Source organism: Nelumbo nucifera, chromosome 8, assembly GCF_055504915.1.
Source record: "Nelumbo nucifera cultivar China Antique chromosome 8, China Antique-T2T, whole genome shotgun sequence".
NCBI lineage: Eukaryota > Viridiplantae > Streptophyta > Magnoliopsida > Proteales > Nelumbonaceae > Nelumbo > Nelumbo nucifera.
The window spans coordinates 58,240,420-58,371,310 of NC_142656.1; the positions used below are offsets into that span (position 1 = coordinate 58,240,420).

The following is a 130,891-nucleotide window of genomic DNA, read 5'->3' on the forward strand; positions in this document are numbered from 1 at the left end:
CAGAAAAGGAACAGTGGTAAATATGTAATTTTGTTTTCTCATTTAATGCTTATTAGGATATGACTCTTCTTTCTCATTTAATGCTTATTACAAAAAAGACACAAATTTCCATTCTTTTTGTTTATAATTGTAAAATAAGTCAATGGCAATAAAGTTATTTAACATTCCCATTTAATGTTTGTTGGGGAAAATGCACAAAAATCCCTCTTTTTGTTCAACAATTGGAAAACAAACCATGATAATTATTGAAACCTCCCTGGAAATTTTTTATCATTGCCCAAACAACCCTTGAAGTTTCGTAATTGCAATCACCTCCCCTAAACTTCTCAACACACTTGCAAGTAGACCCCCTTTGTAAAATCCTCTAATAGGAGGCATGAAAATGTCCAAAATACCCATATAATTATTATTAAGGCCAGTTTATACATAAAAAACAATATAAATGTTATCCACAACAAAAGAAAGAGAGTTTAAAGTTGCAATTTTACCTTTAAGCAATTGATATGAAGGGTAAATTTGGAAAATAAACATTTTGGGATAGTGATTGATATGAAGAAATTAAAAAATAAACATTTTGGTCAGAAGTAACTACATGGGTATTTTGGACATTTTTGTGTTTTTTGTTAGAAGATTCTAACAGAGGGTCTACCTGCAATTGTGTCAAAAAGTTCATGAGAGGTGATTGCATTTGCCAAATTTTGGGGGGGGTCAGCAATGATAAAAAATTTTACGAGAGGTTTCAACATTTTACCCTTTCATTTATTTAAATTGAAAAAAAAAAATGAAAGTACATCTTATGTTCTCAATAGCCAATGTTAGGTCTGCAATTGTGTCAAAAAGTTCATGAGAGGTGATTGCATTTACCAAATTTTGGGGGGGTCAGCAATGAAATTTTATGAGAGGTTTCAGCATTTTACCCTTTCATTTATTTAAATTGAAAAAAAAAATGAAAGTACATCTTATGTTCTCAACAGCCAATGTTAAGTCACATAAACCACCATGAAGAGATTTCCAACTTGCAAATGGATGAGCAATTTATTCTTTAAACTATTTTCTTGATTTTTTAAATATTTTTAACCTATTTTCATTGGTTTAGTTCTTGATCATTAAGGTAGCAGATGATTTTCCCTTCTTTACTCCCACCGTATGGTGGGTTAATTTTTCATTTCCATTACATTAAAACCCACATCATTGGATGGCAAGATATTTGCATTAGTAAGTAATATTTTTTATAGTAGTTCATTGTAAGATTTTCAGCAGTTAAAGGAGATAAAATTAGATTTATCATATAGAAATTAATTCTTGCAAAGGTAACGAGAATTTTATTAATTTTATCATATAGAAGTTATTAATTTTATTAATGAACCATAATAAATAAGAATAATAAAAATTTTATTAATGATAAATAAGAATAACAAGAATTTTATTAATTCTCGTTACCATTCCAAAAATTTTATTTGGACATATCTTTATATTAATGAACCACAATAATTAAATATGATAAATAGGAATAATTTTTATAGATGTGGAAATATAAAAAATTGCAAAAAAAATAGAAATAAATTATATATTATCATCATCACAACATTTATCATGTGCAAAGCATATACACAAATACTAGTATATAAAGTGTGATGAGGTATTGGGTGGGTTCTTGAAAATTTTTTCTCACTAAAATACCCCTCCTCTTTAATTTAGTCCATCTTCATTGAGAGGGCTGAAAATGTAATTAAAATAATACTATTAAGTACATTCAATTACCTCTCATTAAGCCTCACATTTAAGGCATTAAATAAATCTCATTCTCTCTCTCATATTGAATCTAACATTTATACTTTTGTTTCTCATTATTAAATTCCATTAATAAATTCATATACAATATTATTAATAGAATGAAATTGTATATTTTGAAATATACCTAGAAATGAAACTATATTTTTCATCTAGATGGTGGGTAAGTAGTTCAACCATTTGGGTCAAATGGATAATTCCATGATGTTATAAACAAATAATACAAATTTAGACATATAAAAAATACAAAAGATTATAAAAAAATAAATTTAAAAAAAATGGACACATTTCTATCATTATATACTTGTCATATTAAAAAAGATAAGTATGACAAAATAGACATAATTTTATTAATGATGGACTTGGAATATACAACTTAAAACTGTTGAGAAATGAAATCATTTTCCTACGTAGAGGGTGGGTTAGTGGTTCAACCTTTTAGGACAAATGGCTTAATCCATCCATGATGTACAATTAAAAATAAAAATGTTTAAATAGAATAGTACACAAAAATATGAAACATTTTTGGGCATATCTATAATATTATATATTAATCATATACACAAAATAAGTGTGATGAATAATAATTATTTTATTAATGATATAAATGAAATGCAAATTTTAAAATCAATTTGAAAATGAAACCATTTTCATATCTAGATGGTAGGTTAATGATTTAACCTTCCAAGTCAAATGGATCAATCTATGATGCCATAACTAAGTAATAAATATTAAAATTATATTTAGAAACTCAAAGAAAAGTATAACCCTTGTATAAAGCATTTCAATACATTTCTATTGTTATATATTCATCATTCTAAACAAAAATAAATGTGAAAATAAGAATTACTTTTATTAATGATGAAAATGGTATACATGATTTAAAATTAACCAAAAAAAGCAAAATGGTTTTTCCATCCAAGTGGTGGGTTAGTGGTTCAACTATCCATGTCCAATGGATCAACACATGATATTATAGTTAAATAAAAAAATACATAAAGTTCTACAAAATGTAGAAATTTGTAGATAAATTTAGGCACATTCTATAATATTATATATTCATCCTAGAAAAAGTGTAATAAATGAGAATTATTTTAATTAATGATGAAAATAGGATAAAAAATAGGAGAAAAAAAGAGCATTAATGTATGCATGACCCCACTAACCATGTTAAATGGTTTAATGATTTAATTAGTTAGGTCACCATAGGCAAGTGGTTTGGTGGTAAATAGACCTATAATCCTGAATTCGATGGTGAATTGATCAATCTAATTAGTTGATTTGAGCACAATATTAAAAATCAATATCCAAACAATATATTGGAATTGCATTTCCGTCTGGTAAATAAGTAACTTTTATTATGTCATAAATTAAATAATAAAAAATAAAAATAAAGAATGTTTTATACATTTTATAGAAATATTTGGACATGCATTAATATTACATATTCTTCGTATTAAACAAAAACATTTTTTAAAAAATGAGAATTAATTTTAATCACTCTCTAATTATTACAAAATGTAATTTGAACCACTACATCTTTCCTCCTTTACTTCCCTATCGATAAGTCCTATATTTAGGGTATTAACTTCCACTCTTTCATACTTTTAAAATTAACCCAAAATGGAACCATTCTTCCATTTTGGTGGAAAGTAGAGGTGTAAATCGGGCTGGGCCCGGCACGACATGACAATGTCGTGCCGCCCACGCCCGCGTGTTGGCATGTCCCAGCCCGCAGCACAGCCCCTCACGGGCCGAGCGTGGCCCGCCCGAAAAATAGGCTATATAGCCATTGGGCCCCCTCCCCAAAAGGGGCCCAACGGCTAGTTTCAGCTTTTGGGGGGGCGTTATAAAAATGTCCCCCCAACAGCTATAAACAGCCATATTAGGGGGTTATTTGTGTATTTTGCATTTTTGCTTATGAGGGGTTAAAAAAATGACATAAATGCCCCCCCCAACAGTTGGATATTGATTATGGCTGAAGTCATTACTTGAAGAGTTGGGTATTGATTATGAGAAGCCATTAATGTTGTATTGTGATAATCAGGCTATTATTAATATAGCTCACAATCAGGTACAACGTGACAGAACTAAGCATATCAAAGTTGATCGACATTTTGTCAGAGAAAGGGTTTCATCTCAAGAAGTGTGTCTCCCGTATATCACCTCCAGCATGCAGCTCGCAGATCTTCTCACCAAGGTTGTTCCAAGGAAGAAGTTAGAGGCAGACCTATGCAAGTTGGGAATGACAAATATCTATTCCCAACTTGAAGGGGAGTGTAGAGAATACTGATATAGACCTCACGGTTGTGGTCCCCACTATGTTCGTATGGCAGCACAACATGTATCCTTTGTTAGTTATGTCAGTGTTAGTTGGTAGTTATTTTAGTTTTGTTGTTACAACTTTGTTATTTTAGTTTTATTATTAGTTTATTTTCCATGTAAGCATTAAGGGCAATTCAACATTTTTTTACAATTAGTAAACATATAAATATTAAGAGTGGGTCGGCAGATTAATTCTATTTCGATCCTCTCTCTCCTTTTCTTAAAACCCTTCGTGTGCTTCTGCTTTCTCCCTCTTTTCTTTTTCTTTTCTCCATTTGAAATCTTTCTTTTTACTTTCGGATTCAAGACTGATTGTAGTCTTGATCGACTACTACTAGGATAGGAAATGACTAGGATTAAGAAAGTAAGAAGCAATAGGCCAATAGCCAAGGATGGAAACACTCTACATTAGTGAATTTTATGTTCAATTCGATTTGATTTGATTTCGATTTTCAAGTGTGAAAACCGAAACCGATCCGATCTATTGGTTTATATACTTGCAAGAACCAAAACCGGCTAGTGATTTAAAAAAACCGACCAAATTGGGTTGGGCCGATCCGATTTGGTCAAATTGGCTCACAATTTGAACACCCCTAGTGACCATTGAAGAAGTCACAACCTAAGGACATCATATCCTTTCTAGATGAAGACCTAAAGGGAGTCTAGTTCCTGCACGATGACGCCTTGGTCATTTCATTGACCATGGCAAACTTCATTGTCGGCATTCAAGCAGAGGGAGATCAATAGAGGGTACATCTAGAAGGATCACACTCTTCATCACCTTTAGAGAACCACTACGATGAGGAATGTGATGGATTTAATAAAATCTAGAACTAACATCTTATCTTATATATATATATATAAGGGCAAGGGGTGGTCTCCCCTTTCACCAAATGGTAGTATTTCCCTTTAATATATATTATATTCATTGAAAATTCTCAAATTACAAGAAACAAATATAAGAATCTTATATATCTTATCTGCCACCCGATTTTTGGGTTGATGGTTTGACCATTCTAGCCACCGGTTTTCAGGTCAACAGTTTGATCATCTGGTTCGAACGGATGATCCATTATGACAACAAAAATTACAAGCAAAAAATTGAGTGTATAAGGTTCATTAAGTAGTACATATGTGTTATGTCATTCGAGCATGTGACTCATACGACCCAAAAACGGAACCATTATGGCCACCAATTTTTGGGTCGACGGTTCAATCATCCGATTTGAACGGACGGTCCGTTCTGACAACAAAAATTAAAAAAAATAAAAAATGGCCAAAAACCATGGAACATGTCAACAACGGTTCGACCATCCAGTTTGAATGGACGACCCATTCTGACAACAAAAATTACATGCAAAAAATTGAGTGTGTAAGGTCCATTAAACAATATCATGCGTGTTATGTCATTCGAGCGTGTAACTCATACGACAAAAAATGAAACCGTTTTGGCCACCGGTTTTCGAGTTGACGGTTCGAACAAACAGCCCGTTCTGACAACAAAAAATAAAAAGCGGCCAAAAACCATTGAACGGGTTAATGGGTCAACGGTTTGACCACCCGGGTCAATGGATCTTTGACCAATTCAACGGCTTTTGGCCAGGGACTAGGATTGGGATAAAATGGAACCAATTGCCTGGATAGTTCCCTATTAAAAAAATAAAAAATGACCAAAAACCATTGAACGGGTCGACGGTTTGACCGCCGGGTCAATGGGTCATTGATCGATTCAACGGTTTTTGGCCAGGGACTGGGATTGGGGTAAAACGGAACTAGTTTCTTGGATGGTTCCCGGGCCGAAATGTCCATCTCCGGGTCAACAGCGGTTCGAAAACCATGGTTTTTATGCTTTTGGATTTTCACTATTCAAAGGTTTCTTCTACTGTGGGTTTTATTCGAGTGTGTGCGATATGTTCCCTTTTTTCTCATTTTCTACTTTTTTTTTTTTTTTTTTTTTGTGTTTGGTCTTATTCTTCAAAGTCCTCCAAAACGGTCTAGGATTTGCGGGTTTGCCACCACTTTATTTCTTCCTTTTTGTTTTTTCTTTGGATTTTCTTGTGCATTTTTTTTTTTTAATTTTCTTACAAGATGATCTGCTTTGGCTCTTTTTTTGATTGCATGTATGTTTAGCTCCATCTCAAAGCGGAACTTTGAACTCAATTTTCTTATTTTTTTTCCTTGGTTTTTCTAGTTTGGTGGATTTATCGCCAATTTTTTTTTCTGTATTTAAGGTAACTTTGGATTTATCTTTCAAGGTTTTGGAATCCCTTGCAATGTCCACCCTTCCCATGACTATAACTACAAAGTTATTTCGTCTAATTATTGACATCTAGAAAAAGCGACCCGAAAATGGAACCGTTCTGACCACCGGTTTCCAGGTCAATAATTCGACTGTCTGGTTCGAACGGATGGCCCGTTCTGACAACAAAAGTTAAAAAATAAAAAATAATTAAAAATAAAAATGTTCAAAAACTATTGAATGGGTCAATGATTTGACCGCCTGGGCCAATGGGTCATTGACTGATTCAACAATTTTTGGCCAAGGACCGGGTTTGGGGTAAAACGAAAACGGTTGCCTGGATGGTTCCTGGGCCGAATGGTCCTACTATACAAGTCAATTGGGAGTTCTCAATGTGAAGCAAAGGACAACTGTGAAGTAAAACTCAAAACTATCACTATATGATGAGATGCTTTGCTAAACAATATTTAAAAAATGAGCACATGATGATCTCTTTTAAGTCTTTAAGACTTGAATACTTATAATTGCAAATTTATTATTAAGAAACCATTGCTTTTTTTAATATAGCAAATAGCAATGTTACAATTGCATTCCAGCCCTTGTGCTCTGCTAGTCGTTTCTTTACACTTATATGGATGGATTTAATTTTTCTGAAATTTATATTTTTCTATAATTCTTGCTATATTTTTTTCTATAGCGTTGATTTGTGAGAGAAAGTTCGTGTTTTGACGGGTTGACGCCGAAACCCAACCCACCCAAACCCGCCTAATTGCCCACCCTACCGTCGCGTTTGGGCTTTGGGCCAAAGGGTCTGATTCGCGATCGGTTCGTCCAACTGTCTAAAACGAGAACCGTTGCTCGTTGGAGAAAGTTAGGTAGCCTCAAGGGTTTGATTACGAAGGCATTAAATATCTGATATCTCGCAAGATACCAAAGACGGGAACTCAGATATTATTCCTTCCGTCGATCTTCAATCCATGGTGTGGAATACATTCCATATTAAAAGCATGCTGCTTACGTCGTAGATCCAGGTCATTGTGTGTTAACGAATCGATGTACAAAACTCGGGAGATCTTTTGCTTTTATGCTTCAGGGAAATGCCTAGTTCGTAAATGTTCGGATGCTTCGAGGCAGTCCTGAGCTTATGCGGAAGAAGCGAGTCTGACAACTATCGTTTGCGTGAAAGAATTCGAGAGGGAGATTCATCAATTTGGGTAGGTCTCTGTTCTTTTTGATTTTTTACTTAGTTTCAGCAAATTTTGTATCTTTGTAATGCGTTTATTGAACTTTCCCCCGTGATTAATGTAATTGGGAAAGAATCGAAAAGAGCAGAGGTTCCATCTTAGTTTGCGTTGATTAGAGCTCTGTAGTTGTAGTTTTGAAGTTTGGATTTATTATAATTTTAGTTAGAAGAAATCTAAAAATTTTCTAGTAATACGTTCTGAGAACGTCAATGCTTGTGAACTTCCATACAACTGGTAATTTGCTGCTTACTTGATAAGGAATCAGTGAGACGGAATGAAGCGCATATCAGTGATGAATTGGCCGGGTTGTAATTTACTAGGTCGTGACATATCTTTCTGGTTTTGGCTGTCATGTATCAAGACTATGTTTTAACACTTTATAAGACAGGATTTTGTGAGAGATTGCTATTTCATACTTGCTTTGTTCCTTTTATATAGATTTTACTATGTAGAATTGGAGAAATTTTGGAGATATTTCGCTAATTTCTCTATGATATTTGGAAAATCTAAAAAATAGGAAAATTTTCTAGAAACATGGAATTAGTTAATAAACCTTCAAGAAATCATTAGAAGAAATATAATTGCAAATTTAAGGCTCAAGACCATAGCAAATAACTGTAAAAATCAAATAGGAAAAATTAAGAGACTGTAATGGGTATGTTACTTTATGTCTCCCTTTTGGTCTTTAGCCATCTTCTCTTCTTTATATATGTCATTTTTTCTTTTGTCTTTATTGTTACTTTATATCTTGAATAGATTGACAGTACTCTTTTGCAGTTATACACATTTTTCTTTTTCTTTTTAGTTATAGTAAATTAGTAAGTAAATCATATCAAAGTAGTAAGCCAATTATCCAATCACCAATTCCTTGTTGATTCTTTTAGGGAAATAATTTTAAAAAATTATGATGATTTTAATGAGATATTAAAAAGTTTTAATAATATTCTAAAACTTTAAAATGTTAAATATATTGTCTATCAACAGATGTTTTGTGCACCATTGTAAATCTTATTCCTGAAATGGGATTGGGATGAATCCTTATGGATGGATACAACATGCCCTTGTCATATCCAGATTATCAGTTTAATATAATCCATTTTTCTTGCTGATCAAATATTTACTATATATATAGTCTATCAATGAAATCTGAAATATCGCCAACATATTAGAAAAACATCGGGGATATTTGGAAAAAAAGAATTCTCAGAAAATTTTGTATCACCACGACACCACCTAGAAAATGGGGATATATCGCCAAAGATCATCAATATTGTGAACCGTGGTTCCACTTAAGTTGAAGTCTTATGTTTTGATGGATGAGAGGAATTGTTGTTTCTTTTGGTCATATGATGCATTATCTACTCTGTTATTCCACCATTTATGATTTATGAACTTCATATTAAGATCTTAAAGGAAAATTCTATTTTCTATGGTGAAGTCCTTAAATATATGGAACCTAAAGGAGATGACCATTCTGTTGACTGTTGCTAAGATATGGATAGTCTCATGGCTGATACACTTAAGTTTGTGTTTTAAATTGGAGTTTCTTGCTACTGTAACATAAAAATTTGGTAGGTGAGATGTTGTTAACTTGCCATGTGGACACTGAACATAATGATGGAATTTACAGACCAAAATTGACAATAAAAAGGAATCATATTATCTTGGTATACCTTTTAAGCTGTAAAATAAAATCAATTATATTTGCTGGACTACAATATTTATTCAAGGCATGTCCATGAGTTGGAATATCAATCAATCTTTAGAGCATTATTTGTGAGGAAAATAGAAGTGGTAGAAGATAAGGCATGAAGAAGAGAAGATAATTGGGGAAAATTGTAGAATAGGCTTGACTGACAATCTATTTCCCCCTGGTATGAGAAGAGATCTTCAATATTGGGAAATTGAGGAATTGTCATCCTTTTTATAAAAGGTTAATAGGATCCAACCTTAATCAAACATTGAAGAACAGGTGTGGTGGAATGTAGAGAAGTCAGCCAGTTTCTGTCAGTTCTTTAACAAACTGATAGAGACAAGAGATGCTAAAGTGTCATGGCAATGGATTTGAAAAATCAAGGTCCTTTGAAGATTTCTTTTTTTCCTATTTGTACTGAAATTCTAGATAGGATTCTCACTATCAATAATCTAAAATCCAAAAGAATGATGCTGGACAATCTTTGCAGTCAAGGGGAGGAATCTCTATCACATTTTTTGAAGCATTGCAGTTCACTTAAAGCAGATGGACACACTTATAGCTATTTGGAAAACATATGGTGATTCTAAGGGACCTCAACATTCTTATCTCATTGCTTTAAATGGTTCAGAAAAAGGGGCAGCATCTTGTTGAATTTGGTTCCATTTGGTCTAGTCGGTCTGGTATGAACGTAATAGTAGAATCTTCAAAGGGGAAAAAAGTTCTCTCAAGGAGGGGTTATTGGAAAGATGGAGAGACTGCTTATTTTTTACTAATTCATATGAAGAGTTTGCAGGCTTTAAATGCCATCACTTCTGTAATCATTGGTAGTGGATCATAGGGGGTGATGATTTTGTTTTCTAATTGAAGACTTGCAGCAAAAGGTTATGCCTAGATTTATACTATTAGGAGATTTTTGCCCTAACAAAAATGAGTTCTATCTGGGTTATTTTTTCCTTTGCAGCAGCTCATTTATCATGGCTTTTGCATTAGATAGATGTTAAAAATGCCATCCTCAATGGTGATTTACAAGAGTAAGTGTATATGGAATTTTCTTTAGGGCGTGCTTTCCTAACAGTCAAGGGAAGGTGTATAGGCTTTAGAAGTCAATTTATGGCCTCAATTAGTTGCCTTGGGATTGCTTTGACAGCTTCAGCGGAGCTATTCAAAAGGATTAGACTTACAGTCTCGTGCCAACTATACAATCTGAGATTGTAGAGAATTTTGTGACCATGTTGATTGTCTACGAGGATGATATTGTAGTTACTAGTGATAATCTGAGATTGTAGGGATAAAAGCAGTTTTGACATTAGAGTTTGAAATTGTAGACCTTGGACATCTTAGGTACTTTCTTGGCATTGGGGTAGCCAGCTTAAAGAAAGGGATTTTCATTTTTTAAAGGAAATACGTTTTAAATCTCAAGCAGAAAGGAAGGCTAGGAGCCAAACCAGTGGACAATTCTATAGACCCTAACCATAGGTTGGGATCTGGGAGCTTATGATGGTGAGATATTATCTGATAAGGGGAAGTGTTAGAGGTTGCTAGGTAGATTGCTACATCTTTGCTTGGCTTCACTAGATATTGCCTGTGTGGTCACTTTGGTTAGTTAGTACATGCATCAGCCTAGAGTTTACACAAATGCATGCAGTGGAATGAATCTTGCCTATAGGAAGGGGATTCTATATTCTAACTATGGTCACATTAAGGTGGAGGCTCATACTGATGCCAACTAGGCTAGACCTGTAGATGACAAACACTTAACCTCTGGGTTACTATGCATTTGTTGGAGGAAGCATTGTATCATAGAGTGACAAACACTCAACCTCTGGGTTTTTACCTCTGTCTATGGTAGTCCAATCCAGCATAGAAACTAAATACAAGGCACATGGTGCTTCTGAATTGCTATGGTTAAAGAATCTATTGATTGACATTGACATACAGTTTGAAAAGCCTATGAAACTATATTGTGATAACCAGGGAGCCATAAACATAATTCATAATCCAATTTAACACGTCTAGACCAAATATATAGTAGTGGACATGTGTTTTATTAGGGAGTGTATTGCAAGTGGAGGTGTGCTTGCAGTTTGTGAAATCTAAAGATCAACTAGCTGATTGCTTGACTAAAAGTGTCCTTAAAACTAAGTTGAAACAGAATCTAAGCAAGCTCAACATGTATGATATCTATGTTCAACTTAAGGGGGTGAGTTGAAAGGTTTAGGGGCATTTTAGTCATTTGAGTTTATTTTAAAAATTATTGTAATTACATGGAGATATCAGGGATATTTTTGTAATTGTAGGATATAGGTAATTGATTGAGCATGTGATCCTAGATTGATTCATAACATCATTCTCTCATTCTTTTTTCTCCTCTCTAGTTTCTTTTCTACTCACTAATTCTTTCTTTTCACTAAATGTTATTGAGTAAAATTACAAGTATCCATATGTTAAAAATCAGCTACATGAGAAATATTGTTTATTTTTCTTCTTAACCCTAAAAATTCCAGGTGCAGTGGATGTAAAAACTAGCTTATAAGCCATTAGAAATGATAGATTAACCTTGTGAATATTTTTAATTCCTTTACTAAACACTAATCGATTTTGTATCATGTTTTATGCTTCAAACCTCTTATGGTAGATTTGGATTTGACTCTTAGAAGTTACTTCTATGTTTTTGTTTGGCTTTTACTGTTTGAATTCCATTTTACTTGTTTATCAATAAAAATTAAAAACATTTTGATTTGCTTTTCTTTTAAGCTGCAGGAATCAGAAGATTTTATAATGGGTCTCTCGTCTACTGCCACTACCAATGAAGGTATCCAACTTTGTATATTCGACTTGAGGAGAGGGCAGCATGAAGGACAGGAACTTGATAAGATTCTGTTTTTCTTTCCTGCTGATTTGTCTTTTTCAACACAACTTTCTGTAATAGGGCTTAGTGAAGGACTTATCACATTTACAAGGTCAGTAAGAATCATTTTGGTGCTTGGTGTATAATACTAGATAAGAGGATACATGGGGGTGTCAGTTCTGCTGTGGCGTAGAGCCCTTTAAAGCTTTGTTCTAGATTTAGCCAAGTCTATCAGCATGAAGAAGTTCTGTTATTAGGTATATGATATATATCTTATGGATTTGTTTCTTAAGAGGTTGGTGTTATGCTGCTTATATAGCTTGTGGTGGGTTGGGGATTTCTCACATTTTCTGTTTATCTCCACTTTCTTACTCTTTTTCTCTTTTCAGTTCTTCTTTTACTGTAAAAAATATATATAAAAACTATCTTTTCCATGTTTCAATCTAATTAAAATTGGTTTTCTTCATATTAATGATATAATTGAAAGGTATTAGATGATTTAAACCACTTTGAGAGCCATATAGCATCTCCCTTGTCGACCTTTGCATTTGATTTAGTGGATGTTACTAAAAATGTTAATTGGTAACGGCTTAAAACAATTGGGAATCAACATAAAAATCGTGTTTTTTTATAGTAAAACTAAAAATAAAAATCATACTTTTATTAGGGTCAGTTTGGTTCTCTAACAGGACCAGAATTGGATTTGGAATTGGAATCCCAGGAATCGGAATCGAAATCACCTATTCCTAACGTCTGTTTGGTTCAGTCAGGAATTGGAGTTGGATTCTGATTGTTGCTGTTTGGTTCATTTGGAGTTGGAATTGGAATCAACTGAAAATTTTCAATTTTGTTTGTCTATTTATTATTTTATTGTTACTCTATTAATATTCTATGAATATATAATTATTATTTTATTAGTATTTAATAATTATTGTCTTAGTATTTATCATTAATTTTATGAATATTTTATTAATATATTATTTTCTTATTAATTTGTTTATTTAATAATTACTATGTTAGTATTTTATTATTACTTTAATTATATTATATTAATATTTTATTATAGTACTATTATTTTATTAATGTTTATTATTATTTTAATTATTAATATATTCTTGTTTTATTAGTATTAGGGTTTGGAGTTTTTTTGTCATGAGTTCTTTATTTATTGACAGACTCTGGAATGGGAATCCCATTCCGATTCTGATTCCAGGCACCTATTTCCAGGGAACCAAAAGGACCCTTAATTGTTTTTCTGGGTATCTAAACTAATGCAGACAGAATGTAGGAGCTGCTAATAATTGGGCATGGAAGCAAATCAAACCTGAAATAGGTATTCTTAACTAGTAGGCACTGTTTGCTGATACTGTTCATGTCAATGTAATAGCAATGGGAACAGCAGATACGGGAGAACTAGGAGCAGAAAATTCAAAAAAATCAAAACTCTCATAAAACACTATTTCATTAATTTCAGAACAGCAGGTATGGAGTGCCCATGTCAGACACATTGTCAAACTCCGACGGTCCATGGGTTCTTCAAGGAACTGCTAATAATTGGACATGGAAGTAAGTAAATAAAATAAATCACGCTTTGTTTGACGAAGTAGGTAAATAAAATAAAAATACATCACTTATGGAGTTGCTTAAACTAAGGTGACTATTGTGTAACCAAAGGCAATTGGAGTGAATGTGGCTGTGAAGGTTAATTTTCTTTTCTTTTTTTTGTTGTAATATTATAGTGCATGCAGATGCTTCTGTTATTCACAATTTTTTTTTTTTTTTTTTGGAAAGTCATAACATTAGTATTATGCAGGATTTTCTCTCCAGATGCTGCTTGTGAGGTCATAGAAGCAGAGAGGCACTCACATGTCTTTTATCAGGCAGAGCCAGATATATGGATGGTTATGGTATGATGTTGGATTTCTTTGAATTGTCTTGTTGCTGACTTTTCAATACTGAATGATGTCATTTACTGCTGATGAAGTTCAAATATTGAATGATGCTTGTATATTGTCTTCTCTTGAAATACCCTAGAATTCATGATGTGCAAGACATGATTGTAAACCATAACCATTCACATCATGAATACAAGGGCGTTTCAAGAGAGGACTTTGAGGGCAACTTGTATTCACCAGGTCCACTATTTTCTCCCTCTCTTATAAGCAAATTTAATTTCATTACTCAGAAGGCAGGAGAGATTCAGTGGATCTAGCTTAAAAGGCCTGGAGATTGCTTCTTTCATGATGTTGTTCCTTTCTAGTTGTATTTGGTTTGGATGCTATGTTTTTTGGTGGTTCAAGTGAAACATTTTTTTGATAGATAACAGAAAAGAATGTATTAAATCGAAAACCATTCTTCCCAAGAAATTGAATAGTAGTGCAGAAATATAAGGCTATCCTTGACCGATTCAATATAACAATAAAATAATTACAATTTCAATCCTAGGCAAGGTATCCCCAACCTCTCCCTTGATGCCCCTTTGCTAGAGCATCAGCCAATACATTTGCGGTCCTAGGGACTGACCTGAATGAGCCATTTCAGGTTGCATCCTAAAGCATGTTCCTGTTTAAGGGTGCATACAACCAAGGTATTTTTATTTCTGTTCTCATCCAAGAAATAACAATTTGGCATTCTCTTACAATAAATCTTTCCATCATTGCATTGCTGCCAGTTTTAAGTGTTGAATAATGGCTAAAAGTTCAGCCATCAATGAATTGTTTTTCATAATTTGGTCATGAAAAGCTGAGAAATATATTGCCATTATTGTCTCTCATCATCCCACCACCCCTGAAGTTCCTGTTTGCCAAGGCTGCATCTGACAAAATTGAGTTTCAGCCTTTCCATCTCAGGTGCCCTCCATTCAACCTACCTCTGCTGGCTTCTTATGTGACAACCATTCACAATCTGCTATCCTCTTAACAATTATCAATTTTGACTCCTGAATTCATCACACACCAAAAGGCCCAATGTACAATTCTTACCACAACAAATTCAATTAAAGAATCCACAGTTAATTCTTTATTTTAAAAAAACTTTAGTATTTCTCTCTCCAATAAACTCCTGGAGTTACTACTCGAGTGCAATATCACAATTTTTTTGGCCTTTTTATGTGACATGCAACTATATTAGAGGAGAAAAGAGCTATAATATTTGGTAGTACTATCCAAATACCTCCAAAGAGGAGTCATTCCAAACTTGAGTGGCATACTGACAAGTCAAAAAGGTATTGGTGTTTTCTCATTCTTCAGACATAGGTTGCACAGATCAGGGGACAAACATCATGTCTTCCATTTCCTTTGTAGTCTCTTCTAGGTATTAATGATCTGACTGTCTGAGAGGCTGCCTCCCAACAAAAAACCTGTCATCTTTGGAGGAGTAGGCCCTATCAATAAGGCTTTAGTTGGAAATGGGTGCGTCACAGATGTTTGATTGTCTTAAAGAAAGAGGGAAGCAAAAGGTTATGATTGGTATTGAGAATCCAAACCTTATTATCCAGCCTTGAAACCTTGATTCCAAGACCCCCTTCTTTACATTATATCAAGTCAACAATCTTAAAAATTTTGGGTTCTCTCAGACCCCCTTTGAAGCCTTGATTCCAAGATCTTGGCCCTCAATTGAAACAAATCAACAATGGTTTTGTGTTTTAAGGTTGAGAGATTATAAACTCTAGTCTAGGGTAGGACAAAGTGGGGTATCTCCATTCTAGTGATTTCCTAGAACTTCCCCCTTGTAACTGGTACAAAATTGATAAGAAGTCTTGATAGCTTTCTAAGGACTTCATAAGGTGGTGTTAATAGAAAAGATTGATGGATTTCTCACATAACATAATTCATCCAGTTAGACCAGCAACTAGGTTTTTAATATTTAGGTAAGCCCCCATTCTAGATATCATGCAAATATTCCCTTACAACTCCACTAGGGCTATAATTTGGTTGGATTTGGATTGGATCCAGTCACATCTGTACCAGATCTAATTTGATTATTGAAAAATCAAAATCTGAATCTGATCCAAAATTCAATGGATCTAGGGATCTCAAATTGGATTCAAATCCTATTAGGCTCAGTTTGGATTTGGATTTAATCTGAGTAAAGAATTTATAAAAGTTAATTACTTTTTAAACTTTATATAAATATGACATGTTGAATTTATTAGTATAAATTTATATGATTATATATATTATATCATAAAAAAATTAAACAAACTTGGACCTTAATTAGATGGGACGGGGACCATGGGGTTAAATCCATATATATTCTGATCATTAATTGAATGCTGGTTATAACATCCAAATCTGATCCGATTGTGTAAACAAATCTTACGAATCCAAGATAGTAGGATTGGGTTTCAGATTTTCAGAGTCCATTGAAAACCCTAATCTTTGCTAAAGGCATAGAAAACCTTTTGATTTTGACTTAGAAGTATAAATGAACAAATTAAACCAGACAACATTTAATTGCAGAATTTTCCTATTGAAATTTATGGTTTACATTTCCCTCTTTTGTTTGAGAGAGGATTCCAAGTAAACAAATAAATAAATTATGCTATGGGACCTGATGGTTTTTCCATGAGTTTATTTCAACATTGCTGATAAATTGTAAAGGATGATTTGATGAAAGCTTCAGAGAATCTTATGATAGGAACGGTGTTTTAAAAATGTGTGGGAGGTGTGCCTCCAGGCGAGGAGCCCCCAAAATGCCCTAATGTGTATGCCAGAGGCATTGACACCTTTGAGGTGTACGCCTCAGGTGCAAGAGGCATATGCCTCATACACCTTATGCGCCTCATGCACACCTCATATAAAAAGACAAAAAAAAAAGAAAAAAGAAAAAAGAAAAAAAGGAAAGGGAAAGAAAAAGAAAGAAAGAGAAGAAAGAAGGAAAGAGGAAAGAAAGAAAAGAAAAGAAAAGGAAAGGGAAGGGAAGAAGAGATCAGGGGAAAGAAAGTGGACTGGGGGCTCAGCTCCTGGACCCTCTTGACTGGGGGGGGGGGGGGCAAAGCCCCCTAGAGCCCAAACCCCTAGGCCCTTTTCGATGCAGCCCAATTTGGCTTTTTTGTACTAGTGCTATGCATCTTCATTCTTCTTAATATAAAAGATTTTTATTAGAAATAAAGAAAAATGAAATCCTCCTTCCTTTTCTTCCTCGTCATCCCCCTCTTAAGGAGGCTTACACCGCCTTGTGTTTGGGAGGCTTATGTCTCTTATTTTGAGGGACTCAGACTTTGACAATATTTTGAGCTTTATTGCAATTCTTGATAACGTTGTTTTAGACCCCACTAGGGAGGATTCTAGAATTTGGACACCTTCTCCCAACGGCATTTTTTATTGTGCTTCTTTCTTCAAAGTCTTAAGTCAGTCCACCAGTCCTACCTTCCCTCCTTTTCCTGTTGATGAGGTTTGGTGCAAAGCAATACCTCCTAGGGTTGGTAGTTTTTGTTGGGAAGCCTATTTGGAAAGAATCAACACTGGTGATCTACTCCAAAAGAAGAGACCCAATACTTGCTTGTCACCTCAGTGGTGTGTTCTTTGTAAAGCGGATGGGGAGACTGGTTTTCACCTACTGGTGTCTTGCCATTTTGCAAGGTCAATGTGGGAATGGGCTCTGTCCCTATTTGGATGTAGCTGGAATCCCCCATCAGACTTGCATGGCCTTTTTTCCCCTTCTCTGTTTAGGTGGCGGATAAAAAGGGGAAGGACAATGTGGAGAGGACTAAGGGCTGCAGTATGTTGGACACTTTGGGAAGAAAGAAACTCCAGGATATTCTTAGAAGCTCAGAGAGGAGCAGTAGATCTGAGGGCTATCATTCATATTAGGGCGGTATAGTGGCTGAAATCTTTGGAGCTTTTCACAAATTACACTGTGGATGACATGTTGAGGAAGTGGGGTGAAATTGCAAGTTGCACACAGACTAAGTCAGTAATGAGTGTGGCTTGGACCCCTCCACCTGGTGGATTCGTGAAACTAAACTTTGATGGGTGTAGCAGGGGAAATCCGGGACAATCAGGGATTGGGGGTGTTTTTAGTGATGAAAATGGGGTCATTTCTGCCATGTTCTCAGGCCCAATTGGAGTGGGTGACTCCCTTAGAGCTGAGATCTTTGCAGTTATGGAAAGAGTCTAGAAAGCTAAGGAATTGAACATCAGGAAACTCTTAATTGAAGGGGATCCAGAGGTGGTGATAGAGTGGCTGATTAAAGATCACAATGGCTTATGGAAGTACAATAATGAGAGGAGGAAATTCAAGTGGTTGGTGCAAGAGATGGAAGTTAAGATACGTTGGGTTAAAAGATCGGCTAATTCCATAGCTAACGGTTTAGCTAAGCTGTAACTATAGTGTGTTTTCTTTCTTTTTTTCCTTTTCTTGAGGCTCTTTGTTGTTCTTGGAAGATAAGTGTGTTTGTCTTCCTAATGTAATTTTTCTAATGATGAGTTAATGAAAGTGTTATTGATCAAAAAAAAAAAAGGCTTATGTCTCTTATGTTATGAACTACGCCTCACACCTTGTGTCATGCCTCCATGTTTTAAAACTGTACAACCCTATTCAATTCTAGGTCAAAGTAGAGAAGAAGAAGAGGAAGAAAAAGAAGAGAAGAAGGAGAAGAAGGGTTTGGCCAGTAGAGGAAAAAGTTAGCCCTCTCTAGTCGATCCACTTGTATTTATCTCAAATAAACTCAGTTACAAGAAAGACAATATTGTCCCTTATAAGTGATGGGACACAACTTAAACTTGAATAAAACAGACCTTTCATTCTCAAATAGATAAACCTAAAAGACCAAAATACCCCTGTTCTATGAACTCTAACACTCCCCCCCAAGCTGGAGAGTATATGTCATATAGTCCCAGCTTGTCACAAATATAATCTACTCTGCCCCGAGACAATCCCTTCGTAAAGAGATCTGCCCACTTATTTCCCGAGCTCACATGAGATGTGGTTATCACTCCACTGATTACTTTCTCTCTTACAAAGTAACAATCGACCTCAATATGCTTTGTTCTCTCATGGAAGACTAGATTAGAAGATATGTGATCAGCTGCATGATTATCATAGTATAGTCTCATGGGTTTGTCAACTGAGAACCCCATCTCTTGCAGCAAGTTCTTCAACTATACTAGTTCACATGTGCTATGAGCCATAGCCCTGTACTTAGCTTCTGCACTACTCCTTGCCACCACTATTTGTTTCTTACTCTTCCAAGTTACAAGATTGCCACCAAGGAATGTACAATACTCTGTAGTTGATCTCCTGTCTGATACAGAACCAGCCCAATTAGCATCTGTATACCTTACTATCTCAAGAGTCCCTCCACTTTTGTATAGCAAACCATGACCTGGAGCACCCTTCAGGTACCTAACAATCCTTAGAACTACTTCCCAATGAGGAATTCGAGGATGTTGCATAAACTGTCTCACCATACTCACAACAAATGATATATCGGGCCGGGTAATAGTCAGATAGTTCAACTTTCCCACCAATCTCTTGTATCTTCCAAGATCATCAAACTCTTCACCTGCATCAACACTCAACTTGACATTCGGTTCCATAGGAGTCTCGACTGGTTTAGCACCTAACAATCCTGTTTCTCCAAGTAGGTCAAGAACATATTTTCTTTGACATAAGTTAATTCCATGTCTTGACCTTGCAACTTCTATCCCTCAAAAGTACTTCAGCTTATCAAAATCTTTCGTATTGAAGTGGTCTTTTAGGAATTTCTTCAACCTATCAATTCCACTATTGTCACTCCCAGTTATGACAATATCGTCCACATACACCACTAGCAAGATTTTTCCATCGTTTGAGTCATGGCTGAACGCAGAATGGTCTACCTAACACTGTTTCATCCCAAAGTTCTTCACTACTTCACTGAATCCGCCAAACCATGCACGTGGAGATTGTTTCAGTCCATAAATTGCCTTTTTGAGTTACAAACCTTACCATCCTCCCCCTGAGCAACAAACCCTGGTGGTTGCTCCATATACACCTCCTCAATGAGATCACCATGCAGGAAGGCATTTTTTATGTCAAGTTGCAAGAGAGGCCAAGCATACATAGCAACTAATGATATCAACACCCGAATTGAACCAATTTTAGCCACAGGAGAAAATGCCTCCATATAGTCCACACCATACAACTAAGAATAGCCCTTAGCTACTAACCTGGCCTTCAATCGTTCCACACTGCCATTTGGAAGATACTTCACTGTGTAGACCTACTTACACCCAACAACATGCTTACTAGGAGGAAGAGTAGTGAGTTCCCACGTGTGATTGTGTTGTAGAGCAAACAGTTCCTCTTCCATTGCTTGCCGCCACCCTGAGGAGGTAAGGGCTTCCTGGATAGTTTTGGGAATGGAAATAGATGATAGCAATGATATAAAGTTGCGATGGGAAGCAGAAAGGTGAGCACCTGAAACATAGTGTGAAATAGGATGAGAAGTACAAGTACGTTTACCTTTCCGCAGGGCAATAGGAAGATCAAGGTCTGAAGGAAAAGATGCAACCAGAGGATCTGTCGACGAGGGCTGAATTGGAGGAGGGGCCAGTGCTCTTCTGTGAGTGTACACTTGTCTGATTGGTGGCCTCTCAGTAGTAACTGGCATGGGAGGGGGACCCGCAACTAGAATAGGAACCATGGGAAGGGGATCCTCAACAGGGACGGGAAGTGGAACTACGGGGGAAGGAGAAGGAACCACAGTGTCCGAGAAAAATGGAACCGATTCAAAGAGGGTGACATCGGAACACAGAAATGACTTATGGGAGTTAGGGTTATAGCGCTTATACCCTTTTTATGTCCTGGAGTATCTAAGGAAGATGCACTTAATAGCTCATGCATCTAACTTATCTAAACCAGGCTCCAAATTTTGAACAAAACAAACACACCCAAAGACTCTTGGGGTGAGAGGAAACGGAGACAAAGTGGGCAATAACATTGAAAAGGGGGATTGACTTCCAAGGATGGGCATGGGCATCCGATTGATGTGAAAACATGATGTGAGGACAGCATCACTCCAAAAACGCTTTGGGACATTCATATTAAGCATCATAGACCGAGTAGTTTCAAGTAGATGTCGATTTTTCCATTCAGCAACACCGTTCTATTGTGGAGTGTAGGAATAAGAAGTTTGATGAATTATCCCATGGTGCTCTAAGTATTGATGAAATGGTGTTGAGGTGTACTCTTTTGCATTATCGGAGAGAAGAATTTTAATATGAACACCAAATTGGGTATGTATTTCAGCATAAAATTTTTGAAAAATAGTAAACAATTCATTACGATCTTTCATAAGATAGATCCATGTCATCATTGAAAAGTCATCAACAAAATTTACTGATAAAACTCAAACTAGATGTTCGTATAAGTTCAGATAAGAAGGAGAAGAGAGAGAGAAGGAGAAAAAGAAGGAGAAATGGTCACAACCGAACTAGAGAGAAAAATTCAAATCCCTCTAGTTGGCCCTTCTTTTATTTATACTCTTCTAAGGTATACAAAAATTACCATTGTGCCCTCACTTAAGTGAGAGCCACATCAGCTGAACAATACATATATAACTAAACATAAAAGGACTATACTACCATTGTATAGCCGGCTCTAACACTCCCCCTCAAGCTGGTGAGTATATGTCATTATAGTCCCAGCTTGTTACATATGTAGTCCAGTCTTCCCCGATTCAACCCTTTGGTAAACAGATCTGCCCATTGATTTCCTGTGTTCATATATGCTGTATTTATCACTCCACTAAGCACCTTCTCATGTACAAAGTGGCAATCCACTTCTATGTGCTTCGTCCTTTCATGAAACACTGGATTGGAGGAGATATGAACTGCAGCTTGATTGTCACAGTATGACTTCATAGGAGTGTCAATTGAGTATCCCATCTCCTATAGTAGATGCTTCAACCACACTAGTTCGCATGTTGTGTGTGCCATAGCCCTATATTCAACCTCTGCACTGCTTCTTGCTACCACTGTCTGCTTCTTACTCTTCCATGTCACTAAGTTCCCACCAAGAAAAGTGTAATACCATGTAGTGGACCTTCTATCAGATATGGACCCAGCCCAATCAGCATCCATGTAGCCCTCTATCTCAAGACTTCCTCCACTATTATACAACAAACCACGGCCTGGAGCACCCTTCAAATACCTCACAATCCTTAGGATTGCCTCCCATTGTGGGATTCGAGGGTTCCGCATAAACAGACTCACTACACTGACCACAAATGAGATATTAGGTCGAGTGATGGTTAGGTAATTAAGCTTACCCACCAACCTTCTGTACCTTCCCGGATCCTCAAACTCCTCACCTGTATCACTACCCAATTTAACATTCAGTTCCATAGGTGTTTCAGCTGGTCTGGCACCCAACAACCCTGTTTCTTCTAGCAGATCAAGAACATATTTCCTCTGGCATAGATTAATACCATTCTTGGACCTCGCAACCTCTATCCCTAGGAAGTTTCTTAATTTGCCAAGTAAGTCTTCAGCTTGTCAATTCCTGGTCTGTCACTGCCTAGGATAACAATGTCATCTACATATACCACCAAGAGAATCTTCCCAGCATTTGATTCATAGCTGAATACGGAATGGTCAACCTGATATTGTTTCATTCCAAACTTCTTCACCACTTCACTAAATCTCCCAAACCATGCACGGGGAGATTGTTTAAGTCCATAAATAGCCTTCTTAAGTCTACATTACCTTCTCACCCTCCTCCTGAGCAACAAACCCTGGTGGTTGCTCCATGTACACCTCAAGAAGATCACCATGTAAAAAAGCATTCTTGATGTCAAGCTGAAACAAGGGCCAATCAAACATAGCAGCAATAGAAATCAGAACACGAACTGATCCAATTTTGGCAACCGGAGAGGTGTCTGTGTAATCAATACCATACTGCTGTGAATAACCTTTGGTAACTAACCGAGCTTTCAACCGTTCAACACTCCCATCAGGTAAGTATTTAACTGTGTACACCCACTTACAACCGGCAACATGCTTACCAGGCGGAAGAGTGGTAAGGTCCCACGTATGAGTATGAGTCAGGGCTGAGAGCTCTTCTTCCATTGCTTGGCGCCACCCTTGAGAAGTGAGGGCTTCCTGGACATCCTTGGGAATAGAGACAGAGGATAACATAGAAACAAACTGTCGATGGGAAGCCGAAAGGTGAGATACAGAAACATAATTGGAAATGGGGTGGAGAGTGCAACTGCGTTTACCTTTCCACAAAGCAATAGGAAGATCAAGGTTAGAACTTGGGGTTGGGGTTGGGGTGGGATCAACTGCCGGATCTGTCGACGGTGATGAAGCTGGGGGAGGAGCCGGTGCCTGACGATGAGTATACACTTGCTGAATAGGTGATCCTCTCTCAGGTAGCTGCACTGGAGGCAAAGACTGGGTCACAACTGGAACAAGAGGAACGAGATCCTCAATAGGAACTGGAAGAGGGGGTGATGGCAATGGACGAGAAGAAGTATCTGACCTGGAGATGAAAGGAACAGACTCAAAAAATGTAACATCAGAACACACAAAAGAACACCGAGAACGAGGATTATAACACATACCTTTTTTGAGTCTTGGAATAGCTAAGAAAGACACACTTAGTGGATCTAGCATCTAACTTGTCCATTCCAGGCCCAAGATTATGAACGAAACACACGCATCCAAAAACTCTGGGAGTAAGGGGAAAAGGAGACAACGTGGGAAACAGAACAGAGAAAGAGGACTGACCTTCAAGGATAGACATGGGCATGCGGTTAATAAGAAAGAAGGATGTAAGTACAACATCACTCCAAAAGGGTTTGGGGACATTCATCTGATGTAAGAGGGACTGAGTAGTTTCCAAAAGGTGACGGTTCTTTCTTTCAGCCACCCCATTTTGTTGAGGGGTGTAAGTACATGAGGTTTGATGGATAATGCCATGTTGTTCCAAATATTCTTGAAAGGGTGTAGAAAAATACTTACGGCCATTATCAGAACGAAGACTTTTAATATGTACACCAAATTGATTGCGAATTTCAGCATAAAATTTCTGAAAGATAGAAAACAATTCACTCTTTTCTTTCATAAGGTAAAGCCATGACATCCTTGAATAATCATCAACAAAAATTACAAAGTACTTGTAACCATTATAAGACACTACTCTATTTGGACCCTAGATGTCCGAATGGACTAAAGAAAAATGACTCGATGTACGACTATCAACTCTAGGACTAAAGGAGACACGATGATATTTCCCAAACTAACATGACTCACAATTTAAATTAGAAAGACAACTCAATGACGGAACAAGTAACTGAAGAGCTCTAAGAGACGGATGACCAAGGCTGCAATGCCATTGATGAGGGGAGAGAGATGACTGAAGAACTGTTGTCGAACCACCTCCATCAAGATAATATAGTCCACCAGCTTCATGCCCTCCACCAATCTTCATCCCCGTCTTGAGATCCTGAAACACACAAGAGGAAGGGTAAAAAGTTATTGAGCAATTAAGAGACTTAGTCAATTTACTAATAGACATTAGGTTAAAGGGAAACTTGGGAACATATAAAACTGAGGAGAGGGATAATGAGTCTATGCCAACATTACCAACACCACGTATGGCTGATGTAGAGCCATTAGCAAGAGTAACAGATTGGGAAGTGGAGGACGGAGAAATGGATGAAAACACACCTGGAGTTCCAATCATATGATCGGAAGCTCCAAAATCTAATCCAACGGGAAGGTGTGGAAACCATACAAGCCGTACCTATGTGTGCAAGGGTAGTCACGTTCTGTTGAGATGTACCTTGAATGAACCGCTCATACTCATCTTGTGAAACACTCACCATCTCTTTTCTGGAAGTATCTGTAGATGTAGTGGGGATCTGACCAGTAACTTGAGATTCTTGTCTTGAGCTACCACCATTTACAACCGCATGATTTGCCCAGGTTGAAGGTGGGCCATGTAGATCATAGCAAAAGTTGATAGTATGTCCCTCCATACCACAATGAGTACACCTTCTCTGAGTATTACCACGTCTCCTACCACGGGCTCCCCCTGAGTCTCGTCCTCCAACACAACCACCACCACGATTATACATGCCACCACCACCACGACCATACATGGGTCCACCACCACTACCACGACCATGCTGACCTCCTCTACCACCACGACCTCCCCCTCTCGTAACTGCAAATGCAGACCTATCTGGCATAGTGGAAGTCTTTGTGGATCCAACTGAAATCCTCCGAAGTCGAGTAAACACTTCCTCAAGAGAGGGAAGAGCAGATCCACCTAGTATCTGTGCCCTTACGGGTTCATACTCAGACTTCAGCCCTACTAAAAATTTGGTCACATCCAACTGCTCTCTCTGTTGTTGCTGAATTTTGACATCAGGTGTAAGAGGATGATAAACATTCAACTCATTTCGTAAATTTCTCATACTGGCATAATAGTCCTCAATACTCTGATTCCCTTGTTGCAGATTGAAGTACTCTTGGTACAGTTGGTAAACCCTAGTAGTGTTATCTTGTCCAGAATATAGTTTCTTCGCATGATCCCATACTTCTTTGGTTGTATCTAAAAACATGAAGTTCATACTAATTTTAGGCTCCATGCTGTTCCATAGCCAAGTCATAATTTGAGTATTCTCCTACTCCCATTCATCATATCCCGGAGAATCAATTGGGGGTATATCTTCCCTCACATGTTTCACTTTCTTTTTGGCTTTCAGGAAAACTTCAACAGACTTAGCCCAAGGGACATAATTCTCACCATTCAGTTTTATAGAGGTCATCTGCACATTCAGATAATCAGAAGGCACCTTCACACTTGATTTGTATTCACTGCTGTCTCCCATGACTGCACAAGAAAACAATGGGAAGTTGTACCACTAAATTGTTACTCTACTGCCCTAATAAATCACCACACTCCACACGAATGACTAAACACCACTAGGGTTCCTAGTATCAGGTTTCAGCAACAACACTCACAACTATTCACCACTGTTTCAGCAACAATATTCACAATTGTTCACCACTTTTAGCAACAACACTACTGTTGCCGTCTACTGTCAGCACTAGAAACCCTCACAGCACACCTCACGTATAGGATATTCAGTTCTGCAACATATAAAAAAACTTGCTACATACCACAACTTAGTTCGAAGATCATGTACCTGTCAAGTAGAGGGTACCAAGTCTGCACTGTCACCATCACAAAACCAGCCCTCTTCGAATTGCGAGTAAAGGGTTTTCTACCAACCACACAAAACCACAATGACTACACTCATTGGAGGCATGGAAACCACCTGAAGGAGAAAACGACCAGTCCTTTTCTTTCTTTCTGGAAAACTCTTTAGGTATCAATGAGAATTCTACAAAACCCTAGAAAGGAATGCGCAGAACAGAGAGAAAAGGAGATAACTGATCTGAACTGATTATCGTGGCTCTGATACCATGATAAAACTCAAACTAGATGTTTGTATAAGTTCAGACCAGAAGAAAGAGAAGGAGAAGAGAGAGAGATGGAGGAGTAAAGGTTACAGCCGAACTAGAGAGAAAAATTCAAATCCCTCTAGTCGGCCCTTCTTTTATTTATACTCTTCTAAGGTATACAAGAATTACCATTGTGCTCTCACTTAAGTGAGAGCCACATCAGCTGAACAATACATATATAACTAAACATAAAAGGACTATACTACCCTTGTATAGCCGGATCTAACAATTACAAAATACTTATAACCATTGTATGACATTACTTTAATTGGACCCCAAACATCATAATGAACTAAAGAAAAAGGACTCAAGACACGACTATCAACTCTCAGACTAAAAGAAACTCTATGATGTTTCTGAAGTTGACACAACTCACAATCCAATGATGAAAGATGACTTAAAGAAGGAACCAACAACTTCAGAGCCTTGAGAGAAGGATGACCAAGTCTGCAGTGCCATTGAAGAGGAGTAAGAGACGACTGAAATGCTACTGGAGGGCCACCACCATCAAGGTAATACAATCTACCTGCTTCATGCCCTCCACCAATCTTCATCCCCATCTTGAGATCTTGAAACACACAAGAAGAGGGATAAAAGGTTATGGAACAATTAAGTGACTTGGTTAATCTACTAACAAACATAAGGTTAAAAGGGAACTTGGGAACATATAAAACAGATGATAAAGATAAGGAGGAAAGATCAACATCACCAACACCATTAGCAAGAGTAATTGTTTGAGATGTGGAGGACCGAGAAAGTGAAGAAAATACATTTGGAGTTCTAGACATATGATCCGAGGCTCCAAAGTCAATGATCCAGTGTGAAGGCTTGGAAGCCAAGCAAGCCATACCTGAATGGGCAAGGGTAGTTGTGTTCTATTGAGAAGATGTTTGAAGGAACTGCTCATATACCGCACGTGGTACACTCACCATCTCCTTCCCAGAAGCACCAGTAGATGTGGAGGGGATTGGGTCAGTTTGCTGATTTTCACTAGCTGTACCACTGCCCCTAGTCACATCATGGTTAGCCCAAGTGTTGGGTGGACCATGTAAATCATAGCAGAAATTAATAGTGTGCCCCTCTAATCCACAGTATGTACACTTCCTAGGAGCATTGCTTCTTCCTTTACCACGGCCTCCCCGTGAGTCCCAACCACTCCGGCCACCAGCACGGTTAAACATGGGACCACCTTGATTACCTGGAAGTTCATGGCCACCACCTCCACCACCTCTATTTCCACGGCCTCCCCCTCTAGTTACCACCAAACCAGATATGTCTGAGAGAGAAGAATGCTCTGTAGACTCAATAGATGGGCAAACTTCTTCAAGAGAGGGAAGAGCAGAGCCCCCCCCCCTAGTATTTGTGCTTGGGCAAGTTCATATTCAGCCTTCAAACCCACTAGAAACCTCGTCACATCAAATTGCTCTTGCTGTTGTTGTTGAACCTGAACATCCGGTGTCAGAGGATGATATACATTAATCTCATTTCGGATATTCCTCATACTTGCATAGTATTCCTCCAAGCTTTGACTACCTTGCTTCAGATTAAAGTACTCTTGGTACAACTGATACACCCTAGTTGTATTGTCTTGCCCAGAATTCAGTTTCTTAGCATGATCCCAGATTTCTTTAGCTATATCTAGGAACATAAAGTTCACACTGATCTTCGGTTCCATGCTATTCCACAATCTGGTCATAATTTGAGCATCTTCCTGCTCCCAATCACTAAACCCTAGAGAGTCAAAGGAAGGTTGTTCCTCTCTCACATGATTTACCTTCTTCTTGGCCTTTAAGAACACCTCCACTGACTTGGCCCACGGCACATAGTTCTCACCATTCAGCTTAATAGATGTCATTTGAACATTTAGGTAATCTAGAGAGATCATAACACCAGTTTTGTTGTCACTACCATCTCTAGCTAACATCATTTTCAACCAAATCTCCTCACTTCACAAAGGAAGAATGAACACCACCAAAATACAAGGTTTTTACCTTCATCTACTCAGAATCAAACCACACACTATTCAGCACAGTATAAACACCACCAGACCACTGCTGTCGTGAACTTCAGCAACTGAAAACCCTACTTTCAACACACATACCCAGGTATAAACAAAAGAAAATGAGACTGATATGCATACTAATCACTTCACACCACCACAGAAATATATTCTAGACCAAAACACAGCATTCGCAGCCCACTACTTGGGCGAGAAAAAAAAACTGTTCATACCTGTCCACAAACAACCCTCTTCGTATCACAGAATAGAGGGCATCTAGTACACCACTTCAACGACCACCACCACAGCAACTAGAGGCATACTTACCTCCAAAACCAGAAAAACGACCACTCCTTTTTGGCCTCTTGTCGAGCTTCCAATCAGGCTAGGAGAAAATCGATGAAATCTGATATAGCTGGCGGCGAACCCAGGAAGAGGAAAGGGCGATGAGGAAAGAAGAAAAAAAAGAAAAGTAAACTGGGTTTTATTGCTCTGATACCATGTGAATAACCCTATTCAATTCTAGGTCAAAGTAGAGAAGAAGAAGAGGAAGAAGAAGAAGAGAAGAAGAAGAAGAAGGAGAAGAAGGGTTCGGCCAGTAGGGGAAAAGTTAGCCCTCTCTAGTCAACCCACTTGTATTTATCTCAAATAAACTCAATTACAAGAAAGACAATATTGTCCCTTATAAGTGATGGGACACACAACTTAAACTTGAACAAAATAGACCTTTCACTCTCAAATAGATAAACCTAAAAGACCAAAATACCCCTGTTCTGTGAACTCTAACAAAAACATTGGGTAGGAGAATCATTAACCTTGGAACTAATGCCACCTTCATAGCTCTTATCTCTAAAAATGTTGATTCTTGACATCCAAAAAACTTTAGGCTGATCAGCTTGGTGGGTAGTTTTTATAAAACAACTGCCAAGGTTTTTTTACTCCTTGGAGCTAAGCCACCTTCTAGGAAACTGTTCCTTCTCATTCTTTGGATGTTCTTCCTAAGGAAGAGAATAGAGGTGAAAAAGTTCCTTTGTACCAGAAGGAAGAGGACAACAATAGATACAAACATGGTTTTCAAAACTGGACCAGACCGGACAGTCAGACCGAAAAAACTGGGAATCGGTCTGGTGACCGGTTTCGTTTCCCCAAAAACCGGATTTCCCCCCAAAACCATTGATTTTGGTCAACGAACTGCTGAACCAGGCGGTTAACCGTTCAAACGGATTTGACCGTTTTTTATTTTTTTGAAATTTTTTGTCAGAATGGGCCGAGCGTTCAGTTTGAACGGTCGGACCGTTTGACCCAGTAACCGGACCCCTGACTGGTTCAGTTTTAAAAACCATGGATAGAAATCTGTTTGGAATCTTTAGAACCAGGTAATCCTTGATATTTCCTTGACCTTAGCTTACCTACTGTAGTTCGTACTTCATAGAAAGAAGCGCTCTTGTAGCTTCAACCCTTTTGATAAATTTGTATGCTATAATTCTTTGTCTCCATTCTTTTTTGCTTAGCTAACCCATCCACTAAGGTATTTGCTGATCTTCCCACCGAAAGAGAGGTAACAATCATGTTTCTTGTGAGCCAGTTGACTTTCTTTAACAGGTCTCTATGTCGCCACATAGCTGAAGCTGGGTCTGTCAGCCATCCCACAACAATCTTAGAGTCCCCTTCAACAACCAAGTGCTGAACTCCTACTTGTTCTGCAATCTGAATACCTTGTACCACCGCTAACATAGCTGAAGCTGGGTCTCTCAGCACCCCTCCTATCCCTGATGGGCCTGGGTTTCCTTGGCTGCTTCCATCAAAGTTCAGCTTTGCCCATCCTTCAGGCGGAGGCATCCACACTGCAGATTCCCTGTCCTTCCTTGTATGGCTGTTAGCCACATCATCAAAGGAGAATGTATGAAATAAGTCCATAGTTCTTAACCAATGAATGACCCTAGTCAAGATACTGTCCTCAACAGCCTGAATGCTTCTTTCCTTTTCCTTGAATACCCTTGCATTCCTTTCTTCCCAGATTGTCTTCTTTGTCTCCATTCTTTGTATGCTATAGATTCCCAAGAATCTTTTAGGAAGCTTTGACTTGAGTGGAAAGCTGCCATTAATGAGAAATTAAATGCACTAGTCAAGAATGATACATGGAATGCATTTCAAAAAGAATGATACATGGGGCTTGGTTGATCTCCTTGGAGGAAAGAGACTAGTAGGGTTTAATGAGTATTTATTATAATTTTATAAACCACAAACTTGATGGCATAGTAGATCTGTATAAAGCCCCATGTTAACTTATAAGTTAGTGAAGGGGTTCATGCTAACTTGTGATATTAAACCATTAGGAAACATTTGCTTCAATAGCCAAGATGAACTCTATCCATGTAGTTCTTTCCTTGGCAACCAACATGTCATGGCCGTCACATTGAGGTAGATTTTTGTGTAGTTCCTCTTGGATATTTGTCATAGTACCATGGTAATTGCTATTATCATGTGAATGTTTTTTCATGATGCAATGCTAATTACAAATCCATGTATTTTTTTTTTTATGTCATTTTGTTTTTGGAGGGACATTACTTCAATTCCTCTGCCTTAGATTCCCAGATTCTCCCTTGGGTTTGTTCTCTTGTGCTTCTTTCTTTAAGTCTCTAATCTCTTTTAGTCCTGTTTTTAATGGATTCCTGACCAAATCCATTTAGTGTAGACCAATACCTCCTAAAATTTGAGCATTCTGTTGGGAAATTTTTCATTTGAAGATCAACTCTTATGAAATGTTATAAAAGAGGAGGCCTAATTGTTATATATTGCCACATAAATGTTTTCTCTATGATACAAGCGGGGAATTTACATTTTATCTGGTAGTTTCCTGCAATTTTTCTTCAAGTATATGGGGTTGGTTCTTTCTTGGGGTGCAAGTGGCCCCTGCTAGTGACATCGAATCCATATTCAAAACCTCCTTTTTCTATGCAACAAAAGAAGGGGAGAATGCTTTGGAGATGTACAAGGGAAGCTATCTTTTGGTCAATTTGGGAAGAAATGTGAGGAACTTCAGTGACAAGAGAACTCCTAGGAGACTATCATTGAAAGCATATGCAAGTGGTGAATTGGGTAAAAAACCTTGGACATTTTTTTTCTCCATTTTCCATAAATAATTTAATTAGAAGATAGAATCAAGAACATCTATAATAAGAGAATAAATCCCATCATTGTGGAGTGTGGACTCAGGTCAAACATAATTTCGATGGTTGCAATCTTGGAAATCCAGGACTGTCAGTTATAGGAGTATTAAAGGACAGCTTAGATAACTTTCTTGCTGTCTATTCTGGAGTAATAAAGGAGGAGACTACATACTTACAGAGTTGAATGCTGTTCTCCAAGGTCGAAAGATAAGTAAAAGGTTGAACTTGCAGAATATTGTTCTGGAGGGTGACTCTAAACTCTAAAGTGGATGGATGGCTGAGAATTGGCAACTCAAGGAACACCGCAACATTGACATTTTCTTGAGGCAAGCTGAAAAAATTGCTGGGGAGATAGGTGTGACATAGTTATGGACTTGGAGTAGCAAATACTTGGGCTGATTCTGTGACAAGATGTCAAAAGGGAATAGTTGTATTTGGAGATTACAAAGTGATGTCCATTCATTAAAAAGAAAAAATGGGGGTGTTAGGTAGCAGCTGTTAGCATAACAATATGGGGCTTAGTCACTTGTAAATTTTTTTTTTTTTTTTCTTTTTTTTTTTATAAATGATAAAATTTTATTAGATCATAAAAAGGTTTGAGAATGAAAGCTCATACAGCCCTCGGGGAGGCACGAGTTGCAGCCTCCCCCAACAAATTACAAGGAAAAAACAATACAAATCACAATTGAGTCCAGAGAAGGTCTTCCCTGTTTGTCCCTTGCTTGGCTAACACGTCCGCCAAAGCATATGCTGATCTCCCCACCCACTGTATAGAAGTAGACATATTCCTTGTCAGTCATTTGAACTTCTTGATTTCATTTTTGTAGCTAGAACCAAGCAGCATTCTGAGGGTTATTCAGCCAGCTCACCACTACCTTAGAGTCCCCTTCAGTAAACAATTGCTCCACCCCATATGGTTTGCAAAAAGAACCCCTTGTACAGTGGCTAGTAATTCTGCCCCAACAGAATCTCCATGTCCCAGAGGACCCAAGTACAGAAGGACTGCCTCTCCATTCCGATTTCTCAACACTCCCCCATTCCAGAAGGTCCTGGATTGCCTAGGCTGTTCCATCAAAGTTCAGCTTCACAGATCCTGCAGACAGGGGAATCCACCTCATAGCTACCCTGATCTTAGTGGAGGAACAGCTTGTTACTGTTAACCAGTTTCTCCAAAGATAGTTAGAGTCAAGTCGAGTGTTTAGAAAAAGAGGAAGAAAGAGACAACAGATTTGGTGGGTGTGACACCTTGTGTCAGTCGACACCCTAAAAGATATATTTGTATTAAAAGGTAAAAGGACAAATCAGCCCTTAATGTACAAGCGAAAGAGAGTACAAAGAATAGTTATACAACAAAGAAGAGTAAAAGTACAAAAATAGCCCTACGGCTAGATTTCACAGTCTCTACAAAGATCACTAAAGGAGAATTGCTAAAAAAGCTCCATGGTTTTTAGCCATTGTATTGCCCTATTCAAAACACAACCCTTCAAATCTAGTCTGCTCCTCTCCTTTTCTTGGAAGATCCTTCCATTTCATTCCTCCCATAAGGTCCAAAGAAAAGCTGTCCGGGCACATCTCCACATGGCTATCCCTCTTTTTTTGGGCCAAGAGAAGGTAGAGTGATTAAAAATTATGCTTACATCTGCTGGTAGGTTCCAACTACACCCAAACAACGAGATGAGCCAAACCCATAACTCTTCCGAGAATGGACTGGAAATCAATAAGTGATAGAAATCCTCCCCGTGGGCTCTACAGAGAACACACTATTTGGGAGAAATACACAAGAGAGGTCTTCTCTTTTGTAGGTTATCTAAAGTGTTTAATTTCCCAAGATACACTTTCCAACAAAAGGCCATGATCTTTGGGGGAATTGACCTACACCAAACTTCCTTGAAAGGGAACAACTAATGATTAGGAGAAAGGTAAAGAGGCTTAAAATAAGAGGTGCAAGTGAAGGTCCCTTTGGGCCTCAAAGCTCACACCCTCTTATTTGACTCTGTTGGGTCCAAACAAACCTGATTGAGGAGGGAAAGCAAATCAGAGGAAGAATCGATTTCGTTATCCCTTAACCCTCTACGAATGCCAAAATCCCAATTCAAGGCCAAATAAGTTCCCAATGTTGAAACAAATTTTGAGACCCATTTAAAGAAGAGACGAAAGATATGAAGAATGGGATATTTTTTTATGCTTCTATACATCAAAATTTATAGCTCTCTCTAGGATACAAACTAGGTAACAAATCTCCCTAATTAAAGGAAAAATAAAACTGATTCCTAAAAATATTTGTACAGCTCACAAATCTCTCAACTACCTAAAATAGCACATAATCAAATATAATACATAATTACAAAAATCTTCCAACACTCCCCATCAAGCTGGCATGAATATATCACTCATGGCAAGCTTGCTAACTAAATTCTCATACTGTGCCCTAGGAAGCCCTTTGGTGAGAATATCTGCTACTTGGCTTGTGGTGGGTATGTAGGACATGCATATTACACCACTGTCTATTTTCTCCTTGATGAAATGTTTATCCACTTCTACATGCTTTGTTTTGTCGTGTAGAACTGGATTATGAGCTATGGAAATAGCTGCCTTGTTATCACAATAGACTTTAATAGGTGTTGGTGTAGGAACCTTCAACTTTTCCAGGAGCCTTTTGATCCATAACACTTCACAAAAGCCATGTGCAACAGAGCGGAATTCTGCCTCTGCACTACTCCTTGCTACAACACTCTGTTTTTTGCTCCTCCAGGTGACCAAATTCCCTCCTAGCAAAGTGCAGTAACCTGAAGTAGATCTTCTATCATTTATATCACCTGCCCAATCTGCATCTGTGTAGGCTTCGACTTGGAGATGACCCCTATTTTTGAACAAGAGTCCTTTCCCCAGAGTTCCTTTCAGATATCTCAAAATCCTGAACACAGCTTCAAAAGTGAATAGGTCTAGGTGAATGCATAAACTGACTTACTACACTTACTGCAAAGGCTATGTCAGGTCTTGTGTGCGACAAATAGATTAGTCTTCCAACTAATCTTTGATAACGTTCTCGATCAACCACCTCATTTGCTGTTGCTGCTTTTAACTTCATATTTGGGTCCATTGGAGTTTTTGCGGCTTTACAACCTGTCATCCCTATCTCCTTGAGCAAATCAAGAATGTATTTGCGTTGGTTGATAAAGATTCCCTCCTTGGACCTTGCAAACTCCATTCCGAGAAAATACTTAAGTTTTAATGTCAAATTCAGCCTCAAGCTTATTCTTCAACTTGTTGATTTCAAATAAATCATCCCCAGTCACGATAATATCGTCTACATACACTATCAAAATAGCTATTTTACCTTCGGTGGAGTGCTTGAAAAATAAAGTATGATCAGCTTGACTTTGTGAGAAGCCGTGCCGCCTTACTACATCCCCAAATCATTCAAACCAAGCTCTTGGTGATTGCTTTAGCCCATATAGGGATTTTTTTAACCTGCAAACTTTGCCTCTTCCAAGACTTTCTTCAAATCCTGGTGGTAGGTCCATATATACTTCTTCCTTTAGGTCTCCATTCAAGAAGGCATTCTTGACATCAAACTGATGAAGTGGCCAGTTAAAATTAACTACAAGAGAAAGAAGTATTCTGATAGAGTTAATTTTAGCAACAGGAGCAAAAGTCTCTTGGTAGTCTATACCATGAGTTTGGGTAAATCCTTTTGCTACGAGTCTTGCTTTGTATCTCTCCACACTTCCGTCAGCCTTGCACTTCACTGTAAACACCCATTTGCACCCGATTGTCTTCTTGTCATGGGGTAGATCAGTAATACTCCACGTATTACTTTTCCTAAGAGCATTCATCTCTTCCATCACAGCTAACCTCCACTTCGGATCATCTAATGCTTCCTGAACAGTTCTTGGCACATACAAATTAGAAATCCTAGACACAAATGCTTTATGAGTATGTGATAATTTCTCATATGACAAGTATTTTGCAATAGGATGTTTTGTGCAAGCTCGGGTGCCTTTTCTTAATGCAATTGGAATGTCAAGATCTGAAGGGGACAGATTAGGCAAATCATTAGATAAAGACGGAATAGGAGTAGAAGAAGGATTACTATGAGTTGTAGGACCTTCACTCGGAAAATTGGATTGGACTTCTGCTGTAGGAACAACTGGAACAGTAGTACTTTTGTGAAACCTCTTCCTGGTATAAAACTGAAGCTCAGGATGAGGATTGTGATCCGTTTGAAGTACTTTTCCCCCTGTCTCTGATAACGTAGTATCTGGCAAATTTAGATTAAGAGTACTATCACTAGGTTCCGTTCTTTCAACAATTGTTTCCGAAACTTGCTTATTAGAATTAATCAAAGGTATAAATTCTTCTAGAATAGGTAAAGTTTCCCAAAAATTATCTTCCTTATGTTCTCCCCCTGAAGAGAATTTTTTTGAAAGAAAGGTTGGTCCTCAACAAAGTGTACATTCATACTCTCAAAAAATTTCTTTGTAACTGGATTAAAGCATTTGTACCCTTTTTTATTAGATGCATAACCAAGAAACACACATTTTTCAGCTTTTGGATCCAGTTTTGATCGACAAACATTTGGTATATACACATAACAGACACAACCAAACACTTTTAAAGGAGTTTCGAGATGTGGGAAAACAATTTTTCAGATTCTGTAAAGGAGTTTCATATTTTAAAACTCGAGATGGCATTCTATTTATCAGGTAACATGCAGTTAGGAGAGCATTTCCCCAGAGATATTTAGGTACATTCATAGAAAACATGATGGCTCTAGCTACCTCAAGAAGGTGCCTATTTTTTCTTTCAGAAATTCCATTCTATTGTGGTGTGTCACGTCAAGTTGATTGATGGATAATACCTTTTCGGTCAGAAATGCTCCTAAGTATTTGTTAAAGTATTCAGTCCCATTATCTGATCTTAGAATACCAATTTTGGTTTGAAATTGATTTTCAATCATTAGGAAAAATTCTTTAAATCTTTGTTCAACCTTTGATTTCTTTTCCAACAAGTAAACCCAACATACCCTTGTATGGTCATCAATAAAAGTCACAAACCATTTTTTTCCAGAAAGTCTGTTAACCTTAGATGGGCCCCAAACATCACTATGTGACAAATAAAATGGCTTTGAAGCAAAATAAGGTTTTATTGGAAATAAAACACGATGATCTTTAGCCAAATGACAAGCCTCACAATGAAGTTTTGACCAATGAATTCCTTTAAACAATTTAGGAAACAAATGTTTGAGATATGGAAAACTAGGATGCCCTAATCTTCTATGCCATAGTATAACTTGATCACAGATAGAGATTGAACTCGTACTACTTAAACCATGAACTTTTTTATTACCAATAGCGGTTTCATCAAAGTAGTAGAGTCCATTTATCTCTCTAGCAGTTCCAATCGTCTTCCCCGAGTTCTGGTCCTAAAAAACATAGGTGGAAGGAAGAAAAAGAATGGAGCAGTTAGTATCTTTTGACAATCTGCTGACAGAAAGAAGATTGCAGGCAAGTTTTGGAACATGTAAAACAGATTTCAGAGTAGTTTTTTCTGAAATTTTAATGTTTCCTTTGCCTGCAATAGATGAAAAACTACCATCAGCTATTCTCACTTTTTCAATACCAGAACAAGGATAATAGGAACTAAATAAATTAGAGCAGCTTGTCATATGATCGGAGGCCCCTGAATCTATGACCCAAGGACCGGATTTTCCTAGAATTGAGAGTGCCAAAGAATTGCTACCTGTTTGTGCCATAGACCCGACAGGAGTATTAGGTGACGAATAGGATTTTAGAAGTTTAAGAAGATGATCTATTTGCTCTTTACTGAATGGAGATGATTCAGCCTCGTTTGCTGTAGGTATATTTTGTTCACCAGGTTTGTTCGCCCTGCCATTGGATGGTCTCCCGTGCAGTTTGTAGCAATTCTCTCGGGTATGGCGAGGTTTCCCACAGTAATCACAGCGCAGGTTATTCTTGTCTCCAACCCGCTGATTTTGGGATGACTTTCGATTGACTTGGGCCTCGGAAATAATCAGGGCTGACCCTTCCACAGGTCCGGTTGTACATGTAGCCTTTTTTCCAAGCATCACTTGTCTCGGGCTTTCTTCTCTACGTACTTCTGCAAATACCTCACCGATTGGGGGCAGAGGGTTTCTTCCAATAATTCGGCCATGAATCTCATTGAATTCAACGTTTAAACCTGCAAGGAACTTGAAGACTCGGCCAACATTCACCATCTTCTTGTAATAATTGCAGTCATCGGGTGACTTCCACTCGTAATCGTTGAATAAGTCCAGGTCCTGCCAAATTCTCTTAAGAGAATTAAAATACTTAGTCACAGAGTTCTCACCTTGGCGAATATCTCCGAGTTGTAGAGTTAATTCGTACACTTGGGATTGATTCCCTAAATCAGAGTACATCTGTGAGACATTGTCCCATAATTCCTTGGTTGTAGAATAGCAGAGATAATTTGCCCCTATCTCTTCAGTCATGGAGTTAACCAACCACGTCATCACCATGGAATTTTCAGCATCCCAAACAGCATAGGCTGGATCCTTCACATCAGGCTTCTTCGTGTCTCCTGCGATATAGCCAATTTTCCCTCTCCCTCTGAGATACATGCGAACAGATTGTGACCATCGGAGAAAGTTGTCACCATTTAATCGGATTGTAGTGATCTGAATAGGGTGATTTTCAGGCAGATTCTGGACAATCTGGGGCTCAGGCTGAGAAGGCTGAGGAGGCTGAGAACTAGACGTGACTTCGGACATTTTTAGGGACAGAAACACAGAAACAAACCCTAGGTCTTTTCTGCTCTAATACCATAAAGAAGAGACTGAAAGACTGCTCTAATAACAAAATGGGATATTTTTTTATGCTTCTGTACATCAAAATTTATAGCTCTCTCTAGGATACAAACTAGGTAACAAATCTCCCTAATTAAAGGAAAAATAAAACTGATTCCTAAAAATATTTGTACAGCTCACAGTAGATGTTCAAGACTGCTATCAGCCTTGAACCCTAATAGATTTCAGGTTCGAAAATGGGAGAAAAGGTATAGAGGAGAGAGGAGAAAGAGTAGAGAGAGAGCAGTAGAACACAAGAATTGAAAGGAAGGACAGAATCTGAATATTCTGCCGCCACCACTTCTATTTAGTATTTATAGGTTATGCTAATTACATGGAAAGGACAGATCTGCCCTTAGTATTTACATAACAAATAGAACAAAATAAAGCTGAAATAAATAACAACTGAAATAACAGATTAACCACCAGCTAACCCTAGGATGACTAGAACACATTCTACCCTACGAACACAGTGGGACCATAGCTGTGGGGCCCACATCAATGTTCTCTACACTCCCCCTCAAGTTGGGAATAAATGTTTATCATTCCCAACTTGGATAGATCTGCCTCTAACTTCTTCCTTGGTACAACTTTGGTGAGGATATCTGCGAGCTGCATGTTGGATGTGATGTACGGGAGACACACTTCTTGTGATGAGACCTTCTCTCGTACAAAATGTCGATCAACTTCAATATGTTTAGTTTTGTCATGCTGCACCGGGTTGTGTGCTATATTAATAGCCGCTTGATTATCACAATACAGCATCAAGGGCTTCTTATACTCAATACCCAAACTCCTCAAGTAGTGATCTCAGCCATAGGATTTCAGCCACTCCGTTAGCCATTGACCTGTATTCAGCTTCAGCACTGGATCGGGAGACAACACTCTGTTTTTTACTCCTCCAAGAGACAAGGTTACCTCCCACAAGGGCACAATATCCAGAGGTAGACCTTCTGTCATCAACACTCCCAGCCCAATCGGCATCTGTATAGACCTCAACCTTCATGTGATTATTGTTCTTGAACAGTATACCTCTAATCAGGCATCTCTTCAAGTATGCTAATATTCTTTCTGCTGCAAGAAGATGTGTGGTCCTAGGAGAATGCATGTACTGGCTGACAACACTAACTGCATAACTGATCTGGCCGAGTGAGGCAGAGATATAGCAGCTTTCCCACTAATCCCTGGAACATAACCTTGCCTTCAAGAGGCTCCCCACTCTCTACACTAATCCTGTGGTTCTGTTCAATGGGTGTATCCGCAGACTTGATTCCTAACTTTTCAGTTTCCGCCAACAGATCTAGGACATATTTCCTCTGAGAGACAAATATCCCCTGTTTAGATCTAGCAACCTCAATACCCAAAAAATACCGAAGTGCACCAAGATCTTTCACCTCAAACTCTTGATGAAGGAGCTGTTTGAGGGACTCAATCTCATGGCTATCATTTCCTGTCACCACAATATCATCAACGTATACTGCAAGTAGTGTTAGAGAAGACTCCACCCTCTTGATGAATAAGGTATGATCTGACTGGGCCTGTACATAACCGAACTTCCCAAGGGCTAGTTTGAATCTATCGAACCAAGCTCTAGGTGACTGCTTCAAACTGTGCAATGCTTTATTGAGCCGACATACCTTCTTACCTGTCTCTGTATCATAGAATCCAGGAGGCAACCGCATGTAAACCTCTTCCTGCAAGTCTCCATTCAGAAAAGCATTTTTAACATCCATTTGGTACAAAGGCCAAGTGTGGCTTGCTGCAAGAGATAATAGAACTCGAATGGTGGTCATCTTGGCTACTGGGGCAAAGGTCTCCAAGTAATCTATACCATAAGTCTGGGTAAACCCTTTTGCAACTAGCCGAGCTTTATACCTCTCAATGGAGCCGTCCGCATTGTGCTTCACAGTAAATACCCATCTGCAACCAACTGGTTTCTTTCCTTTGGGCAGATCAACTAGCTCCAGGTGTTATTTTTTAACAGGGCATCCATTTCAACCTACATTGCATCTTTCCACTCCAGAACGGATAGGGCTTCTTGCACTGTTCTTGGAATAGGGACATTGGCAACGGAAGTAAGATAGGACCTGCAGGTGGGAGATAGGCGATCATAGGATAAAAACTGGGAAATACAATGAGCTGTAGATGTGGTACAATGCCATTTCCCCTTACGGACGGCAATTGGAAGGTCAAGGTCATCTGGAGGAGATGGAGTGGCAACAGTGAAAGAAGTCTCTGTGGGCCCTGGGACTGTAATACCTGGACTTGGAGCCGCAGAAGAGATTGGAGTTGGCCTGGACTGCTGATGTCCGGGATCAACCTGCCTGCATCGCCTGTGATAGACCCTCAACTCCTGATCCCTCTGACCACCCTCACTATGGTAACCCTCATCACCCAATGGAATAGGTAAGGGAACAGCCCCAAAAGTATGAACCCTACCCTCACTGCGTTCCCCCTGAAGAAAGTGACCCAAATCCCGACTCGCACTGCTCTCCCCCTGAGGAGAAACCCGAGAATAATAGGGTGTCTCCTCAAAGAAAGTGACATCCATGGAGACAAATCTTTTCCCTGAGACAAGATCATAGCAGCAATAACCCTTTTGAGTTTGTGCATAACCAAGAAAAATGCATTTGGAGGCTTTTGGTCCGAACTTGGAGTGATGGGGTCCGAGAAGCTGAACAAAACAAGTACAACCAAATGTTTTAAGTGGAACAGTGAACAACTCCTCATCTGGGTATAGAAGGGAAAAAGGAGATGATATATCAAGAACCCGGGAAGGAACCCGATTAATAAGATATACTGCCGTGAGGATAGCATCACCCCAGAAGCAAATAGGGACATTGGAGGTAAACGGAATACTTCTAGCCACCTCCAAGATGTGCCTATTCTTCCTTTCTGCAACCCCATTCTGTTGAGGTGTATGAGGGCAAGTGCTCTGGTGGATAACCCCATGATTAAGAAGGTAAGATGCCAATGGCTTAGCAAAGTATTCCTTTGCATTATCAGATCTAAGAACTTTGATCTTGGCATCAAACTGGGTTAGGATCATTTGGTGAAAGGTTTGGGTTAGGGCGGGAACCTCATCTCGTGAACGCATAAGATAAACCCAAGAAAACCGGGTATGGTCATCAACAAATAACAAAAAATATCTGTACCCACCCATAGAAGGGATGTGATATGACCCCCAAACATCCGTATGCATAAGATCAAAAGGACGATTACTCCTTTTATTACTCAATGAATAAGAGTTTCTACAATGTTTAGCAAACTCACAGCTTTCACATTGCAACTGGGACAACTCAACAGACTTAAACAAATTAGGAAACAGACTCTTTAAGGACCGAAAAGACAAATAACCCAATCGGTTATGCCAAAGCATAACCAAACTCACACTCTGGGAAACAAGTGACTTCTTATCCACTGACTCTTCCCGACGAGAACTTTCCCCGAGCAGATAGATCCCATTCGTCTCACGGCCAGTCCCAATCACCTTCTTCGTCTTTAGGTCCTGAAAAACACACCGGTCAGGGAAGAAAGTTATTGAGCAGTTCATGTGTTTGGTAATACTACTGACTGAAAGAAGGTTAGTATCAAGCTTAGGAACATGTAAGACAGAAGACAAGGAGATGGTATCCGATAGCTTGATGTCACCCTTGCCAGAAATGGGGACAAGAGAGCCATCAGCAATAGACACTTTATCCCTACCAGAAGATAAATGATAAGTGGTAAACATTGAAGGCAAGCTAGTCATATGGTTGGATGCACCTGAATCTATTACCCAACAGGGTTCAGTAGTACCTAGAGCTGAGGCTCGAGTACTTGAGTGTGCGAAAGCAGATGTGGCAGGGGCTAATGGTGACTGCAGTGTCTGAGCTGAGTTCCCAACTTCCTTTTCCAACTATATAAGGGCAGCCTGAACTACAGCTAAGGTCTCTAAGAATGTGCCTCTTGTGCCAGACGAGGATGCTGAATCAGTATTCACGACCACATGAGCATTACCCTTCTTGCTTCTCAACTTTGCCGGGACCAAATGAGGATGCAGCTTCCAACATGTTTCTTTTGTGTGTTTGGGTTTCTTACAATGCTCACATATCACATAACTGCTGTTCCCAAAACTGCCTTCGGCCTGATTTTTAAACTCCATTTCGGTCAAGAACCAGTAGTCTCAAAATTAGGGTTATTGATGATCTGAAACCAACTAGCAAGCACAACAGCAACAGTCCGTACAGTTCTCACCCCTTAAGAGTGTCCGAAAACCCCAAAAAAATCTGAAAACAGCTTGGAAGCAGGTCTGATATGCTTAGCAGAATTAGGGTTTTAATCAGTCCTTAAAGAAAACATTTCAGTTGCACATTCCAATCAGTACCGTACAGATAGACTTGCAGTAGGGTTAATATGAAACCCTAAAAGCTGATCAATGCTGAAAAAACTTGAGGAGAGCTCTAAGTAAATCGCAAGGTTCAGCCTAACCTTAGGGCTTGCCGCAAGATTATTAGGGTTTGCCTCAAGATCACTTTCAAACCCTAGAGTAGGAGAAAAGAACCCTAAGGCAGTTCGGCCCAACAATAGGGTTTGTTGTAAAACCCTAGAGAATAGAAGGGAGAAAAACCTAGAATGGTTCGGCCGCCCTTTCCAGATAGGTCCAACCTATCCTCTCTGATAGTACTTCTCTTAGAAAATAAAAAACTTACAAGAAAAAGCTGTTCACTGCCTTCCAAGGTTACCCAAACCCTAGCCTTCTCTGATTCTTCCTGATCACCAGCACTCTGCAACCGTGACAAGTCTTCAACAGCTGCTAAACCCTCTGGCGATCTCCAAGAATCAGTCCACGAACTCCACTTTCTCAGCTTCCAGCCCTAGGAGATTCTCATGTGGTCGGCTGGACTAGACTCACATGAGAAACCCTAACCTTGCTCTGATACCAAGTAGATGTTCAAGACTGCTATCAGCCTTGAACCCTAATAGATTTCAGGTCCAAAAATAGGAGAAAAGGTATAGAGGAGAGAGGAGAAAGAGTAAAGAGAGAGCAGTAGAACACAAGAATTGAAAGGAAGGACAAAATCTGAATATTCTGCCGCCACCACTTCTATTTAGTATTTATAGGTTATGCTAATTACATGGAAAGGACAGATCTGCCCTTAGTATTTACATAACAAATAGAACAAAATAAAGCTGAAATAACAGATTGACCACCAGCTAACCCTAGGATGACTAGAACACATTCTACCCTATGAACACAGTGGGACCATAGCTGTGGGGCCCACATCAGTGTTCTCTACACTCACAAATCTCTCAACTACCTAAAATAGCACATAATAAAATATAATTCATAATTACAGAAATCTTCCAACACCATTCATTTTTATAAAGAGAGACAGAGTATGACAAAGGGAAAAGGTCTTTTAAGGGGTTATTTCCCACCCAAACATCCTCCCAAAACCAGACTGAGTTTCCAAAACAAACCCCATACCTGATATACCTGAGAAACTGAGGAAGAGTGTTGTGAATGGCCTTCCAAAGTGCTGCCAAATTAGCCCGTCTTGATACACTAGCATCCCACCCATTCTCTGAACTTCCATGGATACTTCTGATCACCTCATACCATAACCTCTCTCTCTCTCTCCAAAGGCCAATGCCAAAACCATTTTCCTAACAATGCTAAATTTTTTTGAACCACCCTTCTCTTTACTTTTTCACTCAACTTCCCACCTAACCAAATGATCCTTTTTGTCTTGTCCCGGTTCCAATAGCAAAATCTCTCATTAATTTCTCCAATTTCTTTGCTTCTCTAGGTGGTATCCTAAATACAAACAAGTAAGTGGGTAAGTTTGCCAAAGTAGCCTTTATTAAAGTGGTCATATCTCCCAAGGAGATGTAGTTCTTCTTTCATGAGGCTAGTCTCTTCTCAAACTTTTCCACCACTAGAGTCCAGAAGCTACTCTCCCTAGGGTTTGCTCCTAATGGAAGCCCTAAGTAGGACATAAGCCAAGAAGAGATAGAGAAATCAAGACATTCTGCAACAATTTCAATCTCCCTCACCTCCAAGTTGATACCCACCATGCAACTTTTTTCCAAATTTATTTCCAGGTTGGGGATCTTCTCAAAACCTTTTATTATTAGATCTTTCAAGTTTACCACCTCTCACTACTACCCCCTTCACAAAAATATTAGGTCGTCTACAAACTGGATATGAGTGATTGGGACTTGATTCCTCCCTATTCTCCAACCCTTAATTACATCTTCCCTATCAGCCTTGGTAATGATTCTACTGAACACATCGGCTACTAAAATAAAGATGAATGGTGAAAGGGGGTCCCCTTGCCTCAGGCCCCTGAAAGTTGGGAAGAAGTCTTTTACCATACTATTGACTAGAATTGAGTAGTGACATGAACTGATACACCCAAACACCATTTACACCACTTATCCCTAAACCCACAATTTCTCAATACATCAATTAGGAACTCCCAATTCTCCAAATCATATGCCTTTTCAAGATCCAATTTATAAACAAAACCCCTTTGTTTAGTTTTTTGTATCTCCTTAACACATTGATTCGCAATTAGGATTTGATCTATTATTTGTTGCCCATGAATAAAAGCCCCTTGGGCTTCGCTAATAATGGAGAGGAGAACTTCTTTATTAAAAATGATTTTTTGTATGGAGATCATAAGGTGGAAGTCTATATGTTGATGCCCAATGGAATTTCTATGCCTAATGGTCAAGGCAAAGTTTTCAAGAAGGCTACTTATGGGCTCAAACAATCCCCTAAAACATGGTTTGAAAATTCAATAAATCTGTACAGAAACTGGACTATCAGGAGCCAATCATGTTCTAGTGTCCTTGTTAGGAGAGCCTACAATTCAACATTCATCTCATTTGTTTTTTTCACTAGAAAACGATCAAAGCATCTTATTGATATCCATATATTAGTAAGAGTGAATAGAGAGATATAATGCCTGCACTTAATAAGACATCAGGGCAGGGGACCTTGCAACAGGCATGGCTCACACTCTTAACAATAAAAAGAAAGACATATTATCTGATTTTCTGAAGCCCTGGACCAGGTTCCCTCTAAACAAAGATAATTTCTTCCCACCCCTTTTCTTGCAAGAGCATCTTCAATGTCATTGGCCATTCTAGATACTCTCCTGAACAAACAGTTCAGACCTGAGGTTATAGCTTTTGCTTTACTTACATGATCAAATTTAAATCTTTACTCTTGGGTCATGTATTTCACGTCTTACCTGTTGTTTAGTGAAGATGATTCTTAACCACAGCATCTACTTTATTGTAGGTAGTGGAGAAAAATAAGGATACAGAAGCAATTTGGCGTAATGATGCATTACAAAGAGTTCTTAAGGAAGTGCATTCTCTTTTTGTGATGTTTCATGGATCTATAAGAGCATTACTTGAGAAAGAACCTGGGGGCGGGGTTGCTCGTTCTCATTTGTATTCCTTTGTCATGGATTATTTAACTGGTAAGCATCAGTTTGATCTCAATACCAACTAATTCAAGTGTATTTATTTTTTTTTACATTCTGATATTACATGAATACAATATATTTTACTAGTTAACATTGTCTAAAGCTGGTTTATGTTGAATTTGTTGTAATACCATGGTAAAGAGTGCTGAAGTTTGAGTTCAACATCTTAGACATAGCTTTTTTACTTTGAGGCAGATTTTCTTGTAGCAAAGAAACTCCATTTACCATCCTTCCGTGACTGTTTAAAGGAGCGTGGAACTGTTCAGATGCTTACTGTAGGACGGGAGGCTGCAATTGAAGTTCAGGTGCACTTTAGAGAGTGTTTAACTGTTCTATAATCTTTATTCTAAAGCTTATTTGATCCAGCAACTTAACTCTATGTTCTTACCCAAAAGAAAGGAAGCTTTACTGTTCATGAAACTTGAAGAATGCTGGTTTCATACCTCTTCTGTTCTTGAATTCCATGTATGTTATGTGTTTTGACATGTTGAGATCATACGGTTTTAGTATCACTAACCATGATCTATTGTGCTGATTAGGATAGAAATTTAGTGAAAAGAAACCAGATTGTACCTGAATGGTTGAATGATATCTCTATCATAACTTACTAGTGCAGAAATCAGCTATCTACATTTCTGAGGGTGTGTAGGGAATGCAAAGATCACCAAAGATAAATCCTTCTCTCACAAACATGTTGGTCAAGCAGATCAGCAGATCAGCAGATCAGCAGATCAGCAGATCAGCAATGCAATGGCTGATTCTCTGGCCAAGCAAGGGGTGTAGAGGGGAGATCTGTTTTGGGCTACTTTGTAATTGTGTTTCAAGCTTGGGCATGTTTAGTGTATATGATTCAGTCCTTGGGGGAGGTAACATCTCGTGCCTCTTCCTAGGCTGATTGTATTTTCTTTATTTGAATTAATAAAACTACTCTCATTTATCAAAAAAAAATGTTGGTCAACCTCAATGTGCTTAGTCTTATCATGTTGTACCGGATTATTAGCAATATTAATTGCAGCTTTGTTGTCTCAGTACAATTTGAGAGGACAATTAACCTTCATTTCCAGCTCACCCAAAAGAGTCCTAAGCCACAATAGTTCTTCAACACCATGAGCCATGGTCCTATATTCAGCTTCTGCACTTGATCTAGCAACCACATTTTGTTTTTTACTCCTTCAAATAAACAGGGTCCCTAGAACAAATGCTTAATATTTGGAAGTAGATTTTCTATCCCCGATAAATCTTGCCCAGTCAACATTAGTATACAGTTCTATCTCAACTTTATTGTGCTTCTTGAATAGAACTCCCTTCCCTTGGCAAGTTTTCAAATATCTAAGGATCCTTTCAACTGCATTCATGTGGGAAATCTTTTTTTGAAAAGAAGATAACTTATATTCAAAAAATGGGGGGAGGGATGTGCTGTGAAGCTTATTTATTTGTTCTCTGTAGTTGTTGTTAGTATGCTGTCAGCTAGTTTCTTTTCTTTCTTTTTTATTTGTTTGTTTTTAGGAAGTGCCGCCAGGGGCATACTTGTAACTTCTTATCCTTTTATATTGAGTGAATATAAATAACAAGCTGGGCGCCGCCAGCTATAGTTTTTTGATTCCTGTCAAATAACCATTCAACCTAAAAGCCTAAGCTGTTAAGTGAGGTCCTTGAATAGGTTTTATTCTCTCACATGTCCCCTCACACGAAAGCCCATTGGGCTTGAAACGTGGACAGCACAGGCCCACCCATACCTTGTGCTGAAACTTAATTAATTATAATGGGGGTGACAAGAATCGAACACTAGACCACTTGGTCAAAGTGGCTCTGATACCATGTCAAAGAACCATTCAACCTAAAAGCTTAAGCTGTTAAGTGAGGTCCTTGAATAGGTTTTATTCTCTCACAATTCCCAATCAGATCTCTCTCTCCCTTCTCTTCTCCTCTCTCTCTCTCTCTCTCTTCTCTCTCGTCTCTCTCTCTCTAGGAAAGAACACATGGTATCAGAGCACAATTCTGGGCTAGAAAGAACCTTTTCTCTCATCTGAACCAAGCCGTTGCTTAGTTTCTTTTTCTCTCTCGATCTCTTGGACGTGGAAGACCAAGAAACCTAATCGGACTGGTCAGGCCACTTGCGGCTGCTTTTTTTGGGTTCTTCCTTGGTCGTAACACCAAGGAAACCCTAGTAGAAGAGGGGTGATGCTGTAATGACTCTCTTCTCTTTGTTCGATGCTGTAAAAATTGATTTCTGGACAGGGGTACGTGTCCCCTTTTTTGTCTGTGGTCTATGCTGCGAAGGCCTTATTTTTGGGGTTTACACCTTCATACAGGCGTTGGATAGGGATATGTGTTTTTTTTTTAAATCATGTGCTATAGTCAAACTGTTAGTAGGCCTTTTTAGTGACTGCTTATGGCCGAACTATTGCTGTTATTAGATTAGTTGCTGGACTGATTATTGGGCTGTTCTAATGGCTGAACTATTGCTGGACTGATTTCAGCAGTATCTTTCTCATTCCAGAAGTAAAATTCTTGGGAGTTTAGCATTCTGATTGTGTGGGATCTGGTCTGGTACATTTGTGACCCTATTCCTCAATGGCAAACTATGATTCAGCATCTTTTGGATTTACACCAACCCATAGCACAGCTGGTATGGGGGATGAAAACATGATGTTTCCCGTGCCAATTACCCCTTTAAATGGCCTAAACTACCTGGAGTGTGCTAAAAGTGTGAAACTTTATGTAATAACAAGGGGAAAAGCTAGATACATAAATGGAAGAGTGAAAGAACCCAAGTGTGAGACAGATGAACATGATAGGTGGGACCAAGAAAACAGTATGGTGATGTCTTGACTCCTTGCAGCCATGGAACACAATGTGAAGAACTTTATGTGGGCAGACACCGCTAGTGAGATTTGGGAACAGGCCAAAACCACCTATTCTGAGCAAAGGCATTATGCCAAGATTTACCAGTTGCAAGCTGAATCTTCAACCTGTAAATAGGGGAATCGTAGTTTGTCTGCCTATTATTCAGCCCTTACTTCAGTATGGAAAGAATTGGATCACTATCAGACTATAGAATGGAAACATGATGATGAATCTAAGGCCTATAAGAAGTTGGTCTCTCAGTAGCGGGTTTTTGCATTCTTGTTGGGACTGAACCCTGCTTATGAGCCCTTGAGAGTTCAGATCTTAGGAAGCACAAGAGTTGCCTTTGGTTCAAAAGGTATATGCCCTTGTTCAATCTGAAGAAAGTAGGTGGAGTGTGATGGTTACAACTGAGGGGGAGTAACAGGTAGCATTGGCTGCAATGGGTAGTAACAATGTGGGAAAGAAAAGTGAATCCAAGAAGGCCGATGATAAATACAAGTTGTTTTATACCCACTGTCGGTGCTCAAGACATACACGTGACACATGTTGGGAGATTCACGGGAAGCCCAAGTGGGCAGTGAAGAACCAAGAACAGGGTAAAGTGCAAGGTCAAAAGAAGCCAAATACAACACATAATGTAACACATGTGGCAACCCAAGATACTCAGTTTGTTGGTACTACATGGAACCACTTTACTAGTTCTGACCCCAAGGAAGATATCATGAATTCCTTTAGAGATCACTTGGAGCAATATGGTAGGGCTTTGCGACAGATGGATAGTTCAGTTACGGATACCCCTACTTCATTTGCATCTACATCAGGTAATGCGGCTTCTACATTCCATGTCACCACCACCACCACTGATTCCCCTTGGATCATTAACTTAGGGGCCTCTAACCACATGACCGGTAAGCCAAACTTGTTTCAGACTTATAGCCTTTTGTCAGGAAGGGATAAAGTGAGGCTTGCAGATGAATCATTCTCCTCCATTGCAAGCCAAGGATCAATATCCCTTCCCCATGGCCTTAACCTGAATAGTGTGTTGCATGTTCCCTAACTTCCTATAAATTTGCTTTCAATCAGTAGCATCACAAACTCTTTAAACTGTAGTGTAACCTTTTTTCCTGGTTCATGTGTTTTATAGGATCTAACTTCTGGGAGGATGTTTGGTAGAGAAATCCTAGTGGATGGTCTCTACATTCTCGACAACAAAGTTGGTCTCTCGTTGTCATCCTCAGAGTCATACAGTCAGTCAAATAAGAGCCAAATTTTTTCGTGGCATAATCGGTTAGGTCATGTTTCATTTGAAATAGTGAAGTCTTTGTTTCCGGTTTTATTTAAGTCATGTTCAGTGTCAGATTTTCAGTGTCAAACATGTCAGTTGAGCAAATAATGTAGAACAACTTTTCATTCAAGTAATAAAAGATCTAGTTTTCCTTTTCATATTGTGTATTCTGATGTATGGGGGCCCACTACTATAATCTCTGAGGGCGGGTATAAATACTTTATCACAATGATGGATGATTTCTTCCGCTATTCATGGGTATTCCCCATGCGTAGTAGAGATGAAGTTCCAAAGATTGTGAAAGACTTCCAGAGGATGGTGTTTACACAATTCCATGTTGAAATACAGATCTTTCAATCAGATAACGCAAAGGAATATTTCCATGGTGAGCTCAATGAGTTCTTTGCCTCCCATGGATCTATTCATAGGAGCTCATGCGCAGACACCACAACAAAATGGTGTTATAGAAAGAAAAAACAGACACCTCCTTGAGGTAGCTTGAGGGATGATGTTACAAAAATGTTTTGGATGGATGTTATACTTGCAGCTGCTTATGTCATCAATCACATGCCCTCCAGAGTGTTGAACTACATGGCCCCTCATCAGTTGTTGTTCCCTCAGTTCCCTTTATTTTCCATTCCCATGAGAGTCTTTGGTTGTCGTGCCTTTGTCCATGATTTGTCTCCGTCTCAGGGTAAGTTAGACCCTCGGTTCATTCCTTGTATCTTTCTAGGGTATCCCTCATCTCAAAAGGGATACCAATGCTTTGATCCCGTTAGTCATAAGTTTTTTGTCTCTATAGATGTGTCCTTCTTTGATTCTGAACCGTTCTTCCCTGTTTCTCCTCAGGGGGAGAGTAATGTGGAAGAGGAGAAGCGGGTTTAGGTCTGCCAAGTCTCTCTTCCTTCTATTCCGGACCTTGCTCCCTTTCGTGTCTTCCAACGTACACGTCGTAGAGATCAGCAATGTAACAGAGATGTGGAGCTACCAAACACTAAGCATCTGACACCGTCAAACTCCTAGGAGGTAAGTCCAAACCCTGTTACACCTATTGACACCCCTGCTCCTACTGTAGATGACCTTGACATTCCTAGTGCTCAAAGAAAGGGAATCAGGTCATGCACTACAAACACCCCATTACCCAGTATCTCTCCTATGATCACATTTCCCCTCATACCGAGCCTTCCTATCTATAGTTGATTGCATCCCTGTACCCAGAAATGTTGCAGAACCTTTAAAATACCCTGAATGGACAGATGCTATGAAGGAGGAGATTAATGCCCTCCATAAAAATCAAACTTGGGAATTGGTAGATCTTCCAAGAGGGAAAGACCCAGTGGGGTGTAAGTGGGTGTTTACAATTAAACACAAGGCGGACGGGACAGTTGAAAGGTACAAAGCAAGATTAGTAACCAAGGGGTAGACTCAAGTGTACGGGGTTGACTATGATGAGACATTTGCTCCAGTAGCTAAGATGAACTCAATTCGAGTTCTTTTATCATTAGATGCTAACCTTGACTGGGAATTGCATCAATTGGACATTAAGATTGCCTTTTTAAATGGTGACCTAGAGGAGGAGGTGTACATGGTTCAACCCCTGGGATTTTGTGCCAAGGGAAGTGAAAATAAGGTGTGCAAGCTGAGAAAGCCTATGGTTTGAAACTGTTTGCCGAACTGAACCTGTTGAGAGAGCTGAGAAAAAGAAGAAGAGGAAGAAGAAGAGAGGAGAGTCTGATGTGTTCGAATGGGCACTGTTCATCAGCCGGCACTGTTCACTAATATAAGAGCAATACATAATTTACATGAAAGGACCAGGATGCCCCTGATTAGTGATGGAACACCCAGTCTAATAAAACACAAGATACAATTAGGCCCAGTTACTAAGGCCCATTAACTAGAGACTCTAGTACCCAGCCCAAACAAGAGAATAACAACATATCAGCCGAACCAACACTCCTCCTCAAGCTAAGCATGGATGTCAATCATGTTTAGCTTGCCCAGTAAGTCCAAAAATTTCACTGTGGTTAGCCCTTTAGTTAAAACATCTGCAATTTGCATCTCTGAGGGAGTGTAAGGAATGCAAAGTTCTCGTGTGACTATTCTTTCTCTAACAAAATGGCAGTCTATCTCAATATGTTTTGTTCTATCATGTTGCACTGGGTTATTTGCAATGTTGATAGCAGCCTTGTTGTCGCAATACAACTTGAGAGGACACTCAGTCTTCACTCCCAGTTCACCAAGAAGAATTTTAAGCCGCAACACCATGAGCCATAGCTTGATATTCTGCCTCTGCACTAGACCTTGCAACAACATTCTGTTTTTTACTTCTCCATGTAACTAGATTTCCCCCAACAAAAGTGCAGTAACCTGAAGTCGACTTTCTGTCACCCACAGAACCAGCCCAATCTGCATCAGTATATCCTTCAACTTCAATTCTATTGTTTTTTCTGAACAGAATCCCTTTCCCAGGGCAAGACTTCAAATATCTGAGAATTCTTTCTACAACCTTCATGTGAGGAATTTTGGGATTGTGCATAAACTGGCTGACAACATGAACGGCATAAGCAATGTCGGGACGAGTGAGGGACAAGTAAATTAACTTTCCTAGTAACTTCTGGTATCTCTCCTTATCAGGGTAGTCCTCTCCCACTGACTCCTGTAGACCATGATTCGATTCTATTGGAGTATCTGCTGGCCTGCACTCCAACATGTCTGTCTCTTGTAGAAGGTCAAGGATGTATTTCCATTGACATATATAGATGCCCTCTTTGGATGATCTAGCAACTTCAATCCCTAGGAAGTACCTCAGTTGACCCAGGTCTTTGATTTCAAATTCAGCAGCTAGGACCTCCTTCAGTTTGTTGATCTCCTCCTTATCATCCCCAGTAATTACCATATCATCTACATAGACGATAAGAGCAGTAAGTTTCCCATTCCTCTTCTTTATAAATAGAGTATGATCTGCCCCACTTTAAGTATAACCACCTTTCTTCATGGCTCCACATAGCTTCTCAAACCAGGCACGAGGGGACTGTTTAAGGCCATATAGTGTCTTTCTCAGTCTACACACTTTTCTGCCAAATTCATAACCTGGTGGAGGATCCATGAATACCTCCTCATGTAGATCACCATTTAAAAAAGCATTCTTCACATCCAGCTGATGAAGCTCCCACGAGAAGTTTGCAGCTAATGAGAGTAGGACTCTGATAGTGTTGAGTTTTGCTACGGGAGAAAATGTTTCTTTGTAGTCAACTCCTTCCTTTTGAGTAACCCCCTTTGCCACGAGTCTAGCCTTGTATCTTTCAATGGACCCGTCCTCCCTATGCTTCACGGTGAACACCCACTTGCATCCAATAGTACCTTTCCCTTCTGGTAGATCTACTAGTTCCCAAGTCCCTGCTTTCATCAAGGCCTTCATTTCTTCATTCATAGTCTCTTTCCACCTTGGGTTAGACACAGCCTCAGAGTACCTAGTAGGAACATGCACAGAAGAGAGAGCAGACACAAAAGAACAATAACTAGGGGACAAGTGTGAGTAAGACACAAAATCCGCAATAGGGTATCTAATAGTACAAGAACGAGTAGATTTACGAAGTGCAATTGGAAGATCCAAGTCAGAGGAATTGATAGGATTACCTTGAGTTACTGAGACAGGTTGATCCGAGTCCAATTGGTTGCTATCATGAGTTGGAGGGCTCTTCTTCCTTCTATTGTAGGTAACTCTGATATCTTTCTGCTGCCTGTTGGAGCCTTTAGTAACATTTTCCACATCACTAGTAGTAGCTGGGCCAATAGGAGCCTCACTAGATTCACCTGGGATACCACAACTAGGAGGATCAAGAGGAGAAGATGGAAGATCCGAGGCAGAGAGGGGCACAAAGAAATGGAGAATAGAAGAATCAACCGGAGGGTCCTCTTTCATCCTACTAGTCTCCCCCTGAAGAGGATCCGAGGAAGATTGAAAGTAGGATTGAGACTCAAAGAACACCACATCTTTTGTGACATATCTTTTCTTGGTGACTGGATCATAACACTTGTATCCCTTCTGAGTAGGAGAATAACCCAAGAAGATTTCCTTTGTAGCTCGAGGATCCAGTTTTGTCTTCTTTGGATCCTTGACATGTATGAAACATACACACCCAAAGACCCTCGGTGGAAGAGAAAAAACAGGGAGATGAGGGCAAAGAACCGAAAATGGAGTCTTCATTCCCAAGACCTTAGATGGCATTCGGTTTATCAGATATGATGCAGTGAGGATTGCCTGAGACCAATAGCCTTTTGGAACCTTGTGCTGAAATATTAAAGCTCGTGCAGTCTCCAATAAGTGTCTATTCTTGCGCTCAGCAACCCCATTCTGTTGGGGGGTACTAGAACAAGATGACTGGTGAATCATTCCCGCATCCTCCATAAACAAGTTTAAGGATCTTTCGAAATATTCAGCAGCATTATCTGACCTGAATTGCTTGATTTTCTTGCCAAATTGTGTTTCAATCATTTTGCAAAATGCCATGGTTACCTGCGGCACTTCATCTCGTGTCTTTAATAAGTAGATCCATGTGCATCGATAATAGTGGTCAATAAAACTGATAAAGTATCGATAGCCATCCACAGAAACAATGGGAGAAGGACCCCAAACATCATAATGCACTAAGTCAAAAGGTGCTTGAATTTCATTACTAGAAGTTGAGTACATAGTTCTACACTGTTTTGATAATTGACAGACTTCACAGACTAACTTTTGACTTGACACACCTTGAAACAATTCCAGAAAAAACATTTCCAATGACGAGAACTGTAAATGACCTAGTTTAGCATGCCACAGGTGCAGCTTAAATAATGACTCCACATTAGATTGACCACTAGTAGTAGATGTTTGAAGGGCTGAACTGATGTCTGCATCCAGGTAGTAGAGGCCTCCTCGCTCATGACTGCTCCCAATTGTTCTCTTCATCAAACTATCCTGAAAAACACAATGGGTAGGAAAAAAGGTTATGCTACAATTCAAGTTCTTGGTAAGTTTTAAAACAGATAAAAGATTTGAAAAGAGATTGGGAACATGTAAGACAGATTTGAGGGAGATGTCCTTGCTTAGGTCAACCACTCCTTTCCCAAATATGGTAGAGAAGGAACCATCAGCAACCTTCATCTTGTCTTGACCAGATATTAAATGATAGGAAGAGAATAAGGAAGACATGTGAGTCATGTGGTCAGTTGCACCGGAATCAATAATCCAGGAGGTTGGATCAATGGAACTAGTTGCACTAAAGGCTGAAACAATACCTGATCTGGCAAGGGAGGTGGAAGCAAGAGAATTTGTCCTTAGGCGGGCCAGTGCCCGGCTAAGTACCTCTACCTCATCAGCTGTGAAATCCATAGGCCCATGTCCTTGGGAACTAGTAGTCTGTCCCGAAGAAGAGGAAGCAACTGTGGATGAGTGTTTGGAACCTCCACCACTATGACTTGCTGCTAGGTTCCCACTTGCTGAATGGCCCTTCTGGTGCTTCTTCTCTTTCCTCAATGCTGCTGGTTTCAAATGAGGGTAGAGAACCCAACAGTTCTCTTTCACATGTTTTTCTCCCCCACAGTGAGTACACCTCAGGTGTCTCTTGTCAGAGAACTTGTTCCCCCTTTGGCTTGTAGAAATGAGAGCTGAATGTTCTATAGACTGCTCTACTGGTTTAGTCTGGGCATCAACTTGCATCTTCTTTCTTCTCACCTCTTCATTTCTCACAAGATAGTAGACATGATGTAGATCAGGCATCTCATCTCTTCCCAGAATTTGGGACCTTATGTTCTCATATACCGGATCTAGGCCAGCCAAAAATTTGAATGCTCTACCCTCTTCAACTTGTTTGTCGTGTTTCTCCTTATCTCTGGCATTCTCCCAGTCTTTGATGAGGTGGTGATCCAGCTCTTCCCACAATCCTTCTAATGTAGCAAAGTATGTAGCAACACTCATGTCTCCCTGCTTCAAGGAAGCAATATCTTGATTCAGTCTATAGATTCGGGCATTATTCTTTTTCTGCCCATAGGTCTTAGACACCTTCTCCCATATCTTGGCAGCTGTGGAGAAGTGTTGAACCATCCTAGCTACCCTGGGAGTCATTGAAGCAAGCAGCCAGGACATGACTGTAGCATTCCCTCTTCTCCAAACAGCATATTCAGCACTCCCTATTTCGGGTTCTTTCTTCTGCCCGTCCAAATAGCCTGTAAGATCCTGGGATGTGATAAAGAGCATGGCCGAAACAGACCATTCCCTAAAGTTGTATTCATCAAGTAACACACTTGTTATCTGTAGGCTGTGCAAATTAGGGTTCTCCAGATTAGGAGACCTCCCACTAGTCCTAATATCTCTAGAAGAAACTTCCCCAGATATGGAAGACATCTTCTCCGACTTGCAAGAGTACCAAAACTGTCACACAGGTTATGTGAAACCTCTTCAGACTTCCGGACCTTGCAGCACTGTAATCTCAGACCTGAGGGTCTGTTTTAGGGCTGTAATACCCTTCCCACTCTGCTATACTGCTCCACTCACTGCTGTCGCAAGCTGCCACTTACAGTTGAAGTGCCGAGCCAAAAAAAAAAACTCTGCTGTGTTTGGCCACTGTTGCCGCAACCCTGACCTAGCTGTTGTGGCTTCTACCACACACCAATCACTGCTATTGCAGGTTAACCTTCACCCACGAACTGCTCTAGGACTGCTGAAATCAGTCCTCTCTTCTAGATCTGTTTTACACAGATCTCACTTAGCCGAATGGCTACACCTTGCTCTATGTATCTCTTAGGGCATCAGCTACTGGGGCTAACTCCCCTTGGGCCCTACAACCAAGGGAAACCCTAGGTATAGGTTCTGCTGTGTTCTACGACCAGACCTAGGGTTTCTTTGCAGTACCAAGATAGAGAGAGAAGTGCGAGACAGCTGCTGTAACCAGGCGAGAGAGGTGTTCTACGACCAGACCTAGAGCTTTGATACCATGTTTTTCGAACTAAACCTGTTGAGAGAGCTGAGAAGAAGAAGAAGAGGAAGAAGAAGAGAGGAGAGTCTGATGTGTTCGAATGGAGTTGCTGTAACCGGCACTGTTCACTAATATAAGAGCAATACATAATTTACATGAAAGGACCAGGATGCCCCTGATTAGTAATGGAACACCCAGTCTAATAAAACACAAGATACAATTAGGCCCATTAACTAGAGACTCTAATACCCAGCCCAGACAAGAGAATAACAACATATCAGCCGAACCAACAGAAACAATCTCCTAGGGCTTGGTTGAGTAAGTTTCATATGGCAGTTCAGCAAGTAGGGTTCAAGCAATGTCTGTCTGATCACATGCTCTTTGTGAAGAGATGTCAGGAACAAGTTGCTGTTTTGATAGTGTATGTGGATGGTATCATCATTACAGGAAATTGGAGTTCAGAAATTCAACAGTTGAAACAATTCCTTGCATCTAAATTTGAAGTGAAAGATCTAGGTCCTCTAATGTATTTTCTTGAAATTGAAGTTACCCGTTCAAAAAGGGGCATCTTCATTTCTCAAAGGAAATACACCATTGATCTGTTACAAGACATAGGCAAGTTAGGCGCAAAGCCAACAGATACTCCTATGGATGTTGATCATAAATTGGGTAACTGTGATGGTGAACCTCTGAAAGATGTGAAACAGTTCCAAAGGTTAGTGGGGAAGTTGATTTATTTGTCCATGACCTGTCCAGACATTGCCTATTTAGTTGGGGTCCTGACCCAATTCATGCACTATCCTAAGATACCTCACATGGAGGCAGCAGAGAGAGTTCTTAGATACTTAAAAAAGTATTCAGGAACAAGTCTACTATTCAGTAAACATAATCATCTAAAGGTGGAAGTCTTTACAGATGCTGATTGGGCAGGTGCTGTGGATGACAGAAAGTCCACAAGTGGGTATTGCACATTTGTGGGAGGAATATAGAGCCGGAAAAACAAGAAACAAAGTGTGGTAGCAAGGTCAATTGCTGAAGCGTGGTAGCAAGGTCAATTGCTGAAGCGGAATATAGAGCTATGGCACATAAGGTGGCTAAAGTTCTTTGGCTAAAAAACCTTCTAGGGGAGCTTGGAGTTTCTGTTCATAATCCCATGTCATTTTACTGTGACAACAAGGCAACCATAAACATCGCCAGCAATTCTGTCCTACATGAGAGGACCAAGCACAAGTGGACAAACACTTCATAAGGGAAAAAATGGAAAAAAGAGAAATTTGCATCCCTTATGTCAACTCCAAGGAACAACTTGCTGGTGTCCTCACAAAAGGACTTCCATACTCGCGGCACAATGAGTTGTGTGACAAGTTGGGCATGATAAACATATACAGCCCAACTTGAGGGGGAGTGTTGTGAAGCTTATTTATTTGTTCTCTGCAGTTGTTGTTAGTATGCTGTCAGCTAGTTTCTTTTCTTTCTTTTTTATTTGTTTGTTATTAGGAAGTGCCACCAGGGGCATACTTGTAACTTCTTATCCTTTTATATTAAGTGTTGGGTGCGCCAGCTATAGTTTTTTGACTCCCAATCGGATCTCTCTCTCCCTTCTCTTCTCTCTCGTCTCTCTCTCTCTAGGAAAGAACACAGGATGTACATAAGAGGTGTACAAACAGGCCAAAAGCACAAAAAGAAAAGCCTGTATCAAACTAAAGATGGAAAAGAGTTAGCACTATACAAAAAGTCCCTTCCCAACCCTTGCTTTGCTAAGGCATCTGCAGTTCTATTGATCTTCCGGGGAATCCATCTAAAGGAGCAGTTCAACAAAGAAGACAACTCGTGAATTTCTGCAAGGAGGTGAGCTAACTCCCAAGGACCCTCATCTGAATCTTTTGCCCACTTGATAGTAACTCTTGAGTCTCCTTATATTGCTAATGGAAATGATTGTTCTTTGCAATTCTTAAACCTTCTAGAAGAGATCAGACTTCAGCTTCTGAGGCATCTGCAGCTTGGGAACATGCATAAGCTGACTTACCACATGTACTGCATAATCTATGCCAGATCGGGTAAGGGACAAGTATATCAGTTTTCTACCAGCTTTTGATACCCTTTCCTTTTTGGAATAATCCTCGCCGACAAATTCCTATAGATCATGATTCTGCTCCATGGGTGTATCTGCTATTCTACTTCCCACCATAGCTATCTCTTCTAGCAAATCAAGACCATAGTTCCTTTGATATATATATATATATATATATAGTATGTATGTATGTATGTATATGTATATATACACATAAGTATACATATATATGTATACTTGCAGCTTCAATCTTAAGGAAGTACCTTAGATGGCCTAGATCTTTAATCTCAAATTTAGATGCCAAGAACTCGTCCAATATTTCTATCTCTTTTGGGTCACTCCCTGTGATGATCATATCATCCATAAAGACTATAAGTGTTATAAGCATATCACCCTATCTCCTTATGAACAAGGTATGGTCAGCCCAACTTTGAGTGTATCCCAGATTCTTCATAGCCCCACAAATCTTCTCAAACTAAGCTTGAGGAGATAGCTTCAACCCATACAAAGCTTTCCTTAGTCTACACACCTTCCCCTAAAAGTTATAGCTAGGTGGGGGGCTCATAAACACTTCCTCATGTAAGTCCAAGAATGCATTCTTTATATCTAACTGGTGTAGCTCCCAAGAGAAATTTGCAACTAAGGACAACAGAACCCAAATGGTGATGAGTTTGGCAATTGGTGCAAAAGTCTCCTTATAGTTAAGCCCCTCCTTTTGTGTAAACCCCTTTGCCACCAGCTTGGCCTTATATCTTTTAACCAAACCATCTGCCTTATGTTTCATAGTGAACACCCACTTACACTACACAGTGCTCTTGCCTTCTGGTTGATCCGCTAATTCCCAAGTCTTGGCTTTCACCAAGGCTCTCATTTCCTCATTCAATGACTCTCTCCATTTTGGATCAGATACAACCTCAGAGTACTTGGTGGGAACATGGACAGAAGAAATAGCAGACATAAAGGAATAATAACAAGGGGATAAACAAGAATAAGAATTATATTTAGCAATGAAGTGCCCAATGTTTTAAAAGCACAAGGGGTAATTTCTGCCTAAGGCGTAAGGCAAGGCATATGCCTTTTTGAAGCAAGGCACAAAAATACAAAAAAAAAAACCCAAAAAATGTTGTTCATTCGTCCTATTTGTTCATTCATTCTATGTTGGTTCTCAGGCTCAGCTGGTTATTCTAGAGGATGCTTCAAGTTTTCGAATGTTGGCTTTTTCTAGTTTCTTTTGGGTTGATTGGGGTGTAAGACATTTAGGGGCCTTTTGTTTTGGGATTTGGGTGTTTCTTGTTTATTATCTCTTTTGGAGGTGTTCCCTCAACACCTATTTAGGTTGTATTTCTTTTTCCTTTTTTTAATAAATTTTCTTTTTACTTATCAAAAAAGAAAAAAAATAATAAAATGCCTTCTTAAAATGCAATTAAAATTATAAAATCATTTTCTTTGTGTAGGGATTAAGAATTTAAGACCCTAACATGGACTTGTTTAGGCTTGCCTCAAGGGGCTTGGTTGACAGTCTGGGGTGCCCTTGGCCCAATCACTAAGTTCAAAAAAAAAAAAAAAAGCACAAAAAATAAAACAAGGCGCACACCTAAGATGAAGCGCAAGGCGCACCAGGCGTGTGCCTTTTGAAAGTGTTGTGCCTAGGGCCAAGAAGATGTGTGCCTTCTGCGCACTTAAGCATTCTCTCTGGAAACTAAACTCTCCCCTACACCACCATTAGTTGAAGAGAGGGGATAGTATGGGGTTCACTGATTTTTTTTCTAATATTCCTCTGCATTAGCAAGGTAAGAATTAACCTTCAAACCCTTCATCTTATAAACCCTCTTAAACATTTTACAGGATCAGCTCCACAGAGTCCTTTCCTTAAACAAGAAAAAAACCTTTGCAAACCAGCTCCATGGGGGCCTTCTGCCCTTGATACAAACAAACTGACTGCTACTTGACAGTCCCTTCTACTATCAGATCAGACCATCCTGAGGAATTGAAATTGCCCCCCATGCACCAAGCCCCATCTCAGAGCTCCCCCCCCCCCTGCTGTACAATTCTCCCCAAAGCCTACTTTTTTCTATAATGAGTGGGTCCATGCATGGAAGTAAGCATCCGTTTTTTTTTTCAGTTTAAATGAAACAGAATGCTCTCCTACCATTTCCCCCAAGCATTCAAAGCAGAATATTCTCTCTTCGTGTCTTTTAACCATCTTCTCTTACATATGCTACTCACTTGCCATTTGGACTTTTGTCTTTCTTGTTACTGTATGTTCTCGTTAGATTGGATTGAGATCCTCCTTTGTAGTTTTGTGTTTTTTTTCTTTTTCTTGCATTATAAGGACTAAGTGAATCACATCTAGAATAGTAAGTCAATCATAACAAAATATTGGAAAGTTTCAATGATATACTGAAATTTTACATCTCAGATGTATAATTTATCAAAGAAATTTGAAATATCAACAATATATTAGAGATATGAGAGGAGAAAAGATTCTTGAAATGTTGTATATCAACCTTAGTGAAATGGGGAGATTTCACCAAACCTCACTGATATTCCAAATCATGTTGACAAGATTGGAAAAACTATACAGCAGTACAGTTCTCCAACATGAATGTTTTTTCTTTTCTTGTAAGAAATGCCACATCAGAAAAAACAAAAATGCAGTCTTGGGTTTATTTATTTTTTCTCCCTCAAATTTTGAAACAAAAAAAGAAAGATGCTTTGAAAAGCAACATGTTTTCAGTACATAAGGTTGATATGGGTTACTATATAGTCTGCGGTACAAGTTTAAAGCTTCTATGGGTTAACTAAACCCACATTTAAATGGATTTGAATCCAAAGTGTATATAAATAAGAAAGGTAAGCTAATATTCATTTGGCCAGAATCTTTATCTGAATATTGTATGCTTTATGAAACATAATACCAACCCACCAGAGAAAAACATATATTTTTTTTTTTAAAACCAGAAATTCAAGAATGAATTTCTGGATATCAGTATTGTATACAAGAAATATACTACACAATTGCTTTCTGTATTTATGTTTTAACAATCACTATCATTGTTTTTTCTCACCAAATGTGGGACCTTTGATTTGGGAACTAAAAACACCCCCCAAAAAAAACTGAAGATGAAAAAGAAAGAAAGAAAGAAAGAGAACAATTCATATTGCAGAAAACCCTCTACATTTACATAACTTTGTCAAAATTATGCATAGTTGTTTATAATTATTATTTTTTACAAATTAGGAGATTACAATTGTGTTTCATTGTTCTTCCAAAAAGATGTTTTCTTTTTCATTCTTCTTTTATTTCTTTTTTTCGTTTTTTAGAATTCCTCCAACTATCCCATGCAATGAACTTTTATTAAGAAAAAGAAATATTTGGTATTGATCTTTCTTTTCTTATCTGTTATTTCTTTTTCTTTGGTCTTTCTTTCCCTACCTCTTGAATGTCATAACATGTGAAACTGACAAATTGTATTCAAAGTGCTTTTGTTTTAGTAACTCATTGATATCCATTTTCTGCTCTGGCCAAAATGGATGGATGACTTCAAGTTTACAATGCTATATTCAATTTTCTATTGGAAGTTTGTTCCATATATTTTATAATGTCAATAAGTCATTATTCTTTTGGTATCTTTTTAGAGTAATAAAATTATCTTCTTTTTTCTGATTAAAAAAGGTTGTAAATTTCAATTACAGATTGTCAATATTTACTCTTGTGTACTTTTTTGGCAGTCACTTGTCAGAATTCTTGAATCTGCATGTCCTGGAAACACTGCCTGCAACTCACTTGTCTTGTTTCAGGATCTTCTGGTGTCTACAACACTTTCTCCTGTATGGTTTGATATTTGGTACCTATTAAACTTAATTCATTTCCATATAGCATGTTATGCTTTATGTTTACTCCTTTAATATTTTAAGTTTAGGAAGTGCAAATCTTAGGAACATTTTATTACAAGAATTCACTTTTTTCAATTTATTGGCAGGATGACACAGTGAACCTATTTGCATATGCTGTTCTAAGGTTGACACCACGTTCTTTATCCCATGGTACAAACTCATGGTCCTATTTACGCAAGGGAAGTACTGCCTCACATGTTCCCACAGGCTCTATCTCAGACAATTCCGGGTCTGCAACAGAACAATCTTATACCTCCCACGATACTTCTCCTGGTAGACAAGGTCAGAGATATCACATTCCAAGGCCCTTGCAACGTGACAAATGGTCTAAAGGGAAAGATGGTTTCCTTGTTACCGAGACTTGGGGTGCAGAAGTTGGTAGTTTGATTCCTGCAACCCCTACAGTATGGCTCCAACAGACAGATGAGAGAATGTATCTTTGTGTGTTTCAGCAAAAATACCTTACGGTCATCCTTCTAATTCCTGTTAGCTCTATCATTAATGGGGAACAAGGGATATCTATGGTGAAGCAGCTAGTTCTTGAAACTGTTAGTATTCATTTGCCAGTAGTTCTTCTTGTATGGGTCTGCACTACTATGAAATTTATTTTTTTGTCTATGTGATGAAAAATGTCTGTGATAATCAAATACCTATACATGGAGTCTAAGTTGAGCCAGGTTAGGTTGGATTCAAGTCAACCCCTAACCCAACCTGATGACTTTGGATTGACTTGGGTTTGGATTGACTTAATTCCTTCACTTTTTTTTGCTAAAATTCTTAGACTTAAAATTAGCAGACTAAGTTTAACCAACTTTAACAATATTATGTGTACAAGGATGAAGCTATGGTGCTTCAGGAGTACCATACTAATGCTAGAAATTGTCTATCATTGAACTTAAAATTGTTGATACATATATTCATGGATCCATAGTTGCACACATACATTCATGAATGTGTACAACATATATACGTGCATATTTATATAATATTTACATATAAAATATGAAGACACATCAAGTTCGGGTAGGATCAGGTTGCCCAAGGCCTCAACCCTAACCTAAACTTCAATCTGAACCAGCCCAATCCTTTTTTTTTTTTTTGGGTTTGAATTCAGGCTAAACTGGCCCAAGTTGCATCCCTACCTATAAATGTGTAGAATACTGCTGTTAGACACAATATGTACCTGATATGACACTGGATACTTAAGACACAATTCTAAATCTTATTTTATAATGTTAATATTTTTAAAATATGTAAATTGGTATACAAGACCAGTATATATCTTGGAATTGTAATTAAATTGGGTAATATTAGTATTTTAGAAAATTATAGTTAACTTTGAAAACTGGATATAAAAGTATGATATCATCTAAGCCTTAAACCAACTATATGGGGTCGGCTAAACAAATCATGTTTTGTCATTCCATTCTGTTTAATGCCATATCTGTTGTTAAATTATGAGCAGTTAAATCATTTACTACTTTGACCCATGTCCTTTTGGTCTGCCCCTAGTCCTTCTAGCCCCTTCAACTTGTAACATATAAAATGTATGATATAATGATGTTAATAGGAAACCATGTATGTACCTCCTTTTCCTGTATCCATGTCCATGTCAATATCTGTATTTGAAATCATGAAAAAATGTAAGCATTTCTTGAATAAAGTGTTAAATTTTCATTTATATTTGTACTTTCTTTATTGAATATTTGACGTCCTTTTTATTTTTCCTCTTTGTTCCAAATTCTGTTTATTTTTGAGTTGTTTCTATACAATTTGGTCAAGAAATAGAAAGTGCTTTATTTGAGTTTGGTTGATTGGCTAACAATTCATTGTTACAACTTACAAGGTTCATGTTTTCGGTTTGTATGTTCTTTGTTAGAGTGTTGTTGTCTTCATGACTATTATGACCATATTTTGGTGGAATAGGCATTCTGGGTCATGATGCATTTAGATAAACCCAACTTCTGCATGTTGGATTAATCCCTTTCTGTAATAGTTTGATTAGGATTTGATGGTGCTAAATGTATAAATTTTGGAAGTAATGGTAGTACAAACAACAGAGCACAAGAATTCTGCCCATACTATGCATCTCTCTCCCCCAGAAATAAGGGAAAAAAATCTTTATCATGAATATCTGGAATATTACAAGAAAAATGTAAAAAGGTTTATCCAGTTCAAGACTGGCTTCAGATCCTGCTTCTTGTTCCAACATGGTCTTTCATTAATTGATAGTTATTATCATTTAAACTGCCATGTATTCATTTTTATTCTTTGATAACTTAACAGTGATTGTACTATTGAAAAAATCTTGAACTTGTGTTCATGAACATTACGAGTTGGATGATCAGGATATGCATTTATCTGTATAAAATTTATATATTTAGAAAAGAAAAAAAAAAAGAGAAAACAATTTGGTCCTATTCAAACCTAAAATCCTAGAACCAAAATCTCATTCCAACTTATTGTTCATTTGGAAGAAAAGTGATAGTGGTTTATCTCATAAGTTCTTATTGGGTTATCCAGTAGGACTAATTTGCAGCTATCTTTCATTCAAATCAATGTTGTCATTACTCAGAATGGATGCAAAACTGTTTTGGTCACTGGATCATGGGTTGAATGATCTGACCTTATGTCAACTATTTAACTAATTCAAATATCTCTTAAATATATTTTACATCAAAATAAGCTTAAAGCTATACATATTATAGGTTATGACAGATATTAAGGAATGTATTTTGGAATGTTTGACGAAGTTAACATTTATAAGAACTCGACAACCAAAAATTTTTTGTATGCTGTTCCTAGTTCAAAGTCCAACCATACCATCCGAATCTGAAAACATGTTAAATATGTCTAGTTTTTCTTTAATGGATAGCATAACATTGTATCCAAAGGTTGGAATAATATTTTTGTCTATTTGCTAGTATTATATATAACACTTGATGACTCCTACAGGCATCACTAAATATCTTTAAAGTTGAAGAAAGACTATCAAGAGGATGGGGTGGTGGAAATGCTTATCATGTCAGTGGATATCGCTATTTACTATGTGATCGTGACAGAAATATATCAAGGGCTTCTCCGCCAGGAAAAGTGACAACTTTAACAAAGGTTAGTCTATGGCTTTGGTATTTGGAACTTGTTTATACTTGGTAAGGCTTTATATAGATACTTGTGTTTGAATTGAATATTTCCATATGTATGCACTATTCCATGAAATGCATTGCTATTGCTACAAAATGCCTTTAACTTCTTCAAAAGCTAACTGAAAAGGCCAAAACAGAATATTGAACCCCCCCCCCCCCCCCCCCCCCCCAAAATAAATAAATAAATACTGACCTGAATCCAGTACAAGCTCAAAAACATCAAATTCTAGGTTATAGATAACAGTTTCGCTAAGAGGAAAGGAAAACCTTAATATTTCTTCTATGGTATGTGTTCGAAACAGTGTTTTAAAAGGCATGGGAGGTGTATGCCTGGGCGCCTCCAGGCGAGGCGCCCCCAAAACGCCCTGAGGTGTACGCCTCATGCAGCTCATGCAGACCTCATATAAAAAGACAAAAAAAAGAAAAACAGGGAAGGGAAGGGAAAGAAAAAGAAAGAAAGAGAAGAAAAAAAGAGAAAAAGAAAGAAAAGAAAAGGAAAGGGAAGGGAAGAATAGATAAGGGGAAAGAAAGTGGGCCAGGGAATACTGATTGAACAGGTTCGAGAGTCCTTTTCAGCCTTCTTTCTTTTTTGTTCTTGGTTGTGTACTGTAGTCGTATGAGACTACTAACAGCCCAAGCCGTGGTGTATAATCAATAGGAAATTAAGAGGATGAGAGGAGAGAATGAGAGGAGAAAAAGAAAAGAAGAGAAGAAGATTTCGAATGAAGGATTTCAGAAAAGAAGAGGATGCTTAATCTGCCGCCCCCTCTTTCTATTTATATTAATTCTGAAGTAAGGATAAGACTGCTTACATGGCAAAATTAAAATCCTAATAAAAGACAACAATTAAAGTCCTAATAAAAGACTAGCAACTAATTGTGGACTGACACTTAAATAACTAGTAGTTGTATACGAGTACAATAGAAAGAAGCGGGGACCACATAGTAGTTGTATACGAATACAATAGAAAGAGGTGGGGACCACATCAGTGGTTTCTACACTCCCCCTCAAGTTGGGAATAGATGTTTGTCATTCCCAACTTGCATAGATCTGCTTCTAACTTCTTCTTTGAAACTGCCTTGGTCAGAAAATCAGCAAGCTACATGTTGGAGTTGATATATGGAAGACAGACTTCTTGAGATGCAACCCTTTCCCTAATAAAATGTCGATCGACTTCAATGTGCTTGGTTCTGTCATGTTGTACTGGGTTATGAGCTATATTAATAGCAACCTGATTATCACAGTACAACATTAGAGGTTTCTCATAGGTAATACCCAATTCATCAAACAGTGATTTCAACCATAGTATTTCAGCCACACCATTTGCCATGGACCAATATTCAGCTTCAACACTGGAACGAGAAACAACATTTTGTTTCTTACTCCTCCAAGAAACAAGGTTACCTCCTACAAAGGCACAATATCTAGAGGTAGACCATCTATCATCAACACAACCGGCCCAATTTGCATCTGTGTAAACCTCTATCTTCATGTGATTATTATCCTTAAATAGTACACCTCTGCCTGGACACCTCTTTAAATATGCCAATATCCTCTCAACAGCAAGTAGGTGGGTAGTTCTGGGAGAGTGCATATACTGACTAACAACACTAACTGCATAGCTGATGTCTGGTCGTGCAAGATAAAGATATAGTAGTTTACCAACTAATCTTTAGAACATAGCTTTATCTTCAAGAGGCTAGTGATGTTTTAAAGTATTCTCTCACATTATCGGATCTGAAAATTTTGATTTTTACCCCAAACTGGGTTAAAATCATCTGATGAAAGGTCTGGGTTAGGGTAGGGACCTCATCTCAAGAACGCATCAAGTAGACCCAAGAAAACCGGGTATAGTCATCAACAAACAGCAAGAAGTATATGTACCCCCCCATAGCAGTGATGTGATATGGTCCCCAAACATCGATATGCACAATGTCAAAAGGAACACTACTTCTCTTATTACTTAATGAATAGGTTGTTCTACAATGCTTTGCAAGTTCACAACTTTCACACTTTAAACTGGACATTTGGATAGATTCAAATAAACTAGGAAACAAGCTTTTCAAAGACCTAAAGGATAAATGACCCAATCGGTTATGCCAAAGCATGACTTGACCAATAGATTGAGAAACAAAAGACCCTCTAACTTCACTACCATCCCACTGTGAACTTCCTTCAAGCAAATAGATTCCATTTGTCTCACGGTCAATCCCAATCACCTTCGTTGTCTCCAAGTCCTGAAAAGCACATCAATCAGGAAAAAAGGTTACTGAGCAAAACAAAAGACAGGGAAATGGCACTAGACAACTTGATGTCTCCCTTGCCAAAAATGGGAACAAGTGATCCATCAGCAATAAACACCTTGTCTTTGCCAAAGGATAAGTGATAGGTAGTAAATAGTAAAGGCAAACCAGTTATATGATCAGATGCACCTGAGTCTATTACCCAACAATGTTCAGTGTTACTTGGAGATGAAGCATGATAAGTTGAGGCCCGTGTACCTGAATGAGCAAATGCTGAGGTGGGAGGAGCTGATGTTGTGACTGGCTGAGATGATGATGCTGAATTACTAACCTCCTTTTCCAACCGAGTCAAGGCAGCTCGGACAGCAGCTAGAGTGTCTAGTGGTGCTGCTCTTGTGCCTAATGAGGTTGCACAATCAATAGTAACAGTTGTATTAGCATTCCCCTTTTTGTTCCTGAGTTTTGCGGGAACTAGATGAGGATATAGCTTCCAACAGGTTTCTTTGGTATGCTTAGGTTTCTTGCAATGTTCACATATTAGGTCCTTCTTGTCTTCCTTCTTCATATCTCTCTCCTTATCCCCCCCCCCCCAAACTTGGGTTTAGTTGCTGCCAAGGCTGATTCAAGTGGCGAATGCTGTAACATAACTTTCCTTCTACTTTCTTCACTGTGCACTAGAGAGTAAGCCTGTGATAGAGTCACACTGTCTCTTGTTAGAAGCTGTGGTCTCAGAATTCAGACCAACTAGAAACTCAAATACCCTATTGGTTTCAACCTGCTTTCTGTAGGTCTATGCATCTTTCTGGCTTTCCCACTCAATTGTTTCTAAGTGATCAATCTCATGCCACAAGGATTTCAAGGTGGAAAAATAGATCGAGAGTAGCTTCTCTTCTTGCTTAAGGTTATTCACCTTACATTTTAGCTCATAGGCCCTAGCAACATTGAGGGGTTGGGAGTAGGTTTCTTTCATGATATCCCAAATTTCTTTAGTTGTTTTTGTCCATAAATAATTTCGGCTGATATGTGGTTGCATGGAGTTACACAGCCATGTCATAACCAAATAGTTCTCCTGAACCCATTTGGTATATATTTTGTCCTCCTTGGCTGGTTCCTTGACATCTCCCAGTAAATAACTTAGCTTTCCTCTACCCCCAATAGTCATCATGGCTGATTGGGCCCACTCTAGGTAGTTTGACCCATCAAATTTTACAGTGGTAATCTGAAAACTGTTCTCAGGTATGCTACCAGCACCACTAGCCCCTAAATAGTTTTCCCCTTGGCTCTTAAACTCCATTCTTTGTCAAGAAAAGATTAACAAATGCCTTTTGTATCACTGAGACTGGGTAATTACACCCAGAATTTGCTATCATCCGAACCTACTTTATCCTTCTAGGTTGGCAATCCACCCAAAAAAGATAACCTTCCAAGTACAACTTAGAGTGCAGGGCTGAGAGTGCAAGGCTGAAACTAACTGCAGCCCTAGAATTGGCGACAGTCAAGAAACTAGAATCTTGAACCCAGAACCAGTCAAAGGTCAAGAAACAAGCCAAGAACACAACTAGTTGAGCCGCACCTCTTAAAGTAACCAAAAAACTATTCTTTTAATGTATCAAGAACAGTACGAGAGGAAAAAAAACTTTCAGTCGAACCTTTGAAATAACCAGAAAAGGTAATCCTTTTAATAGAAAAGATTGACTTACTTCAGCAAAACTCTGGCCGCAACCTTCAAAGATAAGTCTGAACCCTAATCTTGAGGGTTCTTCCTTCTGACTTTCTGGCCACAACCTTCGAAAACAAGTCTGAACCCTAATCTTGCGGGTTCTTTTTGCTGATTGTTGGTCATCCTCTAATGCTTCACCAACAATCTCCAAGACTCAGCCGATGATCCTTTTTGCTGGAAATTTTCCAATCCTAGGAAATTCTTATGCAGCCGGCCATGTCAGACTATCATAAGATTTCCTAGGTTGGCTCTGATACCAATGTAGTCGTATGAGACTACTAACAGCCCAAACTGTGGTGTATAATCAACAGGAAATTAAGAGGATGAGAGGAGAGAATGAGAGGAGAAAGAGAAAAGAAGAGAAGAAGATTTCGAAGGAAGGATTTCATAAAAGAAGAGGATGCTTAATCTGCCGCCCCCCTCTTTCTATTTATATTAATTCTGAAGTAAGGATAAGACTGCTTACATGGCAAAATTAAAATCCTAATAAAAGACAACAATTAAAGTCCTAATAAAAGACTAACAACTAATTGTGGACTGACACTTAAATAACTAGTAGTTGTATACGAGTACAATAGAAAGAGGTGGGGACCACATCAGTGGTTTCTACATGTACCAAGAAATCAACCTGTAAAAGGTTCGTGTGATTGGTGTGAAGGGTTTAGAACCTGTTTTTTTCACCTTTTTTGTGGATCGTGTGATCCTTTGTGGTGTATTTGTAGGTCAAGAGCTGATCTGTGCTTGCTGTAAGCCTGTAACAGCAGTTAAGTGGAAGTATTTTTTGTCCCAGTTGGTGATTGTTCCACTATTATCTGATGCTGTATGTGTTTTTCAGCAATCGTACTGTGTGTGAACTGGATAAAATCATCAGAAATTATTCCCCCTATAGTGCTGGACTGTGTGTGGACTGAGAACAAAGTAGTAGTAGTAGTAGTAGTAGTAGTAGTAGTAGTAGTAGTAATATTACTATTATTATTATTATTATTATTATTCCTTCCTGGTTTCGGTCTACAGTGCTTTTTTGTCCTCCTATGATAAATCAACTGTGACCTAAAGTGACCTTTATGGCTTCTTAGGATTCAGATGCCTCTGGTGTATCCTCTATTTATAGTAGGGGGATTGATTTGAACTTCCTGATGGCTATTGTTCCCCTAGATGGGCTTAACCATTTCAATTGGTTGAAGGGGATCAAGCTGTATATCACTGCAAGGGGAAAGATTAAAGAACCTAGATCTGGAAGTGTAGAGCATGACAAATGGAACTAGGAAAACAGCATGGTGGTGTCGTGGCTGTTAGTGTCTATGCAGCCTGAAGTGAGAAGGAACTTCATGTGGGCTGAGACAACCTATGAAATCCGGGAGAAAGCTAAGTCTACTTATTCTGACAACGACACTATACTAAGTTTTATCGAAATGGGATTCAGTCACTGCAAGGCCCGTTCAAACAACCATCATAGCCTTGCATTGGGAATATCTCCCCATGAAATAAAGCATAGAAGTACGGAGATGTTCCCGATGCAAGGCTGTAAAGGCTGTTCGAACAGTGTTCAAACGGGTCTTGCAGTGACTGAAGCCGATCTCAGTTTTATCAGCTACAAGCAGAATTATCTACTTGTAAACAGGGGGAGAGAAGTAGCTGGACCATTATCAGAATGTGAACTGGAAGTGTGATGAGGATGTCAAAGCTTACGAGACTCTTGTTTCACAGCAACTGGTGTTTGAGGAGAGTATAAGTGTACGCCCTAGTGCAATCTGAGGACAGGAGAAGTTTGATGAATAGTTCTGAGGGAGAATCAATGGCTTTGGTGGCGAAAGGAGGTGTAGGTACAGGTGGTGGAAATTCTTTTAAGGAGTTTCAGAAGAAGGCAAATGACAAAGATAAGTTATGGTGCAGTCATTGTCAGAGGTCCAAGCATACTCGTGACACTTGTTGGGATCTTCATGGGAAGACGAAATGGGCTCTAGAATTGAACAAGAAATCAGGTTCAGATCAGAGTAGGAAACCAGGGCAGCAGGGTCCAAGAAAATCTAGTGCAGCAAATATGGCTTCTCAGGAAACTTAGTTACCTACTACTACTGTGAGTCAGGAACATTCTTGTGGTTTTGATCCTAGGGAATATATTATTTTTGTTTTTATTATTTTAATAATAATTAATATCATTGTTTTTACTATTAATTTATTAATATTTTACTAATAGTTTGTTAATAACTTATTATTTAATTATTAATATATTATATTTTATTAATATTTATTATTTTGATAATATTTTATTAATATTAGGGTTTGGGGGGTTTGTCAAGAGTTCTTTAATTCTTGACAGACTTTGGAATGGGAGTCCCATTCCTAAAGCCAACGGGGGAGCCTTAAATGGCCATTCCCCCATATGGGTGAATCCTATTCTGCCAAGAATGGGAATCGGAATCCCATTCCAACCAAACAAACAGTTGGAATCGAATGGGCCATTCCAATTCCGATTCTAGGCACCTATTTCAGGGAACCAAATGGGCCCTTAGAAGTGCAAATCTAGCAGTTATAACTGTATATTTAGGTAAAATTTATGGTGCATGAGCTGCACCTTGAGGCAAGAAACATGAACCAGTGATAAAGTGACACATCACAATTGGATATTTAACGTTGTTAAAGTCTTTAATGTTAAGTATGTTGGACAGACAAATTCAATTGTTTCACGGATGAACCTGTTAGGGTTGGTGGCCGAATTACAAAAACAAATAAATTCAGCCTGAACTCGAGGACCGATTTCTCAGAATTTGAAAATCCAAATTTTCTGGTCGATCTAGCACTGTACTTGGCCAGATTTGAGAATCAAAATTAAATTGAGTATACCTGATATGGAGAGTCCACAATTTGCAGCTCCTAGAGTGATAGTTCATGCCCAAAACTCAGACATGGATCGGCCTCTCAACTGAAGATGGCACAACTGGAACTTCAGGTCGATCCTGCAACAATCTTCAGCTGATTTTGATCTCCAACAAGTTGGGGTTAATGCAGCTGTGTGAACCACTTCAAATCTAATGTTTTCTTCAAAAACACAGCAACAATTGATGGAAGAACAGTCTCTTCCTTGGTTGGTTTGAACTAGGGTTTATGGGTGCAAGAGAGGAGAGAGTGCAAGAGAGTGTCTAGGATAGTGTAGGCCGACCTCTCCCTCTTGCCGCTATATATAGAGAACTTTCCTAATGTAATTAAGACTAATCCAAATCAGATTTGGGTTAAGTCTCTAATTACACTAAGAATATGGAGGTCCAAACCCATGTTCGATATAAGTTGTCATGTGACTAGTTTATAAAGGGCAGCCCAAATCCAAATCTGATTGGTTGAAATCTTGATTTAATGTATGCATTGTAGTCGAACTTATATAAAGGGCATCCCAGTTTACAAGACTCCTGCTAATGCATGGTCTGGGGAGGGATAGATGTATGCAGCCTTACCTCTGCACATACAGAGGCTGTTTCCAAGATTTGAACCCAGGTTGCAAAGGAGTAATTCAGCTATTGCGCCAGGGCCCACCCTTTGTAGTTGAATTTGTATATCTATTAGCAATTGTAATTGCCCTATTCTTGTTGTTTTTCTTGCACCTCCAGTCAGTATCTGCATTTGATAGTAGATCTATTAATATTTTTTCATTATACTGTTTCGTTTAATAGTTTGGTTCCTGTTTTCATCAAATTAAAGTTCTTCCTTTGCTTGTACCAGTCTTAACTTCCTAAGGTAATGCTTATCTACATTTATGGAGCTCTTAAAGTTTCTTTCTGTGCATTTTTCAGGACTCTCTGCTTGCCCTTAATAAGCTAAGGGAAGAAGTTGATGTAGAGAAGAGCAGAGCAAAATGGGATGACCCTAATCATGACAAGGATTTGGAAATCTGCATTAGGGCAAGAAATAATGCTTGGGTTATTGCAAGGCTTACAAAAGGCAAAGAGCTTTACATGGTTTTAGAAAAAGCAAATGAAACACTTCTTTATGCTTCAGATGCTGTTGAAAAGTTCAGCAACAGGTATGCATGTATATTCTGTTGTTTTTTTTTTTTTTAGGGGGGGGGGGGGGTAGGCTGTTTGACTTTCTTGTGGTTGTTTAAATAATTGAACCAATGAAAATGGCACAAACACCATTGCCTTTTTAGAGATTTAGAGAAACATTCTTAACATCAACCAACTGCAACCTGAACATTATGTGATAGATCTTATGTGTTATTTATCTTTGACATCTTGGTGTCTGTGTGCTGTAATCATAGTTTTCAAGGTGCCAAGGCGAGGCTAGGTGACATAGGATCATCTTATTGCCTAGGGAATTTTTTTAATGAATATCGTGAATCCTAGGGTAATTCACTAGTAGTTGTCTATAATCTTCATAAAAAGTGTATAAACTTTATATAAAGCATAGAAAATCAACTCATTAATGAAGAAAAAGGTAGAATAAAAAGAAATTTCAGAAAATAGAGGGGCTGAGCCCCTATTTTTTTATATTAATGATATTATACTTTACCTTCTTCAAAATAATAAATGTGTTGATTTGATAAAATTTTGAGTTATTCCTTGCTTATAAGGTCTGGATTTTGAAGAAGTTAAAGTATAATGTTATTAATGTAAACAAAAGGCATGTGTGGAAAGGAGCTGTGCATAGGGATTTACACATAATGCCCATGCAGTCATAATACTCCCATACCCTGTTTTACGAAAAATATTATCATAAACAAAAAAGGAATTATAGTATCTGTCCTTAAACAGTCTGTTCACTGCCGGCCAAGAGAGCAGTTTTCCCAAAATTTTCTGAAATACTGTATCTGTAGAGCTATGCTTATTCTTAAAAATCCTTGCATTTCTCTCTATCCATATGCACCAAAAAATTGCTACAGGAGCAATGTTCCACACCAGTTTTTCCCTCTTGGTGAGACTTTGACTCTCCAACCCTTCACAAAAATCCACCACCAATTCTGGGTAGCAATTTTACATCTCAAATAAATTCCCAACCTTAGACCATACCTCATAAGAGAATCTGCAATGTAACAGAAGATGGTTGACTGATTCATTTTTCTCCTCACATAAGACACATGGTAGAACCCAGCAGCATACCCTTCCTCACCAAATTGTCCAAAATTCTGTTCAAATAGGCAGTCCACACAAAAAGTGTTATCTTTGTGGGCACATTCTTACACCAAACAATATTAACGAGGATGGATTGTTCCTCTGATCTAGAGATGTAGTTGTAAAAGACTTGACTGAGAATTCTCTGGATTTCTCCCCACTCTCGAGTTCTTCTATCCTCTCTCACGATATCCACTTGAGTGCTATACAATTTATGCAACAATTCCACCAGTGACTCCACTTCCCAGTCATTCAAGCCCATACCACACTTCTTCTGCATTTGCATATAGTCTGCCACATAAGCCTCTTCGTCTATTGCTAACTCAAATAAAGCAGGATAAAAATTCTTCAATGGTCTGTTTTCGCACCGGACATCCTTCCAAAATTTCACCTGGAGTCCATCCCCAAACTTGATCCTTATTCCCCCTTGAGAAGAGGTCATAAGTTTCCCCAATGCCTTTCCAAATAGAACACCCATAGGATTGATTTGGCTCCCCCAGTTCCCAACCAGAATTTTTGTAACTATATTTAGCCACTACCACATTGATTTTCTCCAAATCTCCAAAACCACTTTCCCAAGATAGCTATATTGGCATCTTTCACTCTCCACACATCCAAACCCCCTTGATGCTTAGGTTTGCAAATTTTATTCCAGCTAACCAGGTTAAATTTTTCCTTCTTACCCCTCCACCCTCTCCATAAAAACTCTCTCATCTTTTTCTCTATGATATTTTCCATTCCAACAGGAATTGGGTATTATGAAAGTAAATACATGGGAAGGGAAGATAGCACAGTTCTCAATAAAATAATTTTACCTCCATAAGACAAATACTTAGCTTTCCAAGAGGACAATCTCTTCTCAATTCTCTCATAGGTTCCCATATTATTTTAGAATTACATTTGGCTCCCAAAAGCATCCCCAAATACTTTAGGGTAGTTTTCTCATTCTACACCCCCATTCCTCTGTCCAACTTTCTAATTTCTGTACCTCCCCCCACATTAACCAGCTCATTTTTATGCATGTTTACATGTAAACCTGGTACAACATCAAACCACTGGAGAACTGCCATAACATAACCAAGTTGTTTCATGAGATGCATCATACAACATTAGTGTGTCCTCAGCAAACTGCATCTATGATGCCTCTACCCTTTCATCTCTTACTGTAAATCCTTCTACAAATCCCCTGAAGTAGCTCTTTTCATCTTTCTATTAAGAGCTCCTGTTACACATATAAATAGAAATTGGGGATAGTGGGTCCTCTTGCCTCAAGCCATTGAACTTTTAAACTACCTGCAAGACACTCCATACAATAAGACTGAGAATGATGGAGTGTTGGTGCACATCTTCATCCAGTTCCTCCATTGGAGCCAAAAAAACCAGCTCTACCACTTTTCAATCTTGAACCAATCGTCTCATTAGTGACCAACACTCCATCCATCATGAGCCTTCCCAGCTCCCCTCCACATTTTGATATTGGAACTTTGGGCATCTGAATTATGATTTTTGTATCTATGAACCATATTTTGATATGGATGACAATGACTTGAGCTGGCAATTATGTTATTTAATTTCAGACTTGATTTTCTAACTTGATTGATGCTATTTTGACTCATGGTAAAAGACATTTTTACCAATCTGTTTGGGAACCATATATGCAGGTACTGCAATGGAACCTTTTCTTTGGATTAGAGTGAACAGGTTTATGATGCTAACGCTACTAGAGAATAGAACATGAAATATGTGCTCAACATGTAGGTGAAAGTACTGCTTCTTAGCCCTTCTTACCCTGGTTTTCCTTTACTGTGGATTCCTGTCATGCCAGAAAGAAAAGGAAAAAAAGAGGCCGTTAGAGATATAATTGTTTTTATTCTTCTACATGCTAAGAGATGCAATGAAAGTACATTTGCTAAGCCATGTACAAATGATGATCTTGGAGTTGACACATTCATGGTTATGATTTCTGAGTTTTTCATTAATTCTTGTAAATCTTGTTTTGCATGAGGTCATTGCATTCAAAATTATAAGATTTTGAGGCTGACATTTTTGGAAGAACTTTAATTTCACTTTGCAGGTAGAAGAAATGTAAGTAAATATTTTATAATAGCACAATAATTTAAATTCCCCAATTCTTTTTAGCCTTCAGCCAGAATGAAATACTGAGATTTCACCCAATTAATAATAATGTTGTAAACAATAGGTGTTGTAGTCATCATCGACTCTCGTTGGTAGATGGTCGAGTCTCCGAAGGTCCCAAGGGGATGGCCATGGAGAGAGAAGAAGGGAAAGAATGATGGCTGCTGAGGATGGTGGGAGAAGAGTAAAGGAGAAAGAGATAGAGTGAGAGAGTCTCTCTGAGAAGCCCTAGGGTTAGGGTTACCTGGTCGTCTGATGTGGGGCAGAGTTTTTCCCCTTTTTATAGAGAGGACCCCTAGGGCTATAAGGAGAAGGGTCTAAAAGGAGACCTTTCCCATTAGGAAATGGGATCTTTTCTTTGCGTTGACTATTAAGAGAGCATCATTAGGGTTTCACCACATGTCTCATGAGGTATCTCAAGGATGAACTTTCCTTTCGCCCAAGGATTATCATCATCCATGTGTGCTACTTCCTTTTGTGATCCTTTTTAAATCGAGTGGCGCGTGTGACATTATTTATTTGCATCGCTCGCCTTTACTAGGCCCATGGGGCATCCCGTCATGCGCATAATTTAAAGAAGCACATGTTTCCAATATTTATTCTTGATCTACAGTAATTCCATACCTATTCGAAGTTCATCATGGGTCTACGCATGTCTAAAGCTCATCGCAAACGTGCGATGGGTTATGGCTTCATCGCAGGCATCCGTGTAGTGTTGGTTTGACACCCTATGTACTATGATAGTCTTAGTAACCACTATGTACCTACATTAGTCCTCCTACTTATTGGTAAGTAGGAACTTACTGATAATCATTTTTGTCATCACATTTACTTTAAGGTTTCATGATGGGGCGATGAGGAATAGGATTGTAGAGGTTGTGGTATCCTGATTTTTTCGCGTTAGGTCTGGTGATCGTTTTTGTCCTTAATGAGATGCTCTCGAACTTTGTGTATAAAAAATTTTATTTGGATATGTTGATAGCCCCTCTACTTGTTGACAAGTGAACTTGTCAATAAGCATTGTGGCATTCAACTTAGTAATGTCCTTGGATGGGAATTGAAAGTGTTTGTTTTGAGCTAACTTTCATTTATTCTGTGATTCAACCCCCTGTCTTTTGATAGGGTATTATTTATTGTGTTAATTCGTATTTGTTTCTGGGTCATTTGAGTCATGTACAAAGTGTTTGAAGATGTAAGTGATGGTAAAATCATCAAAACATTTTGCAAGTTATAGCTCAATACTTCCTGTACCTTAGCTCCATATTTCTTGATAGAGGTCATTGTATCAAGAAACAAGTGAAATGAATAATTGGTTGCTTTAGTGTTTAGCCCCCTGTATCTTCATAGAATGTCTTCTATCGAGAAATACTTAAGTGAGGTTTGCTGGGTGTGCTACCTTTGTCGTCCCCCTGTGTGAGTGGGGGGTGTTGTATGGGTGTTTTGCGGGTAGAGTACCCAGCCCCCTTTCGCTTTAATAGAAGGTATTTCTAGTAAAATATTGGGTATCTAAAATATGGCACTAAGGAAAGCCCCCCATTTATTGTGTAAGATTTTAGAACATGCTAACATTGATGCGATTTAAGCATTTGTTGTGATCACTTTGTTGTAGCATACTAATATTCTTGTGATGATATCGCGGATCATTTATTTGAACTACGTACAATGATATGGGGTGTGTTATCGCATATGAAGTCCTTTTGGATTGTTGCAGCTTGACTTAGTTATGTCATCGCAACTCAAAGTGCTAAGTGTTTATAGTGTTCCATCTCCCTTGGGTTTGCCAAGGGTTTTCTTTTTCCAAGGTCCGCTAGTGTGGTTGGGAATGTCGAATCTTTCTTGATCCAATCAGGACATGTCGTCGCACTTGATTATGCTAAGTACTAGGATTGATTGTCATGCATGTTGTCTTGTCTATTTACTGATGTCTTCCATCATCCTTGAGGTTTTTGAGGTCTTTGGTATTTTCCAAAAATGTTTCATCACAGTCGAGACAACTAAGTGTCATCGCATTTGAAAAAATTTAAATATCACTGCATATGAGAGGTAAATATCATCGTAAAAAATAAATCTAAATTTCATCGGACCTGGTGTTGCCAGGATAGTTCATTGTACTTCAAAAAGCTAAGTGTTGGCATATCTCATCGCATTTCAGGATACTATATATTTTGTTGGTTATTGCTCCTAGGGTTGCCAGGGTAACTCATTGCATTTCAGGATGTTATGTATTTTGTTTGTTATTGCTCTTGGGGTTGCCAAGGAATGTAAGGGCATGCTTGGGGTTGCCAGGGCCTTCGCATGAAACATGCAGTATCTTGGACTGGCCAGGGTATGTAAATGTACGCTTGGTTTTGTTAGGGCCTTCGCATGGAGCATGTAGCATTGTGGAACTGGCCACAGCATCTTGAAACCAACCATGTTAAGTATGTGTGTTCCTAGGTTTGCTAGGGCCTTCGCATAGAGTATGCGGCATCGTGGAACTAGCCATGGCATCCTGGAACTGGCCAGGGTAAGTATGTCTGCACCTGGGGTTGATAGGTCCTTTGCATGGAGCATTTGGCATCGTGGAACCGGCCAAGGTAAGTATGTGTGTGCCTGGGATTGCCAAGGCCTTCGCATGGAGCATGCAGCGTCGTGGAACTGACTAGGGTATGTATGTGTTCACCTAGGGTTGCTAGGGCTTTCGCATGGAGCATGCAGCATCGTGGAATTGGACACGGAATCTTGGAATCGGCCAGGGTAAGTATGTGTGCACCTGGGGTTGCCAGGGCCTTCACATGGAGCATGTGACATCGTGGAACCGGCCAGGGTATGTATGTGTGCATCTGGGGTTGCCAGGGCCTTCGCATGGAACATGTGGTATCGTGGAACTGGCCACGACATCCTGGAACTGGCCAGGGTAAGTATGTCATCTGGCTTGGGGTTGCTAAACCTTTCCCAGGGCTGCCGGGTAATATGTGATGTTGCAAGAAACGTGTTAGGGAACTGCAGGAAATGCGCTGAATGAATCAACACTTGTTTAAAATACATTTTAAAAATCATAAATCGATTCAGATCCATATCTATATCTTCACTACAGAGTAAAAGACTATATTTGAAAACATGTTCTTGATAAACAGTGATCGAACATAATTTTTAAACCAAATAATAATATATTTTAGGAAGAGGTATTGAAAGCATTTTTTTATATTAACTATTTGATTGGAAAAACCTTGCTGAAATAGGGGTTTTTTTTTTTGAAAAAGAAGAAAAAAAATTATTAAAGCACTAAACTCATGTGTTGGTCAGTTGAGAAAGAATTAAATGCTAGGACCAAGTTTGCCTCTACTTTCGGAGGGAACTGAAAAAAAAAATGGAGCTTAACTCGATTCAACCACTTCTTTTAAGCTTGAAATCAAATGCCTTCTACTTCAGTTCAACTTTATAAATTTGTAACCTGCGACAAACCTAGACCACTACAGCAAATATGAGTTCGATCTACTCGTTAGTCACACCAAAGTAAATGTAGCTAAATTTGTTGGTGAATGTATGTCTAACAAGCAAACTATCCAAGCTAACAAACTTTATTGGCATTGAAAACATAATCTATCCAAGCTATATACGCTTTTGGATAGAATTGAAACTAAGACTCCTGATTTTTCGTTTTGGTAAACAACTCAAAGCAATGTAGAAAAGGTCTATACAGGTTTGAACAATGTACCTTGAGGAAACCTAGTTTTCACATGACATAAACGGGTCTGATCTTGATTTACGGGTATTTATAAATCTGGGTCAAGATATCTATTCTACATTAAAGCACAGTTCTAAACTTTGGGCTTCTTTTCCGGGTCTTAAAGAGCGATTTTCAGTCCACAGACTTAAGAAAGGACAACACAATCCTAGGTTCTCATATTTGTTCTTCTTTTTAGACTAGGGACTACTAGGGAGCAGTCGGAGTTGATAAAATCTGATGGGCGTTACGAGTGCTATAAGGGAGTACTCTTATAATCCGGGCTCAGGCTGCTAATTGTCTTAGGAATGAATGTCTAATGGGAGCCATGAACGCTATAATATCCTTTAAGAGATAATAAACTAGAAGGTTGGAGAATAGACTTATGAAAGTGATTAATTTCAAACACTAGTTCTTGGTATGGAATATTGGTGTTATTAGCACCATGCAATATTGCAACCCCACCATCATGTATTAAGTAAGAGAAGTTTTGGGAGAAGATGACACGAAAGGGAAAATGGATATGTCACCATCATAAATATCTAGTATTTAAGGGAAGGTCGCTGGTGTCACCGAAAGAATAATGATAAAGGATGTATAAGAAAATGCTAAAAAAATAACTATGAGAAATATGAAGACAATTACAATGTCAAGCATGGTTTTTAAAAACGAACCGGTGAGGGGTCCGGTTATCGGTTCAAATGGTCTGACTGTTCAACTCGAACGACCGGTCCGTTCTGACAAAAAAATTAAAAAAATTGGAAAACGGTTAAAACTGTTCGAACGGTTCGAATGATTAACCGACTGGTTCAACGATTTTGCTGACTAAAATCAACGGTTTTGAAGGAAAACGGATATAGCTGGTCCCCGGTTTTTCCGCTCCGACCATCCGGTCCAGTCAGTTTTGAAAACAGTGATGTTAAGCATGCAAATCAATAAATAATACCATGAATCTACACTTTATTCTGCATAACAGAAACTGGTGAGCAAAAGTAGCAAAATAAATTGGTACGACTCTTGGAACTAATCCTAATATGCTAAAATATACAAATTAAAATGTTAGATTAAAGAAACCTGTGGCAAAGGACTCAAGAATTACCATTTTTCCTACATTTAAATGATTTATTGGTGGCATACAAAGTTAATACTATCGCATACAAAATAAGTCTGCTTCTGCTACTATACAATAGAACCTAATGGGCTACCGAGTACAAGTGCGTAGAATGTTAACCTCAAAATACATCATCCTGCGTTAATAGTGTAAGACAGAATTGACCAATCATTTTCTTAGCCTCAATTTTCTGTTTTGATTCACTATCCCTAAATCTGAAAGCCCAGTACAAATCAATTAAAAGAAAATGCCCTTTTGGTTCATCCCAATGCAATTTAACATCTTATGTACCCAGGTTCATTATCCTTGTATTCACATGGGATGAAATTCTCTTGGCATACAGTATATATGTTATCGGTTGGGAACCAAATACAAAAGCAACAATTTTTTGGCAGATCAATATGGGAATCAAATACAAAGCTACTGTGGCTTCTCTTTTCCTTTCGTTCCTTTTGATTCCTCTGGTCTTTTCTTCGCCCAATGATGGGCTGTTTAGAATTGAGCGGAAGAAGAAGAAACTCAACCAGAATAACCGGCTTGCTGCTCTACTTAAGCCTGAGGGACTCTGGAGCTACTGACATAATATGACAATATCACTTAAGAACTAGGGATGCCCAGTATTTGAGAGATTAGTATTGGAACTCCCCCTCAGAAGTTCACTGTGATTTTTGACACTGGTAGGTCTAATTTGTGGGTACCATTTTCAAAGTGCTACTTTTCGGTGGGTCGCGAGTAACAGGATGTTTGCGATATTTGCTTGCCTAAACATGAACATATAGTGTTTTTTCTATCTTGACATAGGTCGCTTGTTATTTCCATCCCAGATACAAGTCTAGTCTGTCTAGCACCTACAAGAAAAATGCTTAATTAGCTTTTGTTTCCTTAGTCCATCATTCGCAAGATGACATTTTTCTTCAGTTCAGCTTATTTGTTATTTGTCAGATTCCTTCGAGTTTCAATTTCTTGTTGATGTCCTGTTGAATTTTTTTTTTTTCTTAGATAAGAGAAAAAGAAAAGCATGGTTGTTAAATCGGGACGGGATACTTCGAAATGTTCCAATGTTTACATCCAGCCCGAATAGAATGCATAATTATCGACAACCATGGCTGACGATTTTGCTTGGGTCCCCTGCCATTATGGGACAATACCCTACCATGTTGTGCCGGTCCTGTAATCCTATCCCTTGGGTGCCTTATGTGGCCAAATTCACCAAGTTGCCCCCTGAGTGGCCGGTGGACCAAAGGAGGGGTGATTTAACTGCCAAACTAGGACAGGGCACTCTATCGAGCCAAACCGTAACTCCGGTCGAACGGCCGTTTGACCCCTGCCATTATAGGACAATACCCTACCACGTCGTGTCAGTCCCGCGGCCCATCCTTCACCCTACCCCATGGGCGCCACATGTGGCCAAATTCACCAAGTTACCCCTTGAATGGCAAGTAGACTAAAGGAGGGGTATGTTGGCCGTCAAATCAGAACAGGGCACTCCGAAATGTACTAATGTTCACATCCAGCCTGAATGGAATGCATAATTGCCGAAGGCCATGGCTGACGGAGTGAAAGGAAGATTTGTCCAAAAGCTTCGTTTCGCTCTGTCGAACCAAATCGTAACTCCAATCGGGCTGTTGTTCGACCCCTGCCATTATGGGACAATACCCTATCATGTCGTGCTAGTTTTGCAGTTCATCCATAACCCTACCCCTTGGGTGCCTCACATGGTCAAATTCACCAAGTTGCCCCTTGAGTGGCCAATTGACCAAAGGAGGGGTGTATTGACTGCCAAACTAGGACGGGGCACTCCGAAATATCCCAATGTTTACATCAAGCACGAATGGAACGCATAATTGCCGACGGCCTTGGTTGACGGAGCGAAAGCTGAACTGTAATTCCAATCAGGCGGCCGTTTCGACCCCTGCCATTATAGGACAATACCCTACCACGTCGTGCCGGTCCCACGGCCCATCCATAACCCTACCCCATGGGCACCTCACATGGCTAAATTCACCAAGTTTCCTCCTGAGTGGTCGGTGGACCAAAAGAGGAGTGTGTTGGCCACCAAACCAGGATATGGGACTTCAGAATATCCCAATTTTCACATCCAACACTAACGGAACACATAATTGCTGACAGCCTTGGCCGACGGAGTGAAACAGAGCGAACCGTAACTCCGATCAAGCTGTCGTTCAATCCCTACCATTATGGGATAATACCTTACCACATCATGCTAGTCCCGCGGCCCATCCAAAACCCTACCCCTTGGGAGCCTCACGTGACCAAATTCTCCAAGATGCCCCATGAGTAGTAGGTGGACCATAAGAGGGGTGCGTTGGCCACTAAATTATGATGAGGCACTCCGGAATATTACAATGTTCACATCTGGCAAGAACGGTACACATAATTGCCGACGGCCTTGGTCGGTGGAGCGAAACAGAGCTTTATCCGTCAAGCCAAACTGTAACTTCGATCGGGTCACCGTTCGACCCTTGCCATTATGGTACTATACCCTACTATGTCATGCCAATCCCGTGGCCCATCCATAACCCTATTGCATGGGCACCTCACGTGGCCAAATTCACCAAGATACATCCTGAGTGGCCGGTGGACCAAAGGAGGAGGGTACATTGGCCGCCAAATCGGAACGGGGCACTCAGTAATGTTCCAATGTTCACATCTAGCATGAACGGAACACATAATTGCCGACAACCTTAGCCGACGGAGCGAAATGGAGCTTTATCCTAAAGCTTTGTTTCGCTCCATTGAGCGAACCATAACTCTGATCGTTACTCAATTCAACCCTTGCCATTATGGGACAATACCCTACCATGTCATGCCGGTCCCGCAGCCCATCCATAACCCTACCCCATGGGCATCTCACATGGCCAAATTTACCAAGTTGCCCCATGAATGGCAACTAGACCGAAGGAGGGGTGTGTTGGCCGCCAAATCGGGACAGAGCACTCCATAATGTTCTAATGTTCACATCCAGCCCGAATGGAATGCATAATTTCCGACAGCCATGGCTGACGAAGTGAAACAAAGATTTATCCAAAAGCTCTGTTTCGCTCTATCGAGCCGAACTATAACTCCAATCGGGCTGCCATTCGACCCTTGCCATTATAGAATAATAACCTACCACGTCGTGCCAGTCCCGCGGCTCATACATAACCCCATGGTTTTCAAAACTGGACCGGATCGGAAAAACTGGTAACCAGTCAAACCTTTGGGTCCGGTTATACTAAAAACCGAAAATTTCTAAAAAAAACATTGAAAAGTCAAAAAATCGTTGACCTGGGCAGTTAGACCGCTAAATCGTTCAACCCAGGCAGCGGTTCACGGGTTACTCTTTTTTATTTTCAATGTTTTAAATAAAAAAAAAAACAAAAAATAAAATACCTTCAATATCCCCAACCCAGAATTGAATGTTTAGTCCCTTTAGGGTTAGAACCCCATTTTTGTTCTACCCCCGTTCCTCCTCTCAACCCTCACACCCAACCGACCACCTGTGGCAGCCAACACCTCCGGCATCCGACGGCAACACACACTGATCAACGGTGATTAATGGCAATTGGTGACGGTGAGTTTATAGTAGTAAGAGTTGCGGTGGCCAATACTTGCAACGGCGGATGACGAATTTGCAACAGCTGTCCGGTAAGTTTGCAGAGGCTCTCTGAAATGCAGATTATATTGTATTCATTTCCTGTATTATATTGGTGGGACTATTCGCTCTTCAGCATTATGGGACTCGCAAGGTTGTGTAGATACAGACCAATACAAAGAACATACAAAGAACAAGAGACTTTGTTGCACCCAAGATACATTATGCTGTAGTTATCAAGGAAATTCCGATATAAATACCTGTATCCATCGCAGCAGTCGAACCTTTGCGGAATAAATGAATAAAATGACTATGTCAACAGGTGTGGTTTTCCTTAGTTAAATCCTTCTTTGCTTGAGGTTCTCTCAACTCTCTATCTCTGATGGGGAGAAAATAGAGGGCGGCTGAATGATTTATATTGGGAGCCATAACCTAGGAGTCTTTATATTTTGACCTAATAGGATCCCATTAAGCCTATATGGGTCAAATATGGTATCCACCCATTAAACCCCATACCTACTTATTAAAGTCTATGGGCTTTACATAACCGAATCACTTAATTAAGCCCACTTATAAAATAGCCCATCAATGCAATTGTTTCATTGAATATATATAGAGATTAAAACCCAACAGATTGGAGTTACCTTCGCTCCAATATTGATAGCTTGGCTCCTATGCATTAGTGGGGTGGACATTTACAATATAATCAAATGGAACCCTCGAGTTATCACCATATCATGCATTCAACATTTTTAGCAAGGCTGAAAAAGATGGATGGAGTTCACTTGGAGGCATTGTTCTATGCATTACAGGTAGGTTGATATCCATTATGAAATTTAAGTGTTGAAGTTGCTTCTTTTACATTACTTCTGATAAAAGTTTTTTTGCTTCCTTAGGGGCGAAGTCTATGTTTGCTGATCTTGGCCATTTCTCCCACCTTTCTATAAGGGTAATACTAATCACCTATTTTTTCTGGATGAACGTTTTGCAAAGTTCAGCACATAAATGTTCCATCTTATATGAAAAATTTTCCTTATCCTTGGGTTGGCAGCCAGAACTCATGTCATTTCCTAATAATTTATGTAGACCTTATCACCATGTGCTGTTTATTGCAGATTGCATTTACATTGGTTGATTATCCTTGCTTAATTTTGGCATACATGGGGGAAGCTGCTTATCTCTCCAAGCACAAAGATGACCTTCAAAGGAGCTTCTACAAGGCCATCCCAGATAATCTTTAATATCTACTCTTCAATAAAAAACGTAATCTTCAAGATCTAAGTATATACCATGTACAAGGAAGAAGTTTCATTTATAACTTGGGCATTTATTTTGAACATGTTATTTCCCTCTAAATTTTCCATTTCTTAAAGGTGAGAAATTGAAAGTCCCCAGACTATAAATATATTACTTTACACCCAATAAATAGTTCATTGATATTTTGCAATTTTTGGTATATTACTTAAACTTTCAACTAATCATATTTAGATGTTATAAATTTCAAAAAAAAAAAAAGAAAATTTGTCCATTTTGCAATTACCAGAAGGAAATGATTATAGGTTTGAAAAGCAACTATATCATTTCAGCTTTTCTTCCTATATTTTTTTTCTATTTTATTGTAAAATGATTTGTTGTTTTTTGAGCTTGAATTGATAAGTCCACCTTGCCATTTTCTGTTTTTTTTTCTGTATTTTTTTGCAATTATTTGTTTTATTTTTTTTCTGTACTTTTCTGTATTTATCTGCACTTTTTTGTTTTATTTTTCAGTTTTTGTTTCTGTGTTTTTTTCTGTATTTGTTTGCAATTTTCTGTTTTGTCTTTATTTTTTTGCAATTTTTTGTTTTATTTTCTGTTTTTTCTGTATTTATTTGCAATCCTCCTTTGGTCCATTGGCCACTTAGGGGACAAGTTGGTGAATTTGGCTACGTGAACCGCCTATGGGGTAGGGTTATGGATGGGCCGCGGAACCAGCACGACATGGTAGGGTATTGTCCCATAATGGCAAGGGTTAAACGGCGGCTCGATCGGCATTATGGTTCGACTCGACATAGCGAAGTGGAGCTTTTGGATAAAGCTCTGTTTTGCTCTATCGACCAAGGCTGTCGAAAATTGTGCGTTTCATTCATGCCAGAAGTGAACATTGGGATATTCCGAAGTATCCTATCCTGGTTTGGCAGTTAAAGCACCCCTCGTGCGTTCCATTCATGCCAGAAGTGAACATTGGGATATTCCGAAGTATCCTATCCTGGTTTGGCAGTTAAAGCACCCCTCCTTTGGCCCACCGGCCACTCATGGGGCAACTTGGTGAATTTGGCCGCATGAGACGCCCATGCGGTAGGGTTATGGATGGACCACGGAATCAGATCGACGTGATAGGGTACTGTCCCATAATAGCAAGGGTTGAATTGCAACCCGATTGGAGTTATGGTTCTGATCGACGGAGAGAAACAAAGCTTTATCCGTTTCGCTCCGTTGGCAAAGGCCGTTGTCAATTATGCATTCTATTCGTGCTAGATGTGAATGTTGGAATATGTCAGAGTGTCCTATTCCGATTTGGCGGCCAACACACCACTCCTTTGGTCCACCATCCACCCAGGGGCAATTTGGTGAATTTGGCCACGTGAGGCGCATAATGGCAGGGGTTGAACTGCAGCCTGATTAAAGTTACGGTTTGGTTCGATGGAGCTAAACGGTGCTTTATCCAAAAGCTCTCTTTTGCTTCGTCGGCAAGTATGCATTCCGTTTGGGCCGGATGTGAACATTGGAACATTCCGGAGTACTCAGTCCCGATTTGGCAGCCAACGCACCCCTCCTTTGGTCTACTTGCCACTCAAGGGGGCAACTTCATGAACTTGGCCACGTGAGGCATTCATGGGGTAGGGTTATGGGTGGGCCACAGGCCCAACACTACGTGGTAGGATATTATCACATAATGGTATTTGGTAGGGGTCGAACGACAGCCTGATCGAAGTTACGGTTCGGCTCGATGGAGCTAAACAGGATAAATTTTCGTTTCGCTCCATCGGTCAAGACTATCGGTAATTATGTGTTCCGTTTATGCTGGACGTGAACATTGGGATATTCCAGAGAGCCCTGACATGGTTTGGCAACAAAAGCACCCCTCCTTCGGTCCACCGACCACTCAGGGGCAACTTGGTCAAGTGAGGCGCCCATGCAGTAAGGTTACGGATGGGTCGCGGGACAGACACAACACAACGTGGTAGGGTATTATTGGCAGGGGTCGAACGGCAGCCCGATTTGCGTTACGGTTCAGCTCGACCAAACAAAACAAAATTTTTGAATAAAGCTCCGTTTCGCTCCGTCGGCCAAAATTGTCGGCAATTATGCATTCTGTTCATGCTAAAAAATTCAGACAATACATCAAGAAGAAATTCAAACTCGATGGAATCTGACAAATAACAAATAAGCTAACCAAGAAAAATGTCATCGTGCATGATGGACTAAGGAAACAAAAGGAAACCATTTTTCTTGTAGGTGCTAGACAGTCTAAGTCTAGACTTGTATTTCGAATGGAAATAGCAAGCGACGACCTGTGTCAAGATAGAAAAAACACTATGTTAATTAATTGTTGTTTTTGTTTAGAGCAGAGGAAACAAAAGGAAGAAAGGAAAAGAGAAGCCACAGTAGCTTTGTATTGGATTCCCATATTGACCTGCCAAAAAATTGTTGTTTTTGTTTAGAGCTCACGAAATGCAAGAAAACATACCCACACCATTGTAGCAACAGAATTTATCGATGAATTATGAAACCCTAAGAAGATCGACCGATCCATAATCATAAATGGAGAAGCATAAACAGTTTCAAGGAGAAGCACATAAAGACACCCAAAATAGCATAAAATGGTTTCCATGGACATCAATATTGCAGGGAAAATAAAAAACACCATGCAGCGCAATGAAAATGATGAAGGACCAGGAAAACGCCGGAAGCCTAACTACAGACCACGATCATAGCAAATAACTGCAAAATTTTGACGGAAAGACAAACTGGAAGTGAAGAAACCTGGGAAATCTACAAGGAAATCTGTTGGTAGGTTTTACTCCATGACTATAGATGTCACATTACAAAACCCTATGGATTCAACCAACTTAATACGATCAAAAGAATCCAAATTAATACTAAACAAAAATTGAGAAACAGAAAGCTTTCCCAATCAGAAAGCTTTCCCACCAGCTTTCAGAAAAACTATAATCTACCTTTCAGAGGGAGAGCGACAGAAAAACTATAATCTACCTTTCAGAAAGCTTTCCCACCAGCTCAGCAACCAGTCGTCCAACTTCGAAACTGCGTCCAAGAGAGATTTAAGTGCCTCAAAATCTAAGCCGTCTGATTCTTTAGGTCTAGCTAGTTGCTTTCAACGTTAATGATGAGGAAAACTCCGACAACAGCTGGAAGCGAGGTTATTGACGCACTATCGTCACCTTGCTAAAACCCGGAGGGGAGAATAACGACCGATGAGGAGTTAGGAAAGAAGAAGGCGAGAAGACGATTGATGAGGTGTAGCAAGAGTTAGGAGAGAAGAAAGACGAATGTGAGCCTCGGTGGTGGAGTGTCGAGAGACGAATGTGAACCGAAATTTTAAAAATCGAACGAAACCGAAATTTAGAAAAACCGAAATAACCGAAACCAAAATTTTTGGTTCGGTTTTCGGTTAAAATCGAATTTTAATAATATATACTTTATTATATATATTATAATATATATTACATATTATATATTATATATAATAATAAAAAGTTTGGTTAATTCAGTTAACCAAAATTTTAATTCCAAAAACCGAAATCGAAAACTAAAATAACCAAAAACCGAAATAGTCGAACCAATTTAACCAAAAACCAAAACAACCAAACCAAAAAAACCAAAACCAAAATTTTCGGTTTGGTTATTCGGTTTTAACCGAATTATGCTCACCCCTAGTTGAGAGTCGAGGAAGAGGAGGACGAATATAGGAGTTGATCGAGCGAACAAAGGTTAGGAAGTCAAGGGGGATATTTGGAATTTTAACAAACGCATAGCTAGCGTGTAGGTGGAGCAACCCGTAAATAGAGATTTTTAAGCTGGAGCGCCCTGTCAATTCGCAGAACGTATAACCATTTCGATTTGTCAAGTGGAATAATCCATAAAAACCTAGAGAATGACGATTCAGCCCAGGGTCAGAATTTGTAGGCTCAAAATACATTTGAAGTAGGTGTCAGCTTGGAATTGATGCATAGGTGGATGCATAGAGTGTGATTTTTTGCCTTTTTAATGTTTATATTCCTATAGTGAAAATCAGAAACTGCATTAGGCCTATTTGTATTTTTCCGTTAAAAAAATGGCTAAAGAATTAATACTTATATTTTAGTAGTTAACATAATAATTATCCACAACTCAATCCATTTAAATTGATTTAACGGATTGATGAACCCATTTTTAAATCCGTCAAGTGAATAGGCAGACTGGATTGATTAGATACTGGGTGGGTTCAGCGTGTTGGGTGAATTTCACCCCTAGCAATGATTACATACGTCGGTGCTGGAGATTACCAACATTAGGGCTGTCCACGGTTCGGTTAACCGAACCGGTATCACCGGTTTTTGCATTAGCCCAAACCAAAACCGAACTGAAATAAGTGATTAACCAATCTTCGGTTTTCGGTTTTTTCATTTTTTCATTTTTATTAAAAAAACCAGTGTGTTACTATTTTCGGTTTTCATTGTTATTTTTTCATTTTTACTAAAAAAATCAATGGGTTGCAAAGGGATTTTACTATATCAGCCTTGGCCATTCAAGATTCAACACTTGGCCATTTGATGTTTCAATTTTCAACAAGTCCGTAATAAATTAGTAGACTAGAAAGTAGCCATTCAAACTGGCCAATGGCCATTTGAAACTTTCAAAAAGTCAAAACACCTGGCCATTTACCTGTCAAAAAAAAAAAAAACACCTTGCCATTCAACAATCTCCTCATAGTGAGAGCAATTAGGTTAGCTTACAACATGTTTAGTAGACCAGAAACTGGCCATTTGATGTTTCAAACACTTGGCCATTTATCTGTCAAAAAGAAAAAACACCTGGCCATTCAAGAGATCACTATTTCTACCCATAGTGAGAGATATTCAGTCACTATTTAGTAGACCAAAAACTGGTCATTCAAACTAATAAACCAGAAACTGGCCATTTGATGTTTCAAACACTTGGCCATTTACCTATCAAAAAGAAAAAAACACCTGGCCATTCAACAAACCATTATTTCTACCCATAGTGAGAGCTATTCAGTCACTGTTTAGTAGACCAGAAACTGGCCATTCAAACTAGTAGACCAAAAACTGACCATTTGATGTTTCAAACACTTGGCCATTTACCTATCAAAAAAATAATAATAATAACACATGGCCATTCAACAAACCACTATTTCTCCTTTTCTGCAAAAAACATTCAATAACACATTCAAGTCTTTTCCCATTTAACAAGGTTCACAAATTTCTACAAAAAACATCCACAACCATAAAAGTTTAAATTCAATGAGGTCCACAAGACCACAACCATAAACATTCAAAACTACTTCCAAGGTTCACAAATCACAAGTTCACAACCATAAACATAAACAAGGTCCACAAACTATAACCATGAAAATTTAAATTGAATGAGGTCCATAAGACCACAACCATAAACATTCAATCATCAATAGCAATAAGAAGATGCTCCTCACTTATACATGATATCTCTGCAAAAAAAGATTAAAACACAAATTAGAATTAACATAACAAAATAAAACCGAATAGGAAAAATAAAATAGAAAACAAAAAGCTTACCTGATTCCATACTCTCAAGTTCTTCTAAACTCTCCTCTAAATGAAGGTGTCCATGTGATCTTCGTAGCCAATCTTGTCCACAAATGATAGCTTCCACTAATCTTGGAGTTAGAGAACTATGGAATGAATCAAGCACACGGCCTCCAGTGCTAAAAGCCGACTCAGTTGCAATTGTAGATACTAGCATAGCTAACACATCTCGAGCCATCATAAAAAGCACTTGATATTCAGATGAATTAATTTTCCACCAAATCAATATGTCAAATGATTTATTTTTCGGATCTTCACATTCCTCCCCTAAATATTTATCCAATTCTGTTTTGGTATCTACACCTCTTTGCGGCCTGCTGTTTGCTTTTTATACAATGCATTCGTAAAATCAGCAACATCTTCTACACTCTCAATTTCCATCTCATTTGTGTCTTGAATTTGATTGCTTGATTGAACATTATGAGATGTCTTAACTAAAATATAAAACTCAAACATGGAGACCAAAACATGCTTCACCCTCTCTTTCAGCACTTGAGCATTATCAACATCATAGGATTCATTAATAACCCAATCCACATACTCCAATTTACATCGAGTGTTAAGAACCATTGCAATGAACAACATAATGTTGATATTCCTCACATTTGCCCAATACTTTTCAAACTTCTTTTTCATCTTGGAAGCCATCAAACTAATGTATTGAATTCCCACATTATTTGAACTTGCGTTGTCTATTGTTACAGTGAAAACTCTTTCAATGCCCCAATCAGCCCCAATTAAGCAAACACCTCTCAATTGCCTTGCCAATCATTTCTCCTGAGTGACTAGAAATTGGAAAAAAATTAAAAAAATTTTTTATACAATTTCTAATCATCATCTATGAAATGAGCAGTGAGACACATATAACTAAGATTTTGACAATATGTCCATGTGTCTGTAGTAAGGCAAATCCTCGATGGCAATTTCTTAAAATATTTCTTCAACTTCCTTTTCTCCTTCATAAAGAAATCATAACAACCTCTAGTTATTGTTTGACATGAAGGGACTATAAATCGTGGTTGCATGGTACCACAAAAGTCACAGAACCCCTCCAGTTCCACATGCTTAAAGGGCAATTTATCTACAATAATCATTCTAGCAAGTGCCATTTTACAATCTTCTTGGTTAAATTTGTAAGTTACAAGTATTGGTGTGGTGCCCGTCCCCCCTTCTTTTACATTTTGATATTAAGACTCCAAAGTTTTTTGTTTCTTGTCTGCATTTAAATGATACTTTTTGCATCTAATCAAGTGATTAGTCAAGCAACTTGTACCACTTGCACTAGGACAAGCTAAGTCCTTATCACAATAGTTACATGATGCTCTTTGATCACTTTTAACTTGACAATCTATCTTAGTGAAGTGATCCCACACCCAAGATTTTTTTTTCTAAAAGTAGAAGAAAGACTAACATTTGAATCAACCTCCATAATAGGTGGATTTGATGCATTGTGATCATTGCTTTGAGGTTTAGGAGGAGGAATTGTGCTTGTGTTACTACCACTCATACTTGACATCTAATAAAGAAAAAGGATGAATAAGAATAAATCAATAAGAAAAAGAAATAAATGAATAAGAAAAATAATTAATAAAAATGAATAAATAAGAAAAAGTTGGGAATTTTTAAGGCCCAAAAAAATTTCAAGAAAAAGAATGAATACGTATAAATAAACATGAAACATTCATTATTGAATATACAAAGCAAGTAAGCAGCTGTTTACTTGATTAAATAGGTATCTGTTAAAGTTAGCAACTTGTAGGAATTGATCTTTCAGCAAAAATCATATTATGCAATAGAAGCCATCCATCAGAATCATTGAAAATCCATAACTGAAATTTGTAGAATTATTTATCATTTTCTCAAGTATAAGTGCATTCTATTAAAATATACAAAAGCAAATAGAAGTGCTAACAACAATGCAAAACAAATAATCACAGCTTTCTCAAATCTCCTTCTGAGTTCATCTTAGTATATTAAGCAGTAGCAAAACCTCTGTTCAAAGAGTAGCATATCGTAAACTATAGAAAGTGGTGGAACGGCTCTAATATAGCCTATTTGTTCATTCTTGAAAAATATATTAAGTAAATAAGCACTTAAATAGTAGAAAAACCCCTATTCATTATTGAAAATTAATCACATAAATAAGATTCCACAGTCTAGAACTCCCATTGCATGCCAAACATTCCGTATACTTATAGCCTATCTGATAATCTGAACTAAGATTATTATATGATTATATCTATAATCTATAGCATTTTCCAAAAGCAAAATATACCTAACTAAGACTAAGAGAGTATGAGTCCCAAACTCAAACCAAAAGAAAGATCCTATTTAGTGGTATCATTCATTCGACATTCAGAGTTTCAGACATGAGACATTTGTATTTTCAACAAATTTTATATCAAATATTTAACTATTTTAACTAAAAAAATCATTTACCAGTATTTAAGTAGAACCGGCGACGGAGACGGTTAGGGGTCAGAGGAGAAATGGTTTGGTATTCAGTATTCTGATTATTTGAGGAGAAGAAACCACAGCCCTGAGCCCACAGCCACAGGCGACGACGACAGGAGAGAAGAAAGAAGAGGCGAGGGAAGAGGAGTGGCGGCTGACGTCTTAGTTGCTAGGGTTTTCACTTTTCACTTGCGAGTTCTTTGTTCAAGGCTCAAAGAAGAAGAAAGAAGAGAGATTTTTTCATGTTTTAGCCTTTTGTTTGGTGGGGTTCAAAATTCGAATGTGAAAGGAATTGGGCTTGGGCCAGAAGAGAGGGTCAGAGGGGCACAGGGCCGTAGGCCGCGAGGAGGCTGGGCTGGGCCGTTGGGGCAGGGAAATATAAAAAATATATATTATCTATAAAAATTAGTCGGTTCGATTAACCGCCAGTTTTTTAATAGGTTAACTGAAAACCAAACCGACCCTTCGGTTTTTTTTTTAAAATCAAACCAATGATTAACCGGATTTTCGGTTTTCCGGTTTCTTATGAACCTCGTAGCTCGTATTGATACCAATGATTTTTATGATAGAATTGTTTTGCGCAAAGGAAAAGGGCATTTTCGACAATAAAAGGATAAATTAGAAAATTTCAAAAGTTATAACAATTACGTGATGTCACATGTGAATATGACGGAACGTTAATGGGTTTTAGATAATTGTCAAAAATAATAAAATAGCACATAAAAGTATAATTAGTCAATTAAGTAAACCCATAAAGATAGTTCAAAAAATTTGCCTATTGAAAAGCCGCACACAGTCTCCCAAAAGCTGCAGCCCTAAAGGGTGGGGCCCAAAAGAGGACAATGGCTGAGCTCACATCGTCTGTCCCCTGTCTGGATTCTAAAAAACACTTGAATTTAATTAACCCGCTCAAATGTCTTCCCTTTCACATCTATTATAAACTCTTCTTTTCTTCTTCCCTCCTCATCGCCATTACAACTACCGCAGCCTCTCGGCCGTATTTCTTCTTCCTTCTCTGCTTTAGACTTAAAGATTATCAGTAGATCAACCTTACTTCAGAGTTTAGATTTATGGCAAGAGCCCTGAGCCAGAATTTTGGTCCTTATCAATGATAATCAGATTTAATAAACAATAAACTCCAAATAACCACCACAAACACTGTTTTTTTCATATAAAGTATGAATCAATTTTTAGTATTTATTGTGAACTCTCCTAGAAGGTCGTTTTAATATTTTATTTACTTATGAAGCACTGACTGTTACAGGGAATTCTGAAGATGAAACTTTCACTGAATAGATGTCCCATGTCCACACGCATGAAAACATGCGAAAGGGTTTAGTGGTTACCTTCTTTTCATCTAGATCAGTAAGTGCACAGATGTAATCCATCAATTCATAACTAAGAAAATGAAATCCAGAATAAGCTACAAGGACGCCACCAACCCCACTAGGCGAAAGACCCTACAAAAAGTAAGAATGAATCGGACTTTCAATGAAGATCTCCGGCACACAATGGTGCTTGTTCCCTAAGTAGTAGAAAGGGCAGACGGATGAACTAGAGTTAGGGTTTGCAACAGGACACATGGATTTTGAACTCCAAGGGTCCTCGAGCTCTGGCAGGAGAGAGTAACCAATGAGAAAAAAAAAAAAAAAAGATAGAACATGAAAGTTGGTTGCAGTAGTTTCACGCCAGAAAGTGGTATAGCTCCTAACCGGCCAACTGGTTGCTGCTGGATCTCAAAGAAAGAAAACCCTAATACTCGATGGAGAAGAAAGAAGAATGAGAGAGAGAGAGAGAGAGGAGGAGGAGTGATCGGTGAAAGGAGAGGAGGAAGAGAATTAGGCGGCAACTGGTTATAGACTTGTAGTGGTGGTGAGTGGTGAGGGTAGAAGAAAAGAGGAGTTTATGAGAGATACGAAAGGGAAGAGAATTAGGCAGGTTAATAAAATTTAATATTTTTTCGGAGTCCATACTGCCGTTTAAGTCCGGATTCCGTTAAATTAGAGTTTCAAAATTAAGGCGGCGTGGCAGCATTCCATTGGTGGGGACAGACGATGTGAGCTCATAATGGCTCTTCTCTCTCGATTCTCGAAGGTGGAGGCTGGCTGGAGCGTAGTTGGTGGTGACGTGGTGTTTCCAGGTTTTCTTCTTCGTCCATGCTAATTGCCAAACATAATTCTTTGACGTGTGTACTTGATACTTTGCCAAATGGAATGAAATGGACTCTACTCTACATTGTCATTGATTATTGATCATTATTCTGATTTCTGCAGTCTTGAGTCGCTCTCGCCTCTCGCTGCCTCATTCTTCTTCTTCCTCGGTCGTCTCTTGCGGGTATAAGTGTATAACGCATTCCATCTCCATTCCGTCAAATATCAGGGGTCAAGAGAATTTCTATCCAACTTTACTCGAGGAGAAACTTCTCCTATCTATCGTCGGATTAGAATCTACGTTGACTCGAAGATTTGTTTATTTGAATTTTGAGTGCCTCTGCAGTTCTTCCCTTCTACCGACTCCCAAGTCAAGTGGGCTTTGTGTATTCATAATGCCATACATGAATAATGAATTCAGTTGATCCATCCTCATCATCCATACAAATCCAAATCCAAGTTGCAGTGAGGATTCAAAAAAACAATTACAAAGAGAGAGAGAGAAATCCAAAATGAAAGTCCGTGAGCGACGAGTGTGGGGACTGCCGGACTGGGGGGCGGGAGCAGAGAAACGAGAAGGAGGGTGACCGCAGACTCCAGACTCTAGCCCTCGTTTTCAAATTCCGAGTGGTCCGCGCATTTGCAGACAAAAGAGGCGCCATAGTTTTCTGAACATCCACCGCCTCATCTGCTTCTCGAGTTCTAACGATTTCAGGAAATACGGATTTTTTCCAGTGTCGCCATTTGAAAAAAGCATCCTTTTGTCACTAAACTCTGTCAACATAAAGACAGAAAATTTTCTTTCTTTATGTTCCCCCCCCCTCTCTCTCCCCTCTCCTTTGAAACTTGAGACTTGGAAGTAGTGTCAGATTCCTTTTGTTTTTATCATATCCCTAATGTATTTGAAATTTCTGTGGTGTTGCATTGTGGGTATCATCGCAGTCTAGAGCTCTGTCTTTCTCTGGGTCTTGGCTTGGCTGGCCATTTCTGTACTGCATGTTCCTTGTTCAAAGTTCAAACGATTAAAAAAAGTATAAATGCAGATTTGAATTCAGAGAGCCTGCTTTCTGGGTTTAAAATTTGAACTCTTGCGGACTTGACAGCTTGTGGCTTTATATATGCATACAGAGAATCGATGGATGAATGACGATGACGTGGTGGCCTCTCTCCACTCGACCACTCTCCAGGACTCCAACTCCTCCTCCGTTCCGTTGACGTTTATTACTAATAAATAAAGGTTAAAAGTTTAAACCATATTTTATTAATTTTTTCCTTGTCACGGTGATTTATTTCCTTTCCGTCTTTCCCCTTTTCATTTTCTGCTCGATCCGTTTCACTTTTCACTTGGGAAGGAGGCTAGGAGCTCTCGACCTTCGCAGTTGATTTCATTCAGTGCTCTTTTCTCCCTACTTTTGTTTTTTTTAACCTTTTCACTGGTTTTGGGTTCTGACGGGCGGTGGAATATCAGCATTTCAGTGGATTAACTCTTTGATCTCTCTCAGAAATAGAGTTGGATATGTGTTAAGGCAAGAGCATCTCTCTCTCTCTCTCTCCCCCACCTCCCCCTTTTTTGTATTTCAGGTTGGATTCTTTTCCCTTCAATTGTTACCCGTATTACCGAATGATTCCTGGTTCTTTTCTTGCTTCAAGTACAAAGCGTTTTTATCCGATAGAGGGAGAAAAAAAATCAAAAGAAGCTTTTTCATTGCAGAGCTATGATTGTATCATTATTACTTTCAAGGATTAGATTAGATCAATCAAAACGAAATAGTAAAAGTTTCTATTTTTTCCTTCTTTTCTTCGTTTAAGTAAAAAAGAAAAAAGTTAGATCCTGCCACTGTAATTGGTTTTACTGCAAAAGAAAAGGGTTGGTGTTTCATTTAGTTGGGTTTTGGTTTGATGCGTTGTCCATGGACATGGTAGGTCCACTACATCTGTCTTCCCGATTTTGAGTCCCTTTTTCAGACCCTTTTATTTATGAGAAATGGGGTTTATTGTGTACTAAAGCCTTGGAAGTTTTCAAACAAGTGCTTTTTTAAGCACCTGTTTACCCAGCTTTTTAAGCCCTCATAAGTCATAACAACTTTAGCCTCTCTTTTCTTTTCTTTTCTCTTTTTTCCCTGAAGTGGGTTACTCGGAGCTTGTCTTGTTTAGGGCTTCTTTTCTGCTTTCTTATGGGTCAATGTGGTTATAGAAGGATCCTATTGCTTTTATTATACCCCAACCTTTCAACTTTTTTAAGGTATGATATTGGTTGTGATTATATATTCATAAAGGTTAGAAACAAAAATTCGTCTTCTATGAAGGGCTATATTGGTTGTAATTATATTCCGCGATGAGATTTTGATTCCTAGGAAGGGCTATATGTATTTGTGTGTATTGTTCATGCTCATTTATTTTAGTTTATTTCTTGACTGGGTGAGCTGAGATTGAACCATTTTTATTTGATAACCAGATGAGATTTGCGTTCATTCTCAGTTATGTTTTTAGGGTAACCAGGGCAGAAGGTCAGGATCTCGAAGAATATACAACCCTTTTTATTTATCCTCTTTTTATAAAAAAATATTTTTTTGGATGCATTGGGAATTTCTCCTAGTTTTGGCATTAAGCTTGATAAAGGTTGCAATTGATTGAGGGATTATATATATATTTTTTCTTTTCCATTTTCCTTTCCTTTTTGACTTAATGGGTTTTGCTGCTTGTGAACCTTGGTTGGTTGCGTTGAAAATGACTTGTACCAACTGTTCATTCGTGGGTTTGTTTGGCATTTACTAGCTCACATGAATCACAGTGACTTCGCTAACTATTCATACTTCTATGCTCTTGCTTTTCAACTTCTCCTAGATTTCCCAGCGCCAGTTTCATCCTTAGTTTTTCAAAAATAAACGTGTAAAATATTTTTAATTTTTTTTTGCTTTAATTTTCAGTTTAAGAACATCAGATTACAATCCTAGATGCTTGCAGACGTCTTGCAGGTTCATTGGTTTTATGGAGAATTTCATTCGATCCTCAGAAATTTATGCATTTCTCTACACTTGCTGCTTCTCTCTGATTATGCTTCATTGTATACATTACTTCGAAGTCAAGCTTATGTCTTTATGATTTATGGAAACAGATAAACTATCCCAACATTTTTTTGATGCTCAGTGTAAAAGTAACACCCCATGGTTACAAGATGTACTCATCGGTTGCACAATTAACCTTAAGCCTGTAAGTGGTTTATTCTTGCTGTTGTTTTTGTAATTTCTCCCTTGCTTTCTGGTGATTTTTGTGGACTTTTATTAGGAAATGCTACAAATAGGTCAGGATTCAGGGAATTCTATTTGATGCTTATTTGCTGTTTTCATCAGAAGTGATCCCCTCGCCAAATGTTCACAGACTGTCATGAGAGGTCGTGGTTCAGAAAATCGATTGGACATTGTGAACGAATTTAGGAGCTGCAGCTCTCCCATGTTAGAGGTTAGTATTTGTTGGCTTGTTGCTCTAGTTGGAAATATACCTGGATATGGCAAGAACTTGGTTGGATATGGGATTTCACTAAAGATTGAAGTAGTTGGTTCATATTTTTGAGAAATCTTTATGTTAAATAATTTCATATAAACAAGGAGCAATATATTGGAGAAGATAATATGTTGGTTTATGAATGCATTGTTGTTCTTCTGTCCATACTTTACATTGGCACCTTAAATGATTTAAATGCAATTTATTTTCCATAAGATTATCAAAATAAGTAACATAATTATTTGTTATTACAAGATTATATACTTGTTCAATTATTGGCTCTGACATAGAGTGGTATGGTGGTAACATTTTAAAATTTAGAATGTAGTTATATTATGAATTACTGATGTGATATCTCTGGTAGTATTATCTGGACATATCATTAACTCTTCAACATGTTGGAGAGGTGACAACTTTTCTTAGTTTTGATTCACTTTGGAATCTTAACCATAACAAAATTATTACTGGAGCTGGTCGTATTGTGGCGCTGCTATCTCATTTGCTGTTAGTGAATGAAGTGGACTAATATTTTTATATGCCTTCACAATCAGAACAATAATTTATTTTTTTTCTGGGCATGGTATGAACTACACACGCTTACCTCTTTCTTGTTTCAGCTAATCCTTCCATCCTTACCTTCAGTTAACAGTTTAAGTTAAACTTAATTACATGATTGTAATTGGATGTTAGAAGTTTAGTCTTTTAATGCGAAGCTTGCCTTGTTTTCTATGGTTTATGATTTATTTTTAATCCTTCTCTTCTTTAGGCAAGCAATTCTAGTGAAGATGCTGCAAACTTTAGTCCGTGCAGTAAAAGTGATAGTTCCTATCCTTACAAATTGAAGCTTGAACAGGATGTAAGTGTCAGCAGTTTGTTTATGTTGTTTTTATTACTCTGTTTATGTTAAACAGATTCAAGTTCCATGAACTGGAAGTCAACAAAGACAGCACCAACTTTCCAAAAAGGGGAAAAAGAAAATACCTTTTACATCTTTGTTTACATTTATTATCATGTTCATGTTTGTCGTTTTCAAATTCTAGTTTGCAGATATTTATTAGTAATATTTGAGATAGAACTTTCAGTTGTGACCTCTAAGTGTGATTAGGGTGGTTGGAGAAGATCATTTATAGTTATACATTCTAAGAATAAACATATGTAAACAAATATTAATTTCATGAAGTCTACTTTACTCTTGCTTTGACGGGAATTTAGTTTTTGCCGGTATTGTTGGGTAAGTTGAAATTGTTTGGCATATAGGCTGTATTAGTGCATTTGTTTCCATGTAAAAGGAGCAGATGGAAAAACCTTTGCTGTAAAAGAGGCAGAAATATAACTGAAGATTTATGGACTGAAAAAATTCTGTTCCTTCTACACTGAAAGAATAGGAGCTAGAGGAAATCATTTTCATGATAAAGTTTATTATGTTTAGTAGGAATGTTATTTCACGTTTGAAGTGTAGCAGGGATGGTAGGTATGCATTTTGTTATGATCTAATCTGATTTGGTGGAGCTTTTGATCAATTCATACAACCTTTTAGCTTTCACTTTAAAAAAGCTTCCAAGCTTTGCATGTCAATAGTGTTTGAAAGGTTATTCGAAGGTACCTGTATTTGTTGGTTTCTATGATATACCCTGATAAAAATATTTTGTTCTAGGTTGAGAGATTGCAAAAACAGTTGCAAGAAGAGATGGAACTGCGTGCAGTCCTGGAAAATGCTGTTGAGCATACTACTGCATCATTATCTAGTCCCTCGTGCATCCCACAATATGTATGTCTGGTCCTTTCAATTTCATTTTCTGGTTCTGGGTTTGGTTTTCCGTATCCTGTTTACTACTTTTCTAGTTTGACTGCCTTGGACAGGAGGCTTTTGCTTGGGTCCTTATTGTATTTAATTTTGGTCTCTTATGCTCTGTTTTGATTATTATCTTCCTTTTTTTAAGTTCTCAATTGTTTTCTTTAATAAAAATTCATGTTATTGTGTTTTTGATAAAAAATTATGTTGTACTTGTGAATTCACTTGGTTTTTCTTGCATGATTGTTGTTAAGGCTCAGTTTGGTAAGAGTGCAAATACAAGGTTTTCACTGTACATATTTGTATTTGTCCTCTTTCCAAACTGACCCTAAGTTTGGAAGAAGTACAAATACAAATATGTAAAGTGCAAAACCTTATATTTTGCATGTATTTACACCGTACAGATTTGCATTTGTACTCTTTCCAAACTGAGCCTAAGGAAAAAGAATAATGTCTTATAAAGAAGTTATGCCTAGAATCTCTTCCAGTTGCTTCTTCAATGTTTTCCAAGTCGGAATTTTCTCAATTGAAATGTTCGGTTTTTAACCAACCTTTTTGTTATCCTAGATTGAAATACTTGTGTTGTACTCTCCATCGCACATTGGTTCTAACAACAGAATTTTCTTTTCCAAAGGCACCAATGTTTATATGTATTCAAATATTCTGATAACCTCTTTAGTCTTTGAAGTTTTATACTTTAAATGGTCATCATAAATTTATTATGCATGCCATTTTTTTTTCTACCCATCAGTGTAATGCATGACTTATACCTTGACTTTGACAACCATACATTTTATCACAGTAGCACTAACATCTGATATATTGGTTTCACTTATAAGTTGCATTGCACCATGCACAGGCCCAGGAACTCTTGTCCAATATTGCCACATTGGAGGATTCTGTTTCCAAACTGGAGCAAGAGATGGTCTCTTTGCAGTTCCAACTTAGTCAAGAAAGAAATGAACGGAGACTTGCAGAGTATCATTTGAAACATTCACCTTCTCAGTCGCTATTTCATTGTTCCCCTGAAAGTATGAAAGCACAGGTGCATAATCTTTCCTTGGACTGTTACGTCTTACCAGTTCATGACTATAATATAGTACTTGTCTTAGCATTTTGATATTTTTTTTTATATTATTCATGCCTATGTACATCTTTCAATTTGAAGCTGTCATGCTTCTTTATGTATTTATGTGTATGTTGGTTTTATGTATATCCCCGGTATAGAACAAACAACTAATTCTTAAAATAGCATCTTGTCTTACCGCTCGTGTGTTTACTTTTGATATTTTGTATACAATGGTATTTTTTACTTTCTGTCACTTGTTCTATTTCTTCCAGTAAAATTGTTTTTTTGTTCTATGTTCTAGTGTTCATCATCTTTCAGCTGTAATAAGCATTTGACATCTGAACGGCATGTAAGCACTGAAGAACTCTCATGCCAGGATCGAGGAGATCAAACATCAGAAGCTAGTTGCAGATCCTTTGACATGTGCTTGGCATCAGTGGTATATTGCTTTCTCTTTCCTTTTCCTTTGGTCTTCATGGATATAGCTATCATTTTTATTTCTGTAGATGATAAAAAAACTCCAGGACAAAACATTGCAAATATTATTGATTCAGGGCTTACTTCCATTTTTCCAGTTAATTCCAATGAGTAATTTAAGAATGTGATAACTCTGTATAGTTGCATAAACTTTTTTCCTTTCACCACTTTTATATAAATGAAATATACATGGAGTTCTGTACAAGGTTCAAAGTATTGATATGTATCTCATGATACATATCTCTTTTAGGGTCACCAGAATGTTAAATAATGGAAGTTAATAACTATTTAATAAGTTTAAACATTAATATCTGTCTAGATATGCATACTTGTGTCCCAATATACAGGTGAATTTGTCAAACTGAAGAATAATAAAAAAAATAGTATCAATGGTTAAAAGCTCTAGATGCACAACATTTGCATATCTAGAGTATTGATACTTCGGACCATGGTTCCATACCTAAAGCATTTTCTTGGAAATCATGTTCTAGTGCTTTCTTCTCATTGATTGGGTTGGTGATTGCAATAATTCAATTATAGCATTCACAGATGTTGTGTTAAATTTGATAATTTCTTTGTGGTATTCTTCACATCCCAGGCTTCAAGTTCACTATGTAAAATGGAACCACCACAAGTGGTAGCCTGAGCAGATTTTCTATTCGCTAACCCCAAACACAATGGTTGATACTGAACATGAGCAGAAGTTACACAATGAGTTGATACTGAACAAGACACTCCCCTGTTACCTTGTGTTACCTTAGTGCCTTGACAACTGTGGTACAAGGTATCTGGGTGCCATACACTAAAACATACCTAGAATAAAAGAAAGTCAAATAATCCAATATAACTGATAATTGACAAATTTATCAAGCTGCAGGGCATTATTGGGTTTCTGCTTGGGGTGCTGAGACCTTTATTGGACCCCACTGATGCATGTGGATGTTACCAACAAAAATCTCCTTAGTACAATGTCAAGTTTTTTGTCCTTACTCTCTATATTTATGCCTGCACTACTATGCATCATTTTGGATATCTGATGATTTAAAACTATCTTGCTTATTCATTGTATGCTATACATCATTGTGAAGGACCTATTAAGAAGCCTTTTCTTAAAGGTTTTCTGAATTGGCTAACAATTGATATCTATAATCAGAATGCTGTAGACTCTGGCATGCTCCTTCAAGATAACAAAACATCCACACAAATGCTTCATCCTGAAGTTGTTGGGAAGCTTACAAAAGATGTACCAATTAAGGGCTTATGGAATCACCCTAATCAGTTGTCAGAGGAGATGGTTCGGTGTATGAAAAATATTTTCATCTCTCTTGCGGATTCTTCCACTGTATCATCCAAACCATCTACATTAGAGGGCCAATGCTCTCCTTTATCTCCACATGGACATTTTTCCAATTCATCATTATGGTCATTTTCCGAACGTTCAACAATGTCATCATTTGTTCAAAGTCCACAAGTTGATCTGCAGAGTGATGGTGATGTCTTGGCCACAGAGAATGTATGCGATCCCTATAGAGTACGTGGAAAATTAAGTTGGGCAGACATTGGAAACTATGGGTTAGCTGTTGAGGTATCTTGGATGTCAGTTGGTAAGAAGCAACTGGAATATGCTGCTGGGGCATTGCGGAGATTCAGGTACTTACTCTATGGCTGGTTAGACTGCCCTATAAGGAATTCGTAATTTTGAGGGTCCTGCCATTGGGATTAGGTGGTTTTAATGTTTGTCTTCTTTGTATTTTTTTTTCCACTTTCAAACTCTAAGTGGTTGTACCTCTCCCCTTCTTTGCTCCCCCTCAACCCAACCCAAACCCTAGAAAGAACCCCAGATTATGGGATTATTAAATATATGTTTTTTTTCTTACATTCTACACATTGTATTCAAATTATGTGCTTCCTCTCCTTTCTTTTTCTTTTCTGTTTTGTTGGAGGATGCTAAACTTCTATTTGTTGATTAAAAAGAAGAGGTAACAGATGGCCAATGCCAAGCTAGTGAAGTTCCATTGGTTTATTCATAACCTTATTTATTGAACCTAAAACTTGCAGTTTGCTTTTCTATTCGTAAAACTAACATGATGCATTGCTTTCCATATATATATATATATTATAACTTGAATAATACAATTGTGCAGTTTTGGTTTATGCGATTATTTGCTCGTGTTATGCACTTTACTTCCGTATTTATATATTTTTAAAAAATCTTTTATATATTTCTGTAAAGTATGTCATACTTATTAGACTTTTTTTTTTTGAAACTTTGTTTCTTACTGATTCTTTGATTGTTGTAATTGTTGGAGCTGGTTAATGTTATTATTATTGTTTTCTGTTTGGAGAGCAGATCACTTGTTGAGCAACTGGCCAAAGTGAATCCTATCCACTTGAGCTGCGACGAGAAGCTGGCTTTCTGGATCAACTTATATAATGCACTGATCATGCATGTATGTTGTGTCTTATTATGTATAGACTTTGGACCAATGTACAAGATGAGGTTTTGAAATCTAGAAGTTCAGCCTATGAATATGAGATAATTCTATGGGGAGAATGTTTAAAATTGTACTTTTTGATCTCAAATGTTTGTAATTGCTTGACAGGCTTACTTGGCTTATGGAGTTCCTAGAAGTGACTTGAAGCTATTTTCATTGACGCAAAAGGTTTGGATTCTATCATATTACACATTTACACTTGCTCTTTTTCTGTAGAGTTATTCTTTCTTAGGGATACTTCTAGTCAAGGATTAAAATATTGTTACCATATGCCATATCGGTGCATCTAGATACACACAGATACATCAATACAAAGTTCTTTTTTAAATATTTGAAAGGTCTTAGGTATCTTTCCTAATCCCTTAATGATTATAAAATAAAAAAATAAAAAATAAGAAAGCTGAGTATTGGTCATATCTAAAGTTCATATGCTGGCTCGGACTTGGTTTTGCTCAAATTTGAATGGGCTCGACTTAAGGCCCGGGCCAAAACAATCTAATGTTGGGCCCAAAGCCTGCCCATGAACAGGTCCAGTCATATCAGTGTTCTAAAAGCACAAGGCACAAAAAAAACGCAAGGGCCAATTTCGTCTGAGGCGTAAGGTGAGGCGCATGCCTTTTTAGCAAGGCCCAAAACCAAGGTTTTTAAAACCGAATCGGACAACGAACAGGTTAGGGGTCCCGTTCCCGGGTCGAACGGTTTGACCGTTCGAACTGAACGGACGACCCGTTCTGACAAAAAAATAAAAAAAATTAAAGGAAACGACCAAAATCGTTGGACGGTTTGAACTTTCGAGTTAGCAGTTTGTTGACCAATTCAACGTTTTTTGGTGAAATAACGGTTTTGGGGTAAAACGGAACCGGTTACCTGAACGGTTCCCAGTTTTTCGGTTCGGTCTGGTTTTGAAAACCATGCACATAACTACAAAAAAAGCTAAAAAATAAAAAAAAGTCGGAAAATTTAGAAAATGCCAAAAAATTATAAAAAGTGCAAAAAATATTAAACATAATGTTAATAAAAAATATAAACTTAAATTTTAAAATAAATGTTTTAAAAAACCTATTATCTAAAATTAAAATACATAAACATAACATGTAAAGCATATTCAAATGAAAATTTCAAAATAAAAGCAAACATATATAGCATTTTCAAGCATGTAAAACCCACAATCACTTTTTTTTTTCCTTAATTGCATTGCTTCAAGTAGCTAATGTGATGTAAAACATATTGCATTCTTGATTCTATGAGTCACCTTTGTACTATGCCCCTCAAGGCAAGCCCAAACAAGTCTATGTTAGGGTTTGAAATTCTTATTTCTCACATAAAAAGTTATGATTTTATAACTTTCATTGCCTTTTAAGAAGATATTTTATTGCAATGAATGAATGAACAACATTAGCAAATAGGGGGTTCTCGAAGGCAATGAAAGTTATAAAATCATAATTTTTTTATGTGAGAAATAAGAATTTTAGACTCTAACATAGACTTATTCGGGCTTGCCTCAAGGGGCGTGGTCGGGGGGCCAAGCCATTAGGCTCAAAAAAAGCAAAAAGCACAAAATTTTAAAAAGGCACATGCCTAAGCTAAGGCGCACAGGTGTGCACCTAGGACCTGGGCGAGGCGCATACCCTAAAATGCACTTCGCCTATGTGCCTAGGCACGCCTGAGGTGCACCTTTTATATCATTGAGTCATATCGATACACATCGATACCCAACTTTGGTTATCATACGTATTGATATTTTAATTTTTGCTTCTAGTATTGGTGAATTCTACGGGTGCAAATTGGGTGGGCCCAACCCGAGCCCGATTGACCCAGCTCAAAATTTTACACAGGCTTGGCTTGGATTTTCGATCCTTGGGTCTAGGCTTGGGCCCAAGAATTCGAGCTTTATTATTTTTTGTATTGGGATGGGGCCTCGCCCTTAGGTGGCTTGAACCCAGCCCGACTATAAACATTCATACATATATTTATAGATATGTATTTACATATATACATACATATTTCATACATGTTTGTGCATATACATACATACATATATGCATACATACATGTATAATTTTAGAGTGGGTTCATTGATCAACCCATAGGTATATTTTGCTCCATGCAATGTAGCTGTAAGGGTGCAAATGGATCGGATCATGACCTGATCTAACCCAATTCTGGTCCTATTTTTGTCGGATCGGATGATAGGATCCAATTGAAAATTGGATCGGATTCGGATCACTCCTATCCGATCTGACCTATTTATATGTATATATCTATAAACATATTTACTTATATAAAGAGGCATGTATATACTAATATATTTGTTAGCATATTTATTTATAAATATGTTTATATTGCATTTTTGTAAATGTTTTATAAAAAGACATGTATATATATATAATGAAAATAGTTGAAAAAATACTTATATTTTTTTTCTTTATATAAACTGTTATGTTTTTCTTTATCTTTTAATAATTTATTAAAATTTTTAGAATTTGAATTGGATCGGATTAGATTCGGATATCCCTATGTAGCTGGCCTTGCAACTGTTTTCTAACAGATAAGCAAATTGGCTGGCTGATGCCATGACCAGTAAAGGGGTGAATAGGACACAGATGTATTGGTGTACTTTTTATGATCAAGTGTACTGGTGTACTTTGTTAGAGGGGATTAACTGTCAAGGCAAGGGGTGGGGCATGTGCCAGCCTAATTAGAAAAAAAACATGGCATTCTTTTTAACTTATGGGCTGCTTGGAACATGGTTAATCTTGTAAATATATCCAATTCTTTTACCATAATAAAGTTATCTATTAACAATCGAAAAAAGTTCTGAAGGAACTTTGAATAGTGGATAGGTAATTAACTAGGATTTAGAAATGGGATATCTCAACTGAAGTAAATTTCTGCTTCAACTTATAATATTGTTAATCTTGATGGATTTCAGATTAGCACTTTTAGTGCCATTTTTTATAATATTTGTGTTCTTCATGTTAACAACTACGAAGTTTCCCTTTCCTGATAGGTCTTAAACCTGACAAACCATCAAATCATCATTGGCTGCCTTTTAAGTTTAAACACATTTGCTTGTTTTAGCTTAGGGAAAGTAAAAGATTGCATAACATGAAATGTTTTGATATGAAACCTCCTATGGTCTATTCCACCTTAATTACTTAAAAACCCACCAACCATAGATCCCCATAGAGATATTGCTGATAATTAAGTGAAGGTGATGGAATCCTCTTGTCAAACATGTATATGTGTCTTAATTCTTTGCATTGATCATAGATTACAATCATCTCTTTAGATGTTTCTTATACAACCTTGGTCCTGGTCTCTTGTGATTGATCATAGATTACAATAACTACCTTTGATTCCCCTTCCACTACTAAATTGTTTTAGTTGAGCTCCTTCCCAACTTTTAATCCTTGGAGAACTATGTGAGATTAGCCTTGACTATGTTTCTTTGGTCAGTAGGTCCAGGGTACATTGCCAAAATTGCTCCTGTGTTCCTAAATACATCCCCAATTCTTGAACAAGGTTTAAAATGTCTATGTTGGCCTATTTGGTAAAATGTCTATGTTGTTCATTCATTCATCCTAATAAAATGTCTTCTTAAAAAGCAATTAAAATTATAAAATCATTATTTTTTTGTGTGAAAACTAAGAATTTAAGACCTAACGTGGACTTGTTTGGGCTTGCTTTGAGGGGCGTGGCACAAAGGCGGCTCGTAGAATCAGGAATGTAATATGTTTTACATTACATTAGCTACTTGAAGTAATGCAATTGAATGAAAAAAGAGAATAGAGGTTTTTTTGATAGATAATGAAAATGATAATTTTATTGATTAAAGAACTAAGTATACATCATACAATTCCCCACTAAGAGGTTTTACATGCTTGAAAATGTTTTATATGTTTGATTTTATTTTTAAATTCTCATCTGAATATGCTTTACATCTTATGTTTATGTATTTTAATTTTAGATGATAGGTTTTTTAAAACATTTTTTTTTTTAAATTTATGTTTATATTTTTTATTAATTTTATGTTTAATATTTTTTGAATTTTCTGACATTTTTTTTGATTTTTTTAGTTTTTTTTTTTGTATTTTTGTGCCTTTCTTCAAAAAGGCACGCACCTCGCCTTGTGCCTTGTGCCTCGGGCGCAAATTGACCCCTGCGCCTTTTTTGCGCCTTGCGCTTTTAAAACACTGGTTTTGTCTTATCTCTTTGTTGGGGAAATAAGAGTGGTTATCTCTCCCTTGTAATCCTGTTTCTTTAATCATTGAAATCCATTGTTATTGATAAAAAAAAGTTATCAATCAAAGAAGGATTCAAAATATTGACACTATATTCTCAATAAAGGGTATATTATATCAGTATTTGAAAGCATGGGCATGGGGCAGGGGTGGAACGGAATGATACCATTGAGGACCTATGGTGACAGTCATAATCAATACTTGGCTACAAGAATTTTTGTTCTGTATGCTAATGTCAGTCTTCTATTTTTTTCTTTCTTTTTTTTTATAGTTTTTTCATGGGTGAAGATGCTATACTTACATTTTTGAACAATTGAATGGAAATAATTTACAATTTTTACTCTCTTGTTCTTGGTTGAGTCAAGGGTTATATCTATGGGCTGTTTGGTTAATGTTTGGCAGAAGGATAACTTCTTATTCATTTTGAATTTTACAAGACATAGCATATGAACTAACGTGGTGTCACCTGTTCTTTTCAGGCTGCATACACAGTAGGAGGACATTCTTTTAGTGCTGCTGCTATTGAGTATGTTATTTTGAAGATGAAGCCACCAGTTCACAGGCCTCAAACTGTATGCAATCATTTTATCTGGCACTGTTTGACTTATTTTTCTGTTATATTTTTTTCTTGATGTTGATGATTGATCTCAGGCTTGTTTTGTTGTCACAGGCATTACTTCTTGCCCTTCACAAACTGAAGGTATCAGAAGAGCAACGGAAATTCTCAATTGAGACGTTTGAACCCCTTGTTGCATTTGCTCTAAGCTGTGGGATGTACTCTTCACCTGCGGTAATTCTTTCTACAAGCAGCCATTTTTACTATTACACAATATAGTTTGTAAAGCACAGATCTCTCACTTTTGAACTTAACCTAGCCAGCCAGGACAGGTGGTAGTTGTCAAGGCATCAAGTTGAGGCTGGGTGACAAGGTAGCAGCTTCTCATTTAGGTCACTAGGTGCCTAAATACATAATGCAATCTAGAACATGAATGATCTTCTAACAAACAAGAAAATACTAAAAGATGAATGGTATATTAAAATATTATAAACCCACAAAATGAATGATTTAATGGAACAATGTCTGAAGAAGAAAATACATAATTATTAAATTAGAAATTGCCTTGTATAAAAATAACTGGTCACTGACCTATTTGTTCATTCTAGCGGAGCACTACCCCTTTCAAATTTAAAAATATGTGGCTTACTTATTTGGAGTTCAAATAAAAGGTGAGATAATGGTGGGGTCCCCATTTCCAATCTCCAAAGCAAGAAGATCAAAGATTCCTGAAGAAGCTACAAAGGTTGAAGGAAAAAAATAAGGATTGGAATAGATTCAATTTACGGAAGGCCACTTAAAGAAAGATGGCCATTTAAAGGGCTTGACTAGGATGTGTTGGGAGGTCATTAATTGGAGTTTTTGGTAAGAAGGTTTGAGGAGGAAGAAATTAAGGAAGCAGTGTTTGCGATGTACAGATTTAAGGCTTTTGGGCCTGATGAGTTTACAATGACCTTTTAGTAGGAATTTTGGGACATAATGAAGGTGGGTTTGGCTAACGTGTTAAAGGAATTTCATAGAAGGGGAATTATTAGTCTGGGAATGGACTCAACCTTTATTGCTTTGGTAGCAAAGAGAAGTGATGGTTGCCACCCGAAAGATTTAAGGCCAATCAATTTATTGACTAGCATTTACAAGTTAATTGCTAAGGTGTTGTCCCTAAGTATCAAAAATGTGCTCTCTTTAATTTCCCAATCTCAAGAGGCTTTTATTCAAGATAGGCAGATTGTAGACCAGATTTTAATGAATGAATGTGTAGATGCTCAACAAAGTTTAAGGAAAAAGGGACTAGCAATCAAGTTGGGCTTGGAGAAAGCCTATGTTCTAGCAGATTCGGAGTTCCTAATTAACATCTTGAGGAGTTATGGATTTGGTGAGTTGTGGTGCAAGTGGATTAGAGGTTTCTTGCAAACAAGTCATTTCTTAGTCATTGTTAATGAGTCGGTGGTAGGTTTCTTTGGGGGGATTGGAGGCCTACCACCTTAGACAAGGTGATATGATCTCACCCTTTCATTTTACATTGGTAGCTGAAGTTCTTTGCAGGTTGATATCAAGAATTGATAGCCTGTAGTTGTCAAAGCTGGTCAGTACGAAGATGTAGACTATTTGTAACTCACCTACATTTTTGTAGATGATATATTGATATTTTACCTTACCTTTTTCAAAAAAAAAAATCTTGATCTTTTGTGATGGGGAGAATAGAGATGGGGTTGACATTACGAAAAGAAAAAAAGGGATGGGGTTGAAAACTTAAAAGTTGGTGGTTAGTTTCTTTGAGAGAATGTCCAACCTAAGCATAAACTGGAACAAGAGTGTGGTGGTAGGTATCAGTCTGGAAGAAGAGGATTTGAGTGCTATGGTGGAGACTTTGGGGTGTGAGAATGGGGAGCTAAGATATTTAGGGTTACCTCTTTGTATTGGCTAGGTTTTTGAATCCAGTGGTGGCAAGAATTGAGAGGAGGCCAGCAATATGGAAAAAAAGGACTTTATCTCTTTGGGTGGGAGAATTACTTTGCTTAAATCCACTTTAGCTAACCTCCTAGTCTATTTCATGTTAGTCTTCAGAATGCCTTGGGTAGTTGTGAAAGGGATTGAAAAGGTCATGAAGGACTTTCTATGGGAGTCGTGGGGAGGAAAAAAAGATCATTTAGTGATGTGCGAAAAGGTGATTAAAAGGAAAGCAGGAGGTTAGGAATTGGCAATGTGAGTATGAGAAACTTGGCTCTTTTGAGCAAGTGGATTTGGTGTTTTCTTGTGGAAAATGAAAAGTTGTGGCTAGTATTCATAGGCCTTCAAGAAATGGATGGGATGCTGGTGGTATGCATAAAGCTACTCTTGCTGCACTATACAAGTATCCTTCACTTCTTCCTTAATCAAGTGAGGTATAATTTGGCTTCTGGTCAAAAGATAAGGTTTTGGGAAGATGTTTGGATAGGGGAATCCCCTTTTAAAGATGTTTTTTTCGCTTTTTGTTTGTTTTTTCCAATCTCAAAGAAAGACCTATTTCCAATTTTTGTAAATTTTCATCCTTCACCTTTAGAGTCGAATTGGAACTTGGGCTTCACTAAGAATCTTAGAAAGTTAAAAATCTTGTTTGTCTAGTTTGATGAGCATTTTTGGTTCTGTAGTCTTTGAAGAGGAGGGGGGAGATAATCGTGTTTGGTCTCTTAATACCTTGTAGCAATTTCCTCTTCCCCCTCCTCGTAAAAGAAATTTGATGTTTCCCTATTCCCCCAAAGGTTAGTGCTTTTTCCCTCCCTTGTATTCTCCCTCCTTTCCACCTACCACTGCTTTTGCAACTCTCAGTAGTGGTGGTTAACACCCATCGCGAATGCAGCATCGAAGCTGGGCTTGAGGCAAAGCCATAAAATGTCTCTTCCAAGCACCACGTTGGTGGAGGCATCATATAATTTCCGTGTGAACTCTGTTGTCCTATTAATATAGACAACGAAGCCCTCAACATTGAAAAAGAGAAAAGTAGAAAGACTGGAAAATAAAATAAGCCCGTGAAAATATCAAACAAGTTTTCCAAGGAAAACGAGAAAAAAAGGCCGTTCCGAGCAACCAACTTGACGTCTAGATAACAATGGCCAGAACGGAGATCCTTAGTTGTGTGGGCATTGATTGTTACAACCTTTGCAGAGCTGCCGCGATCCAGGAAGAGAATCCTAGAGATGAATATGACCCAAGAAATACCCATTACTTGTGTCATGGTATTTATGTAATGTTATCAAACAATTCTGCATGCTCAATTTCCTTATTGTTTTGATAAAAAGAAAATTGTCTACATCATTCCCCAAAAACTTGTTCTCGACAAAAATTCAAGAAATTTGTGTTCACTGTTCATACAAATAGGAACCAAATCACCCCATGGCCAAAACAGAACAAATGAAGAAAAAATGCCTTTTCTGATAATTAGTTTAAAGAAATTCGAAATAGTCTCCAAGATTTCGGCATTTAATTTTGCCACCCCGGAAAGGAAATTAAAAAAGTAATTTAAGAAGCATGAAAACAGGGAAGAAAGTTAATCAGAGCATAGGATTCAAAGCGCTAAGACGACAGAGTTAATCTAGAAGGAGACGGAAAGAGAACCATCAATGCCTTGAATAGAAACAAAATCATAATTTAGAGTAAATCCAAGAACAACGATAAGAAACCAGAGTAAAAAAAATACCTGCAAAAGATCTTTCCAAGATCCTTCTTTGCACGACATCCTATCCTGGCAAGACTGTGCCATCTGAAACTGAAAAGTTCAAGTAGGACCCACTATATTTTCAAGTGGGACCCACTTATATATTATTTTCAACATTTATTGGTTATACATTAAATAGTTTTTATTTTACTCAGTGGGACCCACTTGCAATTTTTCAGTTTTTTGAGTTTAATAGTACAATATCAGCATTTCCTATTATTTTATTTATTATTTAATGGATTGTGAATGGTGTCACTAACTTTTTGGGCTAACGGTGGCCTTTTCAACTTAGTCTGAGGTCTAAATTGGCCACTTGGATTATTAAAGGGCGAAAGTGGCCTTTTCATAAAGTATAGGGGTTGTCAGAGCCAAAAATCTGTTGTTAAACTATACTGTTTTGAGAAGTACAAAAAGAAGGGGAAGGATTTTGTGGAATGCACAAAGGCAGCAATGATTTGGACAGTGTGAGAAGAAAGAAGCAAGAATTTTCAGGGAGGAGTGGAGTAAGGAGACAATGATAAAACTCATAACCCTAAGATTGGCACATTGGATAACCTTGAAACTCTTTTCATACTTTAAGGTGGAAGATTTCTTCAGGAATTGGGGGGGCAATAGTTGGCTTCACATCTAGGGAACAAAAAAAACCCTAGAGTTGTGGTCACTCCCCAATGGGTAGTTGGATGACATTAAACTGATGGCAGTATGTGGGCAATCCGGGTCCCTCATGAGTCATAGGGGTGGTAAGGGATGAGAGTGACATTATATGTGCTTTGTACTTGCTTGGGCCTAATTGAGCAAGGTGATTAAGAGCTGAATTTTTAGCAGCAGTTTTTGGGGTAAAGATAGCTAAAGGATTGGGAGTTGATAGATTGATCGTTGAAGGTGTTTCAAAGCTAGTAGTGGGGTGGTTGAAGAAAGGTGATTTGGTGATTTGGCAGTTTATATATGAAATCAGGTGCTTCAAATGGCTGTCAAGAGACATGATATTCAAGTAAAACGGGTTAAGAGATCTACTAACAGTTTGGCAGATGACTTAGCTAAGCAAGGGGTTCAAAGATAGCGTATGTATTGGACTCAATTGTAATACAGTTTAGGTGGGTCTGTTTTCTAATGGGCTTTACCAGATTTTCACAACTAGTTGTAATCCTTTTTTTTTTTTGATCAATAACACCAGCTTCATTAAATTAAAAGAAAAGAGGGAATATGGATACAAGAGGGGAGATAAAATATCTTAGCTCCGCAAAAACAGAAAACAAAGGGAGTACAGAGAGAAAAGATTAAAAACTAGCCCAAAATACAGACTCCCTATTCACTCCTTGCTTGGCCAACCCATCCGCAAATGAGTTGGCACTCTTCTTCACCCAGCTGTACTGAATCTCAATGTCCCTACCCACCCATAAGAGCAGTTTTTTTTTTCATTGTTAAAGTTCCACAAACCACTATCCTCTGTCTTCAACCAACTAACCACTACCTTCGAATCACCTTCTAGGATCAAACGGCTGGTATTTAATTCCTTTGCTCTTCGAATTCCTTCAAGCACTGCAAGGATCTCAGCCCTAATAGAGTCACTTTCTCCAATAGGGCCAGAGAATAAAGCAATAACAATCCCTTCCTCATTCCTGAAAACTCTTCAAATCCCAGAGGGCCTTGGATTCCTTACACTGCTGCCATCAAAATTCAGCTTTATAAAGCCCGAGGGGGGAGGGGACCAAAACGGACAAAGTGTCCTCTTGCATCTAGCGATGGAAGCAATCTCTTTCAAGTTTCTTAGCAAGTTATCCATAGGAAAATCTGAAAATAACTCCAAAGATTTTAGCCAGTGGACAACCCTTAAAAGGATTCGATCTAACAATTCTTCCAATGTTCTTTCCTTGTTGGAAAAAATACATGAGTTTCTTTCTTCCCACAATGACCAGCATACCGCTGGCCTAATACACTTCCACATAGTCTTCCCTCGTTTCTTAGGCCAATTGAAAAAAGAAGGAGAAAGAAACCTTGGACAGTCTCCGAAGTGGGAGAAAACTCATTCCCGTACAGTTTTAGCAGCCTTACAAGAGACCATGAGGTGGTAGCTAGATTCCCCATAAGTTTTACAAAGAGCACATCTATTATGAAGTAGACAATAGTTGGGTCTCTTTCTCTGAAGTCTAAAGTGTTGATTCTTTCCAGGAAAATTTCCCAACAAAAAACCAACCTGAGGAGGAATATGCCTGCTCCAAATTTCCTTAGTTGGAAAGGACAACCCAAAGGGGATGGGAGGTTGAGTTAAGGTTTCAAAGAATGAAGCACAAGAAAGGGTACTAGAGCTAGAAGGGGTAAAAAATCTGGTGTCTTCCTTAGTAGGGTTTAGGAAGACAATCTCAAGGGAGGCTAGCAAAGTTACCAAGCTATCCATGTCTGTATCCCTAATTGCCCTACGCAAGCCTAGGTTCCACCGAAAGCCAGAAGTGGAGGCTGAAGGGACCAAGAAAGAAGATGTGGATTCATTTTTCATGTTTGATAGAGCATACAAGGAAGGAAACTGGTCCTTCGGAAGAAGATTCTAGGATCTCAACCATTGTCTTCCAGCCCATGTATGCTAGCCACAATCTTAGTTCACAATTTATCCCTTTCCAATGAAAACCTCCACAACCATTTCCCCACAGAGCCATATTCCTTTTCTTGAAATAACCGATCCCAAGACCTCCTAGTTTTTTACACCTAGTGACCACTTCCCAACTCACCCTGCGATCTCTCTTCTCCTCTCCAAGCTCCCACAGAAAGTTTCTTGTTAAATTTTCCAAAAGATTGGCAACCTTTAAACACCGACAGATATTAGAAAGGAAGGTTAGCTAGGGTAGACCTTATGAGAGTGACTCTCCCACCTAAAGAAAGATAATTTCTCTTCCAGGCTGCCAGCCTCTTCTCAAACCTCTCCATTACCGGAGTCCAAAAGCTAACACTCTTAGGATTATCTCCTAAAGGGAAGCCCAAGTATGTCAGGGGCTAGTACGAAATTGCACAACCTAGCTCACCTGCAAATCCCCTTAGGTCCCTTTCATTCTCATTCACTCCTGCTACACAACTCTTATCAAAGTTCACCTTGGGGTTAGATATCTGCAAAGAGTTGTATTGTCAACTTTAGATTCTGGATCCAATTGAAGTTCCCTCCTTCACAGAACATGATAGTATCATCTGCAAACTGTAGAAGTGTTAAGGGAACCTCCTCCCTTCCTACTCTCCACCCTCTTATCAAATTCCTCGAGTCTGCTCTATGGATCAATGTCCCAAGCACATCAACAATCAGGGTGTAAAGAAAAGGGGAAAGAGGATCTCCTTGTCTTAGACCTCTCAACACAGGAAAGAAGTCAACCACAGTCCCGTTCACCAGGATAGAATAATGACAGGTCCTAACACTACCCCAAATCCACTTACACCACCTGTCTTCAAAACCAAAACTCCTCAACACCTCCATCAAGAAAGACCAATCAACCAAGTCATAAGCCTTCTGCAAATCCAATTTGCAAACCACTCCATTCTTCTTTGATTTCCTAAAGCTCTCCAAGCTCTCATTTGCAATGAGAATCTGATTGGTGATCTGTCTTCCCTCCACAAAACACCTTGGTTGGGTGCAATAATAGAGGGAAACACCTTCTTTATCCTGAGAGACAGCACCTTTGCAATGATTTTGTACAAGCTAGTCACCGGACTGATAGGTCTAAAATCCTTTGGTTGTGATGCATCTTTCTTCTTTGGGACCAAAGCAATGAAAGTTGAGTTCAAGCCCGGATTTATTACTCCCCTTCTGTGGAACTCTTCAAAAACTGATCTAAGATCATTCTCCAAAATATCCCAGCAGTCCTGGTAGAAGGCCATTGTGAAACCATCTGGACCAGGAGCTTTTGTCCTATCCATTGAGAATACTACTTCCTTTATCTCCTCCATATCAAAATTTTTTTCTAACCACTATCTCTTTTCTGCACTTAGAGTCGGCCAATCCAATTCCTCCAACCACACTCTCTCATTCATAGGCCTCCTAAAAATAGATTTGAAGTGGTTTACTTGAGCCTCTTCAATTTCTGTCGGGTGTGACAACACTGCTCCATCAACTTCCAAATTAGAGATGAAGTTCTTCTTTCTCCATCAACTAGTTGTAATCCTTTCATTTTAAGATTTTAATGAAGAATGAATTTCTGTGGAACTCTCTAGTCATTGGCAGCATCCAAGGTTCGAAGTATTGATATGATACACCCGATAGCTTATCGTGTCATTTCTTTGGGTGACGATACAATAAATAGGAGTGAGGACATCTGGACACTTTTACAGATTAATAAATACCCCTCCTGAAGATGTCCTGATTCAATTCTTGAACTCTGATTTTTTTTTCTGTCAATCCAAGTATTTTTTTTAGTTTGAAACACCCGATCCACAGTTTCTGCATATTGATACTTTGAACCATGGCTGCATCTCCATGCCATTAGAGAGACAAACTTCTTGAGATCTTGGAAGAATTCTTCATTCAGTTGGATTCATGGGTCACTGATCTCAATTGCTGTCTCTTTCTATAAAAAGGTGATGAATTAGGAAGCCCCTGGGGGTAGGTAAACTGTATATATGGGATATGGCTTGTTGCAGATGCTGTCTGCTAGTAGTATAGAAACTGCTTTTCTTGTACTGTTTGTACTCTCTTTTGAAGAAAGCCCATTGCCCAATGTTTGTTTCAGGCTCCCAGCCCAGTCTTGGGAGGGGTAGACCGGATATGGTCTTAAATTTTGTACTCTTTTTTTTCCTTGTTGAAATCATTCTTTCTGCTTTTGATAAAATAATGATTATGGAGGATTTAAAAGAAGGAAAAAGTGAAGGGGTAAAGCCCCCAACTTGCCATAGAGAAGGATGATTCTTTGTTTTTGCTCATGGAAATTGAGATATAATGAAATGGGTCTTGTGAAGAATACATGAATGCTATACTTGAAGCCCTATAGCAATGTATATACCATTGACTTCGTAGTTTGTCCAAAAACATTTTGTCTCTCCAAGTTGTTTTTTTAAGATGCCCTTTACATTGTGTTTTATAAGGCATTCCCCCTGATGAGGTTCACAGGTAAGGGCTATTGTGGGGTTATCCTATGCCTGCTGCTATTTCTCAACGAACATAGCTTGAATTTGATGTTGAATATGTAATTTAACATATTGTTGGTTGTACCTCTGATGCTTTAAGTGTTTAGTTTAGCTGATGTAAGACTTGAATATACAAGGTCACAGCGTTCAGTTAATGACACAATACTCTAAGCAATGAGCTAATAGACTTTCTGAAGATACACCCTGATATGCCAGATGTGCATATTGGGGTTTGACCACACTCCCTTTATTTTAGCTTTGTTTTTTTCTTTTCCAAAATTCTACAGGGGCTGGTCTAAACAAGGCCTACCCCTTAGTTATATTAAAATTTTAAAATATTTAATATTTTGCATATTGGGGCGGGCCCGGTATGATACAACACACCTGATATACACCTTGGTATGTGATGAAAATTTAAACCTTTCCCCTATGAAAACACCGAAGTGTGGTACAAGGAACCCCATTTGCCCAGGCATTGTCTTGACAAGTAGACCTGTTCATGGGCTGGGATGGGCTTCAGGTTCGACCTATGAACATTTTACGGTTGTTCAGGTTTGGCCTTAAAGGCCGGCCCATTTAAATTTGGCAAAAGCTCTGCCTGAGCCCAGCCCATGAACATGCCTGTGGGCAACTATGACCTAATTTCTACAGTAAAAATTCAGTTCCTGTTTTTTATCTTAAATGAAACATGATTGGCAATGCAGGTAAGAATATATACTGCCAAGAATGTCAAAGAGGAGCTAAAAGAAGCTCAGCGTGATTTCATTCGAGCGTCGGTAGGGGTGAGTAGTAAAGGGAAGCTCCTGGTTCCAAAGATGCTGCACTGCTTTGCCAGGGGCTTTGTTGATGATTCCAATTTAGCCGTCTGGATATGTCGCTACCTTCCACCAAACCAGGCTGCTTTTGTGGAACAATGCATGTCACATAGGCGGCAGAGCTTCCTTGGCTCCCGTAATTGTGGCATCCTGCCCTTTGATTCTCGCTTTCGGTACCTGTTTCTACCTGATTAATCTTATTATGATCCTCCAACTTCACATTCTTGTGTCCAAGTGACAATTCTTGAAATTGGGTCTCAGTCAACCTTCACAACTTATGCTTCGGCAATATGATAATCAACTTGGGCGGTTGTGTTTTCGGCATCTCTGCTCATGTTCTAAGCTCACGGTGCCCACTGATATCTGGCCAGACATTAACCAATAGGGAAAATGTTTCGTGCTGCCATGGCAGGTGATGCTATATTCTTCACCTTATAGCTGGTGCCGGTTGGGTCTTCGGCTTGAAGACCTTTTTGTTGCATTCCCGGGAAAATTGTAAATTTTGACTGATGAGCAGATGTAGACATTGACATGCCATCAAACAGTGTAAGTTGCTATAGAAAAAAAACCAAATAATATGCTTCCAAAATTGTATCAAATGTGAAAGTTGTAATATGATCTGATTGTTGGTCAGTGAGACAAAAGTAGATATGCTGTACAGTTTAATTGATTTTCTTCCATGCTGGTTGCTGGGTGGTTTCCGCTATACTAGAGATCCCACGCTCTTGAGGGTAAAAATACTCACCCGCTCGGTTCACGGTGTCGGTAAACACTCTACTCCCTCTACGGCTCTACCTATGTAAATGTATAGCATTATCAATGCGGAAAGCTTGTTTACTCAGGCGTGTTGGATAAGTGCACTTATCTAGATTAATGAAAATGAACGAGGCAAAACCTGCTTTTCATGCTTGCTTAGCCATACGTCACAGTGGACCCTTTGCATTGATGTGACTAGAGGATGTTTTGACATTTTAGTTAGGATTATATTAGCCTGTGTGAAACATATAGCATAGAAAAGCCTCAGCCTCTCGTTTCATTGAAGCTGAGGTTATAAAGTGGCAGGCAATAAAAGGGGGAAGGGGTTCTGGTGTCGTAAATTTTCACATTACTAGCATTGGCCTTGCGATGTGTAATGTCTCCTCTGAGTCTCACAATTGGAATCGGTGGTTTGTGACGGATGGCCTCATTTTCGTGAAAAGAGCCATTGAACAAATAGAAGAAATTGTGTATGGTTGTGTTAAGGAGAATGAAATTAGAATTTATACTTTTTCTCTGTTTCGAGAGAGGCTTTCTCTCAAGTTTTCTTGAGGCTTTTGTTCTCTTTGTTTGTTGTTCATTTTTCGCCTTAAGAGTTTTCCTCTGGGGTGGTTCCCTTCGGGGAGTCCCCTTTCTCTCTGTTCTTTTGTTATCCATGTTCTTCTTTTGTTCTCTCTGTTCTTTTGTTATCCATGTTCTTCTTTTGTTCTCTCTGTTCTTCTTTTCTCCCCTACTTTCTTTCTGTTATTTTGTTCTCTCTATTCTCCTTTCGTTTTCTGTTCTCTCTTTCCTTTTGTTCTCTTCGTTCTCTCTGATATCATTTTCTTCTGTCGTATCTTCCCGTTCATTTGCTATTTTCTTTCTCATTGTTCTTTTTCACCTTTTTTTGTGTTTTTTTTTTAATCTTTCTGTGGGCGTTTTGACATGGGGTTGCTTCTCTTGGACCCTTTATTGGGTGGCCCATCTTATCTTAAACCTGTCCTAATGGAAGAACCATGTTGAAGTTGAACTGATGTTAGGGCAAACCGGCTAGAAGATTAACGATATTATGACTAAAATGCAAGGTTTTTAAATCCAACCCGGACAACGAGCCGATCAGGGGTCTGGTTCCTGGGTTGAATGGTCCGACCATCCGAACCGAATGGACGATCCATTTTGACAAAAAAAAATGGTCAAAATCATTGAACGGTTCGAATGGTTCAACTGCCCGGGTCAATGGTTTGCTTACCAAATCAACATTTTTGACAAAAATCCAGTTTTGGGGAAAACCGGAACTGGTCACCTGACCGGTTCCCGGTTTTTCCGGGCTGACTGTCCGGTCGGGTCCGGTTTTGAAAACCATGCTAAAATGTAGGACTAAGCTAGGCCTTTCAATGGATTAATTTGGTAAGGGAATCCAAATTCATCTGGAGACCTGGACAAGTCACTCAGCTCCTCACCTAACTCTTTAAATAAAGAAAAGAACTTTGTTTAGACTTGAAAATTTTCTTAAAGTCACCAACTCAGCACAATAGTAAAGCATACATATTAAAACTTAAAAAGAAATAGCAATACATGGTTGACATTCTTTTTTTTTTTTTTTTTTGATCACTTTGATATGAAGCATACTCATTGAACCTTCTAGGCATATGCCTCTGGGTTTGCCAAAAGGTAGCCATCAAACTCCTTCATGGTCCCTATGACCCCTTCCTTAACCCTGGCAACATCTTCATCAGAAAGCAAGTTGTCGTTGATGGATTCATACTCGATGTTCACTCGGGCTACGCAGCCTCCGTCGCTGGTAGGATGGAGGGCAATCTCAGAAGTGTAAGACTTCACTTTGAGACCAACAAGACCTCCTTCAATGATAGAGGATTTGAATACATGATTGGCGTGGTCTATCACATCTACGCGATCCTTGAGATACTCAAAATCCTTCATAACTGCAACCAACACACACACACACACTCGATGATCAGAAGTTTACTTGGTTCATTTAATTGTTGCTTTACGTGTAGAGATAATTAAGATCTAGTTATACACTGTTGATTATAGTTGAACCCAGATCAAGATTACAAGATATATCCATGATGATCGATTAATAAACTTTAATACAACAGTTAAATTAGATCAAAACAGCACTAAATTTGACTAGCTAGACTTCATCAAATTCAAGTGGAGTAAATTATTATATAACAAACCGTCGGTAAAGTGGAAATGCTTGACAGTGCCGACGCCACCATCTCCTTCAAGGAGCTCGATGCTTTTGATGTGGCCAGGAACAACTTTGGGCATGAGGTTGTGTGCATCGCAAATGCTTGCCTTCCATAGCCTCTCCACAGAGACCTTGGAAACGTACTCCTCGGTGATACTGCCTTTAACCATTTTCTGCCGCGAGCGATGGGGAAGAATAAATCAAACTAGCTTGGAGCTTGGTTGTGATGGAAGTTGGACTTAACTTGGCTACACTGAGTGATGGAGTGCATACTCGATCTATTTATAGACTTAGTTTTGAGTGGGTTGTTGAGTGAAATACATATATAGCTGTTCATAGACGACTTGACTTACTGAACAATGGCAGGCAGCAGGCTAGGTAGGTGAGCATTGCTTTGTCAGCAGCAGCTCCTTATCCGCTTAAAGACTCGTTCTTTTAACTACTCCATATATATTTATACTAGTTAATTATTTAAAAATTAATTATGTTATTATATGATTTGGAATGGTTGGACTAGTTCTACCTAGATATATTATATACAACTGTCGGCATCCATTTTAGAACTTCCAACTCTACAAAGGATGACCCAGCCCAACCTCTTGTCTTGTGGAATGAGGTGATCAGCCTAGCTTTTCCTGGGATGAACTCAATTCATTGTCTGTTTCAGGCATCTAAGCTAGCTGGTGAGGATTGTAATAAATGATGGCAACTATAGTTGGGGCCTGGGGGTTAACAGTAACACCCTTTTGTTGTCTAACTGTAAGAAGTGTAAAGTAGAGATAATAGATCAATATGTTCAATTAGATAAATAAATTAACAAACACAATAATAACAGTAACACCCTTTTGTTGTCAATGTGCAAATAAATGTAACAAGTGTAAAGTAGAGATAATAGATCAGTATGTTCAATTAGATAAATTAATTAACAAACACAATAATAAGTTAATAACAAAAGACACCAAAGATTTATTAATGCCCTGTTCGCTTTTTGGTAAGTCACTTCTCTAGCTAAATGTACTTATCTGGGTAAGTGTTTTCTAGGAAAGACTTATCTGGGTAAATGCATTTATCCATATTCTTTTATTTCCCATGTAAATAAGGCAATGACCATGTTAGTCATAAAAATTCTATTATCAAAAGGGGTATTTTTGTCTCATCCAAATATTTGCAACTTTTCCCTAAATGGAAAAGTTAATTTACCCACCTAGGAAATGAGTATCACTTACGCTGGTAAGTGATACACAGGAAAATAAACTTTCATTGGTCCCACATAAATCTAAAAAATGAGCATGGGTTTATTGGTCAATGGGAATCAAAATCCTATCGACCAACTTCCCCCCTCTCAAAATCCAAAGAAAAAAAAAAAAGAATGTATCCCCTAAGTGAAAAATACCAAAATGAGACGGTAAAATTGCAGTTAAATTCTTCCACTATCAATGATAATAATGGATTATAATAGTCTCTGTAGCAACAACTAGATATTTATATAAAAAGATATATGCTCTCCTGGGTTACACCACCAACTTCACTGACAAGCGAGTTGCAAGAGGAAAGATGATGAAATTTCACCATATGTGTAGAACTGTTCTTGTTTGATGTTCACACACAAATCCAAGGAATTAAAAGAAAAGCACCTCTTACAGAAGGAGCTAGGTCTTGTCTTATTCTACCTCCAAAATCCCTTCTTTTCTTCACTTTTTCGCCACTGTAGCCTCAAAGAGAAAAACCTCTTCTATTTCTCCTTTTTGTTTCTCTTTCCTTAACCCACTCAAAATCATACACATTGGGCAAGGGAACGCCCAATGTGAATGTGATACTTGTTTCTCTTTCCTTAAACCCCACTCTTAGATATATAGTTGCATTTGTGATACTTTTTGTGCTACCCATATTTGGAACCTTAGGCATGATTGTGAGATCCACTTGAGCAAATCTTGTTCTAGGGTTGAGGGACTAATCATAGTTCAAAAAGAGAGGTGAGAAATTTCTTTTTATCCTGCTTAATTGCCATTTAAGTTTCTCTACTCTGTCCATTTCTATTATATCGAATCTTTTATAGTTTTGTAACACTTGAAAAAGTAAAAATCCAACTAGGCTGAGGTTCTATAGCGATTCAATTGAGGAACATATGGGATTTATTCTAAAAATCTGTTGCTAACTATCTTTTTTGCTTAAAAGAGCTACACAAAGCCCATGAGTTAGAGATCCTACCAACTGAGCCACCGTCACTTGGCAAATCAACGTACAGTAGATGGTGATGGTGTATAAAGACCTGATTTGTGGATTAGAAAAAGTAGCTTATCCGAAGGGTCCCCTTGGTAGATTGTTTGCATCAGCCACTTTGTCTACCCACATGAGAGAAGCTGGATTAACTCATGTAGATAGATCATAGATGTAGGTAATCCTCCAATGGGGGTTGCCTGTATGCTAACCCTTATCCCCCCAACCCTGGAGAAGGCAGGATTCAGAGACTTTTTTTTATGTTGAAAAAAGCCCTTAGACAGATTTATTGCATTAAATCATCCGAGAGTACAGGCTAGATAGAGTTAGGAGATAAAGACCAACTGGTGGTTCCATTTACATTACAAGCAAAGCGAGCTATAGCATGGGCCACCCTATTCCTGTGCCTGCGTAGAATACGGGATAAAATAACTTTCTGAAAAGCTTGCAAAAGACTGTTGCAATCGGGATAATAGTATGAATTTACCAGGGGATCTTAAGGTGATTATCCAACAAGACATTAGTAATCTTTTGAGCATCTCCCTTAGGGGGTGTTCCTTTTTTAAATTTTGAGAGGGGGAAAGTTGGTCAATAGGAATTGAGAGGGGGAAAGTTGGTCAATGGAATTTTGTGTGGAGATCAGGGAAAGTTTATTTTCCTAAGTATCACTTATCCAAGAAAGCCATACTTAGGGGTGCCAATTGAATTGGATTTGGTCCAATCCGATCAAGTCCAATGTAAGTCCATTATAAATGGACCAGGACCAATCCAATCCAATGAATATTTTGTACCAATTTGGACTGGTCCAATTCAATGTCTGGACTGTCCAATCTGTTCAAATTCGTTTTGATTTTAGATTGGTTTCAACCCAAACCCGGTCCTTTGACACCTATATTCTTATCTTATATCAATGGACCAGATATTGGCTTAGTCCAACCCAATCCAATATAAATTTATTATGGACGGACCAGGTCCAATCCAATCTAAGAAATATTTGGAATGGATTGATCCAATCCAATATATCTTGTTGGTCTGTCCTATCTGTCCAAATTGATTTTGGATTGGATGGGGTCCAATCCAAAACCGGTCCATTGACACCCTTAGTGATACCCATCTCCTACGTGGGTAAATAACTTTCCTACCTATGGGGAAGTTGCAAACACTTGAATGGGACAAAAATGCCCCTTTTAATAATGAATTTTTAAGAGTAAAATGGTCATTACCTTATTTACCTAAGAACTAAAAGAACATGAGTAAATGCACTTACCCGGGTAAGTGTTCCCTAGGAAAAACTTACCCAGGTAATTGCATTTACCTGGGTAAGTAACTTACCGAAAAGCGAATGGGGCCTTAATGGAAATGAAGGAAACTCTAATCCTAGAAGTCATTCGAATGCCCACAAACAAAATTGGCATCGCACCATCCACGTTAAACTTGGAAAGCCAACCTCTCCTTTCACAAGCTTGTAGAGCAACCATGAAAAAATCTATGACTCAAGCAATGCCAATATATACAATGGCTTCAACAATGCTACCAAGGAAACCCATTTCAGAAATTGAGAAGATACAGAAATGTTTGGAAAAGGTAACTCAAGAAGCAAAACCTTCCATACAAGGCAATAAAAAGATGGGGGGGGGGGGGGGGGGGGGGTTGGGGTTCAGGAAATTAAGTGAAATGAATAAAACTCTGTTTACCAAGCAGATATGTAGATTGCTAAATGTCTCTAAAAGGCTAAGGCTCAAGTGGTCATAGAAAAATATCTACAACAGGCTTCAATCTTTTGTTAGTAGCCAAAACAATGCCATTCCTCTTGGTGGGGACAGATGAATGAAATGTGATTCATTTGGCAAATAAAGGATGGAGTTATGATACTCTTATGTAATATAATATAATATAATTAATACAATATATGGGGCCAAGGTCGAAGCAAAGTGAACAAATACTATCCCTGCCCCGAGCCCCGATCAATGGTAAAAAAACTCACCTCAACTCAATCGGACATCTATTGTTAATGTATTAATCAAAGACAAAAGGTGGGTCATGGCAGCAGTAGGGTGCAAAGCTGAAGCTCATCATCAACCATCTAATGCAGAATGGCAAGATATTATTACAGGATTACGTGAAACTAGGAGAGGGCACATTCATTTTCCAAATTTTGAGATAGGGAAATAAACTTGGCCAATGGGATTTTGCTTTTCATTAACCGAGATATCCATATTCTTTTTTTTAGATTTATGTGGAGTTTACACAAAATTCATTTTCTCCATGTATCACTTACTGAGGTAAGTGATATCCATCTCTTAGGTGGGTAAGTAAACAAAATTGCCCCTTTTAATAATTGCTTTTTTTGGATAAAACAGTAATCGTCTTATTTACTTAGGAAATCAAAGAATATGGGTAAATGCACTTACCCGAGTAAGTATCTTCCTAAAAAACGAATGGGGACTATAGCTATTTCTGTTTTATTTTTACTTTTTTGTGATGCAAAAATTATAGTTAATGTTGAACGGATCAAATTTGGATACTCCCTACGACAGTTGGCAATGGATGGAGCATTCTTTACTTGCAACAAACAAACAAAGGATCCTAGATAGAGCAGTTTGCAATAGAGAGCTATACAATCCAAATTGGGCTGACGGCTATGGGAAGTTACTTGTCCTTTATTCCTAGTCTGTTATCTTAATCTAGCACTAGTATGCGTATATGTGCTTTGCACGTGACAAATTTAATGATGATGGTGCTGCTATATATCTATATATAACATGCTTCCAAAATTTTCTATAATTATTTTATATTTCTATCTATGATTTTTTTTATTTGTCACACATATTATGGTTCATTAATATAGAGATATGCCCAAATATTTTCTACATAATTTATATAGTTTTTGTATATTTTTATGTTTATCTTTTTAAAATTTTATTATTTAATTATAACTTCATAAGTTGACACATTTGATCTGGAATGTTGAATTTTGTATTTTATTTAAATCATCAATAAAAATTTGAAAGCAATTTTTGTTTATCATGTCTAATTTTTATTATGATTAATATAAAATATTAGAGATGTGTCTTTCTATCTTTTTTTATAGTTTTTAATTTTTTTTATTTAATTATGAAATCAAGGGTTGACACATTTGACCTAAAAAGGTTGAACTGTTGACCACCCACCACAAAAAATATTTTTATTTTTGGATTGGTTTTAAATTTATATTTTGTTCCAACATCAATGAGAATAATTATTGTTTATCATACTTATATTTCTTTAATATGATTAACATATATAAAACATTAGAGATGTATCTAATTTTTCTATATTTATATTTTAAACTTTTTTATTTAATTATGACATCATGGATTAACTCACTTGACCTGAATGGCTGAATTGCTTACCTGCCACCATGATGGAAAATGATTCCATTTTTGGGTAAATTTTAAAAAACATGTATTTTATATAATTAAAAATATGTAGGTCTAATTGATAGAATTTATTTGTTTTAATTTTGTGAAAATAACATCTTAAATATAGAATTCAATAAAATAATTGGAATTAATACCCTAAGAAGACTTAATGAGAGGGAATTGAATGAGGAGAAATATAGTAGTTCAAGGAATGTTAATGGGAGGGACCAAATTCAAAAATATGGTATTCTAGTGAAGAATAGGATTCAAGGAATGTTAATGGGAGTTAATAATTTAAACATAAGACTTAATGAGAGGGATTTGAATAAGGAGAAAAGTGGTTTTTCTAATTACATTCTATCCTTAAAATTAGACAAGGACCAAATTTAAAAATTAGGGTAATTTAGTTAAGTAAAAATTTCAAACCACACTTTTAATAATAGTATAGGTAAACATTGAATGAAAAATGTAAATTTTCATTTTTGTTGTACCTTCTTTTCCAATTATTGAACAAAAAGTACTTTTATGTCTTTTATCAAATAAACACTAAATGAAGATGTAAAATAACAATTTGCCTTTAATTATTGTCAAATTCAAACTTTAGGGAGGGGGCATTTGTTGTCCAATGAAAATTTCAGAAGCTAGGGACGCCTATTTGCACTTTTATAGATAGTATAGATATGAAATACCATTATATAATTGCTTAACCCAACATTTGTTTCCCTATTTTTAAGATAATTAAGAAACATAATTGACTTGTATGTTGGTAGAAAGGTACTCAATAACCCCTCTAGATTGAGACAAGTGTCTCACTGGCCCAAGATCTCATCACTTGATCATCCAACCTAGACCCAGCCAAATAGTTTTCCTTTGTCTTGGAAAGAGGATCCAATATAACCCAATAAATAGTGGCTTCTCTTTGCATGAAAAATCCTTTTCAAGGAAGCACATTACCGAATTTTTTAGAAAATAGATAATAATAATAATAATAATAATAATAATAATAATAATAATAATAATAATTGGTTGTGTATATGTTAATTAAAGTGAAGCACAAAGATAACCATCTTCCTTCAACCTGTGGCTTATCACATAGCATTGGATTTTCTAACATTACGAGGATTAAGCGAGGGCCTATGGCCACTCTTCCATCATTTAATATGATAAATAGGTGTATTGCAACTAGGCCAAGAAGATGAATATATAAGGAT

At 38.2% G+C, this 130,891-nt stretch overlaps 3 protein-coding genes and 1 long non-coding RNA gene across 21 annotated transcripts; 2 read left to right on the forward strand and 2 right to left on the reverse strand.

The window, feature by feature from the left end:
• Window positions 1–7,287: 7,287 nt before the first annotated feature.
• LOC104612630 (vacuolar fusion protein CCZ1 homolog B-like) lies at window positions 7,288–77,367 on the forward strand. 4 transcript variants are annotated; one of them, XM_010280125.3, is made up of 10 exons: window positions 7,288–7,569; window positions 12,050–12,255; window positions 13,957–14,050; window positions 45,919–46,102; window positions 46,304–46,413; window positions 63,003–63,101; window positions 63,254–63,715; window positions 66,123–66,278; window positions 74,062–74,291; window positions 77,040–77,367. In XM_010280125.3, the coding sequence occupies exons 1-10, from the start codon at window positions 7,468–7,470 to the stop codon at window positions 77,068–77,070; spliced, it is 1,674 nt and encodes a 557-aa protein (XP_010278427.1). In that variant the 5' UTR covers window positions 7,288–7,467; the 3' UTR covers window positions 77,071–77,367. The 4 variants fall into 4 exon arrangements, with proteins under 4 accessions (XP_010278427.1, XP_088749404.1, XP_010278428.1 ...); XM_088893278.1 differs by having other exon boundaries at window positions 12,050–12,107; XM_010280126.3 differs by having other exon boundaries at window positions 7,289–7,569; window positions 12,056–12,255.
• An 11,881-nt stretch (window positions 77,368–89,248) lies between these two features.
• Window positions 89,249–90,614, reverse strand: LOC148790056 (uncharacterized). The gene is made up of 2 exons (XR_016079891.1): window positions 90,181–90,614; window positions 89,249–89,599 (listed from the first exon to the last, which is right to left on the reverse strand). It is a non-coding gene; the product is annotated as an uncharacterized LOC148790056 (long non-coding RNA).
• Window positions 90,615–97,557: 6,943 nt separating this feature from the next.
• Window positions 97,558–121,789, forward strand: LOC104612629 (ubiquinone biosynthesis protein (Protein of unknown function, DUF547)). 15 transcript variants are annotated; one of them, XM_088893552.1, is made up of 14 exons: window positions 97,560–98,406; window positions 98,504–98,612; window positions 100,491–100,585; window positions 100,726–100,834; window positions 101,643–101,732; window positions 102,531–102,644; window positions 103,528–103,713; window positions 104,039–104,176; window positions 105,368–105,864; window positions 106,565–106,664; window positions 106,818–106,877; window positions 111,433–111,525; window positions 111,624–111,743; window positions 121,002–121,789. In XM_088893552.1, the coding sequence occupies exons 3-14, from the start codon at window positions 100,515–100,517 to the stop codon at window positions 121,305–121,307; spliced, it is 1,884 nt and encodes a 627-aa protein (XP_088749678.1). In that variant the 5' UTR covers window positions 97,560–98,406; window positions 98,504–98,612; window positions 100,491–100,514; the 3' UTR covers window positions 121,308–121,789. The 15 variants fall into 15 exon arrangements, with proteins under 15 accessions (XP_088749681.1, XP_010278425.1, XP_088749678.1 ...); XM_010280122.3 differs by adding an exon at window positions 98,844–98,901 and having other exon boundaries at window positions 97,561–98,612; XM_088893555.1 differs by having other exon boundaries at window positions 97,558–98,612; window positions 100,729–100,834.
• A 1,531-nt stretch (window positions 121,790–123,320) lies between these two features.
• On the reverse strand, window positions 123,321–124,333 carry LOC104612628 (pathogenesis-related protein 1-like). Its single transcript, XM_010280115.2, has 2 exons — window positions 124,049–124,333; window positions 123,321–123,790 (listed from the first exon to the last, which is right to left on the reverse strand). The coding sequence occupies exons 1-2, from the start codon at window positions 124,230–124,232 to the stop codon at window positions 123,489–123,491; spliced, it is 486 nt and encodes a 161-aa protein (XP_010278417.1). The 5' UTR covers window positions 124,233–124,333; the 3' UTR covers window positions 123,321–123,488.
• Window positions 124,334–130,891: the final 6,558 nt, after the last annotated feature.

What these genes read in the sequence shown, in the direction of transcription:
- LOC104612630 (XM_010280125.3), top strand. Translation starts at nt 7,468, where the DNA reads ATGTTCGGATGCTTCGAGGCAGTCCTGAGCTTATGCGGAAGAAGCGAG. An exon ending in GGACTTATCACATTTACAAG is followed by an intron (nt 12,256 to 13,956) that starts GTCAGTAAGAAT and finishes AGTATTATGCAG; the next exon opens with GATTTTCTCTCCAGATGCTG. An exon ending in AGCAGCTAGTTCTTGAAACT is followed by an intron (nt 63,716 to 66,122) that starts GTTAGTATTCAT and finishes TGACTCCTACAG; the next exon opens with GCATCACTAAATATCTTTAA.
- LOC104612629 (XM_088893551.1), top strand. Translation starts at nt 99,831, where the DNA reads ATGAGATTTGCGTTCATTCTCAGTTATGTTTTTAGGGTAACCAGGGCA. An exon ending in GCACAATTAACCTTAAGCCT is followed by an intron (nt 100,586 to 100,753) that starts GTAAGTGGTTTA and finishes AAATGTTCACAG; the next exon opens with ACTGTCATGAGAGGTCGTGG. An exon ending in GCAGCTCTCCCATGTTAGAG is followed by an intron (nt 100,835 to 101,642) that starts GTTAGTATTTGT and finishes TCTCTTCTTTAG; the next exon opens with GCAAGCAATTCTAGTGAAGA.
- LOC104612628 (XM_010280115.2), bottom strand. Translation starts at nt 124,232, where the DNA reads ATGGTTAAAGGCAGTATCACCGAGGAGTACGTTTCCAAGGTCTCTGTG. An exon ending in GCATTTCCACTTTACCGACG is followed by an intron (nt 123,791 to 124,048) that starts GTTTGTTATATA and finishes TGTTGGTTGCAG; the next exon opens with TTATGAAGGATTTTGAGTAT.